This window comes from Salvia hispanica, chromosome 3 (genome assembly GCF_023119035.1).
Source record: "Salvia hispanica cultivar TCC Black 2014 chromosome 3, UniMelb_Shisp_WGS_1.0, whole genome shotgun sequence".
NCBI classification, from domain to species: domain Eukaryota; kingdom Viridiplantae; phylum Streptophyta; class Magnoliopsida; order Lamiales; family Lamiaceae; genus Salvia; species Salvia hispanica.
This window is the reverse complement of record NC_062967.1, coordinates 10,345,910-10,467,805: the sequence shown is the minus strand read 5'-3', so window position 1 is coordinate 10,467,805 and position 121,896 is coordinate 10,345,910. Positions and strand designations below refer to the sequence as shown.

Here is a 121,896-nt window from a genome sequence, read left to right as displayed (position 1 = left end):
TCCAATTATAACTTATATTAAATTGTGGGTTCAATTTAATTAGTAAAAAGTAAATTGAATGAGCCCATATCCAAAACCTTCCATAGATCCCTGTCTGGGCCCAAAAGGAATTTAATATAAATAGGAGAATAAAGGAGACAGAAAACAACAATTTCTCATCATTGTAATTTTCGAAAATCCCTTCTCCAGCTGAGGAGATTTTCGAATTCCTCTCCTATTCCGAAAAGGATTTCTTCTGTCTTCTTTATTTAAGTCCTAGTATTCTAGTAAGATCAACCCACACTGATATTGGGATACAGTTCGGGAACCGGAGGGAAGATTTGTGGTTTAGTACTCAAAGCATCACGTGGAGAAGAAGTTAGCCATCTTCAATTCTTTGGAGAATTAATTAGGTATTTTTCTGCTCCGTAGAAAAGCATGTTTTAGGTTTCAATATTCTTAAAGCATGATTGATTCAAGTTATGAGCATGATACATGTGATAATTACGCGAATAGCTTTTGTCTAAATAATCTGCTAAATAGATCTGATTATTATGTGATTGATTTATTCTCGCACGCTTCCGCTGCCAGCACCTTCAGAACAATACATGGGAAATATGTCTGAAGCCTGATGGGGCTCGAGCTGTAGGATGCAGATGGGTCTTCACCATCAAACGAAGACCTAATTGGTCAATTGAGAGGTACAAGGCGAGACTAGTGGCCAAGGGATACACGCAGACCTATGGAGTTAACTATGCCAGACATTCTCACCTGTGACAAAAATGAGTACAATTCGGGTATTATTCTCAATAGCTGCAACTAGAGACTGACCACTACATCAGTTTGACGTGACTAATGCTTTCTTACATGGGGAACTGAAGAATCCTATCTATATGGAGGCGCCTCCTAGATTCGCTGCGGAGTTCGAAGGGGGGAAGATCTGCAAACTGAAGCGAACACTGTATGGACTAAAACAGTCGCCTAGAGCTTGGTTTGGAAGATTCACAGATGTAATGAAGAAGTACAGGCACAAGCAAAGCAATTCTGATCATACATTGTTCCTAAAGAAGAGAGACGGAAAGATCACATGCCTAATCATCTATGTAGATGTTATGATCATCACTGGTGATGACGAAGAGGAGATGGAAAAGTTGAAGAAAAACTTGTTTGCTGAGTTTGACATGAAGAACTTGGGACTACTAAAGTACTTTCTGGGTATAGAAGTGCTAAGATCGAAAAAGAGGATCTTCATCCGTCAGAGGAAGTATGTTCTTGATTTACTGACCGAAACAGGACTGGTGGACTGCAAGCCAGCCGACACCCCTATGGTTCAGAACCACAGCTTGCAGATAGTAAAAGGAGCTGAAGCTACTCACCGCACTAGGTATCAACATCTAGTTGGGAAATTGATATATTTGTCCCACACAAGACCGGACATAACTTATACAGTTGGAGTAGTCAGTCAGTTCATGCATGCACCACAAGTAGCTCACTGGGAAGCAGCGCTAAGGATTGTTCGATATCGAAGGGAACGGCAGGCCATGGCATTCTATTCGAGAATCATGGACATTTGGAGATTCATGGGTTTACCGATGCTGATTGGGCAGAAAACCCGAATGATAGGAAATCGACTGCAAGCTATTTCACTTTTGTAGGGGGAAACCTTGTCACATGGCGAAGCAAAAAACAGAAGGTAGTAGCATTGTCAAGTGCTGAATCAGAATTCAGAGGAACCAAGAGTGGGCTGACTGAGATTCTATGGTTGAAGAAATCTATCAATATATAAAGTGAGAGTTGTGTGAAGTTGTTTTTGGCGGGAAACATGATAAATTGTGGACAAACTAATGTTATATCTTTCGAAAAAGTTAATTGCCCATCGATAGTATAAATATTTGTTCGGGAAAGCAATTGGCCATTGATAGTAAAATTATTTATTGGGAAAACCATTTTCAGCAAAAGCAATTCCTTGAGCCATGTATTCAAATTGAAAAGATAGATTGTTTTAATATTGATGTATTGTTTAATATTTACCGAGAAAGAGAGCATGCAAGAGAATTAAAATCGGTCCAATAAAAAATTATTGTGGCAAGAGCTACACAATTATAGCATGCAACATATTTTAAGATTATAATTTAAAAATATAAAGTTAGCTTTCCCAAGAAGCTTTAGACCATTATAAATAGCACTCAATAAAATTGAATAGAATGTCATTTGAGTGATGCTGAGTAATCGAGATTGGATGTCATTTGAGTAGTGATGGAGATTAAGTTGCCGACCTCACCACCGACCGATGAGTACCTCTGCAGCGGCGGAGCCATTGTGACTGGCTGCCGAGCCACTGCATCTCCTTGTCCAACCCCACACAAATTAGAGAAATAAAAGAGAGAAATAGAGGTATCACAAGCTGCAGTCAATTCACACGAGAGGGGATTTGGACGATATGGAATTAACTTCTCAAAGTGTGTTTTATAGAAAGCGATAGATCGGATTTTCTCGATTGACAAATGAAGAATGGGTACGGGAGTTTATATAGCCGCAAAGATTTCTAGGAGGTTCGATATGTTATCGTGGTGAGAGATTTCTGCTGAGGTCCACCGAAGACTTGGATGGTTCTTGGCCAGTTAATAGAAACATGGAGTAAAAGAGGAAAATTGAAGGAATCAAGAGAAAATGGCGTGAAACTGAAATGGAGAGTTCAAAGGTGAAATTTTGGAGAAGAGGAGTCGCGCCGCCCTATTTTGGGTTGTAGTAAACCCAGATTCATTTTTATTAGTTTCACATAGAATTTTATGTTTTATATTGCTTCTCACACCGTGTTTCTTGCGAATCTATATCTAAAGTAATAAAGTAATCCAAAAAATTCTAAATTAGACTACTTTAAACATTTGTGTACAACATATTGATATTGAAAAAATATAATTTAGAGATATCTATACGCACAGTTTTTGCTTTGTCGCCTAATTTGTTGAATCTACAAAATACTTTTGAGAATGTCATGAGATAAGATAAACTATAAACTACTCCATTAAAGAAAATAATATTGTCTATTAAATAATACGCATAAAAATGTGGAAGTGTTACTGTTGCACAAAATGCTTTTCAGTTTTCAACTATGCAAAAATATAAATCAATTTGCTAAAAGAATGGTTCAATTTGCTAAAAGAATGGTTTGGATCACCATAGTATTTCCTGCTGTGGCATTTTGTAAGCAGGGGATCCCAACCTGTTTTTTTATGGGTTTGATATAATAAAAAGTGGGCATGATTCAGGACCATATTTTCAATAATTAACATAATTACATTGATTCTAAAATATAAAATTTTCTAATAATACTACTCATTATGGATAATCTTATACATATAATCATTTAATACTAATTGGACCTATAAAAAATATAATTGAAATATTCATAATTTAATACAAGTTTTAGTTATTATTAAAAATATTTTTAAATTAAATATTCTGAAATAAGGACAAATTAGTTGACATTTTATTAAATTTTATTTTATTTAACGGAATGAGTCGTGCCTGAACTTTTGTAGCCTTTTCATATCTTTAGCAAAATGAATATATGGAAAGAAAAATCTCAACTTTAGTTTGAAGGAAATTAGAGATGCATTGTGGTTTGATATTTTATATAATTCTATTTATTTAATGTATAATATACTCATGCTAAATTATTTGCATCCATATATTTAAGATATTTTGATCCCTAAAATTATTAAGTTTTCCAAAAATATGCTACTCCATTTTTCTCCATATGTTTTCTCATAGTTGAGGTGAAACTTTTTCGACACGAAGTTTAAGAAAGAAATGTTAAGTGTGTTAAATAAATAGATAAAAGAAGAAAGAAAAAGAAAATGTAGAGAGAATAAAGTAAAAAGTTAATAAAGTAGAGATAATAAAGTAAGAAAGAAGTGAATAAAGTAAAGATAATAAAGTAAGAAAGAGAAAAAAGTTACTATCCCCTCCGTCCCGACTAAGATGACACATTTCTTAGCCGGCACGAGAGTTTAGGAGTTATTGATTAACGTATTTAATTAGAGGGAGTAAAGGTGGGTGTAAGTATTAAAATATAGAAATAAAGAAAGATGAATATTTAAATAAGAGTGAGAAAAAGTGGTTGAGTGTATTAATTGAAGAGAAAAAAGTTACCAAAAAATGAAATGTGTCATCTTAGTTGGAACAAACTAAAAAGGAAAACGTGTTATCTTAAGTGGATAGAGGGAGTACTATATATGGAATTGACTCAACTATGAGGGAACTTCTCGAAATGGGAAAATGACTCAACTATGATGAACGGAGGGAGTACAAAAGTGGTGTGAAAAGCATAAACTGTGGCATAGCTTATTTTTTTTACCAGCCCAATCCGCTCTTAAAATATTCTGGCAAAATTCGATCTACGTGGACAATTGTAAGGTATGCATCTGCACCAAAAATTTAAAATCTTACTCTCTCCGTCTATGAAATATTGTCCAAGTTTGACTCGCCACGGGATTTAAGAAATGTGGAGAAAAGTGAGTTGAATAAGTTAGTGGAATGGTGACCCCACATTTATATTAGTTTTATAATAGAATGTGAGTGTAAAGAGTTGCGAAAAGTGGGGTTCATTTACCAAAATAGACAAAAAGCAAAGTGGACAACTTTGCACGGACGGACCAAAATGACAAAACTGGACAACATTTCATGGGCGGAGGGAGTACGATGTTATGTCCTTCCTAGCTTTTTCGATAAATCTAAGAATTTGACTAACAAATCGTACTTTGAATCGGCTAATATACGATTTTGTTTTTAAAATGTTTTAATTTTAACCATGTGATTTTACACATCATATGCTATGTGGAGAGAAGTAACAACAACTATGATAAAAATGTTACGTAATCCATCTAGATCCACCTTCTGACCTGTTGTGAGAAAAATAAACGCCTAAATTTGTGATTTCTATTAGTACCAATTTTATAGTTCATGGGTAATTTTATGTAATCCATCTGGGACGCAAGGAGCAAAATTTTGGAAAGAGTGGGTGTGTATTAAATGGAGAGAAAAAGAGAGGGTGTAAGTAGGGATAAAGATAGTTGAATATTTAATTGAAAAGACAAAAAAATGGTTGGGTGAATTAACTGGAGAGAGAAATTACCAAAAAGAGAAATGTGTCATCTTAGTTGGCACAAATTAAAAAAGAAAGTGTTTCTCACGAAAGAAGTTGATGCTAGGAGCTTCCATGAGGTATTGGGCCAGTTAAGAATGGGTGATCACATTACTTAACTTGAGAGGGAGTGTTGGAAAGAAAATCAAATGAAGAAGGAAAGATTGACCAAGATCGCGTAAGTTAAGGAATTAGTATAATTCTTGATTCTATGTCTAGGGTAAATCTTCCTATGTATATATTTTCCTCGAGCCTATTAAAGGGGCGTGAATATTGTAACCAAACAACTCTAGTTGAATGAAATCAAATACTCCTCTCAACAAAACCCAATTAAATTAATTGGGTAATTCAATGGTAATTAGTGACTGATTTAAATCCTTTGATAAATCCTCATGATTAAGATTAATTTGTTGGTTAAATTCTCGCAGGTAATGGCTAAGGAGTGGAGTAGAAGCTGAAGCATATTTCTGAAGAAGAACAAAGCAGATTGTTGGAGTCTGCGTGAAGTCACATAGAAGAAAAGATTGGGCTCAAGATGATTTAACATCTCCCACTTATTTATTTATTGGACTCTTTTATTTTTCATGGCCCAAAGCCATCTTGTAATTAAACTTGGACTTAAATTATTTATTAAAGGTCTACTGCGTGGGCATGGACGATGTTAATCCGGAGCGTGGATTCATGGATGGGGATGTCGAGGGGGAGGAGGAGGTGATAGGATGATAGCAAGTCACTCAGCTGAAGTCATCAAAACACGGTGAAAAATAACATTTGCTATATAAGAGAAATAAAGAGAAAGAAACAATATCAGGTCTTGGTATTTGAGATTTTGATATTATTGTTTTATAAGAGAAAATATGTGTTATGAACTCATCTACAATACTCATCATAAAAGTTGAAGCAATCAACCAGACCGGGATGATTAGTAGTAAGCTAACACTCACCTGTAAATGTTTTCGTTTCAGAGCAGCACGGTGATCAAGCATAGGGATCAAACTCTTTGTCATTCACCAAAAATTTCCCATCACCAAACACGTGCTATGCTGCATTTCCGTCTTCCTGTTCCGTAAGACCTTTACGAGCCTTGGCAGCTTCTTCTTGTTTCTGGCGCTCTATTTCAGCTCTACCTGACTTCTTAGTATCTTGTCTCCTCTAATTCAGATAGAGACGGTAGTCCTTGAATGCCTTCCAAGTCCTTCAGTGCAATTAAAGTATTAAACTATCCAACATCTAATCCGTTATTCCAGATGCAGCTATAAGGTCACCAAATGCACGATCAGAACCTGCAAGAATCAGCAAAATTAGTAAACAATATTTCCAAAAAGGCTTCCCTATGGAGACTTTTTAAGCTTAGTCATATATCTAAAAAAGATGGAACATTTAGAACAAGTTATACATTGCTCAATAGAGATTTAGTTTTTGGGATTAGGGCATTTGGAGCTACGAAGTTCATGCTCGAGGAAATTAGAGATAGACATTGGTGAAACTGTGAAGATTTGTGTAGTACTAATCAAGTAAGCATTGCTGTGTTGTGTTCCATTTACTCATAAAATCATATTTTCATCAAATTCATAGCTCAGTTTCTGCAGCATTGATTTCCCTGATCCTAGCAACTCCGATACCTTCACATAATAATGATAGGTCTCTCATGTTCAAAAACATTATTCCAATATATGATGCTTCATATGTAAAGAGAATAAAGTGTTTGAAAGTCACAATTTCCCCTTCCAGATTTATTACCTATCTGTTCCAAGTATGAACTATTTTCTTATTAGCCAGAGACATTTTTTTTCGGCCCGTGATTTATCAAAAATTGTGTTAGGTGAGTTAAATAAAGAAAAAATAAAATATGAAATGGCAGTAGAGAATAACTGTAATACCCAAATTTTCCATGTCTTCATAAAGGATAATTATGGTCTGTGAACTAGATTTTAAGCTATAGAGTTTTAGAGTTTTATTTAATATTGAAATCTTATAGTAAGTTTCAATAGCTAGTTCACCTAAGTTTTGGGCATGTTTAGTAATTTTTGTGATAAGTTCTTATATATATGTATATGAGAAAATAAAAGGTTTATTTCTTTTCTCCTTAAGCATTAGGAGTAAGACACCTAAGCATTTAAGGAGTAGGTGTCATTTTCTTAGGCAAAAAGAGAAGTTTAATTTAATGGCAAGTTTGATTAAGAAATAAACTTCTCTCTATATCTCTCTACAACTACTCAAGGCAAGAAGAAAAGAAAGGGAAAAACTACTCCTCGACATTTTTTTTTCACGCTCCCTTCACAGGGGCAGGGTCAAAATCCTTCTCTCATTCTCTTCTTCTTTTCTCCATCTCTTTCTCCATGAAAGTCCCACCATGAATGAATGAAGCTAGCTTAGAAATTCTTCACTCCTTTTGCCAAGCTTTCTAATTAAGGTAAGTAGATGAACATCTTTCATTAACTCTTTAACCTGAGATTTGATGTTGCATGTTGAAATTTCCTTATCTAAATGTGAGTTGAGTTACAGTGAAAGAAAGTGAGAGGAAAAGAAAATAGTTCTATGTTGAGTTCAACCTCTGCAGGTCCTAGGATTGAAATTGGTTGGTAATTTTGCTAAATTATGCTTTATCTTGGTGATGCCGTGCCTAACTGATTGTTAAATTTTATGTATATTCGTATTGGGGCTGTTTATGTCATAAATGTGAATAGAAGGAAAGGAAATTTTGTCGTAAAAGAAAAAAAAAAATAGGAAAAGTCATAGATTGGCCAACACCCCTGCTCATTTGCAAGGAATATTAGACCAACCAAAATATTGTATTTTGCTTTGATATTTTAACATATCCTACCTGAAGATGTAGGTAAGTTGTGTAAAAATTTTGGAGTTTTCTGAGTTAGTATGAATTTATTATAAATTTTACAAGCTGGCTGTGCAGTTCAGCAATGGATCTGGGCAGTCTGTACTTAAAAGTACATAGCTCCTAGATGGTGATGAAATTTCTTTAGAAAATTATGCCCTGTAATTAATACATGTATAGCTTTAAGTAATCGCTGGTTTCATAAATTTCCAACTCTATATGCTTTCGGAGTGCTAATTCAGAAATGGTGTACTGCAGTAGCCATTTGTTAGCTGGATAATAATTTAAAAAAGTACCCTTTGTATCTCATAATGAACACGTTTGGATAGAAATTCATTTGTGAAATAACTTGTTGTATATATAAATTAATTTGGGTGAAATAACTATTTCTAAGGTGATAAGAATCCAAGCACAAGCGATCGAGGCAAAGAAAAGCTGTAAGGATAAGTGCTCCTCATGAAGTTTTTGTGGGCTTGCTAAGGTAGGGTGTTCATACTTCTTTATAAATGAGTTAATATTGCTGTGTGTTTCTATGATAAGAATATATTGTCTTGTAAATTGTATATATATAAGATATTATATGTTCTCTTACTAACTATGGAAGGTAATGTGAATTTGGGTTTGCAAACATGGTATGATGCTGATGTGCTTTTTATTTTGATAATCAAAGATGAAAATAATATATATACGCCCCATTTTGCTCGAGTGAGTCACCGGGTATAGTTGGCATGCCATAGGACAGCAGTACTGCATATACGTTGATCATTTGTCTTCTAGATAACCAAAGAAATGATATCCAATCAGGTTTATATATGTGTCCTTGCCCGATTATAGGCATATATGGAAACAGTGCACCGCCTGATGATAGGCATACATGGAAATAATGGTGCAGGCCCTACGCGGGTCCGATCGGTCCCCACGCGGGGGAAAATTCTACGATGTCACCCTCATCAGGTTATATATGGTTCGTGTACCCGTGTTAGTCACTGAGCAATAATAAAGGGGCCAACTGTATTGAATTTATTGTTCAAAATATGACATGCTGCTACTTGACAAAAGAATGTGTTCATAAGTGCAAGGATTTGTTGTTACATGTTATATGTGCTGGACAATTTGGTGTTAAGTGTATGTTTGTAATTGGGTGTTCTTTGTTTTGTCATCATACTAATAAGCATGACTGTTATTGGCTTGGAATTTACATCAGATTGGTACTTGATTAATACTTAGTAAGTTCTGCAGACAATCATGAGATGAATTTCTTGTAGAGAGGTAAGTGTATCTATTATATACTTGAAACTGTTATTTGGTAAGTTAAGTATTTAAGAGATTATTTGTATGTGTATCTAGACCTTGAAATCAATTTTTGATGTCAACAGTTGTTTAATCATAGTCGGACCTTATAAGAGTTATGTCCTAATTTATGAACTCAATACTGGGCTTGTCAAAGCTCACACCCCTATATACCTTCTTTTGCAGATCTAGTTTGAAACGTTCAAGTGGTTGACGTTGCTGCCGGTGTAGAAGTCACAGACAATCCTTTTGGGTAATCAAGTGAATGTAATAGATGTGGCATGTTAGTTTTCAAGTCATATCAGTTTCTTTTGTGAGCCCCTTTTATGTATAAGCTAACTTAAGCTACTTACCGCTACTTTACAAACACATCTTTTAAACCATGTCATGGGCTTCTAAGTCAAGATAGTTTGATATATGTATGTTTTTGGAGAATCGTGAGACTTAGTCTTCAAAGGGGCTTGAGTTTGTGTTTTGATTAAGAAAAAAAAAAAAAGAAAAAAAAAAGTTTTACTTAAAATTCAGGTTGATCAGATTTTTAAGTTACTAAAACGTGACATCACTTACTCGATTAGTTAATAATCGAATAGTGGGTGTCACATGTATAGTGGGTGTCACAATAACAGAACGCAAAATGACATATATTTTCACTCTATGTATCTGCAGAAGATCATCAACCAAAAACTGCAATATTCACAAGTAGGAAATTAACATGCAATCAAAACTATATAAGCGGTTCACAGTTGAATTACTTTGATGGTTACTGTTGAATTTCTGTTGAGGATGACCTTTCAATTGATCTAGTTAGTAGATCAATTTGATATGTTGTGATTCGACATGTAGCAGTGCGATTGAAGCTAATATCATGAAAATCGCGAAAATGTACCTCGAAAACCTTTCTCGATGTTAGTTCCTAAAACGTCGATAAATCGCCTCTCTTAAAAAAGATCCTCCAGCGCCAGACGCTGATTATGCTCGAGACCTTTGATTTACTGTGTCGGTATCCAGCAAAGGGCTGAACGGTATGATTCCCGTCTTATTCGAGTGGCCGAGCTCCGCTTTTTATGAGTTTTCGGTCACAAATACTGCGGTAACTAGGGATGTCAATGTAGTCCGCAACCCGTGGGCCGGCCCGAATAGCCCGCCAAATTTACAGGGTTAGGGCTGAAAATTTCTAGCCCGATAAAATTACAGCCCGATTAGCCCGCAACCCGTTAGGGCCAGACCCGAAAACCCGATGGGCTAGCCCGAAAACCCGATAAAATTTCTATCGTTCTATTTGTTTGACTCTAATTCGACACTTCATTGATTATTTTATAATATAGATTACTAAAAAAATAAATTTCAATTTTATATATTAAATATATAAATTATATATTAAATTTTTATTAACATAATAATAGATATACAAATTAGAAACTTAAAATTCACTAACAAATATATTTAAATTTCTAAAATATGCTTTAAAATTTCTTGATGTTTATGTTTTATTTTGCATAAACCTTAAATATTAGTATTTGATCATGTTTATGTTTGAATTTAAGCATATATCTCAAATTTACCATAGTTAAATATTTTACATTTTATAAATATAACTAATTTTCACCATTATTTATTGGATTGAACGCATGTTAATTTTATCGGTAGCAACCCGATTAGCCCGCTGGGCTAGCCCGAAACCCGAGCTTTTAGGGTTAGGGTTGAACTTTTATAACCCGAAAAAATCATAGCCCGATTAGCCCGCACCCGATTGACCCGCAACCCGAATAGGGTTGGCCCGAAACCCGGTGAGCTGGCCCGATTGACATCCCTAGCGGTAACTCACTTGAATGGTGATCGTAATTACTTGCCATGTAGTGTTGAACGAAAGCATGCCTAATTTAGTCCACATGAGGCCGAATCCAGCCTCCTGGCGGAGCGAGGGTTCGGATGGTTGAGCGAGAGAGGGAGGAGATATAATTCAATAAAAAGAGAATTAAACAGTGCTCCATCGTTTCATATCACTTTCTTTTTTAGTTTGTCTCAACCAAGATAACTCATTACTAGCTAGAAATAGAAATACTTTTATCTCTACTTTATCCTCTCTCTCTTACTTACTCTCTTTACTTAACACACAAAATAAAGCTATATAAAATCTCGTGCCGTCCAAGGAAGGGATCATTTTCCTTGGGACGGATGCCACATGAAATTTTATGTCCGCCCATGCAAATATATTTAACAAAAGTAATCTATCTAACATTACAGTAAAAAAAATGAGACTCATATACTAGTACGGAGTAGTACAATATAGTAGAATTCAAATAATTTTTTAAAATTTGTAAATGAAGAAAAAGAGACATTATTTTAAGGACATGAAATACTAAGTACGTAATTAGTGCACAAATGCAGTAGGATCTGGAGGAGTAGGGACTTGCATTGATCCTTGAAGCATATGCATTACTATATTCATGTGAGGCCTCTGTGTTGGATCTTCTTGAATGCACCATATTGCCGTCTTCACATATATCTCCAACGTTTTCATGTCGCTCCTCGCCTCCTCATCGCCCGCCACCAGAAAATCTAATGCCCCTTGTTGGTAACAATCATAGGCCCAGTCAGCAAGAACTGCTTCTCCCTCGTCTTCCACATCTGCTTCGTAACTCTTTCTGCAACACATCAGCTCGAGCAGCATGATCCCGAAGCTGTACACCATCCACTTTAACTGTTATAGGCATGTTCCTGAACCATTCCGGAGCCACATACCCTTTAGTCCCCCTTATGCCGGTCATGGTTCTTGTCTGATCAGCTTTGAGAAGCTTTGCTAGCCCAAAATCTGCTATTTTGGGGGTGAATGTCTCGTTCAGAAGCACGTTCTGAGGCTTGATGTCGCAGTGTATGATGGGCACGCTGCAGTCTTCATGCAGATAGCATATCCCTCTTGCGATTGCAAATGCTATGTGCCCTCTTGTATGCCAGCTAGGCCTTTCTGGTTTTTGAAAGAGGAATGTGGCTAGAGAGCCATTAGTCATGAACTCGTACACCAAAATTCTGTTCTGGCCTTGGTCGCAATACCCTAGCAGCTGCACAAGGTTCTTGTGGTTGGTTCTGCTAATTGAGCTCACTTCAGCTGTGAACTCATCATCTGCTCGTTCGAAGATCTTGTGCAGCTTCTTGACTGCAACAACCTTTCCATCATTTTTTAGAGTACCTCTGTAGACTATGGAGCAAGCACCCCTCCCCAATTCTTCATCGAATCCATTGGTAGCTTCTTCTACCTCTTTGAAGCTGAAGCTACTTATCGTGCTCACTCCAGCAGGTTGCACATGGCTCCTCTGTTTCCCCATTGTCATTTTTCTGCGTTTCAAGTAGATAACAAAAAAGAAACTTGTAACAATAAACAATAACACCGAACAGCCTAACAAGGCCGACAATGTTACAGTGGTGGAGCTACTCTTACTGCTCTCTTGGCCGGGGCCGGGGGCAGGGGTGTCAGGATTCGACATCAAAGTGTTGTTCATCCTGACCTTTATCAAGGCCTTTGCTTCCTGCTCCCTCCCATTTGAGAAGGGGTGAGCCTTCATCCAACATACTCTACCAGAATATATTACAAGAGCACAGAGACAATCAGAAATGCATGCTTGGCGGCACCATGCCTCCTCGACGTCCCTGACAATCGCATAATCCTTGAAAGGCCAATTCACGCCAGACATCTCGTTGAATGTGAAACTCTGCGCATCCTGCGCTTGTTGAAGGTCACATCTGTGCTGCACGAACTCGGGTGCGCAGCCAATGAATCCGCCCTTCGGGTAGTAACCCGAGGGGCAGTGGCAGGCGGACCTTCCGTCAGGTTTGATGGAGCAGTAAGCGTTGAAACCACAGGGCCCGCCGCCCATATCATCTTCTCTAATAGCATGGCATATATTTGAAGGCTCAAAATTGCGTACAGACCACGCCGACGACAACGATGGCAGTAATGAATCATCATACACATAATGGCGGAGGACTCCGTCGTGTTCTAGCCCAGTCTCTGGTAAAACTGCCGGCCAGAGATCCGCTGCCGAAGAGAGGCCGGAGTATGGTTCCGTTCTGCCGGATTAGGTTGATGATGCCGGAATTGTTGAAGATCAACTGGAATCCGGCGTCACGAGTATCCGACGACCAATAAGCATTCACATTTTCATCGGAGGGGTATGATCTGGTGACGAGCACCAGATTTCCATCGGCCTGCAATGTGAATTTGAATTTCCCTCTCGAGAAATTGGTCGCCGAGAAACTGGAATATAGAACACTTTGTCGATTGAGTACCTAATAAGACGATGAAGCGTAACTCAGTTGGCAAGACACTTCTGTTGTATTAAATGAAAAAAAAGTAGTCTTGATATTTAGGAATATTGGAAGATAGAGTATTTTTTGCTAAAAAAAAGTAATGATTCACTTATGATGGGATATAAAAAAAAAAGTGATTTCAATTATGATGGGGCGTTTTACCTGAGTTGGTAATAAAGTGTCAGTGGGGGAATCAAAACTCTGCCACAGGATGGCTGAAGCATTGGAGGCAAGCACAAGGTTTCTGTTGTCGAGCATGGCGGCATAGGCCACCGTACCTGTCCGGGCCGGAACAGCCCATACCCGACTGCCTGTTTGATTGACGAGCTCCAGCGTTCCGTCTGCGGAAAGCTGGACGGTTGATCCAGCGGGAACTGGTTCGTCGCGGTTGGCAGACCAAACTAGGGTTTTGTCGGGTATTTGATCAAACCATACGGCTAGCAAGAAGTTTCCGGGAGAGACCTCCCAGAACCCGAAAGCGAATTCACCGGAAGGCGACCTCCACGTGGAATTGGAGTTTGCGACGATGGAGGAGCCCAGAGTTGCGTTCCTGTTGCTTGATTCTTGGCCTTTTACTGTGGTGCTAATGATAATGATGTTGATGATCAACATTATTAACAATCTGCATGAAGCCATTTGATTTCAGTTTTGAGTTAGTCGATGAATTGGAAGATTAATATATATGGAGTCTTGGTCAATGGTGTGTTAGAGACGGATTAATATACTAATGTTGTTTTGATAGGATGTCTCAACTAACAAATTAAAATATTGATCACATGATTTATTCAACAACGTCAGATTTATTAAATTTGATTTCCTTTTACTATATACAGTAAGTTTCATGGAAGCGTGTTGAATTTGGATCTGAACCTACAGAAAATTCCATGACCCACTACATAATTTCAACAAAGGTTTTTGTGAGCATGGCTAACAGACTAAGCCTGCATTTAATCTTTGATTAGTATTTAAAACGTAAATCCTTGACATATCGAGATACAAGACTTTTTAGTCTTTCTTGTTTTTTGTTATTTTTGTCACAAAGTAAATGTAGTTTGGCCCTCCAACTTTAAATAAAAGCAATTTGTATCGTAATTTTGTGTGATAACAACTAGACATGAGATAAAAAAATATAAAAAGGTAGAAAAAATGAGTAAAATTTGATATTTTTATATACAGAATGATTATTTATAAAAAATAATAAATATAAAATGAAATATTCAACCCGTAAATTTTTTTATGCAAGTTCAGTTTGACTGAAAAAAAGGGAATGGGTCAAAATGAAGCCAAAATAGAACAAAAGACAGTTAATAAAAACGTTTTTTATTTCCTCCGAAATTACTTTTGATAGCTCACATAAAAATATTGCTTAATATCCGATCTTCATCCTGATTAGAATCGTCAACATTAAAAATTGCTATTATGATTTTGATCCATCACATTAAAAATGAGACTCTTATTTGACTTACAATACATTCAAATAAACTTCTAAAATTTGTATTAGAAGCAAATGGGGCACTATTTTATGAACATGGAAATAGTAATTAGTGTATAAATGCAGCAGGATCTGGAGGAGTTGGGACTTGCATCGATCCTTGTAGCATATGCATTACTATATTCATGTGAGGCCTCAGTGTTGGATCTTCTTGAATGCACCATATTGCCGTCTTCACATATATCTCCAACGTTTTCATGTCGCTCCTTGTCTCCTCATCGCCCGCCACCAGCAAATCTAATGCCCCTTGTTGGTAACAATCATAGGCCCAGTCAGCAAGAACTGCTTCTCCCTCGTCTTCCACATCTGCTTCATAACTCTTTCTGCAACACATCAGCTCGAGCAGCATGATTCCGAAGCTGTACACATCCACTTTAACTGTTATAGGCATGTTCCTGAACCATTCCGGGGCCACATACCCTTTAGTCCCCCTGATTCCGGTCATGGTTCTTGTCTGATCAGCTTTGAGAAGCTTTGCTAGCCCAAAATCTGCTATTTTTGGTGTGAAGGACTCGTCTAGAAGCACGTTCTGAGGCTTGATGTCGCAGTGTATGATGGGCACGCTGCAGTCTTCATGCAGATAGCATATCCCTCTTGCGATTGCAAATGCAATCTCCACTCTTTTGTACCAGCTAGGCCTTTCTGCTTTTTGAAAGAGGAAAGTGGCTAGAGATCCATTAGTCATGAACTCGTATACCAAAATTCTGTTCTGGCCTTCATCGCAATACCCTAGCAGCTGCACAAGGTTCTTATGGTTGGTTCTGCTAATTGAGCTTACTTCGGCTTTGAACTCATCATCCGCTTGTTCAAAGATCTTGTGCAGCTTCTTGACGGCAACAACTTTTCCATTATCTTTTAGAGTACCTTTGTAGACTATGGAGCAAGCACCCCTCCCTAATTCTTCATTGAATCCGTTGGTAGCTTCTTCTACCTCTTTGAAGCTGAAGCTATTTATCGTGCTCACTCCAGCTGGTCGCCTATGGCTACTTTTAGCCATCATTGATTTTGTACGATTCAAATAGAATACAAAACAGAAACTCGAAACAAGAAACAATAACACCGAACAGCCTAACAAGGCCGACAGTGTTACAATGAGAGCAGTGGAGCTACTCTTACCACTCTCTCGGCCGGAGGCAGGGGTGCCGGGATTCGACGTCAAAGTGTTGTTTATCCTGACCTTTATCAAGGCCTTTCCATCAAAGCCAGGATCCAGCCTCCCATTGGTGAAGGGCAGTGACTTCTTAAAACAATTTCCATTATAAACTATTGCAACAGCACAGAAGCAATCGAAAAGGCAGGATTGGCGACACGATGCCTCGTCGATGTTCCTCAAATTCACATAATCCACGACAGGCCAATCTATGTTGTACATCTCGTCGAATATGAAACTCTGTGCATCCCGCACATCATCGTCGCATCTGTGTTGCGCGAAATCAGGCGCGCAACCGGTTAGACCGCTCCTAGGTTTGTAATCCGTGGGGCAGCCGCAGCTCGGTCGTCCATCAGCTTTTATCGAGCAGTAGCTGTTGAAACCGCAAGCCCCTCCGCCCGTATGTCTTTCTGAAACAGCACGGCATATGTTGGAAGGCTCAAAATCACGTACAGACCACGAAGAATTAGAAGACTTGGGATACACATAATGGCGGAGGACTCCGTCGTGTTCTAGCACCAGTCTCTGGTAAAACTGCCCGGCCAGAGGCCCGCTGTCGAAGAGTGGTCGGAGTAGGGTTCGGTTCGGCCGGATGAGGTCGATGCTGCCGGAATCATTGAAGATCAACCGGAAGCCAGATTCAATAGTATTCGATGACCAATAAGTATTTCCGTTTAGGTCCAACGGGTATGATTGGATGGTGAGAACTAGATCACCGTCGGCCTTCAACGTAAATAAGAATCTCCCTGTCGAGAAATTGGTCGCCGAGATGCTAGAATATAGAGCGCCTTCTCGGTTTAGTACCTGTGTCAGCAATAATGTATCAGTAGGGAAAACAAAACTCTGTCACATGATGGCTGATGTGCAACTCAGTTGATAAGACGTTTTTCTTTATTAAATGAATCTAATAAAAAGAGTACTTGAGTTGGTAATAATGTATCAGTAGGGAAAACAAAACTCTGCCACACAAGATGGTTGTGCAACTCAGTTGATAAGACGTTTTTCTTTATTAAATGAGAAAAAGAGTACCTGAGTTGGTAATAGTGTGTCAGTGGGGGAATCAAAACTCTGCCATAGGATGGCTGAAGTGTTGGAGGCAAGCACGAAGTTTCCGGTGTCGAGCATGGCGGCGTGGGCCACCGAACCTGACGTGGCCTGATCAGCCCATATCCATCGGTTTCTTTGATCGAAGAGCTCCAGTGTTCCATCTGCGGAAAGGTGGACGGTTGATCCAGCGGGAACTGGTTCGTTGCGGTTGGCGGACCAAACTAGGGTTTTGTCGGGTAGTTGATCGAACCATATGGCTAGCAAGAAGGCTCCGGGTGCAACCTGCTTGAACCCGAAAGCGAATTCGCCTGAAGGGGACGTCCACGTGGAGTTGGAGTTTGCGACGATGGAGGAGCCAAGAGTTACGTTGGTGTTGCTTGATTCTTGGGCTGTCACTGAAATTGGTGATACGGTGCTAATGCTAATGATCAACAATAACAATGTGCATGAAGCCATTTGATTTCAGTGTTCCATGTTTGTGGGAGTGGATGAATTGGAAGATTTATGAAAAGTCAGTCTTGGTCAATGGTTGGCCGAGTCTTGGATATATGATGGATTAATTGGAAGTCCCAACTCCCAACCACCAAAAAGAAAAAAAAATTGGTTACATAACATAACTCACACAAGCATCAATGAATGTACTCTTTCACTGTCGGATTTCTTAAATTTGATTTCCATCTACTAGTCATGCATGGAACCGTGTTAAATTTGGGATGAACTACATTTAATTTCTAAGTTTGTGGTACCCCTTTTAAGTTTGAATAAACGTTGCTGGACGTGTCGGAATTTTGCCTCTGAATAAAACGTAGACAATTTAAGGTTGTTTGTATTGCAGTAACTCCCTTTTTTAATTAACAATATCAATATTGAGAAAGTGTGTGAAGTTGTATGAAATCGATCGTGTGGAGAAAAGTTAAAAATAATTTATCATTACTCTCTTTGACATGAAAAAGTCAAAAAGTAGTCAGCTGTCGTTTTATTCCTTTGAATTATTCTGAAAATTGTATGGTGATTATGCGTTGAACAAGTCGTTTCTCTGAGGGGCATTAATTTCAAGGAAAATTTTCTGTTTCACAAAAACATAAATGTCGGTTTGAATGAAAATCGAAAACTTAAATCCTGTACCGAATCAAAATAGCTCTTTAAATAGTGGATGGAGGGAGGACATCAGTTAGTAACATTAAGGTGGTGTTCGGTTTCTAAGATAAAATAATACTAAGATACAATCTAGGATTGAGTTGTCACATTATTTTAGTCGTGGGATTGACTATGACTAATTATCCCATGATTATCCATCTAGGATTGAGTTGTGGGGTTGAATCTCATGAACCAATACCAGTACAAATTTAATCTCGGATACAATCTTGCAAACTGAACACCCTCTAAAATTTTACGCGTAAAATCTTCTTCAATGTGAAGAAATAAAAATCACGATACCCATCAATCTACAAATCTATTAAGGGAGAGAATACAACCAACAAAATCACTAGCTAATCAATGCAATTTCAAATCATATGCAAAAACATCCTAAAACAACAGCTCGTTCAAAATGAACTATTCATTTCTCTCTTTATAAAAAAACATTTTCCCCTTTTCTTCGGTATCTTTGTCCTGTAAAGTGAGAAATGATGATGAAAAAAGGTTTTGCAACATTTGACTCATTTAGTGGTCAAAATGGCCAATTATAATTGGGTTTTGATCACAAAATTGGGGTTAACGTTCCAAAAAAATCCAATAAATTCATTACCAACTATGTGAGGGGTCTTTCCATGTCGGCAAGAGATCAACAAATTTCAAATTTGCATCGTGCCAAAATCTCAGTATCATATCAGTCCTATTACCATTCGTGATTCGTATGAACTTTTCTTGAGTTTAGTCAACTTTTCATCCAACAAATATCAATAGTCTAACCACTTGCAAAAATTAAATGTCATATTCTATTTTATTTATTCTACTTTATCTTTGTAATCTTGAAAATATCCGTATGATGGTATCATCCATATTAACTAATTATTTTTATAGGTAAGTATAAATAAATATCTTATTCCAGGTTGTTTGATCGGTTGATAGGGATATGATCAAATCAATAAGTGAAATTCTGCCAAAAATCAAAGCAAATCTCAGTCATTGAATTTTGTGATGTTAGATTAATGACACGTGTCTCCTAATAATATAGACTGTGTAGTCTAATAATGTAGCTCGACTAATAATATAACATTTTTTAGTCTAATAATGTAGCTCGACTATTTTTATCACAACCATCCAATCTAGGGATCAAAGGGCTGAGATTTGCTTTGATTTTTTACAAAATTTCACTTATTGACCATAGTGTGCGCATCGGTTGATAAATTGTATATATACTACAAAATCGAGACACAATTATTTATGTTGAAAAATATTTAAAAATAAGAATAATTTAGGATACAAAAGAAATCGTTCTTAAATTAATGACAAATTAACTTAATCTTTTATTTTTTTAGGATACTTCCATTTGCATCCTCTAATTTTAGTTGAGACACCAACAATTAAAACGTTTTGTTGCGTTGGTGATATATTTGAAAACACGAATTAGCGTTCTTAATTGTATTAAAAATTTGTACTAACCATTTTTTTTGTTGTTGCAGCGATAGTAGCCTCCTGTTGGAGTTATCCATTTAAAAGTTAGGAAAAACTTGTTTATTCACCTGCTGGTGCAACTCACACGTCTATACCATGATGATCACATTGACATTTGCACGTTGTCTATTGACTTTCAATCTATTGTATATTTCTTATAAAAACTATCGAGTCAAGGCTCAAATTGAATTTGCTCCCCAAGCTTGGGAAAAAGACAAATTTACTCAAAACAAGACCAAGATATTCGGTATATATCCGTGTATAAATATATTTAAGTTATGTATTTCTTAACAAATATATATGATTGGTATATACTCGATATGCGATATATGCGAGACGTGGAATGTAATCAAATGAAAACTCTAAATAATATACAAATTCAAAACTATGATCTGGACCATTGAAAAATATCAACAGATCACAAAAAAAGCATACATGAAAATGTCAACATAATTTCAACGGTAGTCAATGATTGATGTTTTGTGTTGATATTGTGTTGACAATAAAATCTTGGAAATTTTACACTGTGTTAATATTGTATTGAAACTGTGTTAAAACTGTGTTGAGGAGTTTTGAGTTTATACAATATATAAGTTTGCATTTTATTATTACCCTATCAGACGTTTGGTATATAAATATTGATACCGGTATATGATATTGCATGTTCGGTATATTACCATGGTATGTGAAAATCCTTTACCATACTTTTACCCACTCCTAGTCCTGCGCTTCTCACAACACTAGACAAAGAGTACTAGTAAAATACTCCATCTGTTCTTCAATAAAGTCACATTTTGCCCTTTCGGTCCATCTCACAGTAAGAGTCACATTTCACTTAGACTATAAATAGAAAATAGGTCTTACATTCTACTAATTCACTTCACTCACATTATATTATAAAATCAAGATAAAAAAGTGGACTTCATATTTTACTAACTTTTTCAATTTATTATTCTTTGCATTTCTTAAAATTCGCGCCTACAATAAATATGAATCCTATTGTAGGACGAAGATAGTATATAAAGAATTTGGAAGTTCATGAGTCGGGACGAAGTTCAAACATTTTTATCTATCTGCAAACAACATAACATGGTACAAACAACTTCAATTATTTTAATTTTATAAAACCATTCATCCCACGATGTCTTATGAGCTGTGTATTAATCTGGCACTAATATTTTAACTATATTCTGACCGACCAAGAATAACATTTGTCAACGTGGATGGGAAAATACTCCTTCACTTGTATTTATATATGATGATGCATCTGCAACTCTAACCACTATTCATCATGGCATTAATGGCAAGCAATCACTTCTTCCCTTATCTACTTCTATCTCTCTGCAGCCTCTCTCTATTATCAGCTGATGGTTGGCTAAGCTAATCTCTTTACTTTGATCAATTTCTTTATCTCCAACTGTTTTCACTAACTCATTTTTTTCGCAGTTTTCGTGAGCATCGACTGTGGCGCTAAAGCTTCATACACCGACGAGGTAGGTGTGGTGTGGACGGGCGACTCCTCGTACGTTTCCAACGGTGAAATCCGTTCCGTTCCATCCTCCAACTCCTTCTCTCCGGTGATGGACACAATGAGAGTGTTCACCACCCGGAAGAAGAACTGCTACAACATCAACCTCGACGTGGCAAAGAGGAGAGTGTTGGTGCGTGCTCACTTCTTCTACGGGAACTACGATGGCAAGGACTCACCTCCCTCGTTCGACCTCAGCTTTGACGGGAACGACTGGGCCACCGTGGTCACCTCCAGCACGGACTCTTTGTACTACGAGGTCATTTACGTGACCAAGAAGGATTCCATCAGCATCTGCGTTGCTCAGACCACTATCGGCCAGTTCCCCTTTATATCGGCCATTGCTGTCCGCAGTTTGGAGCTGTCTTCGTACGATCATATCGATTATAATCATCCCTTGTACATGAGCCGAAGGGTCGCTTTTGGAGCAAATACAACAATCAGGTAAACTATTGTGATAGGATGAATAAGACTTATACAGTGATTTCAGTTTCTCGCGTAAACCCTAAAATGATAGATGCTCTAATTAGGTTAGGTTAGGTTGAAACCTTAAAATGATAGAGCGTTGCGATTGCAGGTGGCCGGAGGATCCCTACGACAGGTACTGGTCACCTAATGTATATGAAAACGACACGGTCCGAGTCTCAAACACCGCCCCTTTGGGTGACCCGATGTTTTTAGAGGATCGGCCTCCACCTGCTGCGTTAAAGAATGCGATTACTGCATCCACTCCATCATCCAGCATAGATCTGTACATGAGATTCCCTTTCACGCAAGCTCCTGTTTATGTAAACTGGTACTTCTCCGAGGTTCGTTTGTTGCAACGCAACGAAATTCGGGCATTCAGGGTTTTCAAGGATGACCTGCCTTATTCACCAACAATCCTACCTCCTTATGGTAACTGCACTCAGTTCTGGGTTAGTAATCTCCTGGCTTCGTCGAACAACACCTTCTCCATCGTCCCCACCAACTTCTCCACGCTTCCTCCGCTCATCAATGCCATGGAGGTTTTCTACATTGGAAACGCGCTAACTGATGGCACCAACACCAAAGATGGTACGTATTTTATATAGGCATATTAGTCATTTTAATCACGAAGTTTTACTAAATTTTGATCAGTTTCATAAAGTTTGAACATGAAATAGTATTAAATGATGAAGTTTCAATTTAACACGTTTATGCAAAACTTGTTGCAGTGAAAGGCTTGGCGTCTCTGCAAACTGCGTTTAGCGTGTTAAAAAATTGGAGCGGCGATCCTTGTCTTCCTTCGCCGTTTTCATGGGATTGGATTGTCTGCAACAGCAATCTCGCACCACGAGTCACCACATTGTAACTATTTCTAATATTTTACATGAGATAATTTTTTGTTACGTTAGACGTCCCAAAATGGAAAATTGGAATATTATTTCGTGGACGGTGAGAGGACTAATTTACGTTTATTTGACAGGTCTCTTGTTGGCTACGGTCTGTCTGGGTCGCTACCAGATTTCAGCTCCATGGATGCTCTTAGAAAAATGTGAGGTTCTTTGTTATTTATTTTAATGAACGTCTGATTTTCAATGCTACAATTTCTCTCATATGGAGTATATGAATTGATTGATTTGCAGAGATCTTAGCAACAACAGTTTACAAGGGCCTATTCCTGAATTTCTTGGAACATTACCAAACCTAGAAATTTTGTAAGTTTACAAAGATAAGTAGTAGTAGTATTTAATTTAGTGGAGTACTTTATTAATTTATCATCATTTATAACCTTGGGGAAGAAAATTGACTTAACCTTTATTATTTTTGTCTCAGGAATCTTGCAAACAACATGTTCACTGGAGCGATACCACGCTCATTATCGAGGAAATCGGGCCTAATTTTAACGTACGTAATTATAAGTTCATTTAACCAACATTTTAAATACCATAAACCCTAATCTAAAATTGATAATGGGATCTCTCAACTGTCTATACAGGGTGGATGGGAATCCTGGCCTCTGTAAAACCTGCTCGGGCTCATCTCCGACGGCCATGGATACCTCTTCTGCCGAGAGGAAGCAGAAGAAGGTTCTAGAAACTCTTTTCGCCGCAATAATTTCATCCATCATCGTATTAAAAAGTTGGGGGAGAGTGTGATGCAGTAGCACAAGATGTGGAAATCCTTGTCTGTAACTTCTTTGATCAAAACTGAATTTACTATGTATTAAATTTGGACCACAATATGGCATTTCATGGGAAGTGTGGATGCAATTCCAAATCTAAGCAGTCGGCACCACCTCTTCAAATTTCGATATCCAATTGGCAATTACACCAAATCTATCTTTATGGGTACAAATAGAATAAAAAAGAAATTGAGGACTCAATTTGGTTTACATATGCATGGAATTCACTCACTCCACATCCTTCATATCTTGCGGTGAATCCCAAATAGCAGTATTCCATAGAGAAATCAATTAATTGGAGACTCCTATATCCACACGGTTAATAGCTTTCTCAGTTGACAAGGTTTTTCGAACTTAGACTTAATTGGCCGTCGAGATTAGGTTATTTCTGCACAAATCACTTGGCATTGACTTGATGCAGATGACGTGTGTTATATATGTATGAGTCTTGATCATAGAAACATAGATTCTGCAGGGAAACTCATCAATCAGAGAAATCGTAATTGCCACGGTTCATAGCTTTTTCCACTTGACAAGTTCTTTTCAAACATAGACTTTGCCTTGGAGATTAGGTTCTTTATGAATTTCTGTACACACCACTTGTCTTTGACTTCATCATAGGAACACCATTATATTTATATATGAATGGTTATCTGCTCCAAATTTATATGTACTCACTGTCACTGACCATGGAATTTTAGTGTGACTGAAAGAGATTGTACATTTTTCAACTACGGTGCTATTTCTGTTGTTGAATAATACTACCATGTTGATAGTATTTCACTAATTCTATGATGTAAGAGCATATGTTCTTCTCTCTAATTAATATGTCTTTCTTCCTTTAATCAAATTGTGAGAATGTTTCTCCAATGAATTTTACCTTCCACATATAAATGAATTATTTCTCATGAAAAACAGATTTTCCTAAACACTAAACTTGGCATGGCTTCTCGTTGGTTCTCTATCTCTCTGGTTGTATCGCTATGCACTAGTCTGTCTACATCAGATGATGGTCAAATTTCATTTTAAGCATCAATAACTCTGTTTCACTCTGATTATAGGCTATAACATCTTGACTTATTCCTGCAGTTTTTATCAGCATCAGTCCCGTACAAAGAAGGAAACGGGATTTCTTGGGTGCAGAGTGACGAATCCCGTTCCATCAAACCTCTAAATTCCATCTCCCGCGAGGCGGAGTTCACTACTCGGAACAAGAACTGTTACCACTTTGGCTCTGTGAAGAAGTGGCGTGTCCTCGTACGTGCTAGCTTTTACTATGGGAACTACGATGGCAATGGAGACGTTTAATACAACGTTCAACTACTATGAGGTGATTTATGTATTGAAGAGGGAGTCATATATGTATAAACATGTCAGCGATAGTTACCCGTTGATTTTGGGGACTAGGGTTGCTTTCGGCTCAAATACGAGTATGTTAATCGAGACTCCTAAAGTGAGATACCCAAAAATGATAAATCAGAACTCCTAAAGTGTAGGACTCCTAAAGTGGGACGAAGGGAGTAGCATAGAATAAGATTTGTAATTTGAAGTTCGAAGTACTATAACTTGTTTTTGGGAATGTTCGGATCTGCACCGATTCCGGGCCGGAGGTTACGCGCGTGTATAAATATAATCATAGTAGGAAATAATAATATCAATGTTTCATCTATTTTGGCCGCCGTTCTCTGTCTCTCTCTCTCAATTTCAAATTTAGTACTCTCTCTCCCAAGTTCAAGCTTAGTACTCTCTCTCCCAAATTCTCAAGTCCTCTCTCTACCAGATTCAAGCTCTCTTGATGCAGTATCATTGGAAGAGTTAGATTTTTGGTTTTATTTATTTTCTAGTTAATATGATTAATAGATGGAAAAATATTAGAAGTTGTTATTCCTTCTACTAATTAGGTTTTTCTATTTTACTTATTTTTCTTTTAGCTATTTTCCTTCTAGTTTTATTTTCCATAAGTTTAGGAATTCCTTTTTGCTTATATAAAGGTCTCATTGTTGAACTTATTATACAAACTTTGATTATTTATTTGATATTGAGTTTTTATATCAAATTCTCAATTTAGTTGAGTTTTTTTTATCTATCAGTTAATCATTCTCATAGAAAATTTCTATGATATTTGCATCATCTCTCTTGCCCACCTACTCACCCAAGGTAATCTCCTCTCATTTGTACCTTATCTACCGTACACTTATTTCGAAGATCCAATTTTTATGACAATATAAGGTTTTCCAAGATCCAATTTTTATGACAATATAAGGTTTTTTAGTCAGAATTCTGGATGCCCCACTCCCAATCTCTGTGTTTTTTATGTTAAATTTTTTGTGAGCAATATTAATTCTATGATAAAATTAGCTTAATTATATTGGGCGATTAGGAATCTCTTTGTGAAATCATAAGTCCTATTTATATAAGGCAATTCACAAATCCTATTTACATGAGTATAAGGCAAGTCATAAATCTTATAAATAGAACACCAATTCCATAGGTGAGCGTCCTATTTATATAAGGCAATTCACAAATCCTATTTACATGAGTATAAGGCAAATCATAAATCTTATAAATAGAACACCAATTCCATAGGAGAGCCCAAATTCGAGGTGGTGTGAATTTGGTGTAGAGAATAAACAGACAGTTGGAGAGAAGTGGTTTCAGTTTCTACCGAAAGAAACAATTTCATATGTGTAGCGTTACAACTTACAACTATAATTCATGGAAAAGTAAACTGTATGCTTTTATTTTTTTGGTGTGTAATCTCTGGCAGCCATATTATTCTTTAGGTTCAAAGTTGGAATATGATCTCCAAAGACTCAATCCAGCAAGATATATTTAAATCCCTACCATCAGATATTCTCACCGATATCTTGCTGAGACTCCCTCTCGAAAACATTGCAACTTGCAAATGCGTTTGCAAACCGTGGCTCGATCTCATTGAGAGTAACTATTTCATCAAGTCCCATTTTTCTAAATCCATCCCCGCCCTTGTGGTCTCGAAGCCGACTACAAATTCAAATTGGTTCAATGTTTTCAAATTGGAAGAGAAGCCCAAGCGCAAGCAGAATCCAATCACAAAGTTTGATTTCCCCCAAGCATCAACAATACAAGGTTCTTCAAATGGTTTGCTTCTTCTAGAAAATCCTTTTCATCATCATCTTTATGTATGTAATCCTATCACCTGTGAATTTGTTGAGCTCCGTGGCCGTCTTACTCGCCCTCGAGAAGATTGTTATGGAGTTCGAGTGTGCAAAATTAAATGTCATCTTACTCGCCCTCGAAAAGATTGTTATGGAATTGGAGTAGCAAAATTAGCGGACAACATAAGGTTGTACATCTTAACCCTAACTACGACGGATGTCATGTATACACTCTTGAATCGAGATCTTCGTGGAGACGCGTTAAAGGTGTTATCCCCTCGTTTGTTTGTTGTTACAGCTCTGTTGCTGCATTTGCTAGTGGCAATCTCCACTGGTTTGTTTCAAATGGAACGGAGATTCCTTATATTTGCTGCTTTGATCTTGAGAAAGAATGTTTTAGCACATTCTCTCCACCACTCGAATGTATCAAGAAACCTATCTTTAACAAGGGAATGTTGTATACTGTGGGGGATTGTCTGTGTTTTTGTGATGACAAACCAAAACATGACTGTGGCGATGATTATGTGATGTGGTTGTTGAAGGAGTATGAAGAAGGCGAGAAATGTTGGTGCAAGGTACATGTCGACATCAGAAAAGGACCACCTTATTATTTACGGGCCCTCATCCAACATCCTTGTTATGGTTTTGGTTTACACAAACGTCTTCAGCCTATCAATGTTTACGAGAATGGAGACAGATTGATGTTATGGAATGAGAAGAACTTTCTATACTACTCCAATAAGAAGAAAAGTCTTACAGAAATTGGTTTGTTTGGTAAGAAGGATTATGATTCTTTTTGTATTAATTCCATTATTCTCACTCCAAGTTTCCTCTCACTCAAAAGACACTATGGTTTGAAGAATGTAATATCATTTTAGGTAGTCCTTTTTTTAATCCTCATCATGGACTTGTAATTTACTTATGCTGGCTTTTTTATTTCTTTAACTATTATTAATGGATTGTTTAGCTAAAGAAACCTTTCTCTTTATTTAGTTTATATATGTGTTGTAGTTTTGTTTATATATTTATTTATTTTCATTGTCATTTTAGTTTACACTATATTCCTAATCTTTCTTGTCATTGGGGTTGTAATTTAATTACTGTATTTGTTTTCATTTGGCCATTATTAATTGTGCTGGTCTATATATTATAAACTAATTACCAAAAATGACGTTAAATTACTGCAATTTGTATTTTTATAAACTTAGTTAGACTAGTTAACTAAGTAATATTTCAAAACACCATCTTGATGCCAAGACTAAGCCTAAATTCAAATGTGAGGTTAATTTCACTAATGGTTACCAAACAATGATAGATGTATCAAATTGGTTAGTAGATAATACTTCATTTTAAAATTTTCAAATTGGTTACTAGAGATGCCAAGTAAGGTCACTATAACCATTTGAAAAAAATGTTGATGATGTACAAACATAATCATCTATTATATGAAGATTAGAACAGTCTTGTAGTTGTAGATGATGACTCTATCTTCAACTAAACTTGGAGTTCGATGAATCTATCATCCTCTTAATTATCAGACATTGTTATGTCTTAGTTGCTGCAACATTGTCTTCCTCATATCACAATGAGTCGGTTGATAAGAATACACATTTTAGGTAGATTCTGGGACGGTGTGACGAGACTAGAACTGTCTCAAACATTTCATTATAGTTAAGGTAGCGTTTGTACTCTTTTTGATCCCATGAATGCAAAATATTATGCTTTCAACATATAAATATGGGTTTCAAAATTTTATTTCATTTTAACTATAATGTAGTACTAGTTCATAGCAAGATTGATTGTTGAGAAGTTAATTTGGTACCTTTATTTTCAAACATACAATTGCATATACTAATGTTGTGTACTAAATGGGCTTTCACTAGTGCCACTAAAAGGTTTTCTATTCTAATGGGCTTTTTCACTAATTAATAATTAAACGAAGCAATTAAAATAAAGTCATTTGTTGTTGATACGGTCCATTAGAGGCCCATTTTTCCGATCAATTGGTAAAAAAACGAAGAAAAGAGTAGGTAATTTAACTGTATTAAAAATAATTACTAATAGTTATTTAAATCATAAATAGTCAAACTATGATTAATTCTATAAGATCTAAAGCTGTGTTATTAAATTACTCTCTCCGCCCCGATTAAGAGTCACTCCATTTGTTGTTGAATTGTCGAAATAATTGTGATTTGATGTGTATTTTTGATAAAATGTTCTCTGTTGTGCTGATATGATGTGATTACACTGGCCATCAATGCAAAGATTCTTTCCCTGAACAATAATAAGTTGAAAGCAGAGATCAAATCAGTAGATTCTCAAGAGTCCGCCTCCCTCCCGCGTAATGGCGGACGTCGGGCACGCCGGTCCGACGCCCACCAGGACATCCGCGGCTGGAGATGCTCTTAGTTGAATGTTTATTTATTAAAATAATAAAAATAGAATGATTTAGTTGAATGTTTATTTACTAAAAATAATAAATTTGGGTTATATTTTTTATATACTAGTAATTGCTGATACATTTATTCAATCACTAAGAGCATGCATTAATTTTTTAAAAATTTACTACATATTTTATGAGTTTGGGTAGGTATTGTAATGCATTTTTATCATTTAGCTACATACAGGATTATATTCGTTGATGCTACTTACCTCTTATTTACCAATATACTCAATTATCTGATCCATCGTAATTACTATTAATATTACAAAATATATATATATATATAGGTTCATGATCAATTGAAATTTTTTAGGCTAATTGAGAAATGAGATGCAATATCAGTCACTCATTTTTATTAAATGAGTGGTCCAGATTTTGCCACATGAAAAATACTTTAGAGTAATTAATTATAAAAGGGCAGAATGGTAATTTAAGTTAAAAACAAATGAAACACGGGCGGTTTCCAGCACTCCAATTCCATTCCCAATTTTCCTCCAATTCCATTCCCAATTTTCCTCCATTAAAGCAACGCCTTCACCAAATCTTCGACCAATTAGCTAATGGAAGGCGTTTCGCCACCGTCTACCGAGGAATCAGAGGCTACTGGCGCCGCAACCCACAAGGGCAGAAGATGCGAGTTGTCTAGCTAGGCGATTCCGGCGGGGCGACGCGGCGGAGGTCGTGGCGCATCAAGTGACGCTGCGGCTGAAGCTTGTCGTGAATCTCCTTCGATTTCTCTTTCGCCAGATCGATCACGCCGCAGGCGATGTCTCTGTCACCGTCGGAATCGAAGCAGCGCACCTCCGATCTGAGGATGTTCCAGCACATGTCCGATCTATCGGTTTCGGAGCAGAGATCTCTCATGTATTTTTCAGTGTTGTCACCGGAATCGGAGCCGTGTGATTTTCTCGATCTTTTCCGGTTGTCTCATCGCCTCCGGTGATCTTTGAGATCTCTTCTCAAAGATTTTGACTATTTCTACTTCTCCTAGGTCGGTTGCTTCGTTCCTCTCTCGCTCTGATTCACTGTTTTTTTTTTTTGTCGAATTTTAGATGATAATATCATTAGAAGAGCTAATTAAGTTGCTTCATCTAATTTTATGTTTTCGTTAGCTAATTTGACTAGAAGCGTGAATTAGGATTTTTTAATTTGAAATTTCAACTGTTTGATTTGCTTTCACTGAATTTTGGAAAAACAGAAACTAGTCATTTGGTTATACTAATTCACAATTCAAAACTAATTTGATTAGAATAGCAAATTAAGCATGCTGCTTCATCTAATTTTGTGTTAGCGTTGGGAGATTGAAATGCTAATTTGATTAGAAGCGCGAATTGTGATTTTTTCAATTTTTTCAATTTGTAAATTGTCCTCAAGAGGAGCTCGAACAAGGTTTTATTATTCGGAAAACTGGTCAGTTGGAGTTTTATTACTCTATGAATAATAAATAAGTATTTCTTGCTAAGTCCACTCTTGGAATTAATAAGATATTAATTAATTAAGTCCATAGCAGACATTAATTAATTAATTGACATTTATATCTTAAGCGCGGGAAATAAATAATAAATAACGGAAACCCGGATTACTTGTAATTTCGGATTTGGATGGGGAGAGTTCAATATTACTTCTGTATTGGCTGCTCGTAATATTCCAATATAAGCTTGTATTAAATTGTGGGTTCAATTTAATTAGTAAAAAGCTAATTGGGGAGCCCATATCCAAAACCTTCCATAGATCCCTGTCTGGGCCCAAAAGGAACTTAATATAAATAGGAGAATAAAGGAAACAGAAGAATCACAATTTTCATACTTGAAATTTTTGAAATTTTCGGCCCCCCAGCTGAAGGAGATTTCGATTTCTACTCCTTTTCCCAAAAGGATTTCTTCCGTCTTCTTTATTCGAGTCCTAGTATTTTGATAAGATCAGCCCACCTTGATATCGAGATACGGTTCGGGAACCAGAGAGAAGATCCGTGGTCTAGTATTGAAGATCATCACGTGGAGAAGGCGCGAGCAATCGACGATTCTTTGGAGAATCAAAATCGGTAACTCTAATCCGTATGATTCATGTTTTAGGATTTACTATCTTTGAGCATGAATTATTTGCGTTCTAGCATGCAATTATTTGTTTAACATGTAAATTGATTAATCGCATAATCGGTCAAATAGATCCGTGTCTGATTTATTTGTTTCGTACAAGTCTTCCGCTGTGCAAGGGGCACCAAACCCCATCAGTTACTCCCTCCGTCCACGAATAGGAGTCCCATTTCTTATCGGTGCGGGTTTTAAGAAATGTTAAGAAAAGTGAGTGGAAGAAAGTTAGTGGAATAGGGGTCCCACGTGTATATATTAGTTTTAAATGATATGTGAGTGGAATGAGTTGGTGGAATGTGGGGCCTCTTTACCATTTATGGTAATTATGAACCGGGACTCCTATTCGCGGACGGACCAAAATGGAAAAACGGGACTCCTATTCGCGGACGGAGGGAGTATTTGTTAGTTGTTGACATTTTAATACGAGTTGTTGACATTCGATATTCTCGATATTGACATGTGAATAGTAAGTGTTATTTGTTAGTTGTTGACATTTTAATACGAGTTGTTGACATTTGATATTCTCGGTATTGATATGTGAAATTTTAAGTGTTATTTTTTAGTTGTTGACATTTTAATACGTGTTGTTGACATTCGATATTCTCGGTATTGATATGTGAATTATAAGTGTTATTTAATTGAATGTTGAAGATTTGAAGATTTGAATGTTGAAGATTTGAAGATTTGAATGTTGAAGAGATTTGAAGATTTGAACATTTGAACATTTGAATGTTAAAGATTTGAAAATTTGAAGATATGAATGTTAAAGGTTTGAAGATTTGAATGTTGAAATTTGAAGATATGAATGTTGAAGATTTGAAGATTTGAAGATTTGAAGATTGAAGATTTGAAGATTTGAAGACTTTGCAGCTAGAGTTTTAGAGAGAATTTTAGAAAATGATTTCAAACACAATTTAATGAAAAGACAATTATACCCCCTTGTTGACATAATGTGGTATTTGTTGACATTTTGTTAATCTTGTGGATTAGTGGCCCATATTGCATCTCATTTCTCAATTTAGCTAAATAATCTCAATCTAACAAGACCCTATATATATATATATATATATATATATATATATGGATGTATTCAAATCCTTTTCATATCTTTTGTCCTTTTTCCTTCTTAATCCTAGCCCCACGATTTTGTCATCTGACGGTTAGATTAATGCCACGTGTCATTTAATAATGCACATTTTCATTCTAATAATGCACAGCGGCTAATAATTCAACATTATAGACTAATAATGCATTGATCACAACAATCCAATTTAAGGATCCAAGGGCTGAGATTAAGAAGGAAATAAGACACTTAGGGTGCAAAGGAGCCTAACGCACCCCTATATATATATATATATATATATAGGGGTGCGTTAAAATGACAACACTCTTAAAATGAATGACATGTGACACCACGCTAGACTGCAATCTATAGATTGCGATCTAGCGTATTGGATATTGTAGTCGGGAAAAATTGCAGATCTAGTGTATTGGATATTGCAGTCCGTGAAAATTTATCCTTGAGCAATTTTTATGATTGCCACATAGCAGCTTATTATTCGTCCACATGTACAAATGATTGGCTAGGAATGGTGGTATGGTGTTACTTTAAGAGATGTTGTCATTTTAACACAATCATATATATATATATATAGGGGTGCATTCAGATTAAAACCATAATGTATATTAAAACATCAAACCATGTAAAATAATGTACATTATACACACTAATAATGTACATTTTATTCATGTATAATGTACTGTCAGCATAATGTACAGAATTCATATAATGTAAATGTACATTATTAGTGTGTACAATATTTAGAACAGTACATTATACATGAATAAAATGTACATTATTAGTGTGTATAATGTACATTATTTACATGGTTTGATGTTTTAATATACATTATGGTTTTCATCTGAATACACCCCTATATATATATATATATATATATATATATATATATAGGGTTTTGATCTATGAAGACCAGATTTAAATACAGAAACGCAGAACAAAGTCATACGTAGGGCATTTTTAGGTCATAGTTAGTTTATATTTAGGTCATGCTAACAAAGCATGACCTAAAATGATCTTAATATGACATAAACCCAAATCTTATAATATGACCTAAAACTACTTAATTATGACCTTTCGTGTTTTGAGTTAATTATTGATCATTAGATCATCTAATCCCAGGGCCAAGATTTGGGCTGCATTTCTGGATTTAAATGCATTCTTATTTTGATCATCTCCCTATATATATACCTTTCTTTTTTCATGTATATATTTATAAATTTCTGTATTTTATCCATAAAAAACTAGATCTAAAAGCCCTAATTTGGTAGGGTTCGGTGGTTCGGTCTTTAAGAGTGGATTTGTGGATAATAGGACTCTATATATATATAGAGAGAGAGAGAGTTGTGATCAATGTCGAACCCTTCTTAAAGACCGAACTAGAGGCCAAATTCGGGCAACTCATTTTACTTAATCTTATGGTTATGATTAATTTAGAATTAATTTAATATTTTATTAAATAAAAATATTTTTAATTTATTTTTTTTTAAAATTTTTTTAAATTTTTTTTTAATATTTTTAATTTTTATATTTTTAGTTTTTTTTTTTACTTTTTTTATTGGATAAAAACTTGCTGGAGTAAATAATGAACTATATTTGTTTTCCCGACGTTGAGGGCAAATCTAAGATGTTGTCTCTAAATTTTGGTTTTTTCCTTTTGGGTTTGAGGCTTGTTTGTTTTTTGGGTTGGAGGGTTTTTTGTTTTTGGGTGTGGGGGGCGGGGTTGTTTCAGGGTTTGGGGGTTTTGGTGTTTTTTTGCTTGAGTTGGGGCGTGGTTGTAGGTTGGGTGAGAGGCTGGGGTTTTGGGGTGTGGATGATTGTTTTGGAGGCTTTTTGCTTTTGCCCCATGATTGTTGTTGCTCTGTTTTTTCTAATTGAGATGATGCTTTTTTTGTGTTGCGTTTTGTTTTGTGCTTAATTTTGAGTTGATGAAATTCAAATGTTATTTTTTCCTTCCCCATGTGCTTTGTTATGTGTTAGTAAGCCACCCCTCTTGGGTTAGGAGGCTTATGTGTGATTTAAATTTTTGCCCCTTTAATGATGAGTTGCTAGTCCGATCTGTTATGCTTTGCTATGTGTTACTAAGCCCCCCCTTTTTTGGGGTTTGGAAAGGCTTAGTGTGACTTGATCTAGCCCCCTTGTGATGAGTTGCTTGATTTCCCATGTGATGTTTGCTATGTTTTAAAGAAGCCACCCTTCTTTTTAAAGGTTAGGAGGCTTTTTTTTGGGTTAATATAACCATGCTATCTGAAAATGCTTTTTACAAAACCATACAAAAGTCATTACATGCCACCCCTATACAATGGTTAAATTTGTGTTGTGTTGTTAGTTAAGAAAATTTTATAAGCCACCCCATTAAAGGTTTTTTGGAGGTTCCCCTATGATGACAATTTTCCGGGGATTAGGACTTTGGAAGACCCCTACATTTGGGAGGTTCGGGGGCCCTTTTAAAAAGATGACAAAAAAAAATTGTTAGCAAAAACCCACACCTAATCCCGAGGCTTACACCCCCAATGACAAAAAATGTTTTTTGAACTTAAAAACCTCCCCAGATCCCCGAGATGTCATATGATGTCCCGACATCAATGGGGTTGTTGAAGGTATGCCCCCAAGTTTGAAATCTTTCCCCCAACCCCCAAAAGGGGAAGGGAAGACCCCAAAACCTTGATAACCTTTTTTTTTTCATGTGTGGAGTTTTGTAGCCATTTCCCCCCCCTTCAATATCTCAAAAACCCCTTGGAAAGTTGGAAACTTTAGGGAGTGTTTGTGCACTAAGTTCATCAAAAAGGGGAAACTTTCCCTCAAAAATCATCCCCCCCATTAGCCACTTTTTCATTTTGTTATTGGAGGCTCAAAAAAACCAAATTTAACACAACCTGGGGGAATTAGGGGGTTGGCAAATGATATGGAATTTGAAACCCCCTTAGGTTTGCTACTACTTTTAAATTCCCTCATTGTGGTTTTTTTTGTGGCCTGGGAATTTTCTTGTTGAATGAATTTTTTCCCTTTTCTTTTTTCTCGGCCATTTAAAGGCCTTTGATTCCCTATATATTGTGTGTTTTTGGGGGGTCGGAAAAAAAGGAAACAAAAACGGGTATATCCGTAGTCTTAGTTATGAAAAATCACTTCTCATCAATGTGCACTACATTGTGCATTGTGTGATATTTGAGCATACCATTGAACACCACTGGTTGAACATGAGTGAGACCCCATTTCATTCTTGCTAATTTGTTTGCGGCAGTAAGTAGTGGCCTAACTGCATTTGTGTGTGGCCTGAGCCTACCATCTTTCATCTTTGTGCTTGAAGCCTTTAACACGGTCTCTTATGTTGACAGGTAGTCCACTCTGGATCTGTTTTTTGGCCTCTAACCAGATCGTATAGACTGTCTTCCGGGTCACTCCAAACTCCTTTGCTGCCTTCTGAAAACCTCCATATGGCACATTACCTAAATGGCTCGACTATAGCAGACTTTGAGCTATCAAATTTTTGGTGGTCACTGGTATGACGTGTGACTCTCTGTTTCTGGCTCTGTTTCCGGCAGTATCTCCGGCGAAGTCTCCGGCAACAGGCTCCATAGCCCAGTGATGAAAATTTTCTTAGGGAAAATGTTTAAAAACTCTCCTTTAGTTGTGTAGGTAGTCCTTTTATAGATGGTGGTAGTTGGAGTTTCCCTCCTAATTTGTGTGTAAAGATGTTGTACTCCCTCCTAGAATTTGTTTAAAGTTTAATGGGATTTGGGATTTCCCTCCAAAAAACTACAATTTGTAATGTAATGGAAGTTTTATGAAAATATGTAGCAGCCTATTTATTCAAATTTGATGTTTTATGAAAATATACTGCAGCATTTCGGCAGAATATGTTTCTAATTTTGGGCAGCAGATTTGTGCGTGGTAGGGATGATTAAAACATTAACTAGAATAAAAAATGGAAGAAAAAAATTTAATTATACTCCAACGGCCACAAAATCAATATTTCAACAAAAAGTTAAAAAAAATCAAAATGAGACACCCCTTTTCACTACATATCTTCATTTAAATCAAAGTCAAACAACATTTCTTAAAACTCGTGCCGGGTCAAAGTGAGTAAAATTATAGGGGACGGGGGGGAGTAATAAACTAACGGAATGAAGTAATAGCATGACTGAATGAAGTAATAAACTAACGGAATGAAGTACTAAACTAATAGAATGAAGTAATAACATGAATGAATGAAGTAATAAACTAACGGAATGAAATAATAACATGACTGAATGAAGTGATAAACTAACGGAATGAAGTAATAACCCTAAACCCAACTTAAAGATAATTATGTCATAACACATTATGAAGTAATAAACTAATGGAATGAAGTAATAAACTAATGGAATGAAGTAATAAACTAACGGAATGAAGTAATAAACTAACATAATGAAGTAATAGCATGAATAAATGAAGTAATAAACTAACGGAATGAAGTAATAGCACGACTGAATGAAGTAATAAGTTCATAACAATAACATGACTGAATGAAGTAATAAACTAACGGAATGAAGTAATAACATGACTGAATGAAGTAATAAACTAACGGAATGAAGTAATAACATGACTGAATGAAGTAATAAACTAACGGAATGAAGTAATAACCTTAAACCCAACTGAAAGATTATTATGTCATAACACATTATGAAGTAATAAACTAATAGAATGAAGTAATAGCGTGACTGAATAAAGTAATAAACTAACGGAATGAAGTAATAAACTAATAGAATGAAGTAATAGAATGATGTAATAGCATGAATAAATGAAGTAATAAACTAACGGAATGAAGAAATAGCATGATTGAATAAAGTAATAAGTTCATAACATACATTCATTTAGTTCATTATGTAGTGAATATAGTTCATTATTTACTCCATCAAGTTTTTATCGAATAAAAAAATACAAAAAAAATTAAAAAAAAATTAAAAAAAATAATAAATAATAAAAAAAATAAAAAAATCTAAAAAATAAAAAAAAAACGTTTTTATTTAATAAAATATTAAATTAATTGTAAATTAATCATAACCATAAGATTAAGAAAAATGAGTGGCCCTAATTTGGTCTCTAGTTCGGTCTTTAAGGGTGGATTTGTGGTTAATAGGACTCTATATATATAGGGATGTATTCAAATCCTTTTCATATCTTTTGTCAGCGCTAATAATGCATTATATCTAATAATGCACATTTTCTAATAATGCAGCGGCTAATAATGCACATTATAACTAATAATGCATTGATCACAACCATCCAAAGGGCTGAGATTAAGAAGGAAATAGGACACTTAGGGTGCAAAGGAGCCTAACACACCCCTATATATATATATATATATATATATATATATATAGGGTGCATAGGAGCCTAATCGCGCTATATATATATATATATATATATAGGGTTTTGATCTATGCAAACCCATTTTTAATACAAAAATACAGAACCAAGCATATGGAGGTCATTTTTAGGTCATCGTAAGCTTATTTTTACGTTATTATAATAAGAATGACATATTAGATTGTCAAATCTAATACTTTAAAACTAAGACTCGCATCCATTAAAATTTGACACACTTCACTTTTACCATTTTTGGTAGTGGACCTCATATTCCACTAACTCATTTCTACTCACATTTTATTATAGAACTAATACTTTAAAACTAAGACCCACATCCCACCAATTTTTTCAACTCATTTTCCATTACATTTTTTAAAAACCGTGTCAGGTAGTGTGTCAAAATTTGGGGGACGGAGGTAGTACTATTTATGAACATGATAACTGTAACATCCCGGAATTTCGAACCCTAATTTAGAGCCGCAAAATTTCCTGATTAATGACTTAGGAGACGTGAATTAATTGAGGAACGAAGTTATGACCGTGCGTTGGAAGTTTGAAAAGTCAAACTTGTTGAATATATGACGTGGCATGTGAATATTTGAATTAAAGGAATTATGAGGTGAATTATTTGTTTAAGGGTGAGTGAGAATATTAGGAAAATTTCCATAAATTCTATAGCCACATAATTTTGAGATTTTCGACCCCTTCACTTTATTGGAGGAAGAATTCTATTTTTTTCGGATTTAATTTAATTCTTGGGATATTTATCCAAATTAAATCCAAAACCTAATTATTCTCTATTTCTTATTGAGAAAAATCGAACCGTATTGATTCTAGGTGATTTTCGAAAATCACCTATGTTTGGGAAGGAGGAATTATTTTATTGTTTAGTTGATCCCTTATTTGATTTCCTTCCATACCTAGAATTTAAATATTCTAGCAAATCTTACAATACCTCAAGGAGATCTTGCCATATCTTATTTTAGTTAATATTAAAAATCCATTGCTTATTTAAAAGGCATAGTACACGTCTATTTTCCTTTCTTCAATGGGAGGATTTTTATTTTTATTTTGCTCCGTGATATTTTATTCTACTCCGTAAAATATACAAAACAAAATCTTGGCTAAGTACAAGCCATGATTTTCGAAAATTCATGCCTTGAAACCCTAACTCATTTTTTTATTTCTTCTTCCCTACTCCACAATATTTATTCTTATTTAATTGTGTTGAATCAAATCTTTCCAAATATTCTAAAGATCTTATTGAACCCTATAAATAAGAGAAACACCTAACCCTGGCCATAAAATTTTCGCCCCCCACCCAAAGTACACGCCTCCCTCTCTTCTCTCACTCTCTCAATTTTTCTTCTTCTATTCTCCAATATTTCGTCATCTTTTGGAGAAGAATTGAAGTTTAATTCAAAAATCTTGAAGAACCAAGGCTAATACTTTGATTTCTACCGTTCGTTTTCTCAAAAAGGTATTCTCATATTAATCTTCTTCTTCTAACCGATTAATCGGTGCTCTTGAACCCTCATGCATATAGAACGAGTGAAAGAGGGGAATAAATTGATGATTGGGATGTATGTGTGTATGTGTGAAACCGTATGTGTGTGTGTGTGTGTTTGGTGTGTGTGTGTTGGCAAAACACTCATGTGTGATATATGTTGATCTAGAGTTAAGATGCGAATGAGATTTATTTGATGAACATGATTTTGATTGGTGATATTAAGATAAATCGATGGGAAAAGGGAAAGCATTGAGACATGCATGTTTTAGGAGTGGGATTTGGAACTGATTCGTGATATGTGCCTATGTGATTAAAAGGTGAAACCTCGGTTGCGAAGCAGGATAACAAAGGGAAAGAACATACTTGAAACCTAAGCAGTCGAGGTGGGCTTTATTCTTAAACTCTTTTATGTGCAAACTTATGAATGTGGAGAGACAAGGGTGGTTTAACTGTTATGCCATGCCTATGACTGTTTTGTTGTGATATTGTGCGCCTGATGCCCAGTTTGAGAGTTCGCTCCATTGGGCTATAGGGCTATGGATATGTTTAAACGAATTCGGGTCTGAGTAGGGCCACAAACCCTACCAGGCTATGTATACTGTGGGATCGGGAGCCGTCCTTGCTAGTTGGCCGGTCTTGTGGGCGAAAAGTGTGACCACACTTTCGCCGCACCATGGAAATGTTGTGATTGTGGAAATTGATGAGAAAAGTGGGGAGATGTTTGACTGGCCAGTCTATGGAAATATTTTTGTGATACTCGTTGAATATTTATTTTGATAATTGTTAAACCTCGAGTTCACTATGGTAAGGGTGACATAACTTATAAAATGTTTTGGCAACGAGTTCACTGAGTACTTCAAAATACTCAGCCCTGCATGTGTTTTCCTTATGTACAAGTTGAACGACGACGAGCGGTGGCGGGTGTTGAGCACATTAATAAAATAAGATGGATATTTTGAACTTCGAGTGTAGTTGTGTCTTCATACATAAATTCACTTCCTCTTGGTCGTTTCCGCTGAATTTTTGAAACACTTTAGTATTATTTGGATATTTTGCACCTGTGCCTTTTGGTTTAGAAGCTTGAGACTTGTTGTGGTTTTTGTTGAATTTATGTCGAACCCTTGATTTTTTATCATAGTCTATGGTATCTATTTTTATTTAAATCTTCTAGGTTAATTGTTGACTCATTGCTTTGGTAGTTCGTTAAATGTCTTGCTCAAACCTCTTAAAATGAAACCCTAGCCTATGTTTTATTACTTTTAAGTCCGTTTTGGTAGCAGTCGCCGCATTTAATATACCCTAGAGAGACGGGCTGTTACAATAACAGTAATATAACCAACAGTAATATAACCAGTGTATAAATGCAGTAGGGTCTGGAGGAGTTGGGACTTGCATCGATCCTTGAAGATAGAAAAAAAATGGGATTGGATTGTCTGCAGCAGCAATCTGAGTAAAGATTTTTTGTCTTCCTTTGCCGTTTTCATGGGATTGGATCGATTGTCTGCAGCAGCAATCTTGTACCACGAGTCACCGCATTGTAATTATTTCTAAAATTTTACATGAGATCATTTTTGTTACGTTAGACGTCCCAAAATGGAAAATTGGAATATTATTTCGTGGACGGTGAGAGTACTAATTTACGTTTATTTGACAGGTCTCTTGTTGGCTATGGTCTATCTGGGTCGCTACCAGATTTCAGCTCAATGGATGCTCTTAGAAAAATGTGAGGTTCTTTGTTTTTTATTTTAATGAACGTTTGATTTTCAATACTACAATTTTTCTCATATGGAGTATATGAATTGATTGATTTGCAGAGATTTTAGCAACAACAGCTTACAAGGGCCTATTCCTGAATTTCTTGGAACATTACCAAACCTATAAATTTTGTAAATTTACAAAGATAACATGTTCACTGGAGCGATACCACGCTCCTTATCGAGGAAATCAGGCCTAATATTAACGTAATTAAAGCTCATTTAACAAACATTTTAAATACCCACCCTAAACCCTAATCTAAAAGTGAAAAAGTGAAAAAGTGAAGCAGAAGAAGGTTATAGAAACGCTTTCATCTATCATTGTGTTAAAAAGTTGGGGGAGAGTGTGATGCAGTAGCACAAGATGTGGAAATCCTTTTCTTTAGCTTATTTGCTGATCAAAACTGAATTGGATCAAATTTCAATCATCAATTGAATCAAATCCGTTGAAAATCTCCGATAGCTTCTATATTGTTGTGTTTGAAGACTAATTCCTCCATTTCAATGGCTCCCTCTGTCCACCGCCGGCCGTCACTGCAATTTAGATTTCCGGCGACGAGATCATGCGCAGATCACGGGGAGTGAGGATCTAGGTAACTGTTTATCTATATGCATGGAATTCACTCACTCCATATCCTTTATCTCTTGCAATGAATCCAAAATAGGAGTAGCAACATTCTAGAGTTACTGTTTGCCGCCATCACTGCGTCTATCTTCGTATTATAATCGATGAAGATTTTAGTGTATGAGGAAATGTGGTGTTGCTGGGATAATGAATGTTTAAGTCATCAAAGTGTACATTGTTTTTGTAAAAGTTGCTATGTCCTAGTTAACAAATCACAACTTGGAAGAAGCATTGCATATGTGCATATCTGTGATTAATAACTTGCTACATGCTTATATTGTAAATTGTAATAGTGGTTTAGGCTTTAGACATTGATAATATTTTAATATTGCAAATTTGGTTTGAAATTTCGTACTTACAGAGACTATAATAATAGAAAAATAGTTACATTAATTACTAAATCTTCGGTGCACATTATGACTGTTTCAATTTTCTCGTTTGTTCAAATCAATTAAAAATGCATGTCAGCTTCATCCATTATCACATAAGAGTCATTTTAATCTAATTCGAAATATTAACGTAACAATTTGGCTGATGAAATACATATATATATATCCATGTTCAACTATACATAAGAATTTACCTAATTAATCTAATTAATTATTAATGTTGCCTTCATCGCGCGAGTCAACAACCCGCGTAAAGTTAGTTAATATTATGAAAATATATGTATAAGTTGAGGATGAAAGTAAAAGTTGTGATGATCAATTAATTGCAGCACATTCATGGCTCCGAGTTCAGTTCTTTTCGCCCTTTGCCTTTTATTTTTGGTAACAGCCGATGATAAAATAATAAAGCTATCACGAATGAATTCTATTATAATTTGTTTGATGATTTTGAATGTGAACTTGGAGTGATGCTTACTTGTTTAAGTAACTCGTGTTGCATGTTAATGAGAGTTATGGTTTCTAATTGGTTGAGTACTTTGTTATGGTTCTAAGTTTTCTAAAGTTGGAATGACTAACGAGGTTTCAAATTTAAAATTTTAAAACTAAGTTAAGTGTGAAAGTGCTAGGAGCGGCGCATCCGAGGCTCGAGGATGGACAACCAAACCAGGCTTTGAGGAGATTATTTTGGATTGCAGCTTTCGAGGTGGGGTTTACATTTATCTGTAAGCGTAGTGGTTACATGGTTATGATCATTGTTGTGTCATGCGTCATTCATATGAGCTTATGGGCCCATGAGGGGTCAGATCCACGAGGGATCATATGGGTCGCTGACAGCCCACCAATGGCCCACGAGGGGTTAGGTCCACGAGGGACCGAGACTAGTCTCATATAGATGTCAGCAAAGTTGAGATGGTTCATTATGTTATGATTCATTACACAATTGGTTATAACTGCTTGCAGCGTATTCCCCACTGAGTGTGCTTGCATACTCACACCCCGTTATTTAATGTTTTTTAGGTTAAGGAGGGTGACGGGGCAGCGGTCAACGTGGTCCACGGTCTTCCAACACAATTTTTGACTAGTACCCATTTTGGGATTTTAGGGTAAATATGATCAGTTTAGATATTTTTATATTTGAAAATCATGTGATCGATAATGGTGTTGTTGCGTGGACTTCGTGGGCTGTGACCCAGAAATCTCTTTTGATAAAATTTTGTATTTAGGAGATCTGATCTTTTTGGTCAACTTACCAGATGAATCGCCGCCATATAAACTTTTATGATGAGCTCTCAAAATTTATCCCCAGTTTTTAGCCAAGTGCTACATTGGTTTCTCCCTTATTTCTCCCTTATTTCTCCCTAACTCAACATTTCATTTTTACATCATTATTTTTTATATTATTTAATTTTCCCTACAAATGTATTTAATAAATAGACTAATAATGAACAATTCATCGTTGTATTAATCATTGGAAAATATAATACAACGAGAAAAAAAAAACTACAAATAAAAAACGCAAATAAACAAAGATTTAAAAAAAAAAAATCTAAGACGGAGGGGCCGGAGGGGCGTCGGGATCGAGCCCCAGCGTACTCTGCAGGTGTTGGATGCATTTCCAGAGGGCCGCCTTTTCTTCAGGGGTCCCGCCGCCGGTGAAGTACAGCGTGTACATCTGGGTCAGATTGGCGACATTGCTCGAATAAGTGGCTTTTTCTAAGTCGATGACGGATTCCGACGCGACTTCCGACGTTGCGCCCTTCCCCTTCCGCCTCCCCTTCGCCTTCTTCACTCCCTCCGGGCGCTCGTGCGGACCATCCCCACTCAAGTCGATGTGGGCCGCGCTCCCCTCGCTCTCCGAAACGCTAAGTCGCGAGCGCACCGATTTCCCGTGCAGCGCGTCGTGCATTCCCGTCCGGAATTTGGGGAGATCCTTCAGCTTATCGTAGATGTTCCAATACTTGAAGCCCTTCGTCGACAAGTACTGGCTACTATACATCCGGATGGCCTCATCTCGGACCATGTGCTCGTTCTGGCCACTCGTCATGTGAGTCATCAAGTTAGAATAAATACCGTTGAAGTGCCCGCAGTCCCTCATGAGGCGCTCCCAATGCCGACGGATCGCCTCGCTGCCATGGTCCTTCATCGAGGCGAACTTTTCTTCCAAAAGCTCATAATTTTGATGAAAATTGAAGATTGGGAGAAGAGATTGAAAATGGAGAGAATGAAGATTGTGGGTGATGAATGGAGGAAGTGGAGGAAATATTTATAGGGGTGGAATGTAAAATAGCCGTTGGGTTCAAAAAAAAAAAAAAAAAATTTTAATTATCGCCGATTATCGCCGAGCGTCGCCACAGTGGCCGGCGATCGCTCGGCGATAATCCGGCGTTAGAACGCCACTCGATCAGCGAAGCAATTTTTATATTTGAAAATCATGTGATCGATAATGGTGTTGTTGCGTGGACTTCGTGGGCTGTGACCCAGAAATCTCTTTTGATAAAATTTTGTATTTAGGAGATCTGATCTTTTTGGTCAACTTACCAGATGAAATATAAACTTTTATGATGAGCTCTCATTGAATATAGACATATTTGTTGATTGGGAAAATTGTTTTTACTCGATGAAGTATAATGTCAATGAGGAATTTTCTTTTAAGTTTATACAATCGTTTCTGTTTTTCTTATTTTCATTTAAATTCTCAATTTTCAAAATAGAAGAAATTCGTATTTTAGTATTTTGGTAGCGTCCCTAATTTTAAAGAGTTCGGGGCGTTACATTAAATGTTCCACATTTTATAAATATAACTAATTTTTGTTATTATTTATTGGATTGATGACATGATAATTTTATCGGGAACAACCCGATTAACCAGTTGGGCTTGCCCGAAAACCGAACTTTTAAGGTTATGGGCGAATATTTATAACCCAAAAAAAATCACAAATCGATTAGTCCACACCCAATTGACTAGCAGCCTGAATAGGGTTGACCCAAAATCTGTTGAGCCGACCCGATTAACGTCCCTAAGAGAATCCAAAAAAAAAAATGAAACGTCCTAAAAGGAAACACAAAAAAATCATTTTAAATACATACTATAAACTTTAAACCTTTTTTAACTCTAAAAACCACTTCTGTCGTTGGTCCCACAAAGAATTAAAAAGAAATTGAGGACTCAAACTCAATGAGTAAACTTGGAATTTAACTCTTGGCAGAAAAAAAATCCCTAGTTTGGCTCTACATGGAGATGAATCCAAAACAGCTCCATTCCATGGAGAAAGCTTCAACGGCGTCGTAATTGCAGACTCTCCTATATCCACGGTTCATAGCTTTTTCCACTTTACCTCTACCAACTTAACAAGATCTTTTCAAACATAGACTTTTCGTAGGAGATTAGGTTCTTTAACAATTTCTGCACACATCACTTGGTATTGACTTCACGCAGATGACGTGTCGCACATCTGAGTCTTGATCATAGTATTTATATATTATTGGTGTCTGCTCCAAATTTGTTTACTCACTGTCACTGGCGAAGGATTTTTAGTGTATCTGAAAGAGAGTGTACACTTTTGTATCAGAATCGCGCAGGAAGAGTTCAACTATGGTGCTATTTCTATTGTTGAATAATAACATGTTGATATTACAATAATCCTATGGTGTAAGACCATATGTTCTCATCTCTAATTAATGTGTTTTTCTTCCTTTAATCAAATTGTGAGAATGTTTCTCCAATTCTGGTTCTGTCCTTTTCAATATGAGATACTGCGAATGTCAATGGAAAGAATTGTACCTTCCACATATAAAATGAGTTGTTTCTCATGAAAAATATACACTAATCCTGGCATGGATTCTCGTTGGTTTTTGATCTCTCTGGTTTTTTTGCTATGCACTAGTCTATCTACATCAGCTGATGGTCAAATTTCATTTTAAGCATCAATTACTCTGTGTGTGTGTGTGTGGCTGTTTTCAGGATATAATATCTTGGTTTATTGTTGCAGTTTTTATCAGCATTGACTGTGGATCATCATTCCCGTACAGAGACGGAAATGGGATTGCTTGGGTGGGGGACGATGAATACGTGCAGAGTGGTGAATCCCGTTCTGTCAAACCACTAAATTCCTGGTCCCACGTAGCGGACACTCTGAGGGTGTTCACTACTCGGACCAAGAACTGCTACCACATCAACTCTGTGAAGAAGGGGCGTGTCCTTGTGCGTGCTAGTTTTTACTACGGGAACTACGATGGCAAGTCTTTGCCTCCCACATTTGCTATCCACTTCGATGGGAACTTCTGGGATACAGTCCAGACGTCAAGTTCACAGTTCTACTACTATGAGGTGACTTATGTATTGAAGAGGGACTTCATTAGCGTCTGTCTTGCTCAGACAGAACCAGACCAGTTCCCCTTCATATCAACTCTTGAAGTACGCAGTTTGGAGTCGTATATGTATAACCATGTCGATGACAGTTATCCGTTGTTCGTGTGGAGAAGGGTTGCTTTCGGCTCAAAGAAGCCTATATTGTACTGTACTTAACTTTTCTAGATCCCAGTTTGGTGTTGCTTCTTTACTCATTTAAAATGCTTTAAGCCATCTTATTTCAAGAACAATCAAAACTGTTATGCAAAGTCATGAGTTCCTAAAATCTTGGGGTGACATGGCTATGCAGGTACCCTGATGATCCCTATGACAGACTATGGAATGTTGCACTCTATGGGAATGGGTCGATCCCAGTTTCAGGTGATGCAATCTTTGGTGAGCAGATATTGTTACTTGATAAACCACCACCTGCGGTTCTCAGGAATGCAATCACTGCAACAACCCCAAATGCAAGCATAGAGTTGTTGATGGGATTCCCTTCTTATGAAATTAATGTTTACATAAACTGGTACTTCTCAGAAGTTACTCGGTTAGGAGCAGGCCAGAATCGGTCTTTCAGAATTTTCAAGGATAACAAGTCCTACTCAGAACCAATCTTGCCTCCGTATGGGAATTGTGTTGAGATGTGGGTCAGTGAAATTACAGTTTCATCAAATACCACGTTTTCTCTTGTGCCTACCAATGTTTCTACACTTCCCCCACTCATTAATGCTTTGGAAATATTTCGAATCCCAGTTGACAAGTTAACTGATGGTACCAACAATAAAGATGGTAAGAAATTTGCTTTGAGTGTGTCCCATTAAATTCATCTCTAGTTTTATTGCTAAACAATCAACAACCATGGCTTTATTTTGCTGATTCAGTTGAAGGCTTAGCTTCTCTTCAAGAGAGATTTAGCTCGTTACAAAGTTGGACAGGCGATCCTTGTCTTCCAGCAAATTATACATGGGATTGGATCAAATGCAATCTTGCTCCTATTCCGCGAGTAACAGCGCTGTAATGATTTTTATGCACCAAATTTTACTTCTTTTTGTTTGACAATATACATATCTTAATATATGGTTGATGTACTTATAGTATTTTTTTCCATTTGACAGGCTTCTCAATGGCTACAACTTGTCAGGGTTGCTTCCAGATTTCAGTTCCATGGATGCTCTACAAACAATGTGATTTTTAGACACATTTACCGCTCCTAATCAATTTATAGAAATATTTTCCGTTCAAATATATTAAAAAGGTTTTTGGATTGGCAGCGATGTTCAGAACAACAGCTTGCGAGGGCCTATACCTGATTTTCTTGGGAAATTACCCAGCCTCAAAATATTGTACGTCAAATAAATATTGCACTTTGTTCTCTTCAGTAGCAGATAATTTTGTGTTTTGATGCAGGAATCTTGCGGATAATCAGTTCAACGGTAGTGTGCCAGCCTCCCTTAGAACAAAACAGGGACTAAAGTTAACGTAAGTTAATTAACCAAAGCGCCTGTTTACAAATCTCTCTTCATCTTTCCAACAAATATATATTCTTTATCATTGTTGAGTGCTTAGGAACTTGCATAGTTGGTGGTGGGTATGAAGTTATATTCTTCTTTTAATATTTATTTCCCGATATATAAATGTGTGTTTACATGTTTCAGGGTGTCTGGGAATCCTGGGCTGTGTACATCATGCGACATTGTAGCAGCACCTCCACCAGATGGAAACTCGTCAATCCAGAAGAAGAAGAACATTCCAGCGTTACTGTTTTCCGTCATCACGGCCTCTATCGTTATACTTTAATCGAGGGAGATTTGTTGTGTGAGCAAATGCGCATTCAGTTTGTGTGTGTGACGAATTAAGAATAAATGTTGTGGAAAATGAATGTCTAAGTCATCAAAATGTTTCCCTTTCCTAGTAACAGTTGTCGTGAAATACTGTAAGTAGACTATCATGATTATGTAATCACATCCACTTGTTAGAAGCACTGCATAAGAATTTACTCAGTCTCTCAAATTTGTTCACCTAACCATTTAATTTGGCTTTTCATATCGATAATTTACAAACTTGAGGAGTCCAGTTGTTTAGCTGTTGAGATTGATCAAACTGTAAATAAGTTAAGTAATATTGCAACTATGGTTTTGAAATTTCATACATTATTGTTATGCTGAACTCTGCAGATTCACAGTACAATATAAGTAAAGTAATGTTGCATTACATGTTGTGGAATAATGTATAAAAAAAATTACCTGCTTCAACAACGTCGTAAATGCGGACTCTCCTATATCCACGGTCGATACCTTTTTCCAGTTGACCTTGAGCAACTTGACAAAAAAATTTCGAACATAGACTTTGCCTTGGAGATTAGCTTCTTTAAGAATTTCTGCACACACCACTTGTAATTGACTTCTTGCAAACGACGTGTGTAGCTATATCTCAGTCTTAAATCATACGAACATCATTAAATTGTAATCTGAACTTCTGAAGTGTACATTTTCAGTATCAAAGTTGCTCAGGAAGATTTCAACTACAGTGCTATTTTGTTGTTGAATAAAAGTATAATACCATGTTGATATTAAATAATCCTATGATGTAATGTGTTTTTACAACCTTCTATCAAAATTATTCCGACTTCCAAGAGAAACTATCAACATCCGAAGAATGTTTCTCCAATTCTAATTGAATAAAATCAGTTATTTCCCATGAAAAAACATATTTCTTGGCATGGCTTCTCGTTGGTTCATTCGCTATGCACAAGTCTTTCTACATCAGCTGATGGTAAAATTTCATTTTAAGCATCAATAGCTCTGTTTCTCTCTGTTTTCAGGCTATAACATCTTGATTTATCGTTGCAGTTTTTATCAGCATTGACTGTGGATCATCATCCCCGTTCAGAGACGAAAACGGGATAGCTTGGTTGGGGGACGACAAATACGTGCAGAGTGGCGAATCCCGTTCCGTCAAACCTCTAAATTCCAGGCCCAGCGTCAAAGATACCCTGAGGGTGTTCACTACTCGGAACAAGAACTGCTACCACAGCGACTCTGTGAAGAAGGGCCGCGTCCTCGTGCGTGCTAGCTTTTACTACGGGAACTATGATGGCAAGTCTTTTCCTCCCACGTTTGATCTCCACTTCGACGGAAACTTCTGGACTAATGTCCAGACGTCGATTACAGAGTTCTACTACTATGAGGTGACTTATGTACTCAAGAGGGAATCCATCAGCGTGTGTCTTGCTCAGACGAAACCGGGCCAGTTCCCCTTCATATCGGCTCTTGAAGTGCGCAGTTTGGAGTCATCTATGTATAACTATGTCAACGACAGTTATCCGTTGCTCGTGTGGAAAAGGGTTGCTTTTGGCTCAAATAAGGTTCTTAGGTACTAAACTGCATCTTATTGGCATATTGTTAAGTACTTATGTTATATAAAGCATGGTGATATGAAATTGCAGGTTCCAGGAAGATCCGTACGACAGACTATGGAATGTTGGACTTTATGGGAACGGCTCAATCCCAGTTTCGGGTGATGCCATCTTTACTCAGAGGCCAAATGTAATCGATAATCCACCACCTGCGGTGCTCAGGAATGCAATCACTGCAAAAACCCCGAACACAAGCGTAGAATTGTTGATGGGATTTCCTTCTTATGAAATCAATGTCTACATAAACTGGTACTTCTCTGAAGTTACTCGGTTAGGACCAGGCCAGAATCGGTCCTTCAGGATTTTCAAGGATAACGAGTCCTACTCGGAACCAATCATTCCTCTTTACGGAGATTGTGTTGAGATGATACTGGACAGTGCAAATGCAGTTTCATCGAACACCACATTCTCTCTTGTGCCCACCAACGTCTCTACGCTTCTCCCACTCATTAATGCTCTGGAAATATTTCAACTCCCGGACGACAAGTTAACTGATGGTACCAACAAGAAAGATGGTAAGAAGCTTGCTTTTGAGTGGATGCAAACATATGAATTCATCTCTAATTATTGGTGATTCAGTTGAAGGCTTAGCTTCTCTGCAAGAGAGATTTAAATTATTGCAAAGTTGGACAAGCGATCCTTGTCTGCCAGCACCTTATACATGGGATTGGATCAAATGCAGTCTTGATCCTATTCCGCGAGTAACAGCACTGTAACTATTCTCATATTCATAGACCAAATTTTGCTTCTCCTTTGTGTTATGGTTCATAAACTTCATTTTTTCGGTTTGACAGGCTTCTTAATGGCTACGGCCTGTCAGGGTCGCTTCCGGATTTTAGTTCCATGGATGCTCTTCAAACAAAGTGATTCTATTTCCTAATCAATTTATAGAAATATTTTTACTTCAAAAATGTTAAAACTGTTTTTGGATTGGCAGAGATGTTCAGAACAACAGATTGCGAGGGCCTATACCTGATTTTCTTGGGACATTGCCCAACCTAAAAATATTGTATGTCGTCCCAAAAATTAATCAAGAAATAAATTTTTGTCGCGCTCTGTCTCTGTTCTCTTCCGTAGCTGATAATTTTGTGTTTTGATGCAGGAATCTTGCTGATAATCAGTTCAATGGCAGTGTGCCAGCCTCCTTGTCAACAAAAAAGGGCTTAAATCTAACGTAAGTTAGTTTATTACAAAATCTATCTTTATCTTTATGACAAATGTATATTCCTAGCTTTTTATCGTTGTTGAGTGCTATAAGCACGGATATATATTCTTCGTCTAACATTTGTTTTCTGATCTTCAGGGTATCTGGGAATCCTGGGCTGTATCGTATGCTGTCTTGGATCGAATGCAGCAACGACTACCCTGTGCGTCGTGTCACATCTCTGTGAGTTTTATGTCGCTCGAGCATGCATAGCCAAGCCCCAACAGGGCTCTTCGTTGGTGTAGTACATGTCCTGATTAGAGCATAGTAGTATCACTTTTTTCTTTTTTTTTGTAACTTTTTTATACCTCAAAACCAAACATATCATTTGTTTTTTTCTATTGTGGCTATAAATTTAACCATCTAAATCTTGAATGCAGGCAGCTACAATACCAACGTTTGTATGGGATTCTTTCAGATTTCAGTGAAATGGATGCCCTGGAGTCAATGTAATGAAACATGCTTCAGATTGTATAATTATCCTAAACTGATATTATTGATACTAAATTACTACTAAATGAGATTTTGCTTTATATACTAATTGAATAATTTCAAAAGGGTATAAATTTTTATTTCGCATTTTAATTTTGTAATACTGGACGTGAAATTTCAGGAACTATTAAAGTGAGCACGCATTTAAAAAAAAAATCTATATGAAGTAAATTTAGATTCGATTTTCTTTCATTTTTTATGCAGAGAACTGCACGGCAACAATCTAATGGGATCAATTCCAGAATTCCTTGGCTACTTGCCGTCGTTAACATATCTGTGAGTATATAATTTGCTGATTAGTAATAGTACTACTACTACTATAATTTTAAATTTATTGAACAAATTATTTTCTTTAAACTTTTATTGGTGTGAAGGAATTTAGCATTCAATTATTTTAGCGGACGGGTGCCATACTCACTGGTCAATAACAAGAGAATCCATTTGATGTAAGCTCAAGATTATTAAGAAATGCTTCTTATATAGTAGTATATTAAAGCCAAGTGGTTTACGGTTGAATTATTGCAGTGTAACAGGCAATTCCGGATTGTGTGACACAAGCTATTCGTGCTCATCGCCATACTCTCCACCCGCAGTTGATTTCGATGCACCCGATGTCCCAAGAAGAACCACAAAAAAGCTCGTAAAAATACTTGCCGGAGTGATTCCAGCAAGTTTCCTTATAACTATGGTTGGGGCAATCTGCGCATGTTACTGCCGAAAGAGCAATATGCCTCCAGCTCCTGCTGCAGGAGCTGCCACTGACCAAAACTTGACCAAACTTCATATTTTTTTGGACAATTTGCCCTTTTTAATTCATTACTTATTTTGTATTTCGGCAGTATGATTTTCTTCTCTTAAATACTTATATATTTTGTTGCACTGGTCACAAATACTCACAATCGATTTCATATAATTCGCTTTATTATTCTAGAATCAGGAGACTAAATATCCCTTAGTGTCGAGTCGGCAAAGGCAAAATCACCCTCTCAATGTGTAGAAAAATACTTATTTTATGTGATCTTTACATTTTCTTTTATGAAAAAAAAACAATACTCTTTTTCTCTCTTACTTTATCATCTCTCCCACATTTTCTCTCTATTTTTTTCTATCTCTTAATTTATGCTCTCTTCATTTAACCACTAAATACCACTACCAAAAAATTCGTACCCAAAAGAATTTTATAGTAGTAAATTTTTATTGGTGTGAATGTGGGAAGGAATTTTATAGTAGTAAATTTTAACTGATTAAAGGCAAGTAGTTATGGCAGTGTAACAGGCAATTCCGGATTGTGTGGGTCAAGCTATCCATGCTTATCACCATACTCTCCACCAACACATGATTTTGATGCACCCGATATCTCAAACAGAACCAGAAAAAGGCTCATCAAAATACTTGCCGGAGTGATTTAGGTAAGTCTCCTCGTTGTGGTTGGGGCCATCTGCGCATATTGTTGCCGAAAGAAAAAGGTGCATCCCCCCGCTACTATTGCACCAGGTTTGACCAGAATTTGACCAAATTTCAGGATTTTTTCGATAATATATTTACCTTTTTTAATTCGTTATTTTTTATTTCCATAGGTGGTTCATCAACGTAATTAGTTCTCAGATCGACCCATTGTGCATTAACCGGTGGAAGCAATCTTCCGGCCAGTGGCCAAATTTCTTCTTGTGTGTGGGCGCACTCTTAAGTTTGTTTGTACATAGTGTGGAAAATAACAAAGTAAGATTGTAAAAAATTTGAAAAATTGTAATTTTATTTCAGTTTCAAACATTATGAAATGTTTTCTAACTGTGAAATTTTTTTATTTAAATAGCAATTATCCTATATTAAATGACTTGAAATCGATTTATTGAGTTATGTTTTCTAAGTCTTCGGTGATAGTATTAGCACTGTTTCAATTTCATTTTTTATTTTTTATTTTCAAAAATTGCATGTCATTAAATTTAGGCAAAATACATACTTAGGTCCTTATACTCTAATCAAAATGTTCATTAGGTCCTCATGCAATTTTTTCGTTTTAATAGGTCCTTATACTTTTCACAATATTTTTATTAGATCCTCGTACAATTTTTCATTTTAGTAGGTCCTTATACTTTTATTATAACTTTCATTATGTCCTTGTACAATCTTTTATTTAAGGGACTTTTTTACATTTATCTTGGATAATAATCTAAATTTAATTAAACTCAATGAACTTTCTAATATTCCATTATTAAACTTAGCATAGTCTACATAGATAATATCATCTTGTCATCCAATATAATCTCAATAAATTGTAGAGAATAATAAAAAGATTAACCGTGATGATTGAAGATTAAAATCGAAGTTTTTTTTAGAATAACTATTTGAATTTTCAATTGATTATTTATATTTATATTGAAAGATATGTTTCCCTGAATATTTATAATTATAAGATAAGTTAAATAATAAAATTAAAAGGTTCATTAAAATTAATTAAATATAAATTATTATCTAAGATAAAAGTAAAAGAATATCTTAAAATAAAAAATTGTATAAGGACCTAATAAAAGTTATAATCAAAGTATAAGGACCTACTAAAACGAAAAAATTGTATGAGGATGTGATGAAATTTATGAGAAAGGTATAAGGACCTATTAAAATGAAAAAATTGTATAAGGACCTAATGAACATTTTGACTAAAGTATAAGGACCTAAGAATGTGTTTTGCCTTAAATTTACAAATTTCGCTGCGTAAAGTACATGTATGTCTCTATGTTCAACGCTACATGAGAATCAATCAAATCTAATTAATTATTAATGTTATCCTCCATCAAGTCTACCATTTTAACACACTTTGGCTTTAATAATCTTATGTTTTTGTGTTCATATTTTTAAATACAAAATGTTATTGATAAATATATACTAGTACTATATATTTTTGTATAGATATTTTTAATACACAAAGCTAAGATAATTTATCATTATAACGCCACCCCATTTTGGAAGCATTATAAGTTTATACTCCCTTCGTTCCGCTTAAGATGATACGTTTTCCTTTTTAGTTTGTCCCAACTAAGATGACACATTTCCTTTTTTGGAAATTTTCTCTCTCTAATTAACACACTCAACTACTTTTTCTCACTCCTATTAAAATATTCATCTTTCTTTATCTATCTACTTTAATACTTACACCCACTTTTTTTTCTTTCTAATTAAACACTTTAACCAATAACTCCTAAAATCCTGTGCCGGCTAAGCAATGTATCATTTTAGCCGGGACGGAGGGAGTAACATTTAGTTCAATATTAAACTATATGTACATTCATTATTACACCGGAATGTTAAACCTTGGTATTGGTTTATTCCGCAAAGTGATGACAACGATTGATATGATTTTCTTCTCTAAAAAATTAATTTTAGTTGCACTGGCCACCATATCGATTTCATAAATTCGCTTTATTGAATGAGACACACCAATTTCCATAAGTTAAAGTTATCTAACTATCTATGTACAGTTATAGATATGGAGCCTCCCACACATCTGTCTTTCCCATGATGAAGCCTAATAGTAACGTGTTTTCATTAAATGACATCTTTAAAAGAAACAATAATCTTCCTATTATCGTAACCTAGTTTTGTTTATATTATTATATCGGATCACACTTTTGAACCTAGCCCATTTTATAATATTCAAACGAGATTATTTAGTTCTCTATAAAAAAATAGTAATCCTATGATTAAAATTAAAGTGTAGATGGAAAGAAAAAGTATTTTTAACTTTCTCAACCATTAATTCTGTAAAGTTGGACTGGAGCATCCATGGATGGTTTGATCCCAAATATTTGCTGCTTCGTCTACTCCTAAAATAGCAACCTTAAATGCTAAACAGTATTAATTCGTTTAAACCCAACAATTTTCTATTAGTTAGGATCATTTTTTTAATTAATTGGTTAGACCTGTTAGATTGCTGATCATTTATGAGCACACGCTTTACTTCAATAATAGTAGTACTAGCTAGTATATTGTTACACTCGATATGATAAAGAAATTATTTCTTCTAAACCAGATAATTAATTGATCTCCATTATTACAACAATACACTAAATAAGAGTAGAAAATTTCAAAATAAACGAGCATGTATTTCAATTTTCATGCGGTCTTTTTTGTCATTAAATAACTATTCTAAATGGGGCATGCATCCATCTTTTTCTTGTAATGTATCACCAAATAAATGCTCACGATCTCTTTTATTTTCCTTGCATTTAATGATTTATATAGTACCCGCTACACATTCACCTCTAACACAATTCCATATAGAGTAGTACTACACTGTAATTTAAAATATCATTCATGTATTTCCATCATTCAGTTGCAAATTAAAGTTATTCTAAATTAAATTGACAATGCTAGAATTAAATTGCAAAAAAAAAAAAGTACTATTACTAAAATTTACTATGTAGAAGTGAAGCTTGAAATGGAGGTGGTGGCGCGTCTTCTTAAATCAGCCACTGAAATTGGTGTTGGTTGAAAAGGTTGGTTTGATCAATAAATTTAGTTTGTGCATTTATATATTTGGATGCTATTTGCAGGGTAACGAAATAATTTCTTCACAAAGTAGAGCTACAACTTGTTCTCATTTGTACTCCCAAATTTACTATCACGTGCGTGTGTTTACATCACGTGGGGTAGTTTTGTAGGTGTCATAATTAAGTGGAGGATCCTATAATATGCAACGTTTCGTTTCATTTCTTGTCCTAGGTCTTGTATTATTATTTCCTAATCAATATACATTCATTAATATATCGTCATTATATATAATTTTTTATACTAGCTAGTTGAATAGTATGTGTCGCACAATTGCAAAATCTTTTTGAGAATCATAAAGCCGGATTTAAATGCTCTAGAAAACGGATTGGAGCTATGTATAAAGTGAAATTATATACTATGCTCGAAATAAACGAAATCAAACGAATTTGGGTTTTTATATTTGGCACACATCCTTCAATGACATACATTCACAATAGATATTCGATATTCAAAGGTTGAAAATGATTCTATATATGTTTTTAAATAAAAATGGATTTTTGTTTGTTTCTCCCTTTATAAGTATGGCCCCAAAATATCATTATAATTTGCATAAAGGTGAACGTAGAATTTGTTTCATTTGCTAACATCCTCCTTTGAAGTTCATCAAATCAATTAAGACAAATATAATGATTCCAATTATCTCTGTATATCAATGTAACACAACATCTTATAAAGACAAACAATTAAACAACCAAATCATATATGGTAGTAACAATTATTTTTTCAAATTGAAGTATGAATATAGGGTACATTTTCTTCCACTTTCAGTAGTACCAAACCACCCATCATAAGAAAAACAAAAGATTAATCAATCTGGAATCTGATAATCATCTGGAATGCTGAAGCTATCATCAGCATCATGAACCCATCGAAACTTCTCCAAGAAAGGATTAGCCAAATTCTTCTTAGGATAAGAATCAATAAAACCCTTCCACACATTATCCCCTTCCAAATCCCTCATCACCTCCCAAACACAGCTATTACACTTGAACCCTGCCCCAAAACTTATCATAAACACCCTATCCCCCTTCTTCAACCTCTTCTTCGCCTCCATATACGCCAACACATACCAAAGGCTACTCGCCGACGTGTTCCCGAACCGGTGCAGCGTCATCCTCGCCGGCTCCACGTCATACTCGCTCAACCCCAGGCTCGTCCCTATCGCGTCGATCACCGCCTTCCCGCCCGTGTGCAGGCAGAAGTGATCCACCCCGCTCTTGAAGTTGATCGCTGCCGCCCTCCCCGCCGCCGCTTTGCTCCATTTCTGCCTCAATTTTCTGATATTTTTCGATGTCATGAACCGGATCAACTCTCTAACAGGGAGAATCTTCGGCGCGATTTCTTTCAAGTTGTCGATGAACGCCCGCGTGGCGGCCTTGGGGAGATTCTTCCCGAGATGGACGCCGACGAAGCCGAGGTCGTCCTCCTTCTGCTCGCAGCAGCCGTAGGCGTCGTCGCTGGCGCCGTGGTGGGTCCGGACGAGGGTCCTCAGCCTGAACATCGCCGTTTTCGATAAAGCCGGCTTGTTGGTGAGGATGAGGGCGCAGCCGCCGGTTCGGAAGAGGCAGTTTGCGAGCATTTTGGAGCGGTCGTTTCCCATGTACCAGTTGGGGCTGAGGGATTCGGAAGTCACAATCATGGCAGTCGAATTCGGTTGCGTTTTGAAGACGTTTTCGACGATGTTGATGGCGATGGTGGAGGCGCTGCAGCCCATCCCGGCGAGGTTGTAGACCTTGACGTCGTCTCTGAGTTTGTATAAATTGATGATGCGGGCGGCGGGGGAGGGGGCGGAGGAGAGCATGGAGATGTTGACGACGAGGAGGTCGATGGCGGAGGGGGGGACGGCGCTGCGGCGGAGGAGGGCGGGGATGCTGTCGAGGAAGAACTCGTCCATCTCGAGGAGGCCGTCGGAGAGGGTGGGGGAGGACTCGCGGCCATCGAAGACCATCTGGGGGGCGTAGGTCTCCTCGCCGATGCCGGAGCTAACGATGGTCTTGAGGAGGAATTTGTATTCGTGGAGGCCGAGCTGCTTGTTGCGGAGGATGATCTCGCCGGAGAATTTGGTGCTCAGCTTGCGGTGGTCGCCGGGCTTGTAGCACTCGTAGTCGAGGATGTAGCAGCGGCGGCTGCGGCGACGGTCGTACAAGGTCCATAGGAGGTAGCAGAGAGGGAGGATGAAGAGGAGAGGGTTGAGCATGTCTATGAGATCCATGTTTTCTTCTATATTTGGTGACTAGTAAAATGGAGGGAGGGGTACTTAAATAGTTTTATGTAGTACTTCCTTCTTCCGTCAATCGGAGGCTCACTTTGATTTGGCTCGAGTTTAAGAAGTACTATAAAATACTTTTAATAAAAATAATTAGTGGAAGATGAGCTCTACTAAGTTTTATGTACTCTAAATTAAAATCTGAATTAAATAAAGTTATGGAATACGAGGAGGTCCTTTATAAAAAATACTAAATAAAAAGCAAATGGGACAATTATTCATGGACAGACGAAAATGACAAATTGAGACGATTAATAATGGCAGACGGAGGAAGTGTATATTAATGGTGTATGAGAAATCTAAGTCAAAAACTTTAATTGCATTTGGGAAGAGGTTGGGCATGTGAAACAATGTGTATATATATGTTGTGCTAGAATTTATCATGCACAACTTCCACCAACTAAGATTGGTGAATAGTATTAATGTTTTAATACCATAAATTCAAGACTAAAATAGGCACGCCCCAACAAATTGTAGACTCCCAAAACAATATACGAGATTAAAACACAACTATCAACAAAATATATTTCCTTGAAACATAATGAGCCTCTTAATTACGGTAGTCCATTTTGTGGACCTAGCACTATGTTTCATAGTGTGGTGCGCCTTGTTGTAGGTATTTCTAAATGTGCCTAATTTATTTTAAAATTTGAAATGACACGTCCAAAATCCAAGAATTATATTACCTCCGTCTTTGAAAAATTGAAACTTTTGAAACGGCACAGTTTTAATGCGCAATTGATAAAAATAAGAAAGGAGAAGTGATAAAGTAAGAGAGAGAGGGGGAGAAAAAATGAGTAAAATAAGAGACGTGAAGAGAAGATGTAGTTGAAATAAAAAGTAAGCCGATTGTGAGATCCACTTCCTAGAAAGAAAGTTTAGAAAATTTTTACTTTTAAAGTACGATCCAAAATAAAAATAGTTTTATTTTTGAGAGACGAGGTAATAGTAATAAAATATCGAAACTCTTATTAACCCTAGTAAAGTACACAATGTAGTTTGCAGTCATTGTTTCAAAAGTAAAGTGTAGTATAAAAATTCAGAAACCGATAAATTGATAGTGGCATTTGAAGTACCATCAAAATCCTAACAAGTTTTCATCAATGATCTGACATGTATTTCCACCTACCATTTTTCGCATCTATTAAATTCCGTAGAATTTGATATATATGTACGTATGTTCATTTATAAAAGATTGCTAGTATTTATTACCTACTGATCCACATTTTATTTCAAAAAAAGAACTACTGATAATTTATAATTAGATAAATTTTTTCACCAAAGATCGATCATTTAGTGTCTCCACACTCTCCATTGTCATAGTAGCTGAAGCGTCTCGATATGTAAATATATATGTAGCATAACAGAACACCTATTGTGACCCAAAACGAATAAGGTCACAATGCAATAATGCATAGGATTGCAAATTTCAACTGATGACGTAGCATAATATAGTACTCCCTCCATCCCCGTTACTTGATATCAATTTTCTTTTTCGTTAGTCCTCAATTAATTGACATTCTTACTTTTTACTACTTTTAGTAACGAACCTCGCCACGTTACACTAAATTATTCAGCTCACATTTTAGTACACATAAAATTGATATATAAAAGGGCTCGCATTTCACTAACTTTTTCTACCCACTTTTTACTATATTTCTTAAAACATGTGTCAAGTCAACCGGTGTCAATTAATAGGAGATCGAAGGAGTAAATTAATTTGGTGTTATTAATTGATAATGAATATTGGAGATACATATTTAAAATATCATAGATAATACAAGGACTTTGACCGGAATATTAGGGTATCAATTTATCTCTTCTTCTAATTTACTTGTAAGCAGCATCCATATCTCTATCTACATACAGAGAGGCCAACGATCACTATTAATATTGACTTCGAAAAGGTATTAGTCCCGCCAGAGATGTTCACTTTTCCTTTTTAGTTTGTCTCACTCATGATATCCACTTTCTATATTTGAAAATAAAATATCCCTCTTTTCTAACTCTTTATTAAAATATTTGATTACATTTATCTCTACTTACGCCACCTAATAACTTCTCCTAAAATCTCATGTCACTCAAGAATGTGGACATCTTGATTGGGACGGAGAGAGGAGTTACTATTTCATTTTCTGCGTTAAATACTCAAATAATTATACGTGAAGGATATATAAATTGGATTTTTCTATTTTTAATTTAATTAGGGTTTTCTTGGGAGTGATATATATCAGAAGCTAGTATTTGCCTTATTTGTTAGCTCAGTCTCTTCTGTATATGGCCATATTTATATCTTTAAATATCTACTTTTAGAAAGATTCAAATCATGATGCGCTCATCCACAGAAAAGATCTAAAACCATCAGCACAAAGCATACCAGAGATCAATAACTGCCTATATATTAATTGCTAAATATATACTACTAATATATTACTATTAAAAATATAGGTCTTTGGAAATTTGTACTATTGCGTATGATAGATTTAATTGCATCTGCCAACTTGAAACCGTTTGTCCTTTTTCTCTTTCGAAGTTCATATATATTGACTTTGTTATAATACTAATTATATTTTTTTCTAAGATATGCAAGTTAGTCACTAAAGATCTTGAGACATTAATTTTCTGATGAATAAAATACTACTTGTATATAGATCCTTGTGAACATTTAAGATGTCAGATTATGGTTGTAATAATTGCCAGGAAAGCCAAGTTTACCAAATGTTTAGGAGGCGCACTGATGATGGTCAAGCTGTCCAAGCACGCACTTAACAACAAATGAACGTGCATGTTATTCACTAACAAATCTGAATTATTGATCATTGTAATATATGCAGTTGTTATATTAAAAAAAAAACAATCACATGTACCAAAAAAATGTCATAATTTAAGCATAGTTCATAGGGGCCGGCATGAATTCAATAGTAGTGCCGCCACGTATCGCAATCAAGACCGTCTAAAATTCACATTTAATGACTTATACTCAGTCTTCGTTATAATATAAGAAACGATTCTGAAATAAAACCTTGCGATCTAAGTATTTAATATAGTACTACTAATATAAAAAAAAATTACCACCAAGCTTCAAGGCCCATGGTTAATTTTAATTTTTTTTATAATAGTCATATACAAACACAAAAATGCTGGTTTTAATTTAAGATATTGCTTATATACATGCTACTATTATTTCTTATTGTTGAAGGTAGGACCCCACAATTCCAAGCACCTATTGTGGCATTTATATATATATACTGTGTCACAATGGATCTAATCTTTCTTGCATTTGGCATCTGACTTTGGAGAAAAAACTAAAAGAGAATTTATTGCTAAACAAACAAAACCAGAAAAAAATGAGAAAACAGCGGCAGATACGGAGAATTGAATAATGTAAAACGTTGGTTTCAGAAATAAATTGATTCTCGGCAGAATTTTTATTGGCTCTCAACTACTTCTGCGACTGCAACTTGTAGTAGTATTCTTATTGGGATATATCGATCCCACTATTAATTTCTCCTTACCATTTTTATGGGGGATTTCTAATTGGCCTAGTATTAATATTTTTAGTTTCGATGTTCTGGGCTAAAAGTTATGCAAATTAAAGATGCACATTTAATTTATAGTAATTAATTTGGAATAATTTAAAAGCGATATTTAGTACAACTACGTGTTAAAGTCTATTAATATTTTTTCGGATTAATTTCGTTTGGTTTCAAAAGCTGTCTAAAATAAGAACCAAATTAAATATTAACCAAAATGTTCGTCATTTATTTTTACTTTATAAACATCGAAGTTTAAATAAAATTAGAAAATAAAAAAATTGATGAACTGAAAAAAGAGTTAACTATATTTTTCAATTCATCATTTTTTTTAAACACTACGTACATTCATGTTTATTCATTATGGTTAAGTTATTTGCGTCCAAGCTAAAATTGAAAATGCTTAAGTCATAGCAGAAAAATGTAGTAGTAGTAGTAGTACCTAATTTGGGGCTAAATTGCGAATGACCTTAGTAATTGAAAATTAATAGTAGTTAGTTAAAAACATCTAATAACTAAATATAGTCAATTTTGAAACCTCTAGAAATCAGTGTGTTAAAAATGTCGACTCCAAAAATGGTATCCACATTTTACTAACTTTTTAATTTCCACTCATATTCATTCACATTTATTTGAAATTCAGAAAGAAGGTATGAGATATATGGTACAGAGATAGACTTGTTTTGAAATGAAACGGAATGACATGTATTGGTGGTGGATGTAAATTAGGAATGGGAGTTACTAAAAAACTTAGTCTAGTTTTGTCCATAATTTTTAAATTAGATTATAATGCTTTTTAGAAATTCTGAGCTATCTACATCACTTTGTGTAAGATTTTTGGCTATCTGGTCATATTATCATTATTAATAAACTGAAATTAATTAAAGATATTTGTAATTTAGAAATGACGAGTAGTTCTATAAATAGATTAAAACCCACGTGTGGTTTTACTCTTACGAATTCACTTTTCTTACTAGGTTCATGTTTCGTGTTTTGCCCATGTGATAAGGATAGTCAAATTTCATTATTGGCCAGACCCATACCATCCTTTCTATTACCATTTCTGTGTAAATTTGATTAATTGCAGCCGTATTATATTTATATCAACAAACAGAGCATGGTAGTAACTTTAATCAACTACCTAGTATACAATTGTGTAGGCCATGCATAATTTAAATTTACTTGGGTAAACGTTTATGTAATTACTCCATCCGTTCATGATTAAATATCTCATATTTGACCGGCACGAATTTTAAAAAATTGTTTGATTTTATATAATAAAGTGGATAGAAAAGTTAGTGGAATGTGAGTGCCTACTTTTATATATTGATTTTATAATAAAATGTGAGTAGAATTGGTTAGAGGATTGTAGAGTTTACTTAACAAATGTATATCAAAAGTGAAATAGGATATTTATTGGTGGACCGATGAAAAATGAAAAATGGGACATTCAATGGCGGATTGAGGGAGTAATGTTTAACCTCAATTGTAGCTTCTACTCTAAGCTAATTTTAACTAATTACAGAGTTGAAGTAAAAGTAAAAAAAAAAAAAAAACTTATTTTAATTTATTCAAGATCTATCGAACAGTTTTTTTCATATAAATTATCCATTTGGGCTAAATTGTTCAATATTATCGGACCCGGTTGTAGAAAAAATATATCAGGCTTCCCTCGTTGAGCCCATATATATTATGGGCCAGTGAGGCAGGGAAACCCAATCATGAAAAATTATTTATTGGGCTTCTCTATAATTCTTGCTTCTCGCGTTTTTTCAATTTTTTTCGTTCTAGTCGTAATGTATATATTTTCTGTGCGACTATTTCGCTTAATTAACAGAGTGTAAGTAGAGTTCTTTCCTAAAACTAAGTGTCAAATTAAATTATTCAAAAAATTTAAGTTTACCATTTCTTAATTTGACAATAATAGTAAAATTTTATGTTTGACACAAATTGCTTAGACTCGGCCCGAGCTACGAATTAATAATCAATATGCAATAAATAAATAATATATGCACAAAATTTTAAAAAGGTAAAAACAAGTCTTGGTTTACAATTTACATATTAACCATGTATTAATAATCCATTTCACAACTTATTCTTGAAACAGGTTTGACAAGTAATTATCTAACTCTTGAGGGGTATATCTGACAATTACTTCCGGCTTATTATTGATCCGCTTGCACAAGACCCGATAACCCGAAAGAATCCTTTTACGCAACGAGATTTTGACATCTTCCCGAATTATCGGGTCGGGTATGACCCACGATCTCTGCTTCCCGCACGTCTCATGGAATCGAGCGTAATACAATTCGAGAGACTCCGCCACCTTCGCCGGCGCCGTCGCGCCAGCTGGAGTCTCCGTCGCGGCGGAGATGACGTCACTCCATCCGATTCTCTCGTATTTCGTTAAGTAGGCTTTCACATTCAACTCGTGCTTCCCGATCCACTCTTCCCCAATCAGAATCCCCAGATTCGAGCTCCGAACCTTCGAAACGACGTAGTTTAGGTTGTTCGCCAAGTACAAGTACGACAATGCGACGTCGTCGTACTCAGCCGTCTTGCCGTCTAGCTTACAGAGGAGGATCACAATCAGCCACGAGAGGCGACGGCTGATCTCCGGCGCCGAGGCATCCGCTTCGCCGCCGGATGCCGGGCTGGAGAAACGGTTTTTCGTCGGAGGACTCCGAACATTCGCCGGTGACCAATCCTCCAAAATGCTGGAGAGCGCGGCGTCGTAATCGCCTAAAACAACGAGGAAATTCATCACGTAGCGCGTGAGGGGATGAATGCCGGCGCCGATAGGCGGCGGCGACGTCTCCTTCCGAATCGCCTCTTCGAATTGACCTAACATAGCACTCACCGTCTCCCCAAGCTTCAATTGCGCCACCGCCGCCTGAGATCTCACCTCCGACGAAAGCTTATCGGAAAATAAAAGCTCAATGTCCGGCCACAGATCGGAGATCACCTCATAGATATCCAGCAGCCGGAATATCTTCTCCGGCGAGAGAACCTTCTTGCATTTGCAGAGACTCTCCGCGAAGGAAAACAGATCCGCCGCCGCATCCCTCGAGATTGCAGCGAAACACGCCTCCGCAACCTTTTCCGAAGAGGAGAACACCGCATCACAGATAAGCTTCTCTCGATAAAACAAATTCTGCACAGCAATCTTCACCGCGCGCAGCCATGTATCAATCCTCGTCTCCAGATTCCTCCACTCCATTTTCCTCAATTCAGAATTTCTCAACCTCTGAATCCCCAAATAATACATCGTCTCGTCGACGATCGATTTTCTCACAATTTGATAAGTGCTAACGCACTCCTTCGCGTAACCGCACGCGATCATGCACTCCGCAACGCTCTTCAAATCCTCCACCGCTCTCTCACTTTCTCGATTCTGAGAATTCAACGACTCAGAGTCGAGATTGCTTCTGGTGGCGGATAACATCGCGTAAAATTCAAATCTGAGCCTGCGCATCGCGATCTGCATCAAGTCATGAGCTCCGACGAGTTTGCGAGAGGTGGTGCTGAGCTTGACGTGGTGGTTCATGGCGTGCTGAAGACCGATGGTCGCTTCTAACAATTTGTATGCTTCATTTCTGTCAGCGAGAAACAGAGATGAGAATGTGTCCAATTTGGCGGCACCAACTTCCCATTTCCTGATTATATATTCGGCGTAGTTGAAGCTGATGCATTCCTCCGCCATAGCCTCCGAGAGACAAAGGTGGCGAATGTATGTGTGGTGATAATGACAATAAATTTATTTCAGATATTTTGGAGATTGATTGATATTGGATTTACAGAATTTGTGATTTTGGTTTTGGAGAGTAAGAGTGGAATGTGTATATAATAGTTGGAGTGTGTGAATTCGAAATTTGGAATGCTATATCTAATTTGCGTGTGAAAATTGTGTCTGTTTCTCATTTATGGTCTCTCTGAAACGAACCAGAATCCAATTATATTCTTGTTAGAATATTTTGATTATGATAGAACAAATAGTATTTTTTTATTTTTAATTCCTAAACTAAGACTTAAAGTGAGTAAATAGAGGTATCAATTAAAAACGCGTAACAACCATACAATTTCTGATGGAGAAAGAAAGACCTGGAAAAATGAAGGAAAATCGGTTGACTGTAGAAGCGTTTACGAAAAAGAGATACCAAACAATTTCCTTTAAAGGAAAACCGTGTTTGGTAAAACGTCAGTATATTTTTTCATAAACCCTTATTAAAGCCATTTGTCGTAGTATTAATTGTAGAGATAATAATATTACCAATCGAGTGATAGGATTTACTCGTTTTCATGTTTCTTTTGGTAATTACAATTATTTACATATAACTTTCACACTGGTTGGCATTAGCTGGGAAATCTGTCGATTTATGGGTGTGCTAATTACGCCAATATTCTCAAATAATGCTTCAATTTTTTATTGTTACAATCGGAAAGTTTTTAGAGTTTTGAGTGGAATTGCTTTTACATTTTATATTCGTTACATCTTTTTTGTAGGGCTGACTTCAGATTTATGGAAATGGTGTCTTTTGTTGATTCAGGGATGGTAGGATACAATTATGTAAAAGCAGAGTATATTTCAATACAAATTCTTGTGTAGAAATGCTAAAGATGATTCTGCACTTCCACTTTGAAGTGATGTACTACACTCAATTAGAAATTTTAGATACATGTATATAATTAAACGAACAAGATAAAATAATATTAGTGGGTATTAGAAAACTGGCCTATATTTTACATACATTCACATTTTAAAAAATAAAATAAAATATTAACATATTGGTACACTTTTACATTTTAATTAAATAACGCATTAGGTACCTAATGAAATATCATGGAGTAATAAGTATCAGTAGTACGAAATCAAATTTTTTTAATATGGAATACTATTATGTTGATCAACTTAATATAATTAGGCTACATAGTTCAATCTATTTTAACACTAATAGTGTATTGCTTACTAAGTCCTACTCCCTCGGTCAGCCATTAAATGTCTCATTTTACCTTTTTTTTCATTCGCTAATAAATGTGTCATTTCATTTTTATTCCCTCCGTCCCAAGGTAATTGAGTCGTATTTCTTTTTAGTTTGTCATAAGGTCGTTGAGTTATTTCCTTTCTGGTAAAAATTTATTCATTTACTTACGTTACTCTCTCTTCATCTTTCTTACTTTATTTCCTCTCTTAAATTTCTTAAATTTTATGCCCAAAAGAAATGCATCAACTACCTTGGGTCGGGGAGAGGGTACTATTTTTTATTACTGGATCCTACACTCTACTAACTTATTTCACTCACGATTTATTATATAAAAGTACAATATACATTCCATTAATTTTTTCTATCCATTCACATTTCCCAAAATCAAACAATTTATTAAAACCAGAGCCGGTCAACTATGGAACACTTATTCATAGACATAGGGTGTACATAATGCTACATGTACAATCTTAATGTATTTATAAAATTTATCTGTTCCAAGAAGAAAAACATTTCATTTTTAATTAAGACACGGGGAGTATTGTTTTTTTGTTTCCATTTCCAAAGGATATTGTTATGTTGTTTCAACCTTGACCAGTAGTTATCATACCCCAAAACAATGTTCTTTTTCATGCCTTTCCAACCAATCAATCGTAGAATTGCTTTTCTAGTAGTTTCTTGAAAACTTGCTTAAGATAATAATCTTAATTTTGTTGCTATAATATTCATTATTATATTTACTACTACTTCCTCAGTCCTTAAAATACTATGAACATTTGAATCATCACAAATTTTAATATATAATGATATAAATTGTAAATAAAATTAACACGGAAGAAATAATGCACTGCTCTTAACTGCTCCAAAATAGAAAAAAGAAAGAGTATTAAATGTGCGCCTCAGGTCCGGGGAAATTAAAACAAATGATTTTTTTTCATGAACTAGAAATGTGCAATAGTTTACTTATTCTTTCTAAAGTGAAACACGATGTTAAGTCAAAAACATTACTAGTAACTAACATTCAAAAGTTTAAAGGTATTTTCCCATCATAGGGCATCCTGCTTTAATGGGTCCAGTTGACCGAATTTAAAATTAGTTTAGAAATTATAGTATGAAATGAGTGACTACGTCTACTAAGATAACTCTACAACAAACCAAGAAAATAAATTATAACGTAGAGTCGATTCCTACTAACAATCAATCAATTCCAATACAAAAAGAAAAGAAATCATCGACAATATTAGGTGGTGTTTGGTAGCCTAGATAAGGCCATGATATATGAGTTATAGGTGTTACTTGGCTACTTGGTGAAAAAAATAAGGTCCATGTTAAGTCATCAAAGCCCATCTCAGTCTGGTGAGGCCCGAAGTAAATTAGTTCAAAATGACTAATTATTTATCAGCCCAAAAAGGGTGAGATAGCATATCCATCATCCAGACATGATACAAAATGACTAAAATGCCCCTGCCCTTCCCACTGATTTTGACGTGAAAATTGCTCAATCATCTCCAATTCCAGAAATTAGGGCTTTTCTCCCACAATTTTCCCTCTGAATTTGACGAGATATTTGATCAATCATCTCTAGTTCCAGAAATTGGGGCGAGCAAGCATCTTCTGTTCCTTAAATTAGGCGATTTGTGATCTCTAGTTCGGCCACGTCGGAGGATTTGATGTTGTAGCCGAGAACGGCGAAGAGTTCGTCATCGCTAGGGGTGGGTCGATATGATATATCGTATCGAAAACGTTGTATCGTGTATCGTGTCGAAAATATCGATATGAAAGAATTTCATATCGTTATCGTATCGAAAGTTTCGATATATCGAACTTTCGATATAAAAAAATTTCATATCGTTATCGTATCGATATTTCGATAAATCGTACCGAAATTCGATATATCGTTAAATATCGATATATATCAAAAATAAAATATCGATATATATCGATATATCGAACGTCCGATTAAATTTGATTTTTTTTTTATTTTTATATTTTTTTAAAAAAAACTCTATAAATACGGCTCGTTGAACTTCATTTCATTCACACCACTTATGTTAACAAGTTTCTCTCTCTAAACTCTATTTTCAAGTATATCTAGAATGGCTAGTAGTCGTGCGGGTGGTAGTGGCGGGGGCGCTAGTGACAGTGAGTGATAATGAATTGGATCTCGTTATGGACGCGGAGGAGTGGACGTTGATGTGGTTGCTTTTTTTTATTGACTATGTAATTTATTTTTCCGAATAATGTATGTTTTTTTAATGAAATATTCGCATTTTCCCATTCGTATTCGTGTCAATTTTAATTCCGTAAATTGAATAATTGTGAATTTAGTTTTATTGCGAAAAGTCCTAGTGAGAAGTCCTTGTGCAGGGGAAGCCGTAGTGATGTGGCAGTAAAATGGGAAGTCCTAGTGATGACGTGGCAGGAAGTTTTTGTGGAAAGTCCCAGTGGAAGTCCTAGTGGGAGGGGCGCCACCGGAGATGCTCTTAATGGAATTGTAGGGTGTTGGGGAGTGTAAAATTGATGCTAATGGACTAGAATGATAGACAGAGAAGAGGAAAGGGAGATAGAAAGATGGGGGAGAAAAATGAACGTATATGTGCTAGGGACATATCTGGAATAAAATTTAATTTCACAGGGACATATCAGTATTTTTACATCTTTATCCTAATTTTTGTCATTGATACCAAACAAATCACCTGTTTATTTATCCTAAGTCTTATCGTAAAGCCATCTTATTAATTATCTTATGCTAATTTAACATTCCTACCAAACATGCACTGTTCAAATAGAAGCATGCATACAAAAACAAAGACAAAACAGAAAAACTGAAACAGATACTAATATTTTTGTTAGTTGGCTATCAACATATCATGACCTTTTTCTTGTAGTACTATAGAAGATGATTGTGTCAATGCATAAAAATTTCATGTCTCAATATCACCATTGAACTAATTGCAAATATAGAGTTGACTCGAACAAAAAATTGTCATTCCTTAAGATTGAGCAACAGAAACAAAATCCCTTAAAACAAAGAACTTAAACTTTGATAGCATACTTTCTTAGAGGGAAGTACATCTCCTTCTTCTTCTGCTTCTCTGTTTTCAAAGATGCCTGAAACAAGGACCAATACTGATAGTCAGACACCATGGAAATACAGTAGATGATTCAAGAAATACAAGTGAACGGGCACATTCAAGAAAAGCAAAAATAAAAACAGGATTGCCCAACTGAACGTAAAATCTTTAGACATCTGAGCATCAGATGATGAAATGGCACAAGCACACAGCAGCCCAACACCCACAACGCATATATGTTAAGATTTATTCCTTAAACGTGCACACAAGGGGAATATTTCAGATAAATTATACTCCCTCCGTTCCACGGTAGTTGAGTCATTTCATTTTCTGCACTCATTTTATAAAAATGATAATAAATAATTAAAATGGATTTACTTTACCTATTTATTATCATTTTTCTAAAATGAGTGCAGAAAAATAAATGAATCAACTACCGCGGAACGGAGGGAATAGTATGAAATGAGTGATTTACATTTAGCACAATACAGCACAACACATACAGTATATGCTTTTGACATACATGGTCAACCGTAATTAAAGGCATTTACAAGTCTCTCGCTCTCATTATAATTACGATGAAGCCCTAAAATTAGAAGAGAAGAATAAAACAAAGCCTCGAGTGAATTACTGTATTAGCTGAGGAGAATCAATATCCAAAACAGAAAAGCCATGCCATTTAAATGTAAAATACTAATCTGATGTGCATAAACTACAACAGATGATATATGATACAGTGATGATTATCTGAGGTTTCTAAGGCAAATAATAAACAAATTTACAAGATTAAATTAAAGTGAAATACACTCATCATAGAGCATTTACAGGCAAATGAACAACCAAAATAAACAGATGTAAAGTTGCAACAATTAAACAAAAATAATCTTAAAAAATTGCATCATAACATCCAAAGTCCAAACATGTTAAAAAAAGGAGACAATTAACCGAACTTAGCATATGTATATAAAGTTATTGAAAATGGAAATCGCGAATCTATAATTGGTTCACAATAATAAAAATCAGCCATTAGTCAACATTAATCACACAACAGAGCTCAAAAAGCATACAAATCCGACATATTCTTATACCAAACAAGTTCTCCATCAGAAAATGAATGATACCTGGTGCTTGGTGAGGCGGCGGCGGATAGCGCGAGTCTTCTTAGGGCGGAGATCAAGAGGCAAGTACTTCTTGTTCTTATACGCTTCTCGGAGCGCAGACTTCTGCTTCTGAGAAATCACGGTCAGCACCTGCGCGATCGACAGTCTAACCACCTTGATCTTCGAAAGCTTGTTGGGAGCGCCTCCAGTGACCTTCGCCACGCGCAGCAGAGCAAGCTCCGCCTTCAGATCCTTCAGCTGCGCCAGCAGCTCCACCTTGTTCTTCAGCCTAAGCTCGTGAACCTTAATCCTCGCTAAGGAAAACACAAATTAATCAATGCACGAAACAAAATTGAAATACATTCGCCTTTTTTTGTAATTAAAGATGAATCACTGCTCTTACCCATCTCTAATTTCTTCTTCCTCCTTGCTTTGGGATGTAGGGTTTGGGAGATCAGCAGAGATGAGAAGAGAGAAACTAAAACCCTAATTCAATTTATAAGAAAAATCTAATGGGCTCTGAAATTGAGACGGCCCAGTATAATTTGAATAGACGATGGGCCTGTATATTCATTTAATCAGTATGCTTTTTCTATGATTATTTTATTTCACAATCAAGAAAATAATTGTTTTCAATAACATGGTTATAGTAAAATACACAAACACAATTCGTATAAATTGAACAAAAAAATTCATTTTTTAGTAAAATTTTTTGTGATTAATAAAAACATATTGATGGCATTTATAAAAAGCATTGTTAATTGATTAAATGTATAATTATGCAGTTGTGTGAGCAAATTTATGGAAGACAAAAAAATAGAGAGGAAAATATCCGTAATGGAATAGAAATATAATTAGCTCCAACATTAAAAAAGAATTACTAGCAACCAATTATTTAGTGTTCTACTATTTGTTTCTATTTTATAAAATTATATGTGCAATTGTAATCACGAATACATGTGCACACACGATATTAGTTCTCGTTGTATTTTCACACCTATAAAAAAATCAAGGAGTAGTAACAACCTTTTATACAATATATAGATTTTGTATTTTATCATAAACCATTTCATATAGATATTGTTAACCTTTTGTACAATAAGAAGAAGTGCATGCCATTAAAAACACAAGGAGTAGTAAAAACAATCATAGGCAGAAAACATGAAAACATATTTCCACAAACAGAAACTAGTAAGCAAGATAAACAGTGATCTGAAGCAGCGTCTCCATCCCATCGGTCTCGTGCTGCCCGCCGGGAAACGTCTTCACCTTCGCAAACCCCTTCGCGTTTACATGCTTCCCGGTGCCTCCCATGATTGCGAGATGTGACTCCGCCACCGCCGTCCGGTGCACCCCGAAGAAGCTGATGCTGTCGGCGTATCCCCCGCCGGCGAACATGACGGTGAAGGCCATGGTCTGGCTGTTCCCGTCCTCGCTGCTGTAGATGTAGAAGCCCTGCGCCTTCCCGACCAAGCCCGACCCGAGCTCGTGCCCCTCTGTCACCTCGTCGTCAAACACGGTCATCGTGCCGAACATCAGCTTCTGCAGTGTGCTGCCCGACGGGAATTGCGCGCTGTTCAGGACCGGGAACCCGGGCATGCCTCCGATGATTCCATTGTTATTGTTGTTGTTGTTGTTGGCGATGTTGGAGGTGAAGCCGCTGAGGCCGGTGAGGAAGGGGACGTTGTTGTTGTTGACGATGCCGCCGTTGGCGTTGTTCGTGGGGACGCCGTTGTTGACTGGGAGGACGGCGCCGTTGGGTTTTGCGAAGGGGACCTGGCCGCCCACGGCCGGGTTGGCTACGATGCCGGTTACTGCGATGGCTGAGGGGCGGCTGCCGCCAAGTATGTCGTGCATGAAGAAGGTTAGAGGGTGCTCGCCCGCCGCCACAGTGGTTGCGGCTGCGGCTGCAGCCACGGATGGTGTGGTGGCAGCAGCGGCAGCTGGTGCGGGCTCCTCGTCAAGGATTCGGGCGGAGGTGGCAGAGGAGATTGCGAGGGCTAGGATGAGAAAGGAGATGGTGGCTTTGAGTTGAAACGCCATGGTTTTAGAAAATGGAATTTGAAGTTTTATGGTGTTGGTGATGGAATGAAGTTATTGCAAGAATATATAGAGATGAATAAGGGGATTAAGTAGAAATCATAAACCCCAAACCAAGAGTGTGTTATGGAGTTGATGGGATGGATTAGGTGTATGTCTTCAATTCTAGTGTGGTTGGGTGGGGATGGTGGTGAATTTCTTTTTATGTAATTTAATAAACTTCTGAATTCGGGATTTCTTAAATTGACTCCTTTTTTTTCTCATCTGTGTTTTTAATCTCACATTTTCCGTAGCATTCAACTCTTCCTATATGCAAAAGTTTAATCTTCTAACACAAAGTGAAGACAAATCTGAATTGCAATGCAGTCGATCTCCTTGTAGCTCTGTTGCTTCTTTTCTTCCTAGCAAATAGCAACGTCTCTTTCCTTTGTGGTTAAATCATAGTAATATCATATTACCACAAAGTCTGTGCTCTTTCCACTAGCCTGAGCAAGAAAATCAAGCACGTCATATATCACAAGATTCACAACCTTTTCCAAAATTGAATCACAGAAATCTTGCAGCAATTGCAATAGGAAAATTCTCATGGGAACAACAACTATTTAAAAGGAACTAATCATCTTGTGCATTCGGATTTCAGATACACGCTTATTTTTCCCTTTCTACGAATATCAAACCACCTAAACTCTACCTACACATGACAGAAATTTCCTGCATGTCCTCACTCTTAGTTTTTGTTCTTAACACACGCTGTGTCTAGTGCTTCACCTTCCTTTGTAAGGGGTGCTATTATTGAAGAATAGATATCAGCAATGATTTTTTTACTTAGACATCACTAATGTTAATACTGTGCTGTTTATGAGACAGTATTGTCTGAATAGCATATGCCTTAAGACAAGAGACCTACCAGATATGGATGTTTAAGTATTTTGATGCGGGTACCATTGGCTGAATACTTCCCGGATAACAGAAGCCTAACATGTGGAATGCTCTTCCAACTCTCCCCCAGTGCTGGTTTCAACATACCAGCTTCTCCGGCCACCATGTGGTTCGTCACCTGAAGCACAAGCCTTTGATTGGTTATACTATAGAGCAAAATAAATTTATGTTGGATCCAAAAAGAAAAGTGAATATGTACGCATATTTATGCATTCATCATCTCTCATACTTACTCAGAGATCACAAATGGAAGATTAGGTGATTAAATCTTCTATACCATTTTGAAAAGAAAGTAAAAGATGTAACAATTACCACGACACGGAGGTTAGACTCATGTGCAATCTCCTTTAACAAGAACCCAGCAGTAGCCATTAAGGCATGTCCTGTACATGGCCATGAAGCAAAAACTTTAGGGACATGTAAAATTCAGTTATGCGTGATAGCAGTTGAGACAAACAATCAAGCAGTTCACCATTTATAAATGCAATCATGATATAACATGATTAAGAGTGCTCTGTGGTTTTATGCAAATAAGCTATTATTTTCATGACTTTATTATAAAAATGTAACTTCAAATGTAATTGGGCCTCGTAGAAATGATTGAACCAAACGTCCTTGTTAGCAATCTCAAGATGAATGTGTAAACTGGATGTATACCATGTACACCACCACCTCCAAGAACTGGAGCTATAAGTGATGAAAGTGAGTCAATGATAAGCATCCTCACCTGGAAACTAATCTGCAGAAAAATGTTTCTTTTATGACCAACATATTTGATTAACAAATAGGAGCCAGAAATTGGAGGTAATACAGAAAACCTGAGATCTCAAATTATTCCTTAACTGGCGGAGCATGTCAAGGAGGGTAAAGATGTCAAACACAGAATGGCAAACTATGCTGCTCATATCTCGTTCGACAGTTTTATTTATCTGTAAAAAGACAGCGATGAAGGCACATAAAAGTGTTAACACAAAAGAACATCAAAACAAGGAAGAAATGACAGGAGAGGATGCAGCAGTGCAGCTCTGACAATATATGGATGCATGAACCATATGAATAGCTATCACTTTTTTTTGGTGACCACTTTTTAATGTTTATAAAGCAGCACATACATATAAATTTACAAAATTCAAACTATATTACCAAACTTAATAAGAGGTAGTGTAGAACTAACTAAAGATTCAAATAAAGGCAGCTGGATTCCATATACAAGAGAGATGGAAAAAACTCCAACTCCATGATTAAATTCTTTGACATCAGTAAATCAACAGAAAGAGCCAAAAGCACAACAATCTCAAATTGATTATATCACCTGTGTAGTGGAAGGATCTGGCGAGAGACAGAGAAACTGTGCGACACGTTTAGGTGAAAAGGAGTTGCCTGTATCAAAGTAGACCACCTTGCCCAAAGAGTTCCTTGCTACATGTGATGCAGCTTTAAGGCAAACCTACAAGGTAAACTTTTCTAAGAAAAGAATAGTGGACTCAAAATGTCAGCTCCATGTAAAAAGAACAACTTCATTTATTAATTCAAGACACATACTTGAGTTTTACCAGAACATGATGGCCCGACTAGCTCTGTTACATGACCCGCACGCAATCCTCCTTGCAGAAGAATATCAATCCTAGTCCAGAATCCATTATCAATTTTCAAGTTTGCCTATTGAATGATATTAGTATAAATCATAGTTGAAGTGACATTACCTTTCACATCCTGTGGATATAGTACACTTGTAAAGTTGGGAATCTTCTAACAATTCCAAACCATTTAGCCAAGGTCGTTGCCCACTCTCTATTATAGACAAAATTTGCTTAATTCCCTAATTCCAACAGCAACACATAAACTCAAACATAGAGTAGTAGTAGTATAAATTAAGTTTATAAATGAATGACTAACCTGTTCCAATTTTTGGGGTTCATAGTCTTGTCTAGCAAAAGCCTCTAATGCAGAAAGGTCATGCAAAAGGAAATCTGTATCTGCAAAACGAATAAGAAGCAAGATCATTCAACATAGGATTCCGTCCTGATTAGGAGACAGGCAGTAGCAATATGGGGAGAAAACGAACCGGTGAAAATGCCGTGTGAAGCACAGAACATACGGAAATTGGAATCGATGATTGGATAATCTCGCTCTAAATCTTCTAGTGGCGCCATCACTTTTGCCCTAATGACAAGAAGAAACAGATGAATCCAGGATAGGAAATTAACAAACTAGCTGATGCTAACTTATTTAGTTCAACCTAATTTTGTAAGAAATTTGAAATTTCTATCATCAGAAACATTTTCAAATCTTAAATTTTGGAAATGTAATGCAAATGAAGTGACAAACTTTTTTCTTTTCTACATAAAATCAAAATAATCTCATATATTCATAATAATACTAATATATAAAGTAAGATTTTATTTTATCTATGTATATATAGTTGGATTATGGTACTCCCTATACAGTTTAGGCGTTATGTGGAGTATCAAATCTGAACAAAAAATGTATACTCCATATTATTCTTTAGATTGTGCCATGTTCTAATTTTTAAATTCAACATTTTAGATGGTGTCAAATTTAAAAGAGTGAACTACAAAAATGGTCCCTGGACTATGAATTTATCTCGTCTATAATCTCTGGATTTTAAAAATATCGCCAGTAGTCCCTGGACTAAGGGTTTATCTTGAAATTGGTCCTTTTGAGCTTTTTTTGATACGAAAATACCCTTTGATATTATTTTGGGGGGTTTGGGCAATTTGGTCTTTTTTACACTTTTAACATTTTAAATCTGATATTATTTTAGTTATGTACTAACTTTGATATTATTTCAAAATTATCATTCTTCTTCCATTTTGTTATCCTTCACTGAATTTGTTTTTTTTTTATTTTAATATTAGATTTAATTTTATAAAATTAAATTTAATATTTAGATTTTTAAATATCAATAAATTTTTTTAATGAAAACTATTAATTCATGGACACTATAAATATTGATTAAAACTATTAATTTTTGTTATTTAATATAATATTCAATTGAATTGAAGAAGTACAGAAAAATAATAATATTAATCATGATGGAAAAATAAGAGTTATTCTATTTAGCCTCCGTTCGGTTGTTATAATTGCTTGTGATTAAATATTATGAAGTTGACTAAAAATTTGATCCTACTTAAAATTTTATATAGGAGTATTTTTGTTGAAATTTTCTAGTAAATTTTGATTATTTTCAAATTAATAAGCGAAAATTATATTAGTCTTACATTAGATGCATATTTATTTCAGAATAAATTGTGTTATATAATCTATTTATGATTAAAGCTATTAAATATTGATTAAAACTAAGGCGTTGTCATACCTTATTGATTACATAGTACTATACACTATCAAATACTGATTATAAATATTAATTTTTGCTATTTAATAATTAAAAAAATTTATTGAAATTTAAAAATTAAAATTTAAAATTTTGTAAAATTAAATCTAATATTGAAATAAAGAAACAAAGTGAAGGATGACAAAAGGGAAAAAGGATGATAAATTTGAAATAATATCAAAGTTAGTACATAACTAAAATAATATCAGATTTAAAATGTTAAAAGTGTAAAAAGACCAAATTGCCCAAAACCCCCAAAATAATATTTAAGGGTATTTTCGTACCAAAAAAAAGCCAAAAAGACCAATTTCGAGATAAACCCTTAATCCAGGGACTACTGACGATATTTTTAAAGTCCATGGACTATGGGCGAGATAAACCCATAGTCCATGGACCATTTTTGTAGTTCACTAAATTTAAAAACACACAATGTATACATATGACACTATAGATCGTGCCTTGTAATAACTCTTTGTTCTTTTTTGTTGTTTTTTTTAATTCAACAAAAGGTAAATTTGTACTCCCTCCATTCCACAATAATCGAGTCAAGTCATTTTCTGCACTCGCTTTAAAAAAATTATAATAAATAGTTAAAGTGTAGAAAAAGTTAAGTATGAGAGAGAATAATATAGATCAGACTCTTATCTAACTTATTCTGTTAATATCATTTTTTCAAAACGAGTGCAAAAAATGAAATGACTCAACTACCGCGGAATGGAGGGAGTAATACCAAGTTTTATATGTACGTGTAAGCTAAAAAAGGAAACAACTATAAATCATTGGCTCATTGCAAACTAGCCCAATGGAGCAAGCTGTGGTCTCAGTAACACAAAACTATACCTGCAAAAAGTTTATAAACAGGATAGGTGTATTTTCATTCTATCATCACACAATTAGACGCAAGGTTACTTGAGAGAATTGTGGGAGTTTCTGATAAAAACAACTCCAAGCCAAGCCTAAGCTATATATTCCAGTTAGCAGCCAGATGCCTCTCTACGGAGATTTAGAATTAGTCAGAGAATTCTGTCATGCGTTACTCGTTGTTGGACTAAGAGCACTATTCTCTGTTTCTTCAGACGGCAATGGCCTCGGCTTACTTCTAAAATAGCTTTTTGAGTATATGGTACCAAACACTATAACCTGGCCACACGAAATTCAACCACCAATAGAATAGAGGTTAACGGGATTGAGAATTTATGGGAACGTAGAAAAAAGGATCGGGAGAACTACTTACTGCTCCAATCAATTGTTCTGAGCTGAGCGGGTGAGAAAACCACACGCAGGACAGTAAAATGCTGACCAACTGTATTCAAAATATATCGGCTCAGTTCTACCAGGACGAAGATGGAATTATATGAAATTCAGAGTGTCCTATGGCAATATGACGGATAATATAAACAGCTGCTACACCTGTCTTGTGGTCATTATGGTGGCGAAGGTTAGAGCTCCAAAACTGCGGATAGTGTAAGAAATGAAGAATTGACTAATTGTTGCTACCTGCGATACAAGATTAAGATCGAGTCAGGCAGAAAAGCTTCCCACTTATGAAAAACAATTCAACTTCATGTGTTTCACAGACAAGGAATAGTAAACATGAGGCTAGAAATCGAAAAGGAATTGGAAGGGTGCCAAAATGATAGTAAGAAATACACAGAAAACATCGAATGTATTGACTCACAGTGGAAAGTATAATAATGTCAATGAAACAATCATTATGCCGAGAAACAAAGTCTATAGCCAAGAAAAGATTCCCTTGTAAGATTAGCCCTACAATAGAATAAAACATAACCATCCAATGAATATCAGTATCTGAAAGCCAAACAATGCATCATAAGAAAAAATCTGAATAACGTATGGAGTTAGGACAGCAACTCAAAAATGAAGGAGAACGCTAAATCTGTCAATAAGGCAATAAATGAAATTCCATACTATCATCAAAGCAATTAGTAAATCTTTGCGATCATGTGGTACTTTAAGATTAGTTGCTTAGCAGACGAGAGTTGCCCCTCTGCGACTTTGGAAACAATAAAGTAGAAATGATAATAATTATCCAAGAGTTTTGAGCTTTGAAATGCCCTAAACTGCAAGTTAAAGAATCTTCATGGATATGAAAGCAAATTTCTACTACTTTTTACCTCAGTATTAATAGTTCTTCTATAAGAGGTAAACCATGTATCTCACCAGTGAAACTTATCATGCAAGAACAGAGGGTCGTGTAAAATATCTGGTTGTGTATGTCCATGTCATAGCCTTTAAAAAGTTTGTCCTGGAATGTGCTAGTGAAGCCATCACACCTGTAAAGCCAAGACATAATATTTAGAGAACATGCTTGGACCAAAACCATCAAAATTTAAGTCTGTTCTTTTATACAGAAACATAGCAGCTAATAGGTTGCAAGTTCTATAAACAGAATACAAGGAGGTCGTTCTTAGACAATGAAGAAAAATAGGTTTATAGTGGCAAGATATGAACTGCTGATATACCTAGAATTATAAAGATAGGTCAAGAGGACATCCCAATGCAAGCATGATGAATACAATTATAGTGAAGTGTTTTCAAGTGACGAAACCAGACAGAGGCACTTGGATTATAAAATGAAAAACTTATGTGGAGGATGATTTAGTGTTTCTGTAGAATAAGGAAAGCTGAACTCGGAGGGAGTTGCTTGAACGTTTAGATTGATCAAATACTATACAAAATGAAAAAAACAGTTACTTCACATACCCAAGATAACCGATCATCAAAGAAACACCCCAAACAGTGCTTTCTCTTCCTCTACTGTATGGACTAATATCACCTGCTGTCTACATTTGAAATATTTGAATTGCCATGAATTAGCTGATCAACTAATGTTTTCAAGCTAAGCAACAGAGATTCCAGATAAGAGAAGCATCATTTTAAGATGTTATCAGGTTAAAAATCATACTTCAAAACCATGTTATCCAAATTTCATTTACTCATATATTTGCTTTTCCCACCCTTTTTAAGACAGGATGCCTGTATTATGAATTACTACAATTTTTTTTTAACTCAAGCATAGAATAATTTTTTACTAGAAAACGCTCGACTCGAGCACAAATTTTTATGTAGACACAGACGGACTTCAATGCATTTTTCTTGATTTGGAATACAAGGTATTTTACCAGAAGTTGAATGTGGAAAATGTCAATGATTTCTTATCACATAAAGAGTATTTTTATTGCAGAATCAGCATGGGAGTTACTTGGCATGCAGTAACAGTGAGCATTGCCAATAGTTCAGTCAGGATGTTTACCGGAAATAATATAAAAATTGAACATCCAATAGTGACTAAAATGGCAAACAAATAATCCTTTCCAGTGTACTTCTTTTGCATGATGGCAGTGCCCCAAATCTGCACTAAATGAGAAGAAATATGAGACATTAGAAAGGTGTGCAGCCACAAACACCCTGAAGAATCTCAGAACCTTATATAAATTGATTAAACTTAACATTGACCAAATGGACTTTAAACTAAGGTGATGAATGAAAAGGTTCGAGTCCATTCCAGACTTTCAACTGTGTTTCATCTCAAAAGCAACATGGTTTCATTGTTCATTGCCAAACCACACATGCGCTGTACATAGTGATCCCTTGGTTTAAGCTAAAATGGTAAATGCCACTTTTTTTGGAACCCTTATCAGTGAACTTTTTGAAGTATGCACAGCGATTAGATTTCTGATGGTGGTCAAAGAACCTATGTGCATGAAGATGTACTAGACGATATCAATCTAAATCCACTATATTCAAAAGGAAATGCCGTGGTTATCAATGAGTTTAACTTTCAAGGGGCAGACAGTGAAGGTTTTGAATGAAAACTGACAAGTTGCACGCACTGATGATCTACATGGTATTCAATTCAAAATTCATACACATACATATTTAATTTGTTTCAAGAATTGAAGTTTTAATTAGATTCCAATTCTTCTTTTGTGTCACCTGATAAAAGTATTCAAGGGTTTTAACTCAAGTCTTGGAATAGAAACAATAAGAGAAAACTAAACAAACTCACCATCACAGGTATCATTTTGGCACATTTTGCCAACGTCTGCACTGGAAAACTGACATATTTAAGGGCCTGAAAGTGTATCAAAAAACTTTTGTGTTAAGCACTTCTTCGTACAACTGAACACAGCAAAAAAAAGAAATCCTACTGGCAAGGATAGAGTAGACATTAGAATTTTCTTGAACTTCTTTCTCAGTTTAAGAGTTTCTCTCAACTGCCCGAAGAATACAGCTCACCTCATACTGACAAGTCGTAGTGAGTATATTAGACACCGATACACCGCAATACTTGTAAATTGGAGCAACAGGATCAAGGACCTTTTTACTACCCTGGAGAAAGGAAGGAATCAAGCTAATAAGATATCAAAATTCCAACATATCCAGATAATTCATATGCCAAGTTCCATCATCTGCAATAGTATATTCTAAAATACCATATGTTGTAATGCCAAATAGAACATGGAGTCAAACCAATTCATTACAAACTATCAACAATTATGTGCTTCAAAATAGAAGTGAAGTGTCAAAGAGGATCAAGTTACACAACATAAAAATTAGCCACACAAATTTTAAGATCACAATCACCAGTAGAACTGCAGCAGACACGGCAGAGGTTGAAATGCGGTTGCAGAAGACAAGAAACAACGAGTACTTAAAAAATTCTTTGTTTGAGCCATATGGGAGTCTCATAATCTTTTCCTGCAACAACAAATTTTCAGTCAGTTTCTTAAGATGTAAGATTGTGATCCAATACAAGATGTACAAGTGGGAATAACTAAAAGACTAAGAAAGTACATCAAATGACACAATGGCCATCTCTAGTTCTATTGTTCAAGTATGCTCTCACGAAGAAAACATACAGTATTTATTCATCAAAGGAAGTCATAGAGATGCAATAAAGATCTCTTTTTTTAGCATTCAGAAGGTGATTTATGAGTGAAAAAAAAAACTAAAAAGGAATAGTACTTGACTGAATGAGCATATTGATAGTGGAACAAATTTGTACCTGTAATACTCCATATATAAGAAGAGTAGACATGATTCCGGTGACGGCGAAGGATAATTTGAACAGCGCGTTGTCTTTCAATTTGTGAATGAGCTGCGACGGTGGCTCCGCCATCTCTATTCCCAATCATCCGCCGCAAGCAAATGGTTTGCAGTGATCTGAATTTTCGCTGAGAAATACGTAGGGGTTTTCGCCCTTTCAGTTCTCATATTTGTGTAAACATTTGAAAAATTAAAAACCTCTTGAGTTGATAGAGACATAATAACCCCATTCTCTCACATATAAAAAGTACTACTCCTTTTAAGCTTTGTACATGTATAAGCAATCAAAACTAATTTTTACTAACTTATTTCGTCCCTAAAATGTTAATTTTATCATTAAAAATTGACTGAAATATGAAGATCTGGTTCATGTTATGTTCAGAGTCAACTCATCTGCCTATAGGGTATATTACGCAATACAAATAGAAAACTAAGTGGAGGAATTCCAGTAGAAAAGGCCTTGCCTGGTGTGGGATTTGATATGGTAATTTGTTATAGAGTGATTGTGATTTCATGATTATTTCCCCCTTCTTCTTCTCCTAGAAAGCATAATGTATTTTCGTAAACATTTGAAAACGACTGTACAAAGTTTTAATATTGTCAATTTGTTGACCGATGAGAATCTACTTAGAGCATCCACAATGACGGCGAGCGAGCGGGCTAGCCGATTTCCGACGCTGGCCGGTCCGCTCGCCGAACCATTGCGGCCGGCTAGCGCCAAATCGGCGAGATTTTCGTTGAGCGCTCGCCGATCGGCTGGCCGCCATTGCAGGCGGGCGATCGGCAAATACTTTTTTTTATTATTATTAAATTTTCGAAACACTATATATATGTGATATTCACGTCATTTTCATTCGCACCACTTGTTTTAACGAGTTTTCTCTCTCTTTTATGTATTTTTTTTAATGTATTTTATGTATTTTATGTATTTTTTGTTTTTAAATTCTGTATTTTTGTTTAGGACTGCACGGCGATAGTTTTTTTTTGTTTTATGTATTTTTTTTTAATTATGTAACTTTTTTTTAGGACACACTTTTTTTAATTTAAATGAAATTGTTGCATTTTCCCGTATGTGTCGTAAATTTAATTCCGTATTTTGTGTTTAATTCCGTAAATTTAGTTGTTTTTTTTTTAATTTTGTTAGTTATGGCTAGCCTATTGCTTGTCCAGTTGTTTATCCTGATGATGTGGCAGGAGGAATTTTAGTGCTGATGATGTGGCAGGAACAGTTTGTGGCTAGCCTATTACCGTTGTGGATGCTCTTAGGCAACCTGGTAACAACGACTGCACTGTTCACCAAATTTTATCAAATACACTAGCAATTACAGAAATACTAAATCATAGTAGTACTATAATGTTAAATAAGAGCATCCCCAATGGTAGGATAGCGACCGGCTAGCCGATTGACGTGGCTAGCCGGTCGGCTAGCCGAAATTTTTAGTGCTGCTGACGTGGCAGGGAGAGAGAGTGGCTGGCCTATTGGTGGCCTATTTAGCATTGGAGATGCTCTAATACTACTACTACTACGTTATTATCTGAACGCATACATAAACTATCTGTACCGTGGAGTTTGATGTCTGTTGCCTTTAGTCTTTAGATGTAGAGAAACTCGAAACAAGCTGTCGACATTGCCAAGAACAGCTCTTTCGTTTTATTGGATTCAAAGCGGATGCAAGGAATAGGTTCGGCTGCAGAGAGTGTCCAATCTTCAATTAAATGAGAGAAACTGATATTCACGGGCTTTAACTGTTCCAATCTTTGTCTAGGACATCACTGTATTCAGAATTCAGATTCTGCACAACGATTTTCCAATGGTTTGTTACAATAAACTGAGACTGGTCAACTGCTCAGTGCTATTTATTTATTCCCTATATTTTCTATTTTCCATATGATTTATGGTTTCCTTTAGGGAGTAGTATTAATGGAGGAATTGTGTGGTTTGTCTGGATGAGAGAAGCCTAGAATGCAGCTTCCAACTGAATCAGTATCAGGGTAAGATTTATCAGACTAGTCTTATCCATTTTTATGCACATATTTAATGATTTGTTCTTCAATTCGTCAGTGAGTAATTGTTTAATCATAATAGTAGCTCTTAATTATCAATGATTTTGAACACTTAATTATCAACTGAACCCTTGATCTACTCCCTCTTTCCTCATTTTGACTCGTCATTAACTTTAAGAAATTGTTTAATTTTATAAATACTCCATATGATTAAAGTAGGTTTATTCTTATATATTAATTTTATAATAAAATATTATTGTATTAAAAGGGATTCATTTATTTAAAATAGAAAAAAAATGTAACATTAAATTAAAAACGTTCTAAAATAGTAAAATAAATTATTTTTTGACGGATGTGGAAGTTTAAATTGAGAGGGAAATTTCTAATCAATTATATTTTCGTCATATCATCTAACTCATTATATAGTGACATGAGAAGTGAGAACTGTCAAATTTTATTTGACGGTCTAATGCGATATCTTAAGTTATGTTCTTTCGACTGTTGAAATTATGTTCTTACACAGCCTCTTGATTCTTGTCCCAAATGTGAGTGAGATACAAACACCAACATATTTGTTTAATTTCATCCAAAATAATGAATTCATAAAGTATTATAAATCACATTTACACCACTTCTCCTCCATCTCCTAATTATACAAAAAATGGTAAGCTCTCGTAATAATCATAACTTCAACAGAACCTCTGGCGTTTGGGCAACCGGAAACAGCCGCCGCTATTACTACTAACCGATATCAAAGAAGCATTATTCCCAAAACCAAAATCCCCCAAATTCGACCCCATCATCTGCTGCCGAGGACCAAACTCACCGACCGCCGGTACCTGAAACGGGCGCATCCGCGGCGGATTCCGCCACCGCGGCAGCGGCCCCGCCACCATCAGCGTCTGCAGCAGCGGCCCCGCTTGCAGAACCGCCTGCAGCAGCATCCCCTTCCGCGGCAGAACCCTCCCCTGCGCGAGGCTCTCCACCACCAGCGCCGCCCGATCACTGATCGGCGGCGGCGGCGACACGGCGGCGTCGAAGAAGGATTCCACGGGGGACTGGTAGTTGTGAGTTTCGGAGAAGCTGTTGGATTCGGTTATGCTCGAATTCGCCTTCGCCGCCGCCGGATTGAGCAGAGGGCTCTCGGCGCCGCCGTAGAACATTTCGGTGCCGGCGCTGATCAGGTCGTCGAGCTGCTTCCGCGCCTCGTCTCGCTCGTCGATTGCGAATTGAAGGAGCTGGATGAGTTGATTCACGTATTCTTTGTTTTTCCCCATTTCTTCCATGGCTTCGGATTTCAGTTTTTCGAGTTCCAGACTCGTGTACAGCAGCTTTTGCCCCAATTGATCCATTTCTCCATGCTGACAAATTCACACATTCTTTCAAATGTTAAAAAAAATATGACCATGAAGCACGACTCAATTCATAAGGAACTTTTCTTCTAATTAATAGATTCGGGATTCAAGGTCACATCTCAAATAATGAGAAACTATTATTGATTTAATGATTTAATTAGAACAGACTCTCATTGCATAACTGAATCCTCAGACATTACATTTTTTTAGTTTGAATATGGTGAATAAATGTGAACTTTTTAATTTGGAAGGAAAATGATGATATAGAAAATGAAGAATTAACTAGGGATGAAAATAGGCATACCTCTGCATAACTCCAAAGAGAAGCCATCTCTCCCATTCTCTCACTGAAAGTGTTGAATTAGTAATAAAAATGTTGCAGAAGAAAACAATATTTTTGAGAGGGGGAGTTTTGATGAGAGACAAAAATATGATGGTTATATAGAGAGGAGAGGTCAATAAAGGACAAGAAATCAGCAATGAACCTTACTGAATAAAAACAGCCTATTCAATTCTCATTCAAAATCATAATTGTGACAGAGAAAAAAAATGAGACCTTCCAAAATAAAATAAAATAAAGTCTTCTCTTACCTTATTTACATTAAAGAAAACATACCCTTCCACTATTAAATAATGTGCGTATTTTGTTAGGATGTTCAAATAGCATATTCTCTTAAAATAATCGGTGCAGGTAGTAGGCTTGTGATCATGAGGACTTTTGGACAAAAAAATTGTTATTTTAATTAGCATTATAATTAAGGATTTATTTTTAGAATTATAGTTATCATTGAGTAATATTTATATTAATTATTTTTCTATGTTGCCCATGGCTAAAATCGATCTAGATATGCTTTAATAATTTGCAATTGAGAAATAATCTATCAATGGTAAATGTAAAAGCAAGCTGTTGTTGATTACGCGGTTTTGTTAGTTAAGGAAAGCTAAGTATCATTAAATTAACTTTCTTTTTATATATTTCACTGTTTTCTTAATTAGACACTAGTCCCTTTTTTTGAACTTTTTACTGTTTATTTTCCCTCCTTATTCCGGTTGTAAAATTAGGGTTTCATCATTTACTGCGTTTTCAAGACCTGCATTTAGTTTGAAATTTTCTTTTAAAAAATCTCACTATTTTTATGGAATGGAGAAAGTATTATATTGTCCCGGTTGGAGTGAAATTATCCTTCGTTATCAAATTTAATTAAATGATTTACGTATGTGTTGCCATGTATCATGATCTCGTCCGTCCAAAATTCATAAGCAAAGGCTAAGATTTGTTTCCATGGCATTAGAACTAATTAACTTATTTATTTTGTATTACTCGTTGACAATGTAAAACTTCATAAAGTTTATCTTTGGCAATTTGGGTAACGCTCCTCGTTGCTGAGTATAGTATATTCGAATTTTATTAATTATGATGTTAATTTTTGGTAGCTTTGCTGTCATTAAATGTACAATAGCGACATTTTATGTAACTTACGATTATTATTATTTAGGTAAGTTCATAGGACTTTCCATTCAATACAATTGTGTGGTTAATGCAAATTTATCTTTCATTAAACTTAGGAGTCTTAAATTTGTCTGCATCCACCCATTGGAATCGAACACGCTCGACGATTATAATTTTGAGTTTAGCACACAAATGCGAGAAGAGAAGGGACTATTCTTACAATAAATTTACATATTATTCCTTTTATTTTCGTTTTTGGTTTCTTTCACAAAAACAAACATTTTAACATATATCATAAGAATTAAGAAAACTAAATTGTAATTAAACTAGAATCGAAAGAATACCTTAATTGGATGAGCTATTATAATCCTAGATTCGTTAGAATCTAAAGTTTAATTAGGTTTATAATTATATATATCGAAAAAATGCAAGAAAATAACCCGAGTCCAACAAAGAAACTGAACATGGCTGACGTTTAGCTTTGGATAGACTATTAGTATTAAATATATAATTCTTTATTCATTTATTATTTTATCCCCCGACAAGCCGTTTCCTTTGTAATTTTTTATCATCCTAATTTTTAAAAGTTATCCAGTTTCAAAGGCAACGTGATATGTAACGTGAATATTATGGAATTAGATTACGTACGGTTAATCTTTTTAACTTACGGTAATCTTTTCACGCAAATTAAAATTTCACAAACTAACTAAATAGTAGTACTAGTAATAATTGTGAATGGTTTTTAACGAAAAAATTATCCCACTTCTTTACTATAGGAGTTTGGGAAGTATGGTATAGTAAAAATTTAGGACACATTTTCATGTGATGCGTCCAACGATAATTGCAGAAAGAGAAAAAAAAATCAATGTGATTGGTGATGTGTTCATGATATCATTAATTTTTTTACTCCAAAGTATTACTATAACATACTAGTATGAAATTTTAATTTCTGTTTCCGTTGCTATTTCTAACACAATAATAATCCATCAGAAAACAATGAAGTCGAAACCAGTACTGGTGATATTATTTTCTCCCTCCGCCGCTGCATAGCTCTTCAAAAAATAAATTGCTTAGTGCAAGACGACAAATTTGAGTATTTGTAAATTGTAGTACTAGTAATTGTGTTTAGATATGTGAAAGTATTAAATTTGGAAAGTCCAAAGATGACAAAAGCTAGGTTTAGAATATTAAGAATGGGCTTATGTACAATGTATCTACCGACTTTCTCTCTCTGCATCCAACTGTTTGAGCAGCACGAATGCGTATATACACACATGCATTCCCACATAAACTATTACCACATCTCCTAGGTATCTAAATCGTCTTAATTTTACATTTATTCCTCATAAAATACTTTTGAAAAATGCAACATTCATCCTTTAGCAGTTAACCCCTTATAATAATATACGTGAATACCATAAATATACGTGTATTGGAGACACAATGTGTAGGTCAAATAGTTTATAAGTCGATATTTAATTTAATAAATACTATTTGTAATATTAACTATTTTGTGTCAGAATATTTTCAACTTGTGCTTATAAGCCCTGGTAAATCACAAATGGTGTTGACGTGTTGTTTGGATATATCATCAAGGGTTATTATTATTTTAATTAATTATAGGGCGATAATAAGGTTTAATTTTTTTATTATAACTTAACTTTAAGACAGAGCCAAAGATAAATAAAGGTCTTATAATATCCATAAATGTGACTGTGATGTGAGGATGATGAAATTAGGCCGTAAAATTCAATCCAAGTAAAATAGAATTCATATATTAGAACACGATCTTGTCTAAGATAGATTTCCTCATTGAAATGTAGCATCGATCTAAAAAATTATTTTCAACTTTACAATATTTTACATTCCCTAAAAACATATACGCCTAACGTTTATTTGTTTCATTGACCCAATACATTTAAGTGTATCTTACTCTTTCACAAGCAAAAAAATACTAACAAATAAATTAATAAATAAACTACCGAAGTGTAGCATTAGACTGAAGAAACCAACCTTAATAAATCAATAATGCATGTTAATCCACATTAAGTAGGGTTTATAAATATAGCATAGGGGCGTAGGCTAATTTTAAGATTCTATCCCATTTGGAAAATGTTAATATTACTACTAATTAATTTCTTTATGAAGGATCTTTTTTATTGCACCGAAGCAAGTGTCGATGAAAGTGGAGACCGCTTAACCTTTTTCCCTCCTTAAAGTAGCTAACGAGTAACGACTTTACCGGTCGACCTAATCATGCGCTTTTTAATGCACTATCATTATTACTATAACCGTGTTTTGACTTAATTTATCTCTTTTGGTGAGATGGAGAAGAAAACGCAATGGAGTTATATTACCTCCATCGCCATTAAAAGTTTAAATGGATCGAAATTGTATTGTTTTCTCGAATGAATGTTTTATTTAATTATTTTAATCTATCTATACATATATAAAAGACAAGTTTTGGCCTTATTTTGAATATTTAAGAGTTTTGGGAATAAATTTAAATATTTATAAGTTTCAGGCATGAATTTGAATATTTATAACTGTTATGAATATTTATTTAAATTACAATGAATAACCGGCGGTTACAAATCTTAAATAAGATAATGAGCATTTAACAAATTTTGTAACCTCTATTGTCTTAATTTTACAATGTACTATGATTTTTTAATTCCATGATATCTCATGTCCTAATTTTGTGCCTATAAAAGGCTAAGACATAGAGTAGTGGATGAATTACAAACCAACAGAAGCACTCTCCATTCACTCTCAAGCTCTCAACATGTTATTGTACATATTGTGTTTTGTCTTAATTCCATTTTAAATATGTTTAAGTTTATGTTTTTGGGTGTAAAATGAATTGAGAAGTATATATTCATTGAATTGTTATTATATAGTAGTACATTTTACTATTTTTCATTCTTATGAAGTTATATTGTTTCTCATTTTTATTAATCAAAATTGTTAGACAGAAAAATATTCCGTCGTGCATCGCACGTGGGTTAACACTAGTAATAAAATAATGTACTAGTACTAGCATTCATTAATCCATGGGTATTTTAATAGAATAAACACTCCATTTAAATAAAAAAAATTAAATGTCTATAAAATCATGAAAAATATGCTCATTTATGGTTTATGCATTGTCAAAATTTCAATAAATCAAGAAGTTTTAAAAAAAAATCAATTGTCCCTTCTAACCAAATTTAGGGAAAATTGGTAGAAGCTGAGTTGATACATGAAAAAATCTACATGGAGGAGGTTTGTCAATAACATGGAAGGGACGATGTGTAGGTTAGACCGTTTAGACGAGGGAGATGAATGAGCTGAGAAAGACCAGAAAAATGAAATTTCATATTAATATGAGTTTGCTCACTATTTATCTACATGACTAAAATTTTTATGTGTGTGACAACTTAGCAACACATTTTACTAGGAAAAAAATAGATCGTAGCGAAATTTTGAAAACTCTGATTTTTTTTCAAAGTTAAGTGCATGATGGATCATGATTTGATTAAGTTCGTGATTTTTACATACAAGCTTAGTCTTAAACACATACTAATATTTTCTAACTAATTACCATCCAAAAGCTGTAAGTTCATTAATATAAAAATATTTAAAGTCTCAGGTTATTCTAAGTCAAAAGTTCAAATTCAGAGACTGAATTTCTTGAAAGAAAATAAAAAACTTTTCAGGTAAGCAAATTATTGATCCACAATCCATTAAAATACATGGTGTCAAAAGTTCACCTTTTTAGCACAGATCTAGCAACTTTAAGCAGAAACCTGCATTATGAAAACTTATATAGCAAATAATCCGAGTCATAATCAATGAAATAGAACATGTAACTAAACCGGAATTAAGATAGATTAACTAATGGAGGCATAAAACAATTAATGTTGTCGTGTTGCGCGGCTGCACATGGTTAGAAGTAGATGGGTCATGTGGGAGTTACTGGTAGAGTGACACGTGTAGGAATGGCTACGCATTAGAGGTTGTACTTTTTGCTCACTTCTCTGCTGACTGCGCGCGTACGTCTCTTGTCGTAGGCCGTGTCGACTGGCACATGCGGCTATATATTTTTCTTCCTATTTATTTTTCCTTTTTTTTGTATCAAATGAAAACACATATGAATACGATCATCCGATCATCCTCCGTTCATAAATAGAGACACTTCTTTTTAGCACGCACATTAAATGAATAGTGTGTTAGTGGATGGTGAATAAACTAAGAGAGAATAAAGTAAGAAGAAGAATTATTTTTTACCAAAAATAGTAAAGACTTAATTATCTTAGAATTTTTCAAAATATAAAATTTAACATGGAATCGAAGAAAAGTACCGTATCTTTTTATGTATTTTCATCACTTCATGTACTTCTAATCATACAAAGTGCGAAAGGTGACTCGCCATATGATTAGATACGAAAATAGTAAAATTTGATACTGGGTTTCAAATTTAAATCACAATATATATTTAATGTTTTATTTGAAATAAAGTTGCAACCATCTCATTATTTTGACTGGACATTATTATCTTCATTTTTGAAATTGTAATCGAACTTGAATTACATCTCCCATGCATACTTAGCTTGGGTACATTTTATTTACCTAAAAACTGTAAATTTATCGGCGTAAGTGCAAATGGTCAATGACTCAATGTGAACAACTTCATGTTGAATGTATGGCTTAATGAATAGAGGTTGCACGATTAATATAGAAAGTTAAACATTTCAGAAATTTTTAAAATAAAATGACAAAACAAAAACACTCCCATAGTTGCCATTAAATATTCCACTTTGATGCAGTATAAATTTTAAAAACATGTAAAAAAAAAGTGTGTCAAAAAAGCCAGTACAATGTGAATTTTATTTTTTTACATTAAACTTATAGTATTAAAATATAAGTAAATGAGTTATTAGAATATGGGATTTACTTAATAAATATAATAAATGTGAAATGTGATATTTTTGTGGTGGATGGAGAAAAAAGATCATGTAATAACTATTTTTAAAATAAAAAATTAATTATCTGTTAAGTGAATAAAAGCAAGTGCCTGAAATGTTAATCATGCGATGGAAATGAAAATTAATTATGGCCTTTAGGTGTACCCGATCCATGTTGATTTTTAACCATAGGATTCTTGAATTGTTTACTTATGGTCATCATCAACAATATTCTTGAATTGTTTACTTATGGTCATCATCAACAAATATTGGGATTAGACATCTAGTAATTATTTAAGATATACTACTCCTTCGGTCTTAACCAAGTGAAGTCCTTCTTTCTCGGATGTCCTAACTATATTGAGTCATTTTCTTTCAAGATAAAAAAATAAAATATTTAATCACTCTTAACTTATTTCATCACCTGTCTCACTCTATCTTTATCTTTCCTTTTTTATTACCATCTGTTATTTTTCAACACAACTTTCTTAATCTTTGTATCCCAATTTTTTTACTCTAACATTGGATCTAATATTGGAACGAAGGGAGTACTCCCTAAAGAGGAAATCGTACAACCTACACTAATTAGTGGAGTACTAAGAAGCTTCTAATATTACAAAATTAAACATTTCATGGCGATTTTTCAATTTTTTAAATAAGAAAAACAAACCAATAAATATACTCTTACATATAAAACCGAATTGTAAGTTCATGTTGAAGTTTGAATGTCTATATCCCCAATTTTATGCTCATGTCATTATGTCATGCATGTTGCTACTACTATATATTTATGAAATAGAACTGAAGTATGTGAACACTTGTTAAAAAATTGTGTAGAAAAAGAAATGTTTTGATTTGAACGAAGCGGAGGAAGTATTACTTTTCATTTCCGAATATTGACGGATCCATGAATTATCCTAAACTTTGATAAGACAATAGTATTAAATATCTTTTTACGAAAACACATACTACTAAGTAGGAGTACAATTTAAGTAGCACAACCTTTTATTGTGCGTAATAATTGTTTTCTAGTATGAATAATTTTTATTGAATTGTTAAATATAGAGAAAAAAACCACATAGTTACAGTAGTTACAATAAAAAAAAATTAATTACTTCAAAGAAATTAATAAATACTTATTTATCATCAAATCGGCTTTAAACTCTATTCAATGCCAACTTCGAGAAGTCATAAGCTCATTCAAGTTTAATTAAGAGTATATTCTTTGACTAAATAAAATATAAATATATTAGTCATACCAACAAGTTACTAATTTTATTCCTTTAACAAATTTTTCTAATTGAGCTAGAAAATGGTCCATCTTTGAACTGAAATTTGGTTCAAGATTAATGCCCAAAACATAAGCCTAGTAAGAATAAAAGTCATGTCTCATTTTATTAGATTAAATTAAATTTCTCAACGCTAATGAATTATAGGTGACTCGAACTGTTAATTTATTAATTTAAAAAATATTTTACGAATTGAATCTATTTAGTTACTGACCAATGTATGCAACTACTATCCGAAAATGAAATAGTGTGGTCCCATTAAAAAAATGATTAGGATTAACAAAGAACAAAATTGAATATACTAAAAGATGAAGAATCCGATGAAAGGTGATTAGACTAGATTTTGATTTGTTCGTCCCGACAAAAGATTGGATTGAGATTGGGGGTATGATTGGTTTGGTGACACTAAAGTTGGGCAAAATTTGCAAAATGGTCAATTTCATTTTGGGTTATATATAAGGTTATAAATTTATAATAGTACTACTACATTAAGAAGTTGGTTTCTCAAAGCCCGTAGACATACTATTAGCTAAGTGGGTTTGAATCGTTTGATAAATTGATATACTCCGTTTATACGCATAGCCCGATTTAAATCGACTTTAACTGTTTTTTTTTTTTTTTTTTAATTATATTATCCCATATTTCACTTGATTCAAATTGAGTATGAGCAAGCTCCCACTTAAAATTAAGAGTTAGCATGTAGCTAGTTGCAAACCTATTAATTCATATCCCATAAATACGCCATAGTCATAAAATGGATCCAATCAACAATTTGTTTCGTTTTTTTAATGTCCAGACACTGTTTCTTTGGGTACTATACTGAACATGACATAAAATTTGTGTGCGTGCTATGATTATTTATAGTGCTTATTGTATTAAATCGTTGTGAATACTCTCCCCCGTTTCCAAAAAAATATATGTATTTTTCATTTTCGTTTATCTCATAAAAATATGAGCATTTCCATTATAGAAAGTTGTACTCAACTCACTATTCATTAACACTAATTTAACTATTTTTCTCATTCTATCTCTTGCTTCGTCAATTTGTATTAAATTTGTATTAGTTATTGTATTATTTAATATATCTATATTTTTATCAGGCGGAAGGAGGAAGGAGTATATTAATTTAGTTGGTCACATTTTGATTCAGTAGATTTATATTGAATTGGTTCAGGTGTGTAACTTGGCTACGATGATATTTTTTGTACTTATAAATTACAAGGTCATAAACGTACAGACAGAGCTTATTATTAATTTTATTATTCTACTATTACGTATCCTTTAAAAAAAATATGCAATATTTTAACCAAATATTTCTCGATGAATGCCGATTTTCTTGAATGTAGGGAGTACTTAACATTTTAATTGTCGGCAAATAAACTTGAATACGTAAAGTATAATTAATTGTCGGCCCAATGTGAAGTTTTATGGGCTGAAAGTGTAGCCGAATAATGTGACAGGCCGCATATCATTTTATAAGCCCATCTATTGAATAAGCATGGTACATAATCTCCAAACCCTAAACTTTACAACACTCCTCTGCTGAACCGAATCCCTAGCTCTACCGGCAGCAGCTGTTCCTCATATTTTCAGGTAAATCGAATGATTTTTGTTTCGTATACATCGTTGTTATATGAATTGCCTACATGTTTCCTTTTTTCGGATCCATTCATCGAGTTTTTCCATGCCGATTTGCAGTCATTTACGGATCTTATACTTCCGTTTTATGATTATGTGTGTATGTGAAAGCGTGATCTAAATTTGGAAACACTCTACCGAATTCTTTTTAAATACTCGTAGACGTTGAAACAGTTCAGATCAAGGATTCATGGGCGATTTAGTCTGTGTTTTATTTAAATTTTAATGTATTAAGTTGGTAGTGTCCTTGAGTGACGATGTAGTATAAAGCCTACTTGCTTATGGTTGTATGATTTATGGAGTAATGTTATTGGGGTGTAGGTTATGGAGTAATGTGCTTTTTTTGTATGTACTGTTTCCATTAATTTGTTGATTATTTTATAATGTTTGTGAGATGCTATTGATGCAAGTTTGGATAGTTTTGGTTGGTATTTCTATTAGTGGCTGCTAATTGCTTATTTCGAATCGCTGTATTGGTTGTGATGTTTGAAACCAATGGAATGTTTTTGTTTTTCATTCTCTGATGGCTATTTGTTTATATTCAGATTGCACTAGAACAAGATGGTGAGAGTAAGTGTGCTTAATGATGCTCTGAAAAGCATGTACAATGCTGAAAAGAGAGGAAAGCGTCAGGTCATGATCAGGCCTTCGTCGAAAGTCATTATTAAGTTTCTTATTGTCATGCAAAAACATGGTATGCCCCTTTGGCTCTTCTTAATGCTCTAGGTTCTTTTGTTTTGTGCAAACTAAAATTCAATTTTTTAACTTGGTTTATCAGGATATATCGGAGAGTTTGAGTATGTTGATGACCACAGATCTGGAAAGATTGTGGTTGAACTGAACGGTAGGTTGAACAAATGTGGTGTTATCAGCCCCCGCTTTGATGTCGGTGTCAAGGAAATTGAGCCCTGGACTGCAAGGCTGCTCCCATCGAGACAGGTACAATTTGGAACTGCAACATTGTTCATTTCATTCATGAGTAATTAAACATGTCTGACTGAAATTTCCAAGTTAGGGTTCTTCTTAGGCATCTCGTTACTTGGTGAATACTAGTAATAGATATTCTGCAAATCGGCCTAGGGAGTAACTTTCCTGATCTTAAGTTGGAACTAAAATAGCTAACATCATTTCCCATTCTGACTGCAGTTCGGCTACATTGTGCTGACAACATCTGCTGGAATCATGGATCATGAAGAAGCTCGTAGAAAGAACGTTGGAGGCAAAGTTCTCGGTTTCTTTTACTGAACATGATTTTGGATATGAGTACTGAATGTACTGCTTTTATATCTCAATTAGAGTTTGAATGATCATGTTGCATCATGGGGTTTCTCATGTAGCAGTGTTTTTGTTAATTTTAATTTTGATTATTACTATCTGATGTTATGGGATTGTGCTTTTTCTGAAATTGCAATAGATCTTTGAATTTTGTCAAAAACTGTAGTATGAAATACGTTTTGAACACTGTTGTTTACTCCCTTTATCTCCTATTTCCCTTTATGTCCTATTAATTGTCCACTTTCACTTTTTATTATATATAGTAGTCTTAAGTAGGTTCTATATTATACTAATTTATTACATTCACATTTTATTATAAAACTAATATACAAAATTGAGATTTACATTCTGTTAACTTTTTTAACGCACTTTCCTTCACATTTTTTAGAACTTGTGCCGGAACCAAAATGAATAAGGGACGGATGGAGTATCTCGCTAGTTCACTATATTTTTAGGCAATGTGTTTTCGCTTATTGGAAATTCTTGTTAGGTAGTTTGTGTTGCCCGTTTCAAATGAGGATTGAGGTATATTGTTAAATCACATACTCTATATTTGATGTCTTACTCTTACATAATCTTGCATACTTTTAAATTAAATAGTTTTCTATAGAGGTATGTATATCTCTTCATTACATATGCATACTTTTAGATTAAATAGTTTTCTATAGAGGTATGTATATCTCTTCATTACATACTTTTGAATATGTTGTTATCAATTGATGTAAGTATATCTCTTCAAATATTTTAGAAGTTCATCTTTCCACATTAGAAGCTCTATCAACTCATATTATTCTAATATATCTAAACGATAATTGTTGGAGCGACGTGGATCTTCATTTTGTAAGGGGAAGAAAATTAAAAATAATCAGTACTTTGTCGTTTAGTAAATGGTCCCTTAGGAGTAGTATCTTTATTATAAAATGAAAAGGCTATGGTGAATACCACCCACGCCACTTTCCCAAAGTAACCACGAAGCACTTCAAATTATAAAAGTATTCCAATTAATCCAATATTACCAATTTTAATGGCATTCGTGTAGATCATACTTAAATTCATGAATGCTGTTTTTATTTATACTATGTCTTTTTCTTTTACAGTATTAAACAAAAACATGATCACCTCAACCCAGCTAGGTTAGAGTTTCTATACATAAAGTTGCAAATGGATCATCATATCATCGATAATTATATCTTATTATAACTCTTTTCGTTTATTCTCTATTTCTTTTTTTTTATAAAAAAAACTCATTGTAGATATTCTCTATTGAGCATGAAACAAACTTCTTCATAGCATTCACACACTAGATGCGTGATTTGATTACATTGACTTGAAACAGAAATGCCGAGTAAAGACATCCGAAAAGAAGCCTTAAACCAAAATATACAAGGAGAGCTAATAAACAACCCCCATTCCCTTATGACATCTACTTACTTGTATCAACAAATTCTCCTCTCTTAATTGAAACTTGTTTTCTAGTTAGCCAATCATATAATTGTAAAAGGGGAAAGATTGAAAGTGATGATCCCCCACAGGCTGATGTTGTCTCTCTTCTTCACACATACTCCACAAAGAATCAGTTGGGCAGTAATCCCATATGGGAGAGGCCACTGCTTGAGCGGTGAGCCCGCAGTTCTCCTCCGGAAACTCGAATTCCTTCCATAGATCATCCATGGAGTATACCTTGTTCCCTTCTTCCACCTCCAAAACACCAGTTTCTGGTAGTTTCACCCCACCGGTGTCGTAGAAACTCCGCTCCCCCTCAGCCCCCGCACCCTTCCCCTTGGCCAGGGTGGACTCCCCCGGCCCAGGGCTGGTGGGGGCGGAAGAGGAGGATGAGTTGGAAGATGAAGATGTAGAAGAACTCGAAGACGAGGAAGAAGAAGTAGAACCTTTCTTGTTCTTCTTCCTCTCTTGAGCCTTCTTCCTCATGTGGGTCCTCCAGTAGTTCTTGATCTCGTTGTCTGTGCGCCCAGGCAGTTTTCGGGCGATTCTCGACCATCTACATTTGATAAAATCCAAGTGTAAGAATCAAGTAACATCAAACACATATTGGATTGCAAACTCATCCCAAATCGAAGAACGAGAAAAGTTGGAAGTAATATATGTAAGTGTTATTCAACTCTAAGTAGTTTGGGGCCTTTTGCCAATTATCAGAAAATATCAAACTATTGTGCAGTCAGCGGTCCTAACAACCGAAAGTAGAAGGAAAGAAGTATGAACCTATTTCCCCATTTGGACTGAAGCTCAACGACGAGACGCTCTTCGTTGGGAGTCATCTTGCCTCGTTTGAGGCCGGGGTGGAGGTAGTTAACCCAGCGCAGCCGGCAGCTCTTGCCGGTTCGTTTCAAACCTATAAACAACAACAACAACAAAAAATTTCGAAACTCTTTCGTTATTTTTTTTTTATGGTTTCATTGTTTTGGAGAGACGATGGCCGTTTGTCCTAAACAGGCCTACCTATATATTGTGTCTCCCGCCAACCTTCAAACCTGAAACTTTCGCAACGAAATCCCATCTCCGATCACCAAACAAGTTCACGTAGAATACAAGCTGGACATCCTCTTCTTCTGTCCATGGCCCTTTTCTCACTTCTTCTTTCTCCATTTTCATTTTCATTTTCATATTTTCTCTATGTATGGGTTGAGATGCTGTGAAGGGTGAGTGGGGAATTAAGTGTATATATACTGGGAATTTTTAGGTGGTAAAAAAAGGAATAGTGTAGTGTGTATATATTATTAGGTAGTGGGTTTGAACTTTGAATTGAGTGAATTAATGAGAGATTTGAATGTGATGGAAGAATGGATTAGCACCATATATACATGTGGTTTCCAATTAAATTTTGTGATTGATAGGAGAATGTGGCTATATGATGCAAGCCCATTATAAAGTGCGTTTTCTTTTCTATTTTTTTTTACTATTTTGGATTTTTGTAAGTGCTTGTTATATTCATGGCCCTTTATTTTTTTATTTTTTCACAATTACATTGTAATTTTTGAAAAAAAAGTTAGTAAGCATAGCTCAGAGGTAAAGATTATGTTATTACTATGAGACTGTTTTTTTTTAAAAATTAATACCGTATTTTATTGTGTTCAATTTTACATATTTCAATTATTAATACAGAGTGTTGTGATGCTGCTTGTGATTGTGATGGTGGAATCGAAAAAAACTTGTTGGTTAAATAGCTAAGAAGAATCCAAGAAAGGCCAAGCTTTCATTTCCTTAGAGATGAAGTTGAATATTCTGGAAAAATAATATAAAAGGAATTATTTACAACTTTCAAAAATAAAACAATAAACATTAATATTATTCTTTTATATATTGTGTATATAGTGTTTGTGATTGATAAATCACAAAAGGTAGCTGCAACAATTTTATCGCTTGTTTCTTGTGATCAAAGTGTGAGGAGTTTATTAGGTATGATTTTTTGATACCATTGCACCAAAGTATACTAATATCTCCAAATTCAACTTGAATTTTTTGGTCCTAATATTTTCCACATTAGGTTAATGCTTGGTGGAATGTTGTCAATTTTTCTTTTTTCATGTATTACTAGTATTTTTTTAAAGATAGATGCTTCCCTGAATTTTCCTTTATTGTGAAATAAAGAATTCGGCTTGGTAGTTTTGTCAACCAAGAATATACGTACTTTATTTTACGAAATGATTTTGTAATTTCTTCTTTTTACGTAATACTCAATTGATATTGTCAAATTAAAATATAAATCATTTTTTAGATGGAAGTGTGATAAATTTTGTACATTAATTAGTGCAGGTATTCTTTGTCATGGATTGCGAATTCATCCTCAAAGACAGAGGTATTATTGCACATACATCATACATGAGAAGAATACAGAAAAAAAAAAGAATCACAACCCCAAAAAGGAAATAAATAATTCACCTCTACCCATTGAAGATAATATGACAAATAAAAAAATAAAAGTTATTTTGTAGGGAATATTCTTGTTTGTGTATATCATTTTGCAATTATTAGCTTGTAGAATATTCTTTAAATATATTTAATATGGCTTTAACCCAGCCATCAAATGAGACGTTGAAATCAAATGATATAAAGTTGTGTTATCTTCACAGTTGATATGGGGTGCCACCAATTTAATTTCAGCCTCTGAAATGTAATTATATATTATTATTGTTTGAAAATGATACCACTATCAATCTAATAAAATTGGTGGGCTATTGCATCATCTTGTTAGTTTTCCTTCTATATGACTTGACAACATTAGGATAAAAAAATATAAACTCATTTGCATTAAGAAAAATAATCACAATTGATTATATAATAATTGTAACCTCTTTTTTTTTTTTTTTAAATCTTGTAACCTAGTGGCAACAACATTTGCGAGTTTTTATTCTCCTTTTATGTTAAAGATTAAATTGTATATTTACACAAAAATAATACTCTACTACTAATAGTTTAATATGTTCAGAATTTTATGTTTACAATTGCATCGACTATATTTCAAGCGAACTAGGTGGAGACGAGTAGTACTACTTATCACAATTTGTCCTAATCAATGATATTTAGGCATTTAGCAAATCCTAATTGAGAAGATAAAACTAATTAAGGTGGCTCCTTGCTTTAGGGGTTGTGGTTGTGATGGAAGTGGAATTTAAAGGGTCACCAAAAAGATGAACAAAAATGAGGTGGATGCCACCATTTCATCTCCACTTCCACTTGAAATAGTCATATTTTTTATTCTAACATTAACTTGATTAAAATAATGCCAAGATGAGACATATGTGGGTCATATATATGTGTTTATCTTGTGTGTGATGGTTTTGTTTTGAATGCTTTGTGGACAAAAATATAATGCTAAGGTAGGGCTAACAAATATTAGCAAGAAAAAGTGAAGACACTATTATATACTAGTATTGATAATTTCTAATTTGAATAGCGTTTTGTCACTTGTTGACATTAATTAATTTTGTCACTAAAATACTCCAACTACAAAACAGGCAGAACATGATGCACCAATGCACATACTTGAAAATTGAAATGGTATTCCATTTCGGGCATTAATTTCCACTAATGTGTAAAGGACAGAAAGAATTTTAATTAACAATTAATTTCCACTAATTTGTAAAAAAGAAAAGTGTGTTTAATTGGATCCAGAATCAATTTGATAATACAACTTGCGTATATTTATGAGATATTTAGGAGGTTAAAGATTGTTTGTGTATCACCATGCACTACAAAGCATGAGGCACCCCTGCATTCGGATTCTTGACTTGCAATTATGGTTTTTCTTTCTCTAACACAAATTAATTAGAAATTAGTCGGCCCAACAACACACTCTGCATTCGGATTGCATTCATGGGGTCATTCACACCAAATCATACTACTTGAAGATTGATCAAATTCTAACTAAAATTGATAAACTCTAACTAACATAAACTTATGAAACTACGGATATTGAATAATTCAGTTAAATTCGATTTCATTTTTTTTCAAATTTGATATTCCCTCTGTCCCATGTTACTTGAGTCACTTCTTTTAGAACTTGTTTTGAGAATAATGATTGTACTAAGTGACAGTAGAGGGAATAATGTAGAGAAAAGTCTTCTCATACACAATGTCTCTATTATTTTTACCACTATTTATGCAGTATCATTTTTTAAAAACGAATGCAAAATACTAGCGACTCAAGTAACATGGGACAGAAGATGATGTATTTCTTTTTCATTTGGCACTAAGAAATCCTAATAGGACCCCAACTATTGATATGTTACCGTTATTACAAAGAGTATGCATTATTAAACTGAATATAATCTAGTAACTTTCGCAACAAAATTTGGGTTGTGATTTTTCTTCATTTTAAGGTCTTTTTTAAATTGTGATGCCAGGACATTGCATTCTTTATTATCTTATCTATTAGAAGAAAAAATAAAAAAGCCTCGTAATAATCTTTCATGCGGTAACGCCATCTATCTATTGTTTATTTGGTACGCTTTATCATATGTATAAAATTTCAAAAGAATTGCATATATTGGGCCTATAAACGAGTGAGCCCATTTTGCAAAAAGTAAAATAACAAGATTTGCAGTTTATATCTATAAAAGCTGGCTTAAAAATATGGGCTACAAAAATTTGAAACAAATATTTTTCTACAAAATCCAATACCCATTGGGCCTACTCTACAGGCCTTATAATAAATTTTCATTTTCCTTTGTTATTGATAGTATGGAAACATGTAAATGTAATTCCATTATTTAATTGATTCCATGTAAGTGTAATAATTTCTTTTATTCATGCAAGAATTTAACGAGTCGATTAAGTTTTTAGGTGTCGAATTCCTGATCGAGGGCCTAGATAGTTGAGTCATATACTCATATTGCTTATGCTCATCGGCGGATCCAGGTGGGGTCGAGCGGGGTCGGCCGACCCCACCACCAGCCACGGAGTACCGCCGGAAAGCTCAATTCATCAGCCTCGACCCACAGTGTTCGCGTCTTCGACCCCACCTCAAGTGTGAGATGACGGCCGGAATCCAGGCCTCGCGGCAGGAGAGGCGGCGATTATCAAGAATGAAGAGATGGAGAGAATCTTCTCAGTTTGTTTCCAGAGAGAGAGATGAAACTGGATTCGGCGCTTTGCGGGAGATGAGGATTGAGGAGAGAGAGAATGGAAATGTTTAATACGAAAAGTCTTGTATCTGTCATTATTATTTCTTTTTCCCAATATTTGCAATTTTTGCCCCACTATTTACTGACAGTTAACACTTCGCAGAATAAATATCTTGAATTATAAATTCTCGTCTATAATTTCAATTAAGGTTAAATATAGTTCTTATGTATCAATAAATCAAACTTATTTAAATTAGACACATACTTTAATGAATATAAAGTTAATATTTACTAATTCCATATTTTTTAATTTTTTAATTTAGATTTCAACTTTATTATTCATATTCAAATTACTTTTAAATTTTTAAAATTTGGGATATTACAGAAAAAATTGTATGTTGTTTTCAGAATATCGATACCCACATTAATTATTTATATTAATACTATATACTATATTTATAAAAATAACTAATTTAAATACTCCCTCCATTTCAAAATAATATGTACTTTGAGTTCGTCACGAGTTATAATGTAAAATTAGTAAAGTAAGAGAGATGTAAAAGAAAAAAGTGATTAAAGTATTGATAGTTCAGAATGACACCTCATTAAAGAGAAAAGAGTTTCCAAAATTAGAAAGTACATATTCTTGTAAGACGAAATAAAAAGAAAAAAGTGTATAATTTTGTGGAACAGAGTTACAGAGCACGTATTTATTTTTTGGTCCGACCCACGATATTTGGTTTTTGGATCCGCCATTGCTTATGCTGAACTTTTTTGGTATGTTTTGGATAAATTATAAGAAGGGTGGTATTTTGTTTGTTAAAATGAAAATACTCATATTTGATGAACACATTTTATAGTAATTGTCACGTTTTTATGAACGAGGGAATAATTTTTTTAAAGTTTGATATTTTAACTAATTAAGGATTATTTGGTACTATTAAACAAACAATCATTATTTGGCGGAAACATTAAAAAGGACATACATTGAGCATAGTTGACGGGATCATTTTTTAGAGCGGCATTTATATAAAATATAAATAACTGATGAATATGACTATACGAGGAGAGGAAGAATAAGCTAAACCAATCATAAGAAGAAACAACCATTTCATACCGCTAATTTTAACATTTATTTAATAGTGCTTATATGATAGTAATTGTTTTTCATGATTGATGAGTATACAGTTGAGTATTTTCATTTTATTATTACGATTTTTTCTATTCTACTACTCCCTTCTTATGAGATTAATCAAGAAAATTAAACATTATAGAAATCATCAAATGCATTGCTATATCTCCAAGACTCCAAGTTCAAATATTTATTCCACTTAACAAACCCAATATTTATTCTTTTAACTTCCGTACCAGATCACATATGGCAATGGAACGGAGTGAGCGTAAATTTTGTTAGAAATAATGGGATGAAATTCCCAAGTCGTTACAGGCGGTACTCTAACTATTACAATCGAATGAAGATAATAACAATAAGTGGAATAAAAATTACAACGGAAATAATAAAACAAACCGAACTATAAGTTGAATCGAGGGAAACCCTCTTTCCGCAAGACAAATTACACCCCGGCTAGTGCTCACGGAATGACGTATTGTCCCCAAAGATAAAACGACTTCCTCCTAGCGTGTAGAAGCACCTCAAACCCGCTAGGCACCGGCGAACTTGATGGAGTTCCGAGAATCGAGCTATGCAATGCTACTATAATATAGAGAACTAGAGAGAAGAGAGAATGCCTTTTGTTGGTGTATTCTCCACTCCAAGATCAAGCCTATTTATAGGCTAGAGAAAGCACTTGAAAGGCCTTGCAATCAAGATTATCTCTTAAAGCATTTGGGGGTTACCTAAGATGAAAGGCCATAGGTTTTGGCCACCTCAAAGGTCTCCCACATTTTTCACATGTTTTTTCCACAAACCCCCACATTGGTTAGAGCACTGCAAGCTCAAACCAACACAAGACGTGTATGCATGCATGCAGACTCTTTGCTCAATCCTCGAGAAACAATATTGCATTTGGAATAGTAGCTTGGGGCTTTGAACTTTCCATAGTCAACACTATCGGGCATACGTGAGCCTTGAACCATTCCTCCTTGGTGTATACCGAGACAATAATATTGACACAATACTATTTAAAAACTCATCAGTTCTCACGTTTGTGTCCTTTACTGGCCATGGAACACCACTTTGGATTCATAAGTGATTCACATGTTGAAGCGGCCCACACTTCTTCACTTACATAGGTGATTCTTTTCCAGGTATCCTGCAATACCCACCTCTTCGAGGCTTCTAAGAATCATTAAAAGTTAAAACTTAGCCTCTTACCACATGCAGGTTACAACACTCAATGCTTTCAAAAGAATGGGCGAAGATAAAATATCTTCGGAGTGTTACAACTAGAGTCATATAGCTTTGTTTTCCCATTGAACCAAGCCCATGAGATCTCCAATCGTATGGTTGGGTTACCACTATAATCATCTTTTAAAATGTGGTTTTCAGTCCCATTCCTTTTAGCAATTTATGCATTTGATCACGGTTTAAACTTTTCGTTAACGGATCCGCTAAGTTATCCACTGACCTTACATAGTCAACTGCGATAACGCCACTTGTGATCAACTGCCTCACGGTATTATGTCGCCGACGAAAGTGTCGAGACTTACCATTGTATAAGCCACTATGTGCTCTCCCTATAGCCGCTTGGCTATCACAGTGTATCACTACTGTCGGCACTGGCTTCTTCCAACATGGAATATCTTCTAGGAAGTTTCTAAGCCACTCAGCTTCTTCCCCTGCTTTTTCTAAAGCGATAAACTTAGATTCCATGGTGTATCGAGCTATACACGTCTGTTTCGTTGACTTCCACGAAACAGCTCCACCCCCCACAGTGAACACATACCCACTCGTCGAAAACGAGTCTTTTGAATCAGAGATCCAATTTGCATCACAGTACCCTTCAAGTACTTGGGGATATCTTGTGTATTGCAGCTCAAAGTTAAGAGTATACTTCATGTATCTCAAAACCCTACGTAGAGCTTTCCAATGTTCATTGCTTGGGTTGCTCGTATATCGGCTCAGCTTATTCACCATACATGCAAGATCTGGTCGGGTGCAGTTTGTGATAAACATCAAACTCCCTATGATCCTTGCATATTCTTCTTGAGCTACACGCTCACCCGTGTGCTTACTCAAATGCACGTTGGGTTCCAATAGAGTCTTAGCTGGCTCACAGTCAAAGGAGTGAAACTTTTTAAGCACTTTCTCAATGGAATGAGATTGTGACAGTGCAATTCCCTCATGATTCCTTTTAATCTTGATTCTGAGAATCACATCAGCTAGACCCACGTCTTTCATGTCGAAATTTCTATTCAACATATTTTTAGTCTCATTGATAATGGCACTATTGCTGCTCATAATCAACATATCATCCACATAAAGACACACAATAACGAACCCATTATTTGTGTTCTTAATATATACACACTTATCACACTTGTTGATAGTGAACCCACTGGACAACATCACATTGTCAAACTTCAAGTGCCATTACAAAGGCACTTGTTTTAATCCATATAGAGACCTTGGTGAATTATACCACTAGCATGACATAATTATGCAAACGACGCTACATACTCACCACCCCTATAACTTCGAACACACTTAATTCGACAATTAAGTTGATTTTCAACTTCATTTTTTTAATTCTTTAAACGCTTCAATTGCTTCATCTTTACTTCTTAATAAGTAAAGGTAACAATACCTTGTGCAATCATCTATAAATGTGATGAAATACTTTTTACCACCTCTTGTTTGCACAAATTTCAAATCACATACGTGTGTATGGATTAACTCAAGAGGTTTTGTCCTTCGCTCTACCGAATGGAACGGAAGCTTAGCCATTTTGGCTTCAACACACACTTCACATCTTTCTTGTGAGTTAAACTTATGAACTTTTAGTAAATTAAGATTTAATAATCTTTTTATAGCATTTAGATTTGCATGTCCTAATCTATTATGCCATAAACCAGAGCTCTTAAGCAAATAAGAGGATGTGTCATCTTCTTTATTGCATATTCCTTTTCCACGGTGAATGACCGTAACATTCAGCTCAAAAAGCCCATTCACTAGGTGGCCTTCACCTATGAATTTTCCATTCTTGGTCAATATAACATTTTCACACTCAAATTCTAGTGAAAATCCATGATTTACTAGAAGTGAGTCTGACACCAAATTATTTCGAATGTCTGGGACATGCGCACATCCTTAAGGGTAAGAACCTTTCCAGATCCTAGTTTTAGGAACACATTACCCACACCAACTACCTCAGAAGAGGCTTGGTTTCCCATGCGTACTTTTCTACCTCCAACAGATTTGTAAGTAGAAAAAACGTTTCTCTCGGAGCACACATGACATGTGGCACCCGTATCAACAAACCATTCATTTGGATTATTACCATGGTCCACGTCGGAGACCATTGCGACCACCTCGTGATCTTTGTTGTTTATAACAACACGTTCAAATAATTTGCACAATATTGTCTCCATCAATAAGTACACAATTATATTGAACCATATGTGCATTGGTATATTCAACACCACATGCATCCCAATTATTACTACCAAGTCAAAATTGGTCTTGCTTGTCAAATGACAAACGATAAACACAATTCTCAAGAGAATAGCTCTCAAGGAATTAACCACTTCATTACACATCGAAATTGCGTCTATTCGTTTCTTCATTCCAGCTTTGGAGCTCATGTTTCCTCCAACTTCGATTGGTATAATCCTGTCTTAGAAGAACACAATAATTTGTCTTGCGATTGTTAGAAATAATGGGATGAAATTTTCAAGCCGTTACAGGCGGTACTCTAACTATTACAATCGAATGAAGATAATAACAATAAGTGGAATGAAAATTACAACGGAAATAATAAAACAAACCGAACTATAAGTCGAGTCGAGGGAAGCCCTCTTTCCGCAAGACAAATTACGCCCCGGCTAGTGCTCATGGAATGACGTATTGTCCCCAAAGATAAAACGACTTTCTCCTAGCGTGTAGAAGCACCTCAAACCCGTTACACCGACGAACTTGATGGAGTTCCGAGAATCGAGCTATGCAATGCTACTATGATGTAGAGAACTAGAGAGAAGAGAGAATGCTTTTATAGGCTAGAGAAAGCACTCGAAAGACCTTGCAATCAAGATTATCTCTTAAAGCATTTAGAGGTTACTTAATATGAAAGACCATAGGTCTTGGCCACCTCAAAGGTCTCCCACATTTTTCACATGTTTTTTCCACAATTTTTATACTTCGCCTTATAGGATTAACTGGTAATACAAATTTATGTCTAATCATGTCTGAGAACGTCATTAGTAGTACATAATAATTTGGCACTAATCGGTTTATGTCTAATCTAACAGATATGTAATCGTACGGGCCGGGCCCACAGTAGCCCGGTCAAATGCGGGATTTGTGATGGGTCCCACTAGACCTAGCTTTCAAAAAAAAATTCATTTGTTTATTTATACATACTATAGCCGTAATTATTGGGCTGGCTTCCAAATGTCAATGTTAGGTGAGACTACTAGCACATAGGAGTCAACTCTATGACTAATAAGGAATTTTTTTTGCCGAAACCAAATGCTTCTTTAATTTGAATATTTTTTAAAAAATAATGAGTTTAATTTAATTTAATATACCCATTAGAGCATCTCCAATGGAGAGATAAATACTGAGATAAAGTTAGATAACTACCATATATACATTGTTTGCATGAAAAATCATTATTCAAGAGGAAGGTATTTGAGAAGTTATTATATATTTTCCAATTTTGAAGAGGTATCTTATCTCTCCATTGATGGAGAGGTAAAATTTTATAACTGTCATATTTGCTTTCGTGAAAAATCATTCTCCAAGGGTATAGTATTTGAGAAGGTATTACATTTTATATTTTTGTAATACATTTTGTATATTATTTTATTTTAAAAAAATTATTTACCTTTCTATGTAGTACTCCCTTTTTTCTTTGAAATGTGTTACTTTTTGAACGTTTTGATAAGGTAAATAGATGATATACCTTTTTCATTTATCTTTTCTTGTTGGAGATGCTCTCATGGACAGTTATAGTATATATCAATTATGATTATAATTACCACCGTAGGTCCATACGGCATTACACTTACATTAGCTTATTTAATGCGATGGTAAAATTTCTACTAGTATTATACTCTGATGGGTTGAAAAGTTTTTCAATGAATTGATACAATTGAGAGCGAATCTGTTAAGGGTGTTTCCCTTAACAAGCACCGGCGGCGAGTTTCGCTCGGCGGTTGAGATAAATTTCTGGCGGCCAACTGGCTCGGCGGATAATGGCAGAGTTTCTATGCGCGGGAGTCGCTCCCATCGAGCAGATAACTCGGCGGCTGATAGAATACTCTGGTGTCCAATTTGGATCGACGGAGGAAATCCAAATTAGGAACTCAACGACTGATAGAATACTCCGGCGTCCAATTAGGATCGGCGAAGAGAATCTAAATTAGGATTGGAAAACCAAGTTATCTTTAAGGAGAAATAATAATTCATTGATTGAATGAATACAATATCTCATATTTATTATATTAGAATGCTAATACTCTAACTTATTAAAAAAGAAATAAATATCTAAATATAAATTGGAAAAATATAATGAATCAAGTAGGCAACTAAATAATAATAGATGATCACATCAGAATCACAATGATACTCAAGTTAATTAATAAAGTTCCACCTTTCTTTTATTTATTTTTTTGAGAAAATTCATATTATCCCAAACTTATTTTTGGCTCAAAACGCTATCTAGAAGCATTATTAGAATGATTTGTTTATCCACTATAGGATCACATCAGAATCACAATCATACTCAAGTTAATTAATAAAGTTCCACCTTTCTTTTATTTATTTTTTTGAGAAAATTCATATTATCCCAAACTTATTTTTGGCTCAAAACGCTATCTAGAAGCATTATTAGAATGATTTGTTTATCCACTATAACTTCCCAATCCTATAAAATCTATTTAAGCATTAATAATTGCACGGGTTTGACTTTTGAGGTTATATTTTAAATTTGTTGTTATTTTATTCACTTGTGTTTGAAAAATATTGCTTCAATGTAATTAGTCCGCGGGGAGTATCATTGTCTTCACACAATCACACATACAAAATGAATCTCTCTACCTAATCACATTTTCATGTAAATTATTATAAAATCATATCTGCCCCTCTATTGTTGTTAATAAATACTCTCTCCGTTCCTTGTTACTCGCATTTTTTATTTTATTCTTTAAATTTGCGATTTATTTTTTCGTATAATAAAATTAGAATTTTAAGTGTAATGAGACATCAATTAATAAATGATCTCTTAACTTAAACTAATATATTAATTAAATACATTAATTATAACTTAAACTATAAATAGTGTAAGGAGTTTGTGACGAGCTGAAAAGCAATAGTGCAAGTAATATGGGACGGAGGGAGTATTTGAAATATTTATGTTGATAAATGATAAGTACTTCCTTCGTCCATAAACAATAGATCTATTGTAGTTCGACACGAGTTAATTTGTAGAATTGGTAAAGTAAGAGAGATGGGGAGAAAAAGTAGGTAAAGTAAGAGACATAGGGAGAAAAAGTGAGTAAAGTATGAAAGAGTAAGAAAAAGTGGGAAAATGAGAGATAAACTTTCAATTTTTAGAAAGTGATCTATTTTTTGTGGACGTCCCAAAATGGGAAAAGCGATCTATTTTTTGTGGACGGGGGATTTGATACGCAATTTGACATGACACATGCTTTTTGAAAGGACTTGACCTTTTCCACATTTGCAAACAGATTTGTTAATAACAAAGAGGATTTGTTATTTGTTAATACCGACAATTTGTGATTTTAATCTTTAGCCTTTCTTTTTCCTTTTATTGTGAGGGGAGTTTCAATAATCAGTTATATTCAAATGATTCAATTCAAGTATCAAGATCTAAACCTAAACCTCCCTATGGACCTCATCCCAGATCCCACTTAGGAAAATTGCAGTTTTATTTTTTTATTTTATTTTTAATACCAATAATGATTGACAAATGTATGAAAAAAATAATCAAAGTGTTGATCAATTCCATCGAAATTGACTACTTTGAAAATTTTTAGGGGTATACAGATACTTTATTGTAAAAATAATAATTTAAAATAAAATTCCCTCAGCCTACCTACTTAATTCTCAAAACATTTATTATAAAATATACTTTATTTTATATATCTTTACTTATCTATTTTCCACCTAATTCACGGAACATTTACTAATCTCACTTAATGGTATAGGGAGTATTATTAATTTCAAAATTGAGAATTTTTCCAATGCACCAGCTTTAATAATTTATTTCTCTATATATTTGTATGTCTCTTAATTTTAAAACTAATACTGTATACAATAAATTAAGCCTAGTTTATTTTAATTTAAAAAAAAAAAACCATTAGATTTGAGCATGTCACATGAAATATGTGTGTAGATGAAGCATTAAAGATTAAGATAGTAGGAAAAGTGTAGTGAAATCCAAAAGTGAAAGTGGAAAAGATAAATAATAGTGATGAGTAGAAGTTTGTTAGGTAGCTCTTGTCTCCCGCATCCGTTTTTGAATTTTCCCCTCCTCCTCCGTTCCCTTCCCTTTTCTCTCCTTTCACACCTCTCTCTCTCTCTCTTCTTCCAATTGGAATACACAACATGGACTTCAATTGACTCCTTCCTTCTTCTCTGCCCTATATATTTCCTTTTTCTCTCTCACCCTCACCCATAAAATGGCGGTTTCAGGTAGAATGTCAGAGCTTCACCTCACCAAATCAATCAGCCCCGATCGCCGATCAGTCCCCGTCGTTTACTACCTCTCCAGAAACGGCCAGCTCGAGCACCCCCATTTCATCGAGGTCCCCCTCTCCTCCTCCGCCCACGGCCTCTTTCTCCGCGGTACTACCACCTTCTTCTTCTTCTTCAATCATCTTAATTATTATTCTGGATTTTAATGAAATTCTTAATTTATATTCAGATGTGATCGGGCGATTGAATGTTCTTCGCGGGAAGGGAATGGCCTCCATGTACTCGTGGTCGTGCAAACGGTAAATTTATAAATTTGTGCCCTAATTTTGGAGGCGTGCCTTAATTTGTAATTTTGATTTCAGAAGCTACAAAAACGGATTCGTGTGGCACGATTTATCGGAGAACGATTTCATCTACCCTGCTCGCGGCGAGGAATACGTCCTCAAAGGCTCCGAGCTTCTCGAGAATTCGTTCCTCGAGAGTCCTCTTCCTCCGCCGGAGAATCAGCCGGATTCCGGACACAGGCGGCGCCGGAACCAATCGTGCAGCTCGATCGAGTACGAGTACAGCGTCTACAAGGCGGAGCCCTCGTTCCGGTCCGCCGCCGACGCGTCCACGCAGACGGACGACGTGCGGCGGAGGCGACGCAGGGCTCCGGAGGAGGCGGAGAAGAGGAAAGAGGCGCGCGACGAGATCTCGATCTCGATCTCGCCGCCGGCGTCGGATTCGAGCCCCGAGACGCTGGAGACGCTGCTGAAGGCGGACGGGCGGTCGTCGAATTCGAAAGGGGGGCAGCAGATTCAGAGGGCGGCGACGACGAGTAAATCGTCGGTTCTGATGCAATTGATCACCTGCGGGTCGCTGTCGTTCAAGGACTGTGGGGCCGGGCAGGTGATATCGCAGTACAGAATGAGAGTGCCGCGCAGCGGAGATGGCGGCGGCGGAAGGGCGAAAGTGGAGGAGAAGGACTATTTTAGCGGGAGCATTGTGGAGACGAACAAGGAGGAGCCGCTGCCGACTCTCAAACGCTGCAATTCCTACAATGCGGGTCGGGTCGGGGACTTTTAGTTTTCTTTTTCTTTTTCTTTTTTAAAAATTTTTGTTTTAACCGTAGGTTTGTGGAGTGTAGTGGGATATAAATGTATTATTGGGGCATAGAAATAACAGCTGTGGTTATTCAGTTTCTGACTTGTATCACATGCTCTTTTTCCTTTTCCCATTTTTGTTTTCTGATTGCATTCCCAGATAGGAATACTGCTTTTGCCAAAATGATTCAACCATCTTTTTCCTCTAAGTTAATTGACAATGGAAAAGTGGAGTAGAAGGAGGATAACTAGAGCCTAGAGGGTGTGAATTTAATTATACTACTACTTGTCAACCAAACCAACTGAAATTTCATCATAAAACTAATTGATGATTACTGAAGTAGTTCACTGTTTAAATCATTCTTTTTAATTTCGTATTTTAGAATAATTTTTTATTTAAGCTTAATTTTATCTAGGAGACCATTCATAAATTTTTTTATTAGTGCTTCGTTATAGTGTTGTATTAGTATAATTTTTAAATTTTTAATACTAAACATTATTGGAGTGGTGGTTGGAACGAAGGATTACTCTTTTGCATCACATGGCAAATGCTGATAAATGAACAAAAAAAGAGAAGCAAAATGTGTCACCATCCACCGACCATATAATATATGAAGCCAAATACAAATAGAATGGTATCTGTTAAAAAATGCTGTGTAGATTCAGTGTAACTGCAAAATTATGCCACAACCAATGTCCCTGCGGTGCGAATACTAATATTTTACTAGTCTTATAATAATGTTTTTATTTGATTTAATATATATCGAGCATGAATAATATTTGACAACAAAATATAATATATGGAACAGTGGAAGTCATTTATATTCAGTCTCAGGCATTTTTATATACATTAACTCTATCAAGTTGTAAATTTCTAAAAATTTATAAGTATGAAATAAAAAGCTTCAACAAGATTTTATGCATATTTATTAGTACTAGTGTAAATGATAAATCTGAAATATCTTGTTATCATCTGAAAAGTGAAAAGTAAATGGTGATGAAGTTGGGCTACGAAACATGCCAAATATCAAAATGAAAAATCAAATTGTGATTGGTGGTGGACCTACGTACGTATATTTAATTCTAGTAATATCTCACATTTAATTTACAAACTAATTTAATAATATTGAATATATTACGGATCCAACAAACTCCATAACTAACTTGCATTTTATGGGTTAGTTTTGCTCGATCAAATTTCTAAAACATGGACTTCAAAACATGTAAAGTTATTTAATTCTGGCCATAAGTCGATTTTATTATGATAGCATAGCACCTAACATTAATTCAAGAATTCAATATTGAAATTAATAAGAAGCCAACAAACTCATTTTTCCAACTCAAGTTAAATATTGGCACCATTTCCACTAATCATACTTAGCCTGGTAATAGAATTGTTAATGCTTATGTATATCTGTTGACCAAGCGGTATAAGGTTATTGCCCAAGGTCAAAGGTCTTAAGTTCGAGTTTTTCGTGATACACGACTGGAGTTCAAAGTTTACCACGAAATAACCTTTAAATTTATTTATTTATTAATAAAAAAATTATATATATTCCACTAACATTTTGACTAAGTGGATCATAGGACAGTCTCTCATTGTATATTGTACAACATTGAAAAAGTTGAAATAGGAAATATAATGAAAATAAAAGCGAAGATTGCATCTAAGATTATTGGGAGTAAATAATTGAAATCGAAGGCGGTGGACGAATTCTTGTCCCTTACACATTTTGGAGTTTGCATTTCCATGTGCTTAATAGTTTTTAAAATTTTAATAGTTGGTGGATTTTGGGACAAAATTTCGATGCCACTTTTTGACTTTTATGTGTGGGGAGATGAAATAATTTTGTCACTTTGTATAAACTTTTTGTAACATGAATTTAATGAAGGGTTCGATTTCGAAACGGCTAATGGTGTTCCCAAAATATTATACATACTTTTTTGTGTAGTAAACTAGTAATATAATATGATAGTGTGAGGTGGCAAGACCTTAGATGTTGACTAAGCATGGGGTTCACACTGAACAAAAAGTTGTTGACTAAGTAAGAAAAGCATGAGGGGGTTCGGTCAGTTATTGGGATTGTTTTTTAAGGAAGAAAAAAAACACTAATTAAATCTATATACTCACTTTTGGTGGCCGCGTCCAGCGTAAGCTTGGATAAACGACGCTCAATAATTAATTTGGAATTATTATTGAAACTTTTCATTCGGCTCATAACGATGATAATGAGACCATTATTATAATAGTGAATGGAGATTGACAGATAATGTCATGATGTGTGGTGCTTGTTGCGTTTAATTATATTGTTTTTGTTACATTTCAAACGATGATTTTATTATTTTTTATTGAACTAATATTCTGAACTTATGTAATGCTAATATGCCAATATTTAGCCAGAGTGTTCTAAATACTACATGTACTACTCCATCATAAAAATGTGACACCATCATTAGATTCAATATATAAGTAATGAGTATATGTTTATCAATTTTTCCACATTTCGAATTGCATAATAGTATCAGAGTATAATATCTAATAAGGATTAGTTAGTCGAAGGCCGAAAAAAGTAAACCTTAATCAAGTTTGGATTATTAAAAAAAACGAAATTTCACTATTTTTTTCAAATTTTCATATGAGCAACTATTGCAACAAAAATTAGAAAACCTATTCATTTGGGCCTTATATATGGACCTTCAGCTGGATAATTCTTGTAAGATCCATCAAACTCTGGGTTTTAAAATGTTAAATCAAATCTTGATATTTTAATTTGTATTTTTATCGAACATGGTCAGGTCAAATAATACCACTAACTCAATTTCTAAGTTAACAGAAGGGAATATGCATACATGGTCTGGTTGAAATGTAACATATAATCACGACATTTTAATTTTTTTTAATGTATTATTATAACAAAAATAATACATTAACAAATTTTCATTTGTTCATTTTCTTTATAACTAATCGTCCTATTTGAAAATGACACAAGGAATTATTATTCTTACGAATCAAAGTTGTTATTTGTGGAAATAAAAATGACATTTTTTATGTGAAAATACATGATAAACACATATAGAATAAGCATGCGTGCAACAAGAAGATTAGTTACGAAAAAGATAAGACATGGGTTCTATCAAGTTACAATTACTACATTGAAAGAAAAACAATACATGTCATTTAATCACGAAGTTGGAGGAAAACAATATTCGACTATATATGCTGATTAGTGAAGGAGCTCATGATGGCTGAGACACATTTTTCATTCACAAATGGCGTTCTATCTACGTTGGACCCGTTCAAGTCGTCAACTTTCACTATGTCGAGGAAAACATTCGACTACATATGCTCATTAACAAAGGAGCACATGATGTCTAAAACACATTTTACCTTCACAAAACATAGTAACAATAGGTAAAATAAGGAATTATTGTTCTTGTGAATAAAATTATTATTGATATATGAATAAAAATGACATTTATTCTTTAAGAAATACTACATAAATAGTAAACATGCGTGAAAGTGCAAGAAGATTAGTTTAAGCAAAAAATAAGAATATCTTATTTTGTTGCCATAAAGTAAGCAATAAAGAAAAGGATAACTAAAATAGATGACAAAAATGGGAAATATAAGTGGCTTTTGGAAGCCTCTTTAATTTAGGCCCTTTCAATTTTATTTGCCCAATACTGACAAACATAGTTGCTAGGATTAGGCCCAAGTGATCCTACACTACAGAAATTAAAATTAAGGAGTACTGGATTGGGCCGGTTCAGGTCAAACACGGGTATGGGTTCATCCATTTAAAAATGGCGTCATAATTGGTAAACTCGCTAGTTAATATTATCATACAAATGTAATTTTGCTTTCACTTTAATTGAAATATTTATGATAAGTGTGACAATGCCACCTATGGAGCAAAAAAAAAAAAAAAAAAAAAAAAAAAAAAAAAAAAAAAACTATCCGGAAATTTGAATAAGAACATTTCACTCCACGACGTGCATATATGAGTATATCTTTATTTTTAGAGTGAACTGCGTGCGTGAATGGTACCTGATTTTTATTTTATATCATTTTTTATACCTGTAAATCACATTTTTAGTATCTGATGCAATTTTCACCCCAAAATACCCTCTAAACAAATTCTTTTTCCATTTTGTCATAAATAATATTTTAGATGTTGACAAAACTAGTACTAAAAGTGATATTATAATATCTTCTCTCATTCTTCTCACTCTTTATACTAGTATTATTAATCAATATTAATATTATTATTTTGATTTTGTAAATTAATAATTAATTTATTGTTAATATCATTTAAATATACTTAATCATAATTATAGTTATAATTATATTTAATTATTATAACAATATTATTGTTATAATAGTAAAAACTAGTAGTAAATATAAGTAATAATTATTATTTTATATTAAATTAATAACTAATAAATATAATCTTAATTAAAATTTAAAATTGTGAATTGTATTCATAATGATAAAGAGTTGAATATTTTTAGTTTGTCTCAACCCTAAAATGAGTATAAATAATTTAATTAAAAATATTTAATTAATTTAATTATTTTAAATAATTAATTTAATTAGGTGTTTTTGTTATTGATTTATATATTATGAATGCAATTAGATGTATGAATAAAACACTAAAAATAAAGAAGAAAAAGAGAGAAAAGAAAAAAGAAGAAACATAAACTAAGAAGGAAAGAGAACGAAGAAAGGAAAATAAAATACTAAAAAGAAAGAAGAAAATGAAGAAAAAAGAAAGAAGAATAAAAAAAGAAATAAGAAAGGAAGAAAAAAAATCACAATTTGGTTCTATTTAATTGAAATATCCAAAAATATTCTTTATAACAAAAAAATCACATATTTGGTACCTAGGGTTATTTTTGTCATGAAATATCAAAAATGATATAAATATTAGGTACCATTTATGTGCGAAAGTAAAAGATCAGGTACAATTTATGTAGTTCACTCTTATTTTTATTGTAGCTACAACTATTTCTATGCTTTGCCACATTTGCCACATAGCGAAATTAAGGTTTTCTTTTTGGTACTGACTTTACAAATATTTTACTAACTATTATGAAAGTGTGAAGATTTTAATAAAATATTCGATATATTTAACTCTTGATGTTTTATCAATAAATTATGTAATATAATACTATGTAAATTGGCTTATAAAATGTTAAAAATATTAAAGTGAATTGAAAATTCAACATCTTATATTTAACGCGTCAGGGAAAGTTGTAGTATTATTTAATTAATAGTTTGTAGTTTAATTATATTTATGTGTGGATTTTTGCTTATATTTATGTGCATTGTTTATAGTTTATTATGTGATTTCTTAGACACCATTTTGCTGCGGAGTCTCAAGTGGTGCAGTTCGTACAATGCGGGTCGGGTCTGGAGTTTCAGTCTCAATCGGTGCAATTCGAATAAATATTTTGACAATGTTAAAGATAGTTAAGTGTATAGAAAATTCAATATTCGTATAAATATTTTGACAATGTTAAAGACATTTGTATGTTATAATCAATGCTTAAGTTAGATTCCATTATTAATAATCCGTATTTTGCATTTATGTGTGAATTTTTTGCTTACATTTGTTTGCATGGTCTGTAATTTCTTAAAAAAACAATAACAAAATTGGCATATCTCTTTATTAACATGCTCACTAAATTAATTTTCTTGCATATTAATTATTCCATAAATTGAACTACGTAGTATTTATATATTCTACACAGGAATATTTAATATGGTCAAGAAATTAATTATTTAATTATCTAGTATTTTTTTTTATAACTTTATATTTTATTTTAACTATTACTATTTCAGTGCATAATTAACTCATACGTACATTGCACATGTATCGCACAAAGAAAATTTAGTTCTTATTAAATAAAAGCTTCAGTTTTTAGAATAGTACATTGTAAATAAAAACTAATTAGATATTTTATAAATGTAAAATATTACTTACGATGCATAAAAAATTCAGGTATTCAACATTCTCATATTTAGTGTGTCAACGAAGGTTGGATCCCTTTATTGTTCATAGTAATCCGTAGTTTGTATTTATGCGTGGATTTTCCACTTATATTTATGGCATTGTTAGTAATTTTTCAAAAAAACAACAATCTAAAATTGCATAATCCCTTTATTAGTAATCGTATATGACTTCCTATGCATCATTATTTTTCATTTTTCTTCATGACCATCTTCTTATCCCTTGCTCAAGTCAAAACATAATTTTTTTTTATTTATGTGTTTATATAATAGAGTGAACTACAAAACTAGCCCATATGTAAGACTGATCGAACGCAGGAGGTATAATAGAGTCAATGACGGATCCAGAAAGCAAAACTCGTAGGGTCGGATATGAATAAGAATTAACGATATATTATACTTAGTATATATATATGTATAATTAAAATATTTATCTGTAAAAATAAAATATTAAATAACTAGTATTTTTTTTTTAAATATTACTACCAAATAGCACTATTGTTTATTACTCCCTCCGTCCCCTATTAGGAGTCACTCTTTGACCGAGCACGGGTTTTAAGAAATGTAAAGAAAAGTTGGTTGAAAAAGTTAATGGAATGTGAGACCCATTTTTTATATTGGTTTTATAATAAAATGTGAGTGAATTGAGTTAGTGAAATGCGGAACCTATTTACTATTTATGGTAAAAATGAAGTGTGACTCTTAATTGGAGACGTACCGAAATGAAAAAGTGTGACTCTTAATGGGGGACGTAGGAAGTACAAAATAGTCGATAAGTACAATATCTATATCTTAAAGTATAAGGAACATAACACACAAACAAATTTTTACATTTTTTATTTTTCAAAATATTTGTATCTATTATTATTAGTTGTATTTAAACTATAAATAAAATCAAAAGCAAATTACAGATAAAATTAATTAACAATAGTATCAAATAAAAGTTATTTTTATAATGTATACCGATTTTAGTGGTACCTAAACACGCATATTAAATGAAGTATTAAAAAATTTAAAATATAAAAATAACTAGGATTTAAAAATAAAATTTATTTGATCCACTTTACAAAATAAAGGTGTCTCTCTTCTTCTCCAAGAACCACTTCTACAGTTCCACAGTTCCACGCCGTTCTTTTCCTAATTCTTTCTCCAAAACAAACTTTGTAGTTGCAAAATTCAAACTTTGTCACGTTATTCTTTCACCGTGTTTGTAGTAATATTATTCTCCATCTCTCTGTTTCTCTAATTATCCAAAAAAAATTTCATTTTTTAATTCTCTTTCGAGCTGGAGCTGCCGTGAGGTCGAAAGAGAAGCTACCGTGGGACGGTGAACTGACAAAATGAAATTTCTCAGCGTCACCATGGACCGATGGTGGGGTCGGCCAACCCCGCTCGGCCCCACCTCCGTCCGTCATTGAATAGAGTGAACTACAAAACTATCCCCTACATATTACTGATCGAACGCAAGAGGTACATATAACTTTAATATTCTGTGTGAGCTTTTGTTGGATCCTTTTGTCCGTTCTTGTTAATCTAGGTAGGTGTTTTGGCTCTATAGTCATTCTAAATGTGGTTTGAGCCTTTATTTTATCAAAAAAAAACGTAAACACTTTTTAAATATTTAATAATGTTAAAAATATTAAAATGTATAGAAACTTTAATGTTTTTATCTTAAATGAGTCAACGAAAGTTGGATCCCTTTATTGGTAATCTGTGGTTTGCATTAACAAAAAGTACTAGCACATTACTCCTATAATCTAAAATTGGCATAATCTCACACGAAATTAGTTTTCTTGCATATTAATTAATTCCATAAAATTGAACCAGGTAGTATTTGTATATTCTGCATAGGAATATTTAACTTGTTCAAGAAACTAATTATTTTATTATCTATTTTTTTAAAAAAAATTAACTTTGTTTTTATTTTAACTATTACTATTTCAGTGCATTATTAACTCGTACATTGCACATACATCGCACGAAGAAAATTTAGTTCTTAATAAAGTAAAAGGTTCATTTTTTAATAGTCTATTGTAAATAAAAACTTTTTAGATGTTTTAAAAATGTTAAATACTATAGAAAATTAAACATCCTTATATTTAGCACATCAACGAAGGTACGATCCCCTTATGCATAGTAATCCGTAGTTTGTATTTATGTGCGAATTTTTTGCTTATATTTATTGCATTGTCAATAATTTTCTTAAAAAATACTACAATGTCAGTAAAATTGCATAATCCCTTTATTAATACTATACTAATATGCATCATTATTTTTTATTTGCTCTTCATGACCTTCTCATCCCTTGCTCAAGTCAAAATATAAAAAACCATTTAATTTATGTGTTTATATACTGATGTTAGGCTAATATATTAGCTTAAATGGGGAATAGTCTATTATAAGTAAAAACTTTATTTTTAATTGTCTATTATAGTAAACACTTTTCAAATATTTTGACAATATTAATAATATTAAAGTATATTGACAATTCAGTATTCATATTGAGTGAACTACAAAATTAGTACCCAGAAAATGAGGTTTGCACATTTTAAGTACCCAACATTTACTAGATCACATTTTAGATCAAAAGTTCATAAATCTCAAATTCAGTCCTCATTCTTACTATTCTACCCTTTAGCCATTGAGGGGTATATTTGTTCATTTAATTTGATTTGAGGATCAAACTTGTGATTTTAGGTAGTACTTATATATTCTACATAGGAATATTTATCTTGTTCAAGAAATTAATTACAACTATTCCATAATTTTTTTTAAATGTTTATACCTTCATTTTTTATTTTAACTACAACTATTTCAGTACATAATTAACACGTATATTGCACATGCATCACACAAAGAGAAAATTTAGTAGTACTTAATAAAATAAAAGCTTCATTTTTTATGAATAGTCTATTATATAAAAAAAAAAGATCTTTTAACAATATCAAATATTACGGTCTTATATTTAGCGCGTCAACGAAGTTCGGATCAATTTATTCATAGTAATCGGTACTATGTATTTATGTGCAGAATTTTCGCTTAATTTATGATTTATTTGCATTTAATTTTGCATTATCTAATTTCTTAAAATTGGCATTAACATCTTTATTAACAATCATAGTACTTACTACTTAGTAAGTGTATA

General features: G+C 34.8%; 16 protein-coding genes and 1 long non-coding RNA gene across 18 annotated transcripts; 7 read left to right on the top strand and 10 right to left on the bottom strand.

Moving 5' to 3' along the window:
* The first annotated feature begins 7,335 nt into the window (after positions 1 to 7,335).
* On the top strand, positions 7,336 to 9,683 carry LOC125216946. Its single transcript, XR_007175519.1, has 3 exons — positions 7,336 to 7,538; positions 8,353 to 8,439; positions 9,435 to 9,683. It is a non-coding gene; the product is annotated as an uncharacterized LOC125216946 (long non-coding RNA).
* Positions 9,684 to 11,431: 1,748 nt separating this feature from the next.
* Positions 11,432 to 14,181, bottom strand: LOC125216757 (G-type lectin S-receptor-like serine/threonine-protein kinase LECRK3). Its single transcript, XM_048118522.1, is given in 3 exon segments — positions 11,432 to 11,937; positions 11,939 to 13,532; positions 13,716 to 14,181. Coding segments are annotated over 2 exon segments (1,500 nt in total). The 5' UTR covers positions 13,121 to 13,532; positions 13,716 to 14,181; the 3' UTR covers positions 11,432 to 11,619.
* An 825-nt stretch (positions 14,182 to 15,006) lies between these two features.
* On the bottom strand, positions 15,007 to 17,698 carry LOC125209250 (G-type lectin S-receptor-like serine/threonine-protein kinase LECRK3). Its single transcript, XM_048108854.1, has 2 exons — positions 17,225 to 17,698; positions 15,007 to 16,999 (listed from the first exon to the last, which is right to left on the bottom strand). The coding sequence occupies exons 1-2, from the start codon at positions 17,696 to 17,698 to the stop codon at positions 15,095 to 15,097; spliced, it is 2,379 nt and encodes a 792-aa protein (XP_047964811.1). The 3' UTR covers positions 15,007 to 15,094.
* A 3,460-nt stretch (positions 17,699 to 21,158) lies between these two features.
* LOC125209249 (probable LRR receptor-like serine/threonine-protein kinase At5g59680) lies at positions 21,159 to 23,608 on the top strand. Its single transcript, XM_048108853.1, has 8 exons — positions 21,159 to 21,228; positions 21,305 to 21,830; positions 21,964 to 22,442; positions 22,583 to 22,715; positions 22,834 to 22,902; positions 22,994 to 23,065; positions 23,184 to 23,255; positions 23,347 to 23,608. Exons 1-8 carry the CDS (start codon positions 21,159 to 21,161, stop codon positions 23,504 to 23,506), a joined length of 1,581 nt encoding a protein of 526 aa, XP_047964810.1. The 3' UTR covers positions 23,507 to 23,608.
* Positions 23,609 to 26,330: 2,722 nt separating this feature from the next.
* Positions 26,331 to 30,015, top strand: LOC125209248 (F-box protein At5g65850-like). Its single transcript, XM_048108852.1, has 3 exons — positions 26,331 to 26,857; positions 26,968 to 27,244; positions 29,860 to 30,015. The coding sequence occupies exons 1-3, from the start codon at positions 26,331 to 26,333 to the stop codon at positions 30,013 to 30,015; spliced, it is 960 nt and encodes a 319-aa protein (XP_047964809.1).
* A 15,250-nt stretch (positions 30,016 to 45,265) lies between these two features.
* On the top strand, positions 45,266 to 48,339 carry LOC125213001 (probable LRR receptor-like serine/threonine-protein kinase At1g05700). The gene is made up of 8 exons (XM_048113332.1): positions 45,266 to 45,811; positions 45,897 to 46,419; positions 46,566 to 47,047; positions 47,140 to 47,272; positions 47,374 to 47,442; positions 47,530 to 47,601; positions 47,666 to 47,737; positions 47,914 to 48,339. The coding sequence occupies exons 1-8, from the start codon at positions 45,742 to 45,744 to the stop codon at positions 48,053 to 48,055; spliced, it is 1,563 nt and encodes a 520-aa protein (XP_047969289.1). The 5' UTR covers positions 45,266 to 45,741; the 3' UTR covers positions 48,056 to 48,339.
* Positions 48,340 to 48,954: 615 nt separating this feature from the next.
* On the top strand, positions 48,955 to 51,072 carry LOC125209247 (probable LRR receptor-like serine/threonine-protein kinase At1g05700). The gene is made up of 8 exons (XM_048108851.1): positions 48,955 to 49,030; positions 49,108 to 49,630; positions 49,704 to 50,188; positions 50,253 to 50,385; positions 50,468 to 50,536; positions 50,611 to 50,682; positions 50,776 to 50,847; positions 50,977 to 51,072. The coding sequence occupies exons 1-8, from the start codon at positions 48,955 to 48,957 to the stop codon at positions 51,062 to 51,064; spliced, it is 1,518 nt and encodes a 505-aa protein (XP_047964808.1). The 3' UTR covers positions 51,065 to 51,072.
* Positions 51,073 to 56,618: 5,546 nt separating this feature from the next.
* Positions 56,619 to 58,131, bottom strand: LOC125212681 (3-ketoacyl-CoA synthase 3-like). The gene has a single exon (XM_048112910.1). The coding sequence runs from the start codon at positions 58,127 to 58,129 to the stop codon at positions 56,726 to 56,728; it is 1,404 nt and encodes a 467-aa protein (XP_047968867.1). The 5' UTR covers positions 58,130 to 58,131; the 3' UTR covers positions 56,619 to 56,725.
* A 5,569-nt stretch (positions 58,132 to 63,700) lies between these two features.
* On the bottom strand, positions 63,701 to 65,585 carry LOC125216150 (exocyst complex component EXO70H1-like). The gene has a single exon (XM_048117784.1). It carries the CDS (start codon positions 65,417 to 65,419, stop codon positions 63,809 to 63,811), a length of 1,611 nt encoding a protein of 536 aa, XP_047973741.1. The 5' UTR covers positions 65,420 to 65,585; the 3' UTR covers positions 63,701 to 63,808.
* Positions 65,586 to 69,610: 4,025 nt separating this feature from the next.
* LOC125211202 (60S ribosomal protein L35) lies at positions 69,611 to 71,358 on the bottom strand. The gene is made up of 3 exons (XM_048110918.1): positions 71,276 to 71,358; positions 70,894 to 71,186; positions 69,611 to 69,809 (listed from the first exon to the last, which is right to left on the bottom strand). The coding sequence occupies exons 1-3, from the start codon at positions 71,277 to 71,279 to the stop codon at positions 69,735 to 69,737; spliced, it is 372 nt and encodes a 123-aa protein (XP_047966875.1). The 5' UTR covers positions 71,280 to 71,358; the 3' UTR covers positions 69,611 to 69,734.
* Positions 71,359 to 71,966: 608 nt separating this feature from the next.
* On the bottom strand, positions 71,967 to 73,054 carry LOC125216171 (dirigent protein 25-like). The gene has a single exon (XM_048117812.1). The coding sequence runs from the start codon at positions 72,913 to 72,915 to the stop codon at positions 72,061 to 72,063; it is 855 nt and encodes a 284-aa protein (XP_047973769.1). The 5' UTR covers positions 72,916 to 73,054; the 3' UTR covers positions 71,967 to 72,060.
* A 92-nt stretch (positions 73,055 to 73,146) lies between these two features.
* On the bottom strand, positions 73,147 to 76,177 carry LOC125216170 (DNA repair protein RAD51 homolog 4). The gene is made up of 10 exons (XM_048117811.1): positions 75,917 to 76,177; positions 75,748 to 75,827; positions 75,555 to 75,670; positions 75,394 to 75,475; positions 75,164 to 75,298; positions 74,670 to 74,780; positions 74,509 to 74,590; positions 74,164 to 74,234; positions 73,820 to 73,969; positions 73,147 to 73,397 (listed from the first exon to the last, which is right to left on the bottom strand). Exons 1-10 carry the CDS (start codon positions 76,002 to 76,004, stop codon positions 73,362 to 73,364), a joined length of 951 nt encoding a protein of 316 aa, XP_047973768.1. The 5' UTR covers positions 76,005 to 76,177; the 3' UTR covers positions 73,147 to 73,361.
* A 1,790-nt stretch (positions 76,178 to 77,967) lies between these two features.
* LOC125212728 (UDP-galactose/UDP-glucose transporter 5B-like) lies at positions 77,968 to 82,466 on the bottom strand. The gene is made up of 11 exons (XM_048112966.1): positions 82,236 to 82,466; positions 81,815 to 81,928; positions 81,467 to 81,559; positions 81,237 to 81,302; positions 80,481 to 80,579; positions 79,931 to 80,010; positions 79,388 to 79,500; positions 78,885 to 78,973; positions 78,617 to 78,703; positions 78,441 to 78,509; positions 77,968 to 78,346 (listed from the first exon to the last, which is right to left on the bottom strand). The coding sequence occupies exons 1-11, from the start codon at positions 82,347 to 82,349 to the stop codon at positions 78,233 to 78,235; spliced, it is 1,038 nt and encodes a 345-aa protein (XP_047968923.1). The 5' UTR covers positions 82,350 to 82,466; the 3' UTR covers positions 77,968 to 78,232.
* A 2,383-nt stretch (positions 82,467 to 84,849) lies between these two features.
* LOC125216728 lies at positions 84,850 to 86,161 on the bottom strand. Its single transcript, XM_048118493.1, has 2 exons — positions 85,940 to 86,161; positions 84,850 to 85,641 (listed from the first exon to the last, which is right to left on the bottom strand). The coding sequence occupies exons 1-2, from the start codon at positions 85,973 to 85,975 to the stop codon at positions 84,970 to 84,972; spliced, it is 708 nt and encodes a 235-aa protein (XP_047974450.1). The 5' UTR covers positions 85,976 to 86,161; the 3' UTR covers positions 84,850 to 84,969.
* Positions 86,162 to 94,812: 8,651 nt separating this feature from the next.
* LOC125213904 (40S ribosomal protein S15a) lies at positions 94,813 to 96,429 on the top strand. The gene is made up of 4 exons (XM_048114696.1): positions 94,813 to 94,913; positions 95,504 to 95,652; positions 95,737 to 95,897; positions 96,105 to 96,429. The coding sequence occupies exons 2-4, from the start codon at positions 95,520 to 95,522 to the stop codon at positions 96,201 to 96,203; spliced, it is 393 nt and encodes a 130-aa protein (XP_047970653.1). The 5' UTR covers positions 94,813 to 94,913; positions 95,504 to 95,519; the 3' UTR covers positions 96,204 to 96,429.
* A 1,067-nt stretch (positions 96,430 to 97,496) lies between these two features.
* On the bottom strand, positions 97,497 to 99,015 carry LOC125213903 (transcription factor MYB59-like). Of its 2 annotated transcripts, none has more exons than XM_048114694.1 (3): positions 98,723 to 99,015; positions 98,454 to 98,583; positions 97,497 to 98,232 (listed from the first exon to the last, which is right to left on the bottom strand). In XM_048114694.1, the coding sequence occupies exons 1-3, from the start codon at positions 98,853 to 98,855 to the stop codon at positions 97,710 to 97,712; spliced, it is 786 nt and encodes a 261-aa protein (XP_047970651.1). In that variant the 5' UTR covers positions 98,856 to 99,015; the 3' UTR covers positions 97,497 to 97,709. The 2 variants fall into 2 exon arrangements, with proteins under 2 accessions (XP_047970651.1, XP_047970652.1); XM_048114695.1 differs by having other exon boundaries at positions 98,691 to 99,012.
* Positions 99,016 to 111,463: 12,448 nt separating this feature from the next.
* Positions 111,464 to 112,838, top strand: LOC125211977 (protein SOSEKI 5-like). Its single transcript, XM_048111955.1, has 3 exons — positions 111,464 to 111,803; positions 111,883 to 111,952; positions 112,016 to 112,838. Exons 1-3 carry the CDS (start codon positions 111,638 to 111,640, stop codon positions 112,719 to 112,721), a joined length of 942 nt encoding a protein of 313 aa, XP_047967912.1. The 5' UTR covers positions 111,464 to 111,637; the 3' UTR covers positions 112,722 to 112,838.
* The last annotated feature ends 9,058 nt before the right edge of the window (positions 112,839 to 121,896 follow it).

Excerpts from the sequence above, each read along its gene's own strand:
- LOC125209250 (XM_048108854.1), bottom strand. The coding sequence starts at position 17,698 with ATGGCTTCATGCACATTGTTATTGTTGATCATTAGCATTAGCACCGTA. Across the intron at positions 17,000-17,224 it reads ACACACTATTACCAACTCAG|GTACTAAACCGAGAAGGCGC; the intron begins GTACTCTTTTTC and ends TTGCTGACACAG.
- LOC125209249 (XM_048108853.1), top strand. The coding sequence starts at position 21,159 with ATGGCAAGCAATCACTTCTTCCCTTATCTACTTCTATCTCTCTGCAGC. Across the intron at positions 22,903-22,993 it reads ATGGATGCTCTTAGAAAAAT|AGATCTTAGCAACAACAGTT; the intron begins GTGAGGTTCTTT and ends ATTGATTTGCAG. Across the intron at positions 23,066-23,183 it reads TTACCAAACCTAGAAATTTT|GAATCTTGCAAACAACATGT; the intron begins GTAAGTTTACAA and ends TTTTTGTCTCAG.
- LOC125209248 (XM_048108852.1), top strand. The coding sequence starts at position 26,331 with ATGATCTCCAAAGACTCAATCCAGCAAGATATATTTAAATCCCTACCA. Across the intron at positions 26,858-26,967 it reads AAATTAGCGGACAACATAAG|CTCTGTTGCTGCATTTGCTA; the intron begins GTTGTACATCTT and ends TTGTTGTTACAG. Across the intron at positions 27,245-29,859 it reads GCGAGAAATGTTGGTGCAAG|ATCGATCACGCCGCAGGCGA; the intron begins GTACATGTCGAC and ends CTCTTTCGCCAG.
- LOC125213001 (XM_048113332.1), top strand. The coding sequence starts at position 45,742 with ATGGATTCTCGTTGGTTTTTGATCTCTCTGGTTTTTTTGCTATGCACT. Across the intron at positions 45,812-45,896 it reads TCTATCTACATCAGCTGATG|TTTTTATCAGCATTGACTGT; the intron begins GTCAAATTTCAT and ends TTATTGTTGCAG. Across the intron at positions 47,048-47,139 it reads TGGTACCAACAATAAAGATG|TTGAAGGCTTAGCTTCTCTT; the intron begins GTAAGAAATTTG and ends TTGCTGATTCAG.
- LOC125209247 (XM_048108851.1), top strand. The coding sequence starts at position 48,955 with ATGAAAAAACATATTTCTTGGCATGGCTTCTCGTTGGTTCATTCGCTA. Across the intron at positions 50,189-50,252 it reads TGGTACCAACAAGAAAGATG|TTGAAGGCTTAGCTTCTCTG; the intron begins GTAAGAAGCTTG and ends TTGGTGATTCAG. Across the intron at positions 50,386-50,467 it reads ATTCCGCGAGTAACAGCACT|GCTTCTTAATGGCTACGGCC; the intron begins GTAACTATTCTC and ends TCGGTTTGACAG.
- LOC125212681 (XM_048112910.1), bottom strand. The coding sequence starts at position 58,129 with ATGGATCTCATAGACATGCTCAACCCTCTCCTCTTCATCCTCCCTCTC.
- LOC125216150 (XM_048117784.1), bottom strand. The coding sequence starts at position 65,419 with ATGGCGGAGGAATGCATCAGCTTCAACTACGCCGAATATATAATCAGG.
- LOC125211202 (XM_048110918.1), bottom strand. Across the intron at positions 69,810-70,893 it reads GCCGCCTCACCAAGCACCAG|GCATCTTTGAAAACAGAGAA; the intron begins GTATCATTCATT and ends TCCTTGTTTCAG.
- LOC125216171 (XM_048117812.1), bottom strand. The coding sequence starts at position 72,915 with ATGGCGTTTCAACTCAAAGCCACCATCTCCTTTCTCATCCTAGCCCTC.
- LOC125216170 (XM_048117811.1), bottom strand. The coding sequence starts at position 76,004 with ATGGCGCCACTAGAAGATTTAGAGCGAGATTATCCAATCATCGATTCC. Across the intron at positions 74,235-74,508 it reads TGGAGGTGGTGGTGTACATG|GACATGCCTTAATGGCTACT; the intron begins GTATACATCCAG and ends GGCCATGTACAG. Across the intron at positions 73,970-74,163 it reads AGTCTAACCTCCGTGTCGTG|GTGACGAACCACATGGTGGC; the intron begins GTAATTGTTACA and ends CTTGTGCTTCAG.
- LOC125212728 (XM_048112966.1), bottom strand. The coding sequence starts at position 82,349 with ATGGCGGAGCCACCGTCGCAGCTCATTCACAAATTGAAAGACAACGCG. Across the intron at positions 80,011-80,480 it reads CAATTTTTATATTATTTCCG|ACAGCAGGTGATATTAGTCC; the intron begins GTAAACATCCTG and ends TTTCAAATGTAG. Across the intron at positions 78,510-78,616 it reads CCATAATGACCACAAGACAG|TTGGTCAGCATTTTACTGTC; the intron begins GTGTAGCAGCTG and ends TTTTGAATACAG.
- LOC125216728 (XM_048118493.1), bottom strand. The coding sequence starts at position 85,975 with ATGGGAGAGATGGCTTCTCTTTGGAGTTATGCAGAG. Across the intron at positions 85,642-85,939 it reads CTCTTTGGAGTTATGCAGAG|CATGGAGAAATGGATCAATT; the intron begins GTATGCCTATTT and ends TGAATTTGTCAG.
- LOC125213904 (XM_048114696.1), top strand. The coding sequence starts at position 95,520 with ATGGTGAGAGTAAGTGTGCTTAATGATGCTCTGAAAAGCATGTACAAT. Across the intron at positions 95,653-95,736 it reads TATTGTCATGCAAAAACATG|GATATATCGGAGAGTTTGAG; the intron begins GTATGCCCCTTT and ends TTGGTTTATCAG. Across the intron at positions 95,898-96,104 it reads GGCTGCTCCCATCGAGACAG|TTCGGCTACATTGTGCTGAC; the intron begins GTACAATTTGGA and ends TTCTGACTGCAG.
- LOC125213903 (XM_048114694.1), bottom strand. The coding sequence starts at position 98,855 with ATGAAAATGAAAATGAAAATGGAGAAAGAAGAAGTGAGAAAAGGGCCA. Across the intron at positions 98,584-98,722 it reads TTTCGTTGCGAAAGTTTCAG|GTTTGAAACGAACCGGCAAG; the intron begins GTTTGAAGGTTG and ends TGTTGTTTATAG. Across the intron at positions 98,233-98,453 it reads CAGTCCAAATGGGGAAATAG|ATGGTCGAGAATCGCCCGAA; the intron begins GTTCATACTTCT and ends TATCAAATGTAG.
- LOC125211977 (XM_048111955.1), top strand. The coding sequence starts at position 111,638 with ATGGCGGTTTCAGGTAGAATGTCAGAGCTTCACCTCACCAAATCAATC. Across the intron at positions 111,804-111,882 it reads CCACGGCCTCTTTCTCCGCG|ATGTGATCGGGCGATTGAAT; the intron begins GTACTACCACCT and ends ATTTATATTCAG. Across the intron at positions 111,953-112,015 it reads TACTCGTGGTCGTGCAAACG|AAGCTACAAAAACGGATTCG; the intron begins GTAAATTTATAA and ends TTTTGATTTCAG.